This window comes from Cetorhinus maximus, chromosome 4 (assembly GCF_964194155.1).
Source record: "Cetorhinus maximus chromosome 4, sCetMax3.hap1.1, whole genome shotgun sequence".
Lineage (NCBI taxonomy): Eukaryota > Metazoa > Chordata > Chondrichthyes > Lamniformes > Cetorhinidae > Cetorhinus > Cetorhinus maximus.
The window spans coordinates 72,371,602-72,515,780 of record NC_135882.1 but is presented as its reverse complement, the minus strand read 5'-3'; the positions used below and the strand labels follow the sequence as shown (position 1 = coordinate 72,515,780).

Genomic DNA, 144,179 nt, shown 5'->3' with positions numbered 1-144,179 from the left:
TGGCCCAACCAGCAAAGCCCACATCCTGTGAATGAATTAAAGAAAAAAAAGAAAACCTGATCATCTTGCCCACCTTAGTCAGTGGTACAGAGGCCAATTGTAGTAACCCAACTTAAGACTAGCTAACTCAACATAGATAAATGGAGTCTATCTCTCCTGATTTGCACAAATCTGTACAATGCGTAATCAGACAGGATTAAAGTAAAGATTGTAGTAAAGATTCCTCTGAGAGTAAGAGTTGCCGTAGCATGAGATAATTTCACATTCAGTTTGTGAGTGAGAAACTAGTGTCTTAAACTCAAATAAAGGCAATTACAGAGGTATGAAGGCAGGATTGGCTACAGCAGACTGGGAAAATAGGTTAAAAGGCAAGATAGTCAAGAAGCAGTGTTGGATGTTTAAGGATATATTTCATAACTCTCAACAAAGATATATCCCATTGAGAAAGAAGGACTCTATGAGGATATACTATCTATGGCTAACTAAGGAAGTAAAGGATGGTATCAAATTGAAAGAAAAGGCATACAACAATGAGAAGATTAGTGGTAAGCCAGAAGATTGAGAAAATTCTAGAAACCAGAAATGGATGACTAAAAAAAATAGAGGAGAAATTAGAATATGAGTGAAAATGAGCAAGAAATATAAAGAAAGACAGTAAGAGTTTCTACAAGTACACAGAAAGGAAGTGAGTAGCTAAAGTATCTTTGCTCCCTTCAAAGATGAGACTGGGGAATTAATGAGGGGAATGAGGAATTGGCAGAGGTTTTGAACAAGTATTTTGTATCTGTCTTCACGGTAGAAGACACAAAAAACATCCCAATAATACGAGTAGAAATTCAAGAGACAAAAGGGAGGGAGGACTTAAAACAATTACCACTAGAGAAAAAGTACTAGGACAACTAATGGGACTAAGGATTGCCAAAGTCCCGTGGACCTGATTGCCTGCATCCTAGGGCCTCAAAAGAGGTGGATGTATTGGCTGTAACCTTCCAAAATTCCTGAGATTCTGGAAAGGTCCCAGCGATTGAAAACCACAAATCTAACATCTCTATTCAAGAGAGGAAGACAGAAAGCAGGAAACTATAGACCAGTTAGCCTGACATCTATCGTTGGGAAAATGTTAAAATCCATTAGTAAGGAAGTAGTGACTGGAGATTTATAAAATCACAATACAATCAAGCAGTTAATATGGTCTTATGAATGGGAAATCATGTTTGACAAATTTATTAGAGTTCTTTGAGGATGTAGCAAGCAGGGTGATAACAGGGAACTGGTAGATGTAGTGTACTTGGATTTCCAAAAGGCACTCAATAAGGTGCCACATAAAAGGTTATTGTACAAGGTAATATGTCATAGTATTTGGGGTAATATATCAGCATGGGTAGAAGATTGACTGACAAACAGGAAAGAGTGTGTCAGGTTAAATGGGCCATTTTCAGGTTGGCAAAATAACTAGTGGGGTGTGACAGGGATCAGTGGTGGGGCTTCAGTTATTTACAATCTGTATTAATGACTTGGATGAGGGGACCAAGTGTATTGTAGCTGAATTTGCTAACAATACGAAGATAAATAGGAAACAAAGTTGTGAAGAGGACAGAGTCTGCAAAGGGATCTAGATAGGTTGAATGAGTGGGCAAAAATTTGGCAGATCGAGTATAACATGGGAAAACGTGAGCAGAATATTATTTAAATGGAGAGAGACTGTAGAAGGTTGCAGTACAGGGGGATCTGGCTATCCTCATACTTTAATCACAAAACGTTAGCTTGCAGGTACAGCAAGTAATTAGGAAGGCAAATGGAATGTTAGCCTTTATTGCAAGGGGGATGGAGAATAAAAGTAAGGAAGTCTTGCTACAACTGTTCAGGGCATTGGTGATACAACATCTAGAGTACTCTGTACAGTTTTGGTCTCGCAACTTAAGGAGGGATATATTTGCATTGGAGGCAGTTCAGAGAAGGTTCGCTAGGTTGGTTTCTGGAATGCAGAGGTTATCTTATGAGCAGTTTGTGCCTATATTCCTTGGGGTTTAGAGAATAAGATGTGATTTTATTGAAACATGTAAGATTCTGAGAGGACTTGATAGGGTAGATGCTGAGAGGATGTTTCCCCTCATGGAGGAATTTTGAACCAGGGACACAGTTTCAAAATAAAGGGTCTCCCGTTTATGGGAGATGAGGAGGAATTTCTTCTCTCAGAAGGTAGTTAAACTTTGGAATTCTGTACACCAGGGAGCAGCGGAGGATTGGTGATTGAACATATTCAAGGCTGAGTTAGAGATTTTTGATCTACAAGGGAGTCAAGGATTATAGGGGGCAGGCAGGAAAGTTGAGTTCAGGCCACAATCAGATCATGATGGAACAAGCTCGTGGGACCAAATAGCCTACTCCTGTTCCTATTTCTTATATTATGTACCACACGTAACAATTTAATTAACCACTGAAACAATTAGGGGTGCCTCAGTTTTATTTTCTTTTTTCTTTAGTTTTTAGAATAGAACAGTTCTTCTTAGTTTGTCTATGCAGGACCTATTAGCACCATTTTTTTTTAACTTTCCATTACTGCTGCATCTTTCCAGACTTGCTCAGGGTTAAATGTTCTAATCATTAAGAAGAAATGAATAAAATACTTAAAAGGTCTCACTGCTTCTGATTGAACAAAAACCTTAAGCTCTGACAGTCCATTGAGCTACATAATTTTTGGAATTTATTTGTGAAAAAGTGGAAATATTAACATCCTTTGCCTTAATGATTCTTCAATAGTGTTGAACATACAATATTTTGAACGAGAGTCCACACTACCAGAAACCTCAATATCCTAGGTAGTCTGTGGGACCAGCACATGATGAGTTAAAACAGTTTTCTTATGAGCATAAGATTGTAAACTAGTACTGCGTTAGGAAGATTAAGTCAAGCCTATCTGCATAAATAAAGAAGGCAATATAACTAGCTCAATAAAATGATCAAAAGAATTTATGAGGGCAGTATAACTGTAGTGATAAGATGATTTTAAGAGATCAGAAGGACTAAGTGCATTTTTGCTGGATCCAAGTTTGCTATTCTATTTTCACTTTAATGTATATTTGTTTCACTATGATTTACGATGGTATGAATGGAATGTTGTGATCAGAAGTAAAAATAATACATTTGGTAGTACAGAACTTGAGGACATGCTGTGAAAGCTTTTCGTCTTGCACTCATCAGGATAGATACAGAAGAATACCAATAGTAAAAGGAAAAACAGTTTATACTGTGTGAGAAGATAGTGCTCACTGGTAGTGGTGTTGCCATGGAAAATGCACGAGGGAACAGTTAACTGCCAAGCTTTTGTTTAAATACAAACCAGGCAGGTTGACTCTGATTGGTCAAGGGCTTGCTATGGAGAATGAACCTGGGAACGGCTGTTCCCCAAGCTTTTGTTTAGTTGAAAAAGGCATAATGTGTGGATATGCTCCTTCTGTCTGCAAAGGCCAGGGCCCTGTGAGTGAATATATGTAGCTTCTAGCACGCATAAGTAAGCCACACAGCAAGCCTGACTGACAATCTTAAATTGGTTGTCAGAGGAGCATGTCCACACATTGCGCCTTTTTCAACTAAACAAAAGCTTGGAGAACAGCCATTCCCTGTGGCAATGCCTTGACCAATCACAGCCAACCTGCTTGGTTTGAATTTAAACAAAAGCTTGGGAGTTAACTGTTCCCTGGTGCATTCTTCATGTCAACATCTCTACCAATCATAGTCCACTTACCAATCAATCAGCACACTCTTCTCATGCAGTATAAATTGTTGTTCCCTTTACTATTGGTATTCTTGCATATCTGTCCTGCTGAGTGCAAGACGAAAAGCTTTGACAGCATGTCTCTTTTTTCAGCAATGGTATACCAGCGTGAGTGAATCACTTAATGGCAGTGCTCATACAGGAATTGAGAGTATGATCTCAATAAATACCTGATTCTGCATTGTTACAACTACATGTGTGAGTAAGTTGTGTATGGTAACAAGGTGAATTTATATGAGAAAGCAGTCCAACACTTGCCTCTAGGGTTCCCACCCTTTGCTAAGCAGAATTGCATATGCGGGGGATTGAAACAGGGGGCATTATCAGGGTGGAACTTCATCTTGAGCTCTGACTTTGCTCCTGGCAAAAACAAAGATCCCAGTAAATTTAATTATTAGTGCCTCTACATCATGAGCCATAAAATTGAGCTGATAACTTCTGAATCTGAGGGAGTTGACATGTTAACATACTGATTATGACAGGCTGTTGAAAGGAAGCTGCTTGCTTCTGATCAGAAATAAATCAATTGCTCGGATGTAAATGGAATATGTCAAATATTCCACTGACAAATTTGTCAAACCCAGGTAATGTAACATTTTGTGGTGCTAATCAACACCTGCTAGTTATCATTTTCATGCAATAGCATTTGTTGGTTGTAAAGATTGCTGGTTTTATTCAGCTAATTATATTTATATGATTGACTAACCTCCAAACTGAACATCTAGTTTTGAAAATAATTTGAGTATAAAAAATGATTATGTTTTATGTAGTGATAGTTCAATTTATATTACTGTGGCACAGAGGTAAATTACATTCCAAGTTCTTTTATTTACATAAATTTATCTTGCTTTTGCTAAGGAATAAAATTATTTATTTCTCCCCGTAAAAGTGCTTCATCTCAAGTTCTGTAAGAATTCAAAACAGATCTTGTCTGTCTTGTTAGATTAAGTCCTTGCAGTTTCCAAACTTAACCTCTTTAACTAATTCTATTTTTGAATAAACAGGTAACAAATGGTGGCTGGCACTGTTTGTCTTATCCATCTTCTGAAATGACATGAGATGTACTAGAACCTTATATATTATCCAAGAACAAGTTTTCAGTAAAGGGAAGAATACTTATTGCCACTTAATAATGCAAAGGGAAAAAATTGAGCTGATTCATATGCCTATCCTATACAGTTTTGGTGCACCAATATGCCAGTTCAGGCTTCACTTTCACTTACCAGCCTTGCAATCTGTGGGACAGACAAAAAGAAAAAACACCCAAAACCAATTTAACAAAACAAGTTCTAGGAGACCATGGTGACTGGGAGACACATTTTCCAATTACACCGTATAAGAGGAAAGTACATGGTATCAACCAACTCGGGAACTTGCTCAGCTGCCTTTCAGACACCTGCAGCACATACACATTCACTGCAAGAGTTGGTAACTTGTTCCAGAGGTTGATGCCATTCTGTAAAATGTCCTCCTGACATCTGACCTAGTTCTAAGCTTGTGTCACTTGCACTCAAATTGGTTTCAGATCACAGCAACCTTAGGTTTGCCTACAGAAGCTGCCTTTGCATTTAGAATTAAAATACAATCCCGTCTCCAAAGTGAGGGGGGTTTGTTGAAGGAGCTGGGAAATGAAAAAATTCAAACTTTTTTGAATGATAATGGTTCAGTAAAGCATTTCAGTTAACTTCACTATTTTAAAGTTGCATCAGCAGAAGTGGAGTAGCTGGGTTTTTTTTCTTTAAATAGTAACTTTTATTGCCTGATAGATGGAGGAATGGCAGGGCAGCTCCAACCTTTCGAGTGCACATCCTGTGTCATTTGGGAACTCCAGGATGTTACTTGTGTCCTCGATAGCCATATGTGCAGTAAGTGTTGTCAGCTGCAGCAGCTCGAGCTCTGTGTTTCAGAGCTTGAACAGGACTGTGGTGGAGGTTGAGAGTTTTGTGGAAAGCACATTTTATAGGTGTGGTCACCCTGCAGCTTAAGAATATGGAGAGAGCGGGGGAATGGGTGACCACCAGGCAGTCAAGAAGACATAGGCAGGCAGGGCTGGTGTTCCCAGTTTTCAGTTCTCAATACTGATGAAAGTGGTAGTTCATCTGGAGAGTGCAGCCAGAGCCAAGTCCTTGGCATGACAGACAGCTCAGCTATACAGGGAGTCATGAAGAAAATTGCAAGAGCAACAGTGATAGGAGATTTAATAGTTAGGGGAACAGATAGGCATTTCTGTGGCTTCAGAATCCAGGATGATGTGTTGATTCCCTGGTGCCAGGGTCAAAGGGTGTCACTGAACGGCTACAGAGCATCGTGAGGCAGGGAGGGTGAACAACCAGCAGTCATGGTCCAGATGGATACCAACGACAAAGGTGAAAAGAGGGGTGTGGTCCTGCAGTGAGAATTTAGGGAGCTTGGTAGGAAATTAGCAAGCAGAACCTCAAAAATAGTAATTTCTAAACTAAACTATCCCAGTACTACGTGCAAGTAACTATAGAAATAGGAGGATAAAGCAGCTTCATGCATGCTGGAAACATGGTGCAGGACAGAGGGCTTTAGATTCCAGTGACATTGGGACAAGGTTTGGGGGAGTTGGAATCTGTAGAGACCAGATGGATTGCACCTAAACAGAGACAACACAAATTCTTTGAGGGGTATTTTGCTAGTGCTATTGGGGAGAGTTTAAACTGGGGTGTGTGAACCAGGAGTTAATACTAGAGATGAATACTAAGTTGCACAGAATACTGGGAGAGACAGATTATTTGTTACTCTAGTGCTATAAGATATGAGGTAGGATCAGGGGAAAGTGATCAAGTCTAAATTAAGGTTACTGTCCATGTGTGCGAATGTGCGGAGTATGATAAATAAGATTGGTGAATCACAGATGTAGATAGTCATGTGCAAATATGATGTTGTGGTGATAACAGAGACATGGCTCAAATTTGGGCAGAATTGGGTATTAAACATTCCTGGATACAAGGTGGTCAGGGAAGATAGGAAAGGAATGAAAGGAGGAGGGATGGCTGTGTTAATTAAGGAGAACATTGCCAAGAGGAAGGATGTCCCAGAGAGGTCAAGGATAATCTTATTTGGCTGGAGCTAACGAACAAAATAAGTGCAATTACATTGCTCGGTGTAGTCTATGGGCCAGCAACTAGTGGGAAAGGTGTACAGGAACAAGTTTGCAAGGAAATCACATGGAGGTGCAAAAATTATAGAGTAGTTATAATGGGGGATTTTAATTATGTTATGGCATGGCAGATGATGTGTGCCAGGCAGACCAAATCCACAAGGGAAACTTGGTCCCGCTATCATAATGGTTTTGCAATTTGTATTTATTATGAGATGTGTGCACTGAATTCAGAAGTAATGAGTCCATCAAGACCTTCAGAGATTTAAAAAAAATAAATTAAAATATTTATTAACAAAATAAAAGATTTCAAGCATATACATAAGACTACAATTACTTACTACTATAACAAATCCTAAAATTCCTAATTGACCTGGCTCCCAGTTACACACCCCATTTAAGGCAACAGTCCAAAATAGATTTTAGATTTAAAACAAATCCAGCAAGCTAACACAATACCCACTTGACAGTGGAATTCCACATGGCTTCCCCACCTTCAGTTACTTTACATAGCAGACTTATGCATAAATGGCTGGAGGCTTCCTGAAGGCTGTTTTGCATACTCCTGTTAGATCTTACATGGCCATCTCCTCACATGTCCTTTTATTCTCCTTTATATATGTTTCTCTCTCTCTAACATGTAAATTCTATTGTTTCACATGTCTTTGAAACTGTATCTTTCTCATAATATAAAAACTTTCATGTTGCCAGTATTGTCAGTAACCTTTGGGAAAAATAAACACACTCCTTAGCCTTGCTTATCTAACTAGTTGTGAACAGACTAACATGACTTTGAAATCCAAACGATCCTTTAATTTATCTAAAAATGCAAATTCCCTTCACACCTTACATGCTAAACCAGCATCCATGTTTACTCATTAGCATTTCATGCACATTTCTATACCTGGCCTCTTTTAATGATTTCAAGCTTGCAGTCTACTTGACTCCAAATGTAATTAAATCACACAGACAGACCCAACTATAATCACACCCATAAACCTACTTCACAATAAACCTGGAAAATATTATGAGAATTATTATACTTCAGTCACAATTATCAGAATATAGTGTGGGATTGTAGAATTGTAAAGGGCAGAGAGGGGCAAGAGTTCCTGGAGTGTGTCAGGAGAATTTTCTACAGCAGTATGTTTCCAGTCCAAGGAGAAAAGATGCACTTCTAGACCTGGTTCTTGGGAATGAGGTGGGTCAAGTAGATCAAGTGTCAGTAGGGAACATTTAGGGGACAAGGATCAATGTATCATAGGGGAGAATTTTCTCCCTGTTGGACGGGCCAGTGGGGAGCACTGCTATTTTACGTGCACGGACCAATTAAGGCCCACCCAGCATGACGCATGACCAGTAGCACTCAGCGCTACCTGTGCAGGCAGGGTGAAGAGGGAGAGTCAGAGCCTGCATCTCTTTCGCACATGCATGTGAAAGAGCGCAGAAATCTCTCTGAGGCACGGAGCTGCCTCAGGGAGATTAAGTACATATTAAAATTTTAAATAAAGAAACATAAAAATTATTTACACATATCCCCTCATGTGACTGTCACATGAGCTGGGACATGTTTATGAAATGTGAAAAAAATATTTATTTTATTTAATAAAACCTTCAGGAAACTTCATCCCGCCTGTGGATGAGGTTTCCTGAAAAACGTGAAGGCCACTTGGGCTCTTTGCCTGCCCGCCAACCTTAAGGTTGGACAGGCAGTCCTGTTAATTATCTGAATTGGCTTTCGAATGGCCTTAACAGGCCTATGACAGTTCAGTGGGTGCTCAGCCACCTCTGGCGCACGCCTGCCAAACGAAAGATCTGAATGACACGCATCACCACATGTCATTTTACTTGTCAGCATGCGGGGGCGGGCTCTGCACAGCGATGTGAAAATTCTCCCCGTTAAGTTTAGATTGGCTGTGAAAAATGACAAGGAGCAACTCAGAGTGAAAACAATTAACTAAGGGAAACAACTTCAGTGGAATAAGCATGGATCTGACCCAGAGTAATTGGAATCAAAGGTTGGCAGACAAGACCGTAACTAAACAATGGGCTGCCTTTAAAGAAGAGATAGTTCAAGTACAGTCAAGATATATTCCCAGAAGGGGGAAGGTTAGGCAAACACATCCAGAGCTCCCTGGATTACTGGGGAGGTGGTGGCATAGTGGTATTGTCACTGGGCTAGTATTCCAGAGACCCAGGGTAATGCGTTGGGGACTTGGGTTTGAATCCCACCACGGCAAATGGAAAAATTTGAATTCAATAAAAATCTGGGATTAAAAGTCTAATATTGACCATGAAACCATTGCTTATTGTTGTAAAAACCCATCTGGTTCACTAATGTCCTTTAGGGAAGGAAATCTGCTGCTGTCCTTACCTGGTCTGGCCTACATGTGACTCCAGACCCACAGCAATGTGGTTGTCTCTTAAAAAATGCCCTCTGAACAGGGGCAATAAATGCTGGTCTATCCAGTAATGTCCATGTCCCATGAATGAATATAAAAAGAGATAGACATCAAGATGAGGAAGATGTATGCTTATGACAGATGTCAGGTGGATAATACAACCAAGAACCAGGCTGAAAATAGAAGGTTCAGAGGGTAATTGAAAAAGCAAATAGAGAGTATGAGAGGAGATCAGCATTAAAAGGAATCCAAAAGTCTTCCATAGGCATATAAATAGTAAACAGGTGGGACCAAAAAGGGAATTTATGCATGGAGGCAGGGGGCATAGCTGAGGTATTAACTTTGCATCTGTCCTAACAAATGAGAAGATGCTACCCAAGTCATGGTGAGAGGGGAGGTAGCTCAGACACTTGAAGAGTTTAAAATTAATTGAGATATTGGATAGGCTGTCTGTACCTAAAAAAAATTTTCAATTAATTTACAGGATGTGGGCTTCACTGGCTAGGCCAGCATTTATTGCCCATCCATAATTGCCCTCGAGAAGGTGGTGGTGAGCTGCCTTCTTGAAGCGCTGCAGTCCCTGTGGTGTAGGTACACCCACAGTGCTGTTAGGGAGGGAGTTCCAGGATTTTGATCCAGTTACAGGAACGATGATATATTTCCAAGTCAGGATAGTAAGTGGCTTGGAGGGGAACTTCCAGGTGGTGGTGTTCCCATGTATCTGCTGCCCTTGTCCTTCTAGATGGTTGCTGTCATGGGGCTGGAAGGTGCTGCCTAAGACATTGTGGTGAGTTTCTGCAGTGCATCTTATAGATGGTACACACTGATGCCACTGTGTGTCGATAATGGAGGGGGTGAATGTTTGTGGATGGGATGCCAATCAAGTGGGCTGCTTTGTCCTGGATGGTGTTAAGCTTCTTGAATGTTGTTGGAGCTGCGCTCCTCCAGGCAGGTGGAGAGTATTTCATCACACTCCTGACTTCTGACTTGTAGATGATGGACAGGCTTTGGGGAGTCAGGAGGCGAGTTACTCGCCGCAGGATTCCTCGCCTCTGACCTGCTCTTGTAGCCACAGTATTCATATGGCTAGTCCAGTTCAGTTTCTGGTCAATGGTAACACCCAGGATGTTGATAGTGGGGGATTCAATGATGGTAATGCCATTGAATGTCAAGGGGCGATGGTTAAATTCTCTGTTGTTGGAGATAGTCATTGCCTGGCACTTGTGTGGCATTAATTTTACTCGCCACTTGTCAGCCCAAGCCTGGATATTGTCCAGGTCTGGCTGCATTTGGACGTGAACTGCTTCAGTACCTGAGGAGTTGCGAACGATGGTGAACGTTGTGCAATCATCAGCGAACATCCCCACTTCTGACCTTATGATGGAAGGAAGGTCATTGATGAAGCAGCCGAAGATGGTTGGGCTTTTGTGCTAGGTATGACTCCAACCAGTGGACAGTTTTCCTCAATTCCCATTGACTCCAGTTTTGCTAGGGCTTCTTGATGCCACACTCAGTCAAATGTTACCTTGATGTCAAGGGCAGTCACTCTCACCTCACCTCAGGAGTTCAGATCTTTTATCCATGTTTGAACCAAGGCTATAATGAAGTCAGAAGCTGAGTGACCCTGGCGGAACCCAAACTGAGCATTAGTGAGCAGGTTATTGCTAAACGAGTGCCACTTGATAGTACAGTTGATGACCCCTTACATCACTTCACTGATGATCGAGAGGAGACTGATGGGGCGGTAATTGGCCGGGTTGGATTTGTCCTGCTTTTGGTGTACAGAACATATCTGGGCAATTTTCCATATAGCCAGGTAGATGCCAGTGTTGCAGCTGTACTGGAACAGCTTGGCTCAGCGCGCGGCAAGTACTGGAGCACAAATCTTCAGTACTATTGCTGGAATGTTGTCAGGGCCCATAGCCTTTGCAATATCCAGTGCCTTCAGCCATTTCCTGATATCACATTTAGTGAATCAAATTGGCTGGATTGGCATCTGTGATGCTGCGGACATCTGGAGGAGGCCAAGATGGATCACCAGGACCAGATGAGATGCATCCAAGGATACTGAAGGAAGCGATAGTGGAAATTACAGAGGCACTGGCCATAATTTTCCAATCTCTCTTAGACTCAGAGGTGATACCAGATAACTGGAGAGTTGCAAATGTCACAACCTTGTTCACAAAAGGGTGTAAAGATAAGCCAGGCAACTACAGGCCAGTCAGTTTAACCTTGGTGGTAGGGAAGTTTCTAGAAATGATAATTTGGGACAAAAGTCACTTGGATAACTACGTGTTAATTAAGGAAAGCCAGCACGGATTTCTTAAGGACAAGTCGTGTTCAACTAACTTACTTGAGTTTTTTTGATGAGGTAACAGAGAGGGTTAATGAGGATAATGCTGTTGATATGATGCACATGGACTTCCAAAAGGCATTTGTTAAAGTGCTGCACAACAGACTTGTGAGCAAAGTTACAGCTCATGGAATTAAAGGGACAATAGCAACATGGATAAGAAATTAGCTGAGTGGCAGGAAACAGACTGGAGGAAGGTTTATAGTGGAGTTCCCTAGGGATCGGTGTTAGGACCTTTGCTGTTCCTGATATATATTAAGGACCTAGACCTTGGTGTACAGGGCACAATTTCAAAACTGGCAAACAATACAAAACTTGGAAGTATCATGAACCAGGAGGAGAGTGTAGAGCTTCAAAAGGACATAGACAGGTTGGTGGAACAAGTGGACTAGTGTCATATGAAATTTGATGCAGCTAAGTATGAAATGTTTCAATTTTGGTAGGAAGAATGCAGAGAGAGAATATAGAATAAAGGGTACAATTCTAAAGGGAGTGCAGGAGCAGAGGGACCTGGGTGTATATGTGCATAAATCATTGAAGGTGGAGAGGACAGTTAATGAAGTATATGGCATTCTGGTCTTTATCAATAGGGACACAGGATACAAAAGGAAGGAGGTTATATTAAACCTGTATAAAACACTGATTTGGTCTTAACTGGAGTATTGCGTCCAGTTCTATGCACCACACTTTAAGGAGGATGTGAAGGCACTAGAAAGGGTGCAGAAAAGATTCATGAAACTGTTTCCAGGGATGAGGAACTTCAGTTACATAGATAAATTGAAGTTGGGATTGTTCTCCTAGGAGAAGAGAGGTTGAGAAGAGATTGAACACCTCTATAAAAAATCCCAAATCATAAAGGGTCTCAACAGAGCAGATAGGGAGAAAATGTTCCTGCTGACGGAAGGATCGAGAACCAGATGACACTGATTCAAGATCATTGGCAAAAGAACCAACAGCAACTTGAGGAAAATCATTTCCATGTGAGTGGTTAGCATCTAGAATGCACTGCCTAAGAATTTGGTGGAGGCAGGTTCAATCAAGACATTCAAGAGGGAATTTTATTATTGTGTTAAAAGAAAGAATATGCACTACTATGGGGAAAGGTGGAGGAATGGTGCTTGTGAATTGCTCCTTCAGAGAACCAGCACAAACACGGAAGCCAAATAGCCTCCTTCGGTGCTGTAATTATTCTGTAAAATTGGTTTCTCGGAGTATAAGATATGGGAATCTTAGATCATGTGCTTAAGTTTTAGCTTATGCTGAATGACCCTTAACCTCTTGTAGAGGATCTCACTGTACAATGTCCCAGACACGACCATCACCATCCCTGGGTATGTCCTATCCCACCAGTAGGACAGGTCAGCAGAGGTGGCGGCACAATGGTATACAGTCGGGAGGGAGTTGCCCTGGGAGTCCTCAACATCGATTCTGGACTCCATGAAGTCTCATGGCATCAGGTCAAGCATAGAAAAGGAAACCTCCTGCTGATTACCACGTACCACGCTCCCTCAACTGATGAATCAGTGTACTCCATGTTGAGCACCGCTTGGAGGGAGCACTGAGGGTAACAAGGGTGCAGAATGTACTCTGGTTGTGGGACCTCAATGTCGATCACCAAGAGTGGCTCGGTAGCACCACTACTATCCAAGCTGGCCGAGTCCAAAAGGACATAGCTGCTAGACTGGGTCTATGGTGGTGAGGGAACCAACAAGGGGGAAAAACATACTTGACTTCATCCTCACCAACCTACCTGCCGCAGGTGCATCTGTCCATGACAGTATCGGTAGGAGTGACCACCACACAGTCGTTGTGGAGATGAAGTCCCGCCTTCATATTGAGGATACCCTCCATCATGTTGTGTGGCACTACCACTGTGCTAAATGGGATAGATTTCGAACAGATCTAGCAACTCAAGACTGGGCATCCATGAAGTGCTGTGGGCCATCAGCACCAGCAGAATTGTACTCAAACACAATCTGTAACTCATGGCCTGGCATATCCCCCACTCTACCATTACCATCAAGCCAGGGGATCAACCCGTGTTGAATGAAGAGTGCAGGAGGTGTCAACCTGGTGAAGCCATAACACAGGACTATTCGTGTGCCAAAAAGTATAAGCTGCAAGTGATAGACAGAGCTAAGCGATCCCACAACCAACGGATCAGATCTAAGCTCTTCAGTCCTGCCACACCCAGTCGTGAATGGTGGTGGACAATTAAACAATTCACTGGAGGAGGAGGCTCCACAAATATCCCCATCCTCAATGATGGGGGAGCCCAGCACATCAGCGCAAAAGATAAGGCTAAAGCATTTGCTACAATCTTCAGCCAGAAGTGCCGAATGGATGATCCATCTCAGCCTCCTCTGCATCAGGTCCCCAGCATCACAGATGCCAATCTTCAGCCAACTTGCTCACTGATGCCCAGTTTGGGTTCCGCCAGGGCCACTCAGCTCCTGACCTCATTACAGCCTTGGGTCAAACATGGACAAAAGAGCTGAACTCCCGAGGTGAGGTGAGAGTGACTGCCCTTGACATCAAGGCTGCATTTGACCAAGTGTGGCATCAAGGAACCCTAGCAAAACTGGGGTCAATGAGAATCGGGGGAAAACTCTCCACTGGCTGGAGTCATACCTAGCACAAAGGAAGATGGTTGTGGTTGTTGGAGGTCAGTCAGCTCAGCTCCAGGACATTACCACAAGAGTTCCTCAGGGTAGTGTCCTCGGCCAAACCATCTTCAGTTGTTTCATCAATGACCTTCCTTCCATCATAAGATCAGAAGTGGGGATGTTCACTGATGACTGCTCAATGTTCAGCACCATTCACAACTCCTCAGATACTGAAGCAGTCCATGTCCAAATGCAGCAAGACCTGGACAATATCCAGGCTTGGGCTAACAAGCGGCAAGTAACATTCATGCCACACAAGTACCAGGCAATGACCATCTCCAACAAAAGAGAATCTAACCATCGCCCCTTGACCTTCAATGGCATTACCATCACTGAATCGCCCTCTATCAATATCCTGGGGTTTACCAATGACCAGAAACTGAACTGGACTAGCCATATCGGACAGAGTCAGCATGGATTTATGAAAGGGAAATCATGCTTGCCAAATCTACTGCAATTTTTCGAGGATGTAACTAGTAGAGTTGATGAGGGGGGGCCAGTGGATGTGGTTTATTTGGACTTTCAGAAGGCTTTCGACAAAGTCCCACATAAAAGATTGGCATGTAAAATTAAAGCGCATGGGATTGGGGGTAATGTATTGAGATGGATAGAAAACTGGTTGGCAGACAGGAAACAAAGAGTAGGAATAAACGGGTCTTTTTCCGAATGGCAGGCAGTGACTAGTGGGGTACGGCAGGGATCAGCGCTGGGATCCCAGTTATTCACAATATATATTAATGATTTAGATGAGGGAACTAAATGTAATATCTCCAAATTTGTAGATGACACAAAGCTGGGTGGGAGAGTGAGCTGTAAGAAGGATGCAGAGATGCCTCAGAGTGATTTGGACAAGCTGAGTGAGTGGGCAAATGCATGGCAGATGCAGTATAATGTGGATAAATGTGAGCTTATCCATTTTGGTAGCAAAAACAGGAAGGCAGATTATTATCTGAATGGCTATAAATTGAGAGAGGTGAATGTGCAATGAGACCTGGGTGTCCTCGTATACCAGTTGCTGAAGGTAAGCATGCAGGTGCAGCAGGCGGTAAAGAAGGCAAATGGTATGTTCGCCTTCATAGCCAGAGAATTCGAGTACAGGAACAGGGATGTCTTGCTGCAATTGTACAGGGCCTTGGTGAGGCCACACCTGGAACATTGTGTGCAGTTTTGGACTCCTTATCTGAGGAAGGATGTACTTGCTATAAAGGGAATGTAGTGAAGGTTTACCCGACTGATTCCTGGGATGGCGGGACTGATATATGAGGAGAGAATGAGTCGATTAGGATTATATTCGCTGGAGTTCAGAAGAATGAGGGGGGATCTCATAGAAACCTATAAAATTCTAACAGGACTATACAGGGTAGATGCAGGAAGGATGTTCCCGATGGTGGGGGAGTCCAGAGCCAGGGGTCACAGTCTGAGGATATGGGTTGACCATTTAGGACTGAGATGAGGAGATATTTCTTCACCCAGAGAGTGGTGAGCCTGTGGAATTCATTACCACAGAAAGTAGTTGAGACCAAAACATTGTATGTTTTCAAGAAGGAGTTAGATATAGCTCTTGGGGCGAAAGGGATCAAAGGGTATGGGGAGAAAGCGGGAGCAGGCTATTGAGTTGGATGATCAGCCATGATCATAATGAATGGCGGAGCAGGCTCGAAGGGCCAAATGGCCTACTCCTGCTCCTAGTTTCTACGTTTCTATATAAATACTGTGGCTACATTCACTCCCTCCACCACCGATGCAAAGTAGCAGCAGTGTGTACCATCTACAGGATGCACTGCAAGAGTTCACCAAGGCTCCGTAGGCAGCACCTTCCAAACCCACGACCACTACCATCTAGAAGGACAAGTGCAGCAGATAGATGGAAACACCGCCACCTGGAATTTCCCCTCCAAGTCACTCACCATCCTGACTTGGAAATATATTGTCATTCCTTCACTGTCGCTGGGTCAAAATCCTGGTAACTTCCTTCCTAACAGCGCTGTGGGTGTAACTCTTTTCGAGTCAAAACAATTAACTAAATTAACAATAACAAGGGAGAAATCAAGCACAGCCCCTAATTCAGGTCAGCTGTAAAACCAAGGACTAAGTTTAAAGGAAACTTACAAACATTAAACCAAAATGTGATTAAAGGGGTCAACAAAACACCCCAGTCCCCGCGGCGCCCATCGGGCACGGAAGGCCTCGATGGTGCCAGCAGACACCGCGTGCTCCCTCTCCAGGGACACCCAGCTGCGAACGTAGCCGCGGAAGAGGGACAAACAATCGGGCGGGACTCCCCCCTCGATCACCCGCTGCCTGGACCTGTTAATGGCCAACCTGGCCAGGCCCAGGAGCAGGTACACGAGGAGGTCCTCCTCCTTCCAGACCCCCTTCCGCACCGGGTGTCCGTAGATCAGGAGCGTGGGACTGAAGTGCAAACAAAACAGCAACAGAAGGTTTTTTAAATAACTAAAAAGGGAGTGCAGCCTATAACACCCTATATAAACGTGGTCCACGGACTCCACAAGACCGCAAAAAGAGCAGGTGTCCTGGGAGTCCGTGAACCTACACATTCTACGGTTGTAGGGGACTGCCGCATGCAACACCCTCCAACCCAGGTCCCCGATTGAAAGAGGGAGAACACCTCCGTAGAGGGCCTCCCATCGGGGGCCTCCCCCGCCGGACGGCAACAAGGCACGCCAGGGCATGTCCGGGCGGCGGACCAGGGCGAGAAAATGGAAGGTGTCGCTGTGGGTGTACCTGCACCACATAAACTGCAGCGGTTCAAGAAGGCTGCTCAGCACCACCTTCTCAAGGGCAACTAGGGATGGGCAATAAATACTGGCCCAGCCAGCGAAGCCTACATCCCGTGAATTAATTTTTAAAAACTGGTTCAAACAAAATCCACTAATCCAATGTAATGATCTACTATTTTTTGCTGTTTTAATGGACAATTCTCTGTAGAGTAAAATTTGTCATGCTGGAATTAATGTAACTTGTCTCGTATAATTGAATAACTGTATATGAAATACTCTTCAGATCTTTGCTCACAGTACTGGTTGCCTGGAATCAGATTTTAAAACATCAAAAAAACTAAAAAGCAGACAGTTCAAATGTTTGATAAAAATCAGTAAGACGGGAGAAAGTTTAAAAAAGGTCCCTTGCTCCTCAAATTATTTTGTTTAAGCAATGATGTATTATGGATCAATTATATTTATTTATTTGAATATCTAGAAACAGTTGCTGGAAAATGCTTAAATGTGGAGATCTGATGGAAAAACCTGGTTATTATTTTGTCCCCAGTTGAATTTCCTGCCTATGTTAACTATTTAGGCTTGCAAAGCAGAAGTAGCTTCTCTGGTGATAGACAACTGTGCAACTGAACCTAATCGTGGGCCAGCAAATTCAAATGAGGAAAAATTGAGGCAGGGGGTGAAGAGAAGAATGGGGAAGGAAAGACTTTGGTATTATCGTCTTTGCACACATGAGTCATGGGCTCACTGTCGGTGGAAAACTTGCCCAATTCCCTCACATCTCATAAGGGAACTGCAGAGCACAATGCTGGAGATTCCCAAGGAGAAATTTATACAGCGACAGCAATTCCAAGGATTAACAGCAAGATTACTGGGGCCATCTGGAAGTTTGCTGAAAGGAAATGCAACTCGTTTTTTTTTAAACGATAAGCAATACTTATTCCTCCTTTTGTTAATGCTCTTTTAAAATTAGATGTATAAAATGGATTCATTGATCAGCATACTACTTGAGAGATTCATGACTAGCTCAGCTACCCTTAACCCTCATGCAGCCAACTCATTCTTAACAACTAAGGTTAAAATAAAACAGTAACATTGTCTAGCTTTATAACCTTATTTAAATCCCACCAAGTGGCTATTCTGGTTGGGGATCAGTCAGGGGCAACAATTCTTACACACATAGGGCAGAATTTTCCGTTCATCGGGCAGGTGGGGTTGACCCAATCACGGGCGGGCGCGGAGCCAATCGCCACCGACGATCCGGGCCGCCATTTTGCGCGGGCGGGCCAAATAAGGCCCACCCAGCGCATTTCACATTCCCGTGGAGAGCGGGATTATTAAAATTGCAGCGGGCGTGTACAGACCATCGGTTCCAATGGGGAACCGGCAGTCTGTATAAACAAATGCCATGCAGCCTCCTTTAGGCTGATCATCATGGCCAGCTACAGGTGCAGGGGGTCTGCACAGCAGGCTCTGGTGGAGGGAAGGCCAGAGGAGGAGGGCAGGCCAGAGGAGGAGGGGAGGCTGCAGGGTAGGCCAGCAGGGGGCCAATGTGCCCCTTGCTTCTCTGATGCCAGCCTTGCTGCCCTTCTCGATGGGGTGGCAGCACGCGAGAGGTCCTGTTTCCCAAGGATGGGAGGATGAGGGCCCCCCACGTAACAAAGCAGGCCTGGCAGGAGGTGGCAGAGGCAGTAAGCTCCCTAGATGCTGTCTGTCGAACAGGAACCCAGTGCTGCAAGCGCTTCAATGATTTGTTGCGCTCTGGAAAGGTGAGTACCATGTTGGCCTTGGCCATTTAATCCAGCAGGTAGCCTTAGCCTTCGAGGCCCCCCGTACCCCCCACATCTTTGTGTTGTTACTGCATTGGGCATTTGGCGCATGCTGGATGGGCAAACAGATAGTGACCATGCTTACATCAGCCTTAGTGGTTGAGGAGAAGATGGGTTCTCCCTGCAGCATATGTTGGTGTTTGTCGCATTTGAGTAGTCTGGGGGCAATCTGCAGGAGAGACAGCTAGACACATACTCAGAACTCCAACACATGTCCTATTGATGGGGATGAGATGGTGGAAGGGGAGCCTCAAGGTGTCGTGGCCAAGAGCCATCTGCTGGCCTCGGCGCCACACCTAGTTGCGCCTCCTTGCCATGGGTGCTAACACCTGTGTGTTTTTGAAAGTGATGGACACCGAATGTATCCAAGGTGGCCGTTGGGGGAGGGGTTTGGGACCAGCCGTACTATACTCTGGTGACTGATCACCAGCAGTATGGACAGGAGCCGCTGGAGGCCTCAGATGGGCCGCTGTGGTTGGGGTGCAGCGTGCGCGTGCAGGGTACATGAGCGATCAGCCCCAATAAACCCTCTTCTCTGTTCCGCAGGCAAAAACTGAACACAACGCCCAAGAGCGTTTGTGCAACTGGTGGTGGCCAGGCCGTGCTGCACACACTGACCCACTTCGAAAAACAGGCCACGGAGCTAGAAAGAAGCCAAGCGGCCAGGCCGGCAGGTGTTGGTGAAGCTGGGGTCCAGCGGCCAGGTATTTGAGGCCCACAGTCCCACCCACTCTGTCTCCCCACTATCCAAAGCACTGATGGTTGCTGCAATCGTTAATGCAGCAACACTGCTCATTCACAGACTGATACAGTCAGACGTGTGGGTCATACACAAAGGTCCTTCAGCCCCCTGAAGATGCGCGTTTCGAGCACATTCCAAAGTCGCCTTATCCCATTTCTGACCACTATCCCCATGGCCTAACATGCCATGGCATCGCTTCTGCACATCCAAAGACTTATTGCATCTTAGGAGGGTTTATACCTCCACCACCTTTTCAGCCAGTGCGTCCCACATTACTCTGTCCAAAAGGCCCTCAGCACCTCACCTGTCAACATCATGGCACTCTACTTAAATAAATGCCACCAGGTTAGTCATCCCAGTGCCAAGGGGAAATGTTGTTTTCTGTCCAACCCTTCTATGCCCCTCATAACGGTATGAAGGTCAATAATGTGACCTGTCAATCTCCTGTGCTCCATGGCAAATATCACAAGTGTATGCAATGTTTCCTCATAACTCCAACTCTCCAGGCCAGCATGCATCCAGGTCAGGAACCTCTGCACTCTCCCCACTCCAATGCCATCCCTCCCATGAAGCGCAGATCACAACTGAATGCAGAAGTGTAGCTGTGGCCTTGACAGCGTTTTCTGCACTTGCAACATGACCTCCCTTTTCCTACATTCTATTCCTCGGCTAATAAAGGCAAGTCTGGCTTTTACCTTGTTAAATGCCTTATGTTCCTGTTCTGCTACCTTAACGGGTCTGCCCAGCAAGGTCCCTGTAATCGTCCTTACTTTCCATGGTCCTAGCATTTCACCTTGTTTGTCTTGCCCAAGTGCTTAACCACACACTTATCCACATAACGTTCCATGTGCCATTCCTTGGGTCTTCTGACCAGCCTGTCTGTATGCGCGTGTAACGTTTGGACCTCCTCTTGACTATTTACCACCCCACCAATGTTCATCTCCATAGGTTCTTGAAGGTTGAGCGCATTATGAGCCTGGGGGGGGGGAAAGGGATGAATTGTGTTACTGACTGAACGCTAACTGGTGCACTGTCCTTGTTGTTAATTTCAGCATCACCACCGCATGGCCGCCCCCAACACGTCCAGAGTCCCCCTTCCAACCTGAGGGGTGTCAATTGGCACGAGCGTCACACCATTTCAGCGGGCCAGGCACCAGCACAGCGACTACCACATCGGTGGGGAACATAACGTCGGCTTGTGTCCCGGGGCACAGTGGAGAGGGCACTTCACAATTGCTGGAGGAGATGGCATGGACAGAGTGCGCCGATGACGCCAGCATCCGGAGGACTGCAGGGGACCAGGCACATGCTGAGTCAGGCCGTGATGATGTGCCTCTGGAGATGTCAGCCATGCAGCAGCTGCAGGACAAGCGGCAGGGTGCACGGGAGCATCTGGCAGGGTTGCATGAGAGTGTGCTTCACTTGGTCTCTGTGGTGGAGGAATCCAGGCAGAGTGTCAGTGATGGCATGAAACTCATGTCAGAGCATCAGGCTTCCTCCATTGAGAGATTGGCGACTTTCATGGAGAGGGGCTTCCAATGGATTGATCAGCTTCTGATGGGGTTACACTCTGACCTGCAAGCCCTCACAGCGCTAATGGCCACAGGTGGTCATTCGCAATGTGGGAGATATTCAGGGCACCAAGTGTACCAGCTCAGTGCCCATCCATCTGTGATAAGCAGGGAGGTCCAAAGTGACCTCACGTCGGCGCAGCAGCAGCCTGTTGTCGCTGCGAGCTCCTCTAGGGCGCTCTGGATGAGGGCAGCAGCTCCTCTGCCCCTCTGCCAGTGACCATGCATCTGTTGAGGCTGTGACAACTGGGGAGGTGCCAGTTCTGGAACTGGCCACTCCCTACCAGGCGGGGCCAGCACAGGCTCCACAGGCCAGGGGACGTCCGCCAAGGTCATCGAGGCCAACAGGACAGAGTCACAGGCTGTCTCACAAGCCACTCCAAGCAATGGGGCGGCACCAAGATGAGGCACCCGCAAATGTAAGCATAAGGCACGTTAGGCACTCCACGGGTTTGTCACTGGCGCTTTTCTGTTGGCCCTAGATTAGGGAATTTATTTTTATCAATGTAGGAGCATCGTTTTGTTTTGTTTTTTGTGGCACCGCCTGATGGATGAGAATAAAGTCCACATTTGTGACCATGGCTGAGGGTGTCTCCTTTGTGCTGCATTTGTCTGTTTCACAGGCATCTCATGAGTGTTTGAGTGGACATTGATGTTTCTGTACTAAGCCCTTAGTTGCAGCTGATGAGATGGAAGATGTAGCACCTAAGTGCAACGCGTGGAAGTGCCTGGCAATGCTGGTCCTGCTGATCCATGTGTGTGGAGCTAACTGAAGGTTCGTTGGATTAAAGTGTCCCGGGTGTCCCTGCCTCCTTGGTGTAATAGCGGGTCGGCGTGCTGCCCCTCATCATTGCCCTGTGCTTCCTCATCCTCTGAGGCACTTGCTAGATTCATCGTGTGCAGCCACATCCACTGTGTCAAGGTCTTCAGTGTCAACTGCATCCCCCCTTTCAAGCACAAGATTGTGGAGAGCGCAGCATGCTACCAATATCACAGAGACGCGATCTGGGGGATACTGGAGTGCACCCACTGTGTGGTCCAGGCATTGGAAGCGTATCTTGAGAAGACCAATGGCTCTCTCCACCACAGCCCTTGTGGAGCCGTGGCTCCTACTGTAGCGCTCCTCAGCTTCTGTTCTTGGATGGCGGAGAGGCGTCATGAGCCACCTTCGCAGGGGATAGCCCTTGTCACCCAGCAGCCATCCATCCAGCCGAGCTGGAGCACTGAAGAGTCCTGGCACCTGGGAGTGTCTGAGGATGTAGGTGTCGTGGGAGCTGCCTGGGTACCTTGCACAGACTTGTAGAATCTGCATCCTGTGATCACACACTATCTGCACATTCATGGAGTGGAAGCCCTTCCTGTTGATGAAGGCACCGGGCTCACCTGCTGGCGTCTTGATGGCCACATGTGTACAGTCTATTGCACCCTGGACATGGGGGAAGCCAGCAATGGCCGCGAAGCCTCTGGCTCGCTGTGCCTGACTTACCTGGTCGCAGCGGAAGTGGATGAAGGTCAATACCCGTCTGAACAGAGTTCTGTAACCTGCTTGACACAAGTGTGGACAGCTGATTGGGAGACACCGCAAGGATCACCCACCGAGCCCTGGAAGGAGCCAGAGGCATAGAAGTGGAGGGCAACTGTGACCTTCAGAGCTGCTGGAATGAGGTGTCCACCCACACAGTAAGGAGAGATCTCAGGGCCAATCATCTGACAGATGTAGTTGACTGTTTCCCTTGACAGTCGGAGCCTCCTTCGGCACTGTACCTCAGTCATATGGAGGTAGCTGCTTCGCTGCCTGTATACCCTGGCAGCAGGATAGGGGCGTCTTCTGCGGCCCCTTCAACCTTGGACAACCTCTTGGCCCTGCGCCCCTTTTGCCTGCGCCTGGCCTCCCAAAGGTGGTCCCCTGGAGGCTGATTGTCCACTCCTGGCCTCCTCGTTATTCTAGCCCTCCCTTCATCCTCAGAGGAGCTGCCTCCAGTGGAGATGTCAGAACCCATACCCGGGCTAAATGGGGGCCGTGGGAAAGCTGCACGCCCGATAAAGATTACTGTCTGCAGAGTGCTGAGCTGAAGCTTCAAAGTACAGAGAAACCTGCTGAAAATCGATCTGAACTGCTACAGATCACACAGGTAAGTTTAAAAAACTTGCTACAATAAATATTTCACATAAAACATCGACAACCCCACTGAGCCCACACATCCCGCCCGTGGATGAGTTTTGTTAAAAAGTCACTTACCCGCCTGCCCGTTGCGCCCGTGCTCAGAGCCTAAGATCACACGGGTGCCTCAAAATCAGCGTCGATTGCTGAGTTAAGGGCCTTAACAAGCCCTTTAATTAATGGTGGGTGCGCGTCGCACTTCATAGCGCGCCCGCCCAGCTAAAAATCGACATCGGGACGCTTGCCTGACATCAGCGCGCGCCATTTTAAGCGCTGACGTGCGGGGCCCACCACCCGCACATCACCCAGAAAATTCTGCCCATACAGTCCAACAGGAAATACCTGATCATAAAAGAACAGGTACTTTAGCTGATTTTCCCTATCTAGTTCAGGAGTACCGAAGACAATTGTTGTGGCTAGTGTTGATTCTGGTTGTGCTCAGCCATCCTAGCATAGAAAAGGCATCAGAGTACAAACCTTATTAATCTACATAGCTCAGTTCCACTCTAGGTAGTGAACTCAGCAACTGAAGCATCAGAGGCATTGCACACCTCATTTGTAGGTTTATCAAAGTATTCATTAAGTGTCAAATATTGAAATATTTTAAAATATTGATGAAATGCTTTATATTGAAACCACTTGCATCTATACAGCATCTTTAGTATAGAAAAAGGTCCCAAGATGCTTCACAGAGATGGTAATAAAAAATGATCAAACAATGACAAATATAGGGTGGAATTTTACCAGTCGGGGGATGGAATCTGTGGCAGGCGGACTGGAAAAATTGTCGGCAAAAAAGTCTAGCTGGTAATCCCTCTGGATTTCTCAGTATGGGGTGAAATGTGAAGCCAATTGAGCCATTTAAGGCGGCAATAAAGACTCATTTTATATGTGAAATGGCCCTTGCCCAACAGCACTCAGGTTGCAAGGTAGTGCAGCAAGGTAAGGAAGGCAACATACAATGTAAAGTCATTGAAGTCGCAAACCACTTCCATTGCAGCAGTACAAAGGGAGGAAACCTGCAACCAATGGGCCAGCCATTGTGTAAGGATGGTGCTGATGGGATCATCTCATCAAACAAAAAACTTTGAAGAGTTTGTAGCATTAGAAATTTGGTGTCATTCCACTGAGGGCAGTTGGAGAACTGACAGATTGTACTGACATTTAAGTCTATGCCCTTACACACAATCAGGGGTCCCACAATCTCTGCGGTAGGGCGGGTCACTGAGGACAACCCACAAAGCTCTGCATCTCAGCATCCAGTGGCAGGGGTAGCAAGCGTGACAGGAGCACCAGCACAGAGAACAATATGTGAATGCAGCAGAAAATATGGCCAAAGGGCTGCACCAAGTAGTAGACACTACTACACACAGTATCTATAGATCAAATGTAGCGCTTCCATGACTTGACAGAGCAGTGGTACCCGGGATGGCTGTGACTGTTACTTCTTGTCATTGTAGATCTGTGCGTCCTGATGGAGGAAGACTTAACACCATTAGGAGCAGAAGGCAGCCACTCATTGCCCATGGCGGTTAAAGTGATCATAACTTTGAGCTTTAATGCGTTCAGCTCAGGGCTCAGTTTCAGACATGTGTGGGATTTAATAACCCACAGCTCAAAAATGTGTTATCCAGATGATGAATGCCTTGTATCAGAGGGCATCACAGCGCATCTAGTTCAAAACAGATATGGTTAGTCAAGCCCAGAGGTCTACAGGTTTCACCTTAATGGCAGGATTTCCTCACATCTGGGCATAATTCACAGCACCATGCTGTGAACAAGACGCCAGCAGACTATCCAGGTGCACGTTAATCATAAGGGCTTCCACTCATTAAACGAGCAGCTGTTTTGTGGCTCCCCCAAGAGGATCATCCAGTTGTGCACAAAGTTTCCAGGGATCTCCAGCAGTCTCAGGTGCCTCAGCTCTTCATACCTCCACACAACCTTAATGGATGGCTTCTCGGTGCTGAAGACCTGCTGTTGACAGCAGTGTACCACCACAGAAGCATAGGTGGTGTTGAACAGGTGCCTTCTATCTAGCAGAGTCACAATAGAGCAAGGCATGGACTTGATCAAAATATGCTTCAGATGCCTTGACTTCTCTGGGGAGCCCTGCAATATGGGCTGACAAGGATCTGTCTCACAGGAGTGGTGTGCACACCTTGCACAACCTGGCACTTCAAAGAGAAGTGGAGCTGACACCAGAGGATGCTAGGAACAGACTGACTTCCTCAGAAGAGGATGGCCTGGTGGAGTATGACCAGAGGTGCCGTGAAGTGGTATTGCATTGATGTGCATGCCTGAGAAGCCCACAGCGCCCTCATGCAGGCATGCTTCAACTAAGGACATTACAACCATCATTGCCTTGGTACCATCACTTATCCTGCCACTCACTGTATATGCACTCACCACCCCTACCTGCAAACAAAGGTCTCCGCTGGGAAAAATCAACACATTACGTTCTTTGCCCTGCACTGAGAACCTATAGTCTTATGCCATTCCTTTGCTATACCCTACCAATAGTCCATGTGGAATTGGAAATAAAGTACCCCCTTTCCAAGAAATAAAAGTTTATCATCCATCAATAACATTAGAAGTTGCATGCAAGTGAATCCCTCTGTGCCATGAAGACTATTCCAGCATGCTCTTTCTCTTACTTCTATGTGATGCTACCACTGAGGCTGCAGCAAAGCTGGAGGAAGAATGTTTGTTCCCAGGCACTGGCAATTTAGAGGCCATGGCAGACATTCTCTACGTTGTGGAGCTCATGAGGATCCTTCCAACGACTGTCCCACTTACATAGTCAGAGGGACAGTCTCGATCATGGGGTTATGAGTCAGCTGTTGTGCATCCTCACAGGGGCCACTGGGCAGGGTATGACTGGGGAACCTTCGAGGATAGCCCCCAATGACACCTACCTCTTCCCTCTCAGGGCCGACCTGCACCTCCCTGCTAACCAAGTATGGGGAGAACTTGAATATATTTGAATGTACTGTTCAGGCATCGAGATGACTGCTCAATTGTTCTTAAGGTAACCACCATCACGTGGAGACCATTGTGGCCTGAATCTTTTCATTGGTCTGCTGCACCTGACTTTTGCAATGGAGGTCATCATGTCAACACGTACCAGAGACATCATGGGACAGCTAAGATAGACTCTTGCATCTTCAGCACAAAGTACCATCTTGCCTTTGGGGATTCTGACAGGTGACTCTACGTTTCCCTTTGCTGCTCCACAAGTGCTCACAGTTATGACTCCTAAGGTTCAGCATTTGTGGCAGCTGAGTATAGCTGGATGCTTCCTCAGGTCTCCAATAGGGACTATCTATAGTTGTCTCATGGGATGTGAGCATCATTGGAGAGATCAGCATCTATTGCCCAAACGTAACTGCCCTTAAGAGGATGGTGATAAGCTGCCTTCTTGAAGTGCTGCAGTTCATCCTGTGTAAGTATATCAACAGTGCTACTGGGGAGTGAGTTCCAGGATTTTGTCTCAGTGCCAGTGAAGAAATGACTATATAGTTCCAAGTCAGGATGGCGGGGAACTTGCAGGTGGTGGCATTCCTGTGCATTTGCTACCCTTGCTGTTTTAGGTGCTAGACGTCATGGGTTTGGAAGGTACTGTTGAAGGAGGCTGGACGAGTTGCTGCAGTGTATCTTGTAGATGGTGCACACTGTTGCCTTGTGCGTCAGTGATGGAGTGCTGATCAAGTGGGCTGCTTTGTCCTGGCTTGTGTCAAGCTTCAAGTGTTGTTAGTGCTGCACTCATCGATGAACAGAGCTCCACATAAGTCATGCGTTGGAGCTAGTGGCAAGAGTCATATGTAATGCTTTTACCAGATTACTACGTGACCCCCATTTCTTTATCTTCTTCAGCCTGCACTGACGTCACCCTCACAATGTCCACGTATCCTCCTTTATTGGTGTCAGGGTGGCTGGGGACAGAACTTCAAACCCACTTCTGCATCTCGCTTGGAAGTTAGGTGCTTGGAAGTTAGGTTTTCTTCAATGAGAGAGAATCCAACCATCACCCCTTGATGTTCAATGGCATTACCATCACTGAATCCCCCACTATCAACATCCTAGGGGTTACCATTGACCAGAAACTGAACTGGACTAGCCATATAAATACTGTGGCTTCAAGAGCAGGTCAAAGGCTAGGAATCATGTGACCAGTAACTCACTTCCTGACTCCCCAAAGCCTGTCCACCATCTACAAGGCACAAGTCAGGAGTGTGATGGAATACTCCCCACTTGCCTGGATGAATGCAGCTCCCACAACACTCAAGAAGCTTGACACTGTCCAGGACAAAGCAGTCCTCTTGATTGGTACCACATCCACAAACATTCACTCCCTCCACCACTGACATACAATAGCAGCTGTGTGTACCATCTACAGGATGCATTCAGGGGTTCACCAAGGCTCCTTCCACAGCATCTTCTAAATCCACGACCACTACCACCCAGAAGGACAAGGGTAGCAGATAGATGGGAACACCACCACCTGGAAGTTCCCCTCCAAGTTAGTCATCATCCTGACTTGGAAATATATCGCTGTTCCTTCACTCGCTGGGTCAAAATCCTGGAACTCTCTAACAGCACTGTGGGTGTATCTACACCACATGGACTGCAGCAGTTCAAGAAGGCAGCTCACCACCACCTTCTCAAGGGCTACTAGGGATGGGCAATAAATGCTGGCATAGCCAGCGAAGCCCACTTCCCATGAATGAATTAAAAAAATTGTATGCCCTTTTCTCTTGCAATTAGAAAATGTGGACATTAAGGACTTGTGATTCCAGTCTTTGCTTAGGAGGGAGACACTAAACTTGAGGGGACTCTCTGTGGGATAGGGAGCACTGGGTCAGTAAACGGAGACACGCTGTCATTGCTATCTAAGGAGATGAAGAGCTAAGGTGAAGCCTGTAAAGATATTCTAATGTGTAGTTGCTATGAAAGTGCTTGAAAGGATTTGCACGCTGGAGAAGGCTATGGAGGTGAGAGGCAGATGGTTGCAAGGTGAAACTTGCATATCACTCACTTTGCTGGACCTCAAGATATCATGGAAGCATTTCTTGCACTAGGTAAGAGTGGATCCAAGTGAGGGTACAGTAGTAGTGTTGGAGGAGAATGGTGTGGGTGACCACAGTGAGGTTGAAAAGGGTGAAGAGAGAATATGCCATGGTTACAGTTACAAAAGATATAACTTGGTTAGGGTCAGTTTGGCGTTGTGGCAGGAACAGAGCCTGATTGGAAAAATTCTAATAGGGCATCGCAGGAAAGATTGGCATGTATTTGAGAGGAAAACACATTTGAGAATGTTGAAAAGGAAAGAAGATTGGAGATGGAGTTAGTTTGCAAAGGCTGTGGGGGGGTGTGGGGAGGAGAAAGAAAGGTGTTTTTTTGAGAAGGGGGAAAATGATGGCGATTTTGAAAGGGAAGAGATAGTACCTTAGGAAACAATGTGAATACAACGTGGGGAAGTGTGAGGTCATGCACTTTGGTAGGAAGAATAGAGACATAGACTATTTTGTAAATGGGGAGAGAATTCAGAAATCTGGAGTGCAAAGGGACTTGGGAGTGGATTCTCTTAAGGTTAACTTGCAGGTTGAGTCAGTAGTTAGGAAGGCAAATGCAATGTTGGCATTTATTTTGAGAGGACTAGAATATAAAAGCAGGGATGTGCTGCTGAGGCTTTATAAGGCTCTGGTCAGGCCACATTTAGAATATTGTGATCAATTTTGGGCCCCGTATCTCAGGAAGGATGTTCTGGCCCTAGAGAGGGTCCAGAGGAGGTTCACGAGAACGATCCCAGGAATGAAAGGCTTAACATATAAGGAACGTTTGAGGACTCTGGGTCTATACTCGATGGAGTTTAGAAGGATGAGGGGGGGATCTGATTGAAACTTACAGAATACTGAAAGGCCTGGATAGAGTGGACGTAGAGATGTTTCCATTAGTAAGAGAGACTAGGACCCGAGGGCACAGCCTTAGAGTAAAGGGAAGACCTTTTAGAACAGAGATGAGGAGAAACTTCTTTAGTCAGAGAGTGGTGAATCTGTGGAATTCATTGCCACAGAAGGCTGTGGAGGCCAGGTCATTGAGTGTATTTAAGACCGAGATAGATAGGTTCTTGATTGGTAAGGCGATCAAAGGTTACGGGGAGAAGGCGGGAGAATGGGGTTGAAAGACTTATCAGCCGTGATTGAATGGCGGAGCAGACTCGATGGGCCGAATGGCCTAATTTCTGCTCCTATGTCTTATGGTCTTAATGTCAGTCAGGATGGGGATCAGGAAGGGAATTTGGGTGGTCAGCAGTTTAGTGGGAATGAAGCCTAGAACAGGGATGTGCCCCATGAATGAACTGAGCCAAGTGGGAAACTAGAAATGCCAATTTAAGGAATTAGGGTGGGAGATATTTGGTAGGCAAATGGATGGAAGGAAACTACAGAGACAGCTGAATACATGGTCTTGATATTGGAAGCGAGGGTGAAGCAATGTCAAAGGGGTAGCTGTGAATATGAGTAGCAGAGTTGATGAGATAGAGGGAGGGATTTAGGGAGGACAGTAAAGAGGTAAATTCAGAGAGGGCAAAGAGCCTAAAATGGAGATTGTAATCACCAAGGATGAGGAGTTGCTCAGTGGAGAGGCTGAAGGAGAACATCTTCGTGAGAAACTTGGGATGGTGGTAGAAAGAATGAGAAATGAGAGAGATAGAACAAGGTGAGGTGTTGAATGGAGAAGGTGCCGGGGGTAATGAAGCTGCCAAAGCACGCAAAGCATTTTCTGATGGAATGAAAATATTTATATGATTTTTAATCCTGTTCAAGGTTAGATTATTTGTTTGATTTGTTGAAACACTGCAACCCATGCTTTCATCCTCCACATACAATAAAATGTCCAGAATGTACCCTGAAGTTAATTTCAACTTATCTTCTGTTAATTTCCAGTTAAATATTTTATGAAAATATTCCTCCAATTTTAATCCAAGTTTACTCCAAAACCTCAATTTCCTTTAACTTGGCCCTCCTGTTTATAGTACTTTTCAACCTTCACCATGCAAAGTTATTATTTTCCTCCTATGAATCTTCAATACTTTGATGTTGTTCCACCTTAATTTCCCAAGTGGAGTCAATAATACTGAATCCTTAGCATGTTCTACTTTCAGTATTTCTGCTCCGACTGGTTTTCTTTGCTTCACGAGTTTGCTTCAAGGACTCTCATTTCTCCACCTTGTCAAGATTCTCAGTTTCAGGTGTTCTATTGATGTGTTAATTTGGGTCAATCTTCCTTTGCTGACTTCTCTTGGAAAAATGTTTCAGATACAAACCATTGTTTCACAATCACAGTTACTTAGGAAACTTAAAGGTTTGTGACAATTTGCCTTTGAGTTAGGACAGTTATATCTACAACTACCAACAAAAAATTAAATTAATTAACTCAATACTGTCTACTTCAGTAAGGCAGAGCAGAGCAGAAGTGTTTTCCCTCACAAAAACAGAATTACCTGGAAAAACTCAGCAGGTCTGGCAGCATCGGCAGAGAAAAGAGTTGACGTTTCGAGTCCTCATGACCCTTCAGCAGAACTGAGTGAAGTTAGGAGAGGGGTGAAATAGCAGAGCAATACTTCTTCAAGGTAGACATTTCTTGAAGAGGAGTGGCAGTCAATACTTTTTTTGTTTTTATCTATAGTGATTTCCCTCAGTCTGAAATATCAATTAAAGCATTATTATATCAACATGTATATTCTTACAAGTAGGATGCTAGGTTATACTGCTAGCTTGATATTGCTCTCAAAAATGAAGCTCTGACCAGATATACTTGCACAAAGAACTCCAGTCATTAGCATTCAAATAACAATTTATCCTACCAAAGACTGACAATTTTCTGCTAATGCCAAAAAAGATATAAAGTTTTAAGAAGTCAAGCCTGCGATTCTTTTGCTATATATGACACAGAGTTTTAAATAGTGCAATGCATAAACAGTAGAGACAAGTTCCCTAAGCTGTCAAGCACCTCACCAGAATTAAATTCATCTTGGTGATTTTATTCCTAATTACACCATCATTTTTGCATCAGTGAGCTTCTTTACATCAGGTCCTCAACAAACAGCACAAGACAACTGGTACTGATAGGATTTTAATGTTAACTTTTATTATTTTCAAACAACTATGTTGAATGTCATTGTCCTTGCATTAGAAATAAACCAAAATTTCTTTAAGGAACACAACTTTGATAGGATTATGAAAACTGTTCCTATAGATTGGTGGTGAAAGTGACCAGTAACACAGTTATAAAATATACAGGTGATTAGACATTAGAGAACATATTCACAGAAGAGATTATGACTGTGTATCACATATCTTATTTCCACTGAGTAAAAACAGCAAATAACTTTTATAGAAATGACAGCATAAAAATAAACCCAAATCGGAGGAAAGATTGACAAATATGCAGGGACCAGAGAATGTAGTAATAAAATTGACAGTATTTCTTCCCCAACCCAAATTCTCTCCTGTCCTGTGGGGGCCAATTCTATAATTTCTGATTTTGGGGGGCATCTCAATCAAGCCTCATCCAAAATGCACACGTAGTTTCCAGCAGGAGCAACTGATCTGGGAGGGTGTGCAGAAGCATTATTTAAACTCCCCCTTCACACGAGCACTTATCTAATTGTTAAATCTCTCCCGCAATCCTAGGTGAGATTAGCTAGTTCAGCAGAGATTGGGGATGGAACCTGGTAACTTCCCAGTATGTATGGCTAAGTTTCACACCAGGCACTGCATTTACCAACAGTTACATCAGAACATTTAAGTGAAAAAACCCATTTGTAATGCATTTTCATCCTAGTGCTACAGTGACCTTTGCAGGAGATCTGCATGTACTTTGGGAACATGTATTGAGGTACATTTGGACAGCTAGTTTGCACATGAAATGTTTTAAAACTAACTGAATGCTCACATAGAACATTAAAAATACTGCACTTTTAGAATTTTGTGGAAATAACTGTTAATCGAAAAAGTTTCAGTAGTGTAGGTGGTAAAGGAGGATACCCCTATATTATCAAAATTATGTTTGAGGAAATGTCAGCATTCTTTCTCCTTTTTTGAAGCCAATGACTCATCCTAAAATAGTGCTCATGAACAACCTCTACAAGCAATTTTGGACATACCCGACAGGTTATTCACCTTTAAAACCTCAAAGCTGAGCCTAATCTGGCCTTGATAATGTAGCCTAATCTGGCCTTGATAATGTCACACACACCTCTCCATTAGGGGTCTCTGGACAGCAAAAAGGAACAAGAACCCTCTCGCTAACATGAAGACACTGACAATCCCTACATCTATCCCAGTTTAGTGAGCATGATGTTTGAACTTTGTTTTAGTGATCTTTAAGGTTCAGGACCATTGATTCACCTGGGGCGCTTAGCTGTTGAGGACTTATCTAACGAAATAACCAAAGAACCCAAAGCAGAGAAAACAAAATCAAGGCCAGAGATGACAGGGATTTACCTATAGATCCTTAATTTAAGACAGAGACATCATATTCAACTCAAAACTGCTTATATTGCAACAATCTCACACTTTCGACTCTTCCTTCCATCCAGACAAAACTAAGAAACATTAACATAAATTAACCCAATATTGTAGTTAAAAACTAAACCAAGTAGAATTTGCATAGCAAGAGTCAAGGTTCAGGCTTCTGTTCTAAATAAGCTATTATTCAGATTTTGAAAAGCTTGTTAGCATTGGGTAACTGTAGTCTGGCATTATTCAAAACATTAAATTTAAGTAGCTCAAATACAAGTCCAATTTTAAAGTTACATAATTTCTTAGTAGGTACCTTCCTCAGCAAAAAGCAGTCCATTAAACTCCAATACTAGGCAAGGAAGAACTGGGTGGGATGAATAAAAGATCTCTTAAGAATTACCAGGTTTATATGACATGACATATTCTACATGCGAAGGTCTGCTCAGAGCATACTAAGAAATTCCCAATCGATGAAGTTTTCACTAAAAGTTGTGGAAAACGTAATCAGAAGTGAAAACAATGCTTAGAAAATCCTTTGCAGAATACTGTAGTTATTCAGAAATAAATGTTATTATTTAAGTGCTCTACTGTATAAAACTAAGAGTTATTTTTTCTTTAGCCAATTCATTACCATCTATTTTTCCTCCACGGTACACTCAGAAAATACGGTGTAATTAAACAGTATACAAATTTGACCTATCACAATGCCAAATTAACATTGCAAACCATGAGATTACTTCCGCCTCCAATGATATTAACAAATGGTAAATGCAGCATTTTGTAAAACTTTTGCAAGTGCAAGATTTGTACAAATATAGACTACATTCAAACTACATCAAGTCAATTAGCTGGTGTACTTTTTAAAAAAAGATAAACTAAGTCTCATTAAAACAGAACATTGGTCCTGCAGGGGTTTCAAATTATACACTCAAGTGCTTTGGAAATGTTTTAATATTGCATCCTGGATATTTAAGATTTTAATTGACAGAATTTGCTGAGATAAATTTCTCCCAGAATGTTGTAGGCCCCAGAACCCACATCCAAAGGCAGTTGGGGAAACAGAATTTAATTAACAGATAAATTGTGGCTTCACACAAAATCACCAATGCTGCCTGAAAAATGGTTCTCACAGTGGTCATTTGCTGAGATGTTAGAACTACCTTAACTTTAATCCCAGTTTTGTAAATCTGTGATGATCAAGCAGTCCTAATTTAACAAAACTCTCAGCCAGTAGATGGATTTGCAAATAATTTAACTTTAAGTGTTAATCATGGGCCTTATTAATATAGCTTTGATTATAATATGGCTAACACCAGGCAATATATAGGCACTTCAGACTGAAGTACAGCAGTGGAAAAATAAATGGAGAGTAGATCAGTATTTACAAATATTGTCCAAAATCATCACTAAACTCAGAATCACTGCTGGCTATGCTCTGGCTAATCAAGTGAATGTTGTGCATAAAAGTTGCTAGTGAATAACTCAATTCAGCCATAGGGAAGTCTATGAAAACTGCCAATCAATCAATATGTTTTTCTTTAACATCTTTATATTTAAAAAACACAACTTTGCATATTTTAGAAGGGGATGCCACACACATTATATAACCCTGTATTTGAGATGCTGCATCACTGAAAATAATAATGATCTGACCATATTGCTCTGATTTACTCGGAGAATACTGTGAATGAAAATATGGTTTCTAACTTTTCTTAATTTTATATTAAAAATTTACAAGATGTTGTTGCCAGTGTTAACAAAAGTCAACTTGTGAATGCTGCTAAGGCAACACAGTACACAAAAGGTTACATTTCTTACACAGATCAGCACTCCTTTGGAAAAAGTTCACCATCAACTCTAGTCTACCTCAGGTATTGTCTTTGGAGGTTTCAACAGTTGCACCCTGAAATTGTTTTCCACCTAGTTTTCAGCCCTAATTTTGCTATTAGGAATATATGCCATAGTGGTATAGATTATTCAAGTCTCATATTTTTACAATTACTTTCAAATTCCAACCTATAGCATTTAATTTTATTCATAAATAATGGTATAACAAAGACTAGCTCTATCCTTTTCATAATAATGAGAAGCTAATAAACTATAACACAGCAACATATATGTTAAACATCTTTAAGTAATATGTCAAAACATTAATTGTATCCTTCAAGATGGATTGAAATTTTTATAGCGTAAAGAATTAAAGACAAGGTGTCATTTACAAGTGAAATAATTTACAGGACAATATTAGGACAAAACAGCTTTTCGTTCAAAATATATTTCATATTAGAAGCTTCAAGTATGATAACAAAAATGTGACATTGGAGAAACAAAGATGAATGCGAAGCAATACATTATGGTTGTGTTCCAGTTTAAAACTGTCTTATTGGGAAAAAGGAGCACAAGGGCCCACACTGAAGGCTAGTCAATGACCCTGACAAATACCCACGAAGAATATATTTTTCCGAAGGCAATTTGGCTCAACTTAAGTACAATAAATTAAATATATTTTTGTAAAGAGACAATTGGCATTCAGAATTTTTCTTAAGTTTTGGAATGCTTCATTAAATGCAATTTGTTGTTGCAGCAAAACATGCCACAAGTTTTTACATACCATGTGACCACAATGCATCAAATTTGGTACAATAATAAACTTGCAAATATCAATTAAAAATGGATCCCTTTGCTTTTATTGCACAGATTTCCTTTGTTTTAAATCTCCAAGCATGCGCCAATATCCATTTATTGCACAACATAGGAGGGCTTTAAACCTTCTCAAGAGGTATATCCTCACAGTAAACTAAACAACAAAGAGATGTTTTATTGTTGAAACTACAAGATTTCTTCCTAAATGCTGCATTAATACTGTTCAATAAATCAAATAGGGTCAGTTGCAGGAACATAACCAGCTATCAGCATGTGCCCTGATGTACACTAGTAGAAATGCAGTAAAGGAAGTAGTCTCTAGCGCCTGCAGGCAAGTTTGTGTTAAAGTTCAAAGTTTGACTGATCAAAGTGCTTTTGGACTCAGCAGTACTTTTTCCTCTACTAGGGCCAAGAATCTGAACATCAACATGTATCATCTGCAAAACAAAAATAGAGCGGAATAAGAATACTGGCAGGACTGTGGCATATGCAATGTTTTCAGTTATTACATCACAACTAGGACATGGAAGTAGAAAGGCAAGAAAAGCCTTATAAAGCTAGAAATTACTAATTTTTTTGGAGCTCAAGTAGCTGATACAACCATCAGAAACAGATCAAGTTACTACTCTAAATGACGTTAAGGATCTATAATAATGGACAGTGATCTATTTTTCAGATTGTAAACGCTATTCAAATCATTACAATTTTCACACTGTTGAGTTTTCATGCACAAATACCTCTTTCACTAAACTTTATTTTTACAATATTGCAATGAAAGCCATAAAAAATAATCACTTGACAAGAGTTGACAGTTTGACAAAAGATTGCATTATCAAAATGCTCATTATGTTGATATTATTGAATTTGTACTATTGAATTTACTGAATAGTTTTTAGAGTGTAAACTTTTGCACCTTACAACATTACTGTGAGCCAAGTGATGGACCATCGTAAGATTATCAAATGACTTATCAGTGCTTTGCTTTGGCTTGCCCAATGCATCTAGAAGCATCATCCCAACTAAGCCTACTTGATAAAAGGCAATAAGATGCCCATTAGATCACTCATCCACTTTAATGTGCTGTGTAAGGCACTGTAGCTTTGTAGGCTACCATTTAAAATTATTCAATTTTCTCTCCGAGTTCCTATAAGCTAAGATGATAAGATTGCTTTCAAAGACAACGCTGTTGAGTAAATGTTTACCAGTGCCATCAGAGGCATTAAAACTTTCCATGTGATGGGTTTGACTGTGCATTTCTAATGGAAAATGTTATAATTGACAAACGCTTAATAGTTCCCACTGGGAGTACTTGGCTTTGGTTTTACTATTTCACACTTGACTGTAGATGATTGACCCAAGCCCACAAATATAGTTAGCAACTTGCAACAAGAACTGACTAAATACCACTGGAAGTGGCTCTCCTGAGTAAAGCAGCATGTGTCTAGTGACTGACACGAAATAAAGATATGATGTGAAGTATAACATAGGGCACATGTAAAAATGATTTCAAACTTTTTTTTCTTACTTTTACCCAGTAGACAGTAGCTCCTAATTTCTGCCAGTACTTCTATAACCAGCTATACGTAAGCAACATTACTTCCAAACTATCATTTTCCTCTAACCTGTAGAAAAACATTCCCTGAACATCTCTCAACATGGTTGAGGTTAGGAAATTTGCAGGTATGAATGTAAAGTGCTAGTTTTATTTTAATAATGACTATGTAGGTTCAAAAATAAATTCCTTAATGCATAATCTTAGTATAGCCCCAAAAACCCATCCCTATACAACAGAAAAATGAGCAGCATTCATACTGAGTTAAACTATAAGCTTGCTTTTCAATTGATCTGGACTTGTTCAGTATTATCAGTTGCTTCCATTATCATAAAGTCAGTTAAAAGTATCTTTTTCTGTTCCAACCATGTTACATGTGAAAGCCACAAACCTAATAACTGCAAGAAGTTCTAACCTAGAGCTGACTGGGAATTTAGTGCCAATATAAATATTTTTCTTTCCTCCTCTTCTGAAGGTGCTTTAAGTTCTAGGTATGGATCCAGGAGACAGGCAGCTCACAATTAATCATCCCAGTGGCTATCTTTCATTAATGGTTGACTCTAAAAAGAGTCACAGCAAAACCCAATGCTCTCCCTCACCACACATCCACAAACATGCACTTGCGCAGCAGGAGTTATTTGATACCAGAGTCCATGCTTCTTAACTTTCTCCTTGGTAGCCAAGGCGTGCTAAGACCAAATGTATAATCTCAGCTAAGGTAAACAAATTGAGCAGCCTTTGTATAGAATCTGCAAAGCTCTGGTCCTCATGATTCAATGTTACACCAGAAGGCTCAAAAACTTTGAAGAGAAAAATTAACATCCACAGATCTGAAAAAAAATCAAGTCTAAAATTCTGTTAATCAAAATAAAAATACTGTAGATCACTTATTAACTTCTAAGAGATTTTATTTAAAACATTGAACTGATGTATTCATTGTGTCATGAAGAGATATTAATGTCTATAATGTTATTGGAAATTATTTTTTAAATTGGATTGTAGTGGGGTCTGTGTCCATGTGTTTGACTGTGTTTTAATTGGCTTAAAGCCAGCTAGTTTGGGTGCTTTGATGTATAGTAGTTTTGAGATGTTAACTGGGTAAACAGTAAGGAGGATAGAAGGTGTAAATTTGTATTTGTTGAATAAAGCATTCAAGAGTGGGAGTAATACCTTGCACCTAACTAGAAGACGCCAAGCAATGTGTTTATTTTTTTCAGCTTACTAATAAAATTGGTGGAATGAAAGGATATTATTGTTAGAAGAGGTAAAATTAAAAACCTTGTAATACAATGGAAAATTTACATTCAAAGGAAAAGCTAGGTATAAACAAAGAAGTTTGTGTATGTAAGTCAGAGGCATTTAAGATCCATCCAGCCTGTAAGCCAACAACTGTCTGCAAAGGAGCCTCATCTTGAATTTGTAAGGTCAAATATGCTTTGCCTGGCGTCTGTTTAAACTCTATGGGCAAAATTTTCCAGCTGACATGTGGGTGGCGGAGCCCGCATGTGAGCGCTTAAGATGTCAGCGCGCAGCATTGCGATATTTCGGTCGGCGGGCACGCTCAGTAGCGGGATGCTCGCCCGCCATTAATTGAAGGCCTCATTAAGGCCCTTAACTTGCCAATTGTCCAGGATTTTGAGGGGCCCGTACGAACTTCGGGTCGGCGCACGGGCCCAACGGGCAGGTGGGTAGGAGATTTTTTAATAAATCTCATCCATTGGCGGGATATGTGGACTCAGAGGGGTTGTTCATGTTTTACACAAAGTTTTAATTGCAGGAAGTGTTTTAAAGTTGCCTGTTTGGTTGTGAGCAGTTCACATTGATTTCCAAGTGCTTTTTGTGTACTTTGAAACCAGCCTGCAGGCAGTAATCTTTCTTGGGCCTGCAGCTTTCCGGAGGCCTTCGTTTAGCCTGGGGGTATGGGTTCTGACATCTATACTGGAGGCAGCTCCTCTGAGGAGAAAGGGAGGGATAGAATAAGGAGGAGGCCAGGACTGGACAATCAGCCTCCAGGGGAGTCACCTTTGGGAGGCCAGGCGCAGGCACAAGGGGTGCAGGGCCAATAGGCTGTCCAAGGTGGAAGGGGCCGCAGAAGATGCCCCTATCCTGCTGCCAGGGTATACAAGCGGCAAAGCAGCTACCTCAATATGACTGGGGTGCAGTGCCGAAGAAGGCTCCGACTCACAAGGGAGACAGTCAACTATATCTGTCAGATGATTGGCCCTGAGATATCAACTGTGTGGGTGGACACCCCATGCCAGCGGCTCTGAAGCTCGCAGTTGCCCTCCACTTCTATGCCTCTGGCTCCTTCCAGAGGTCGGTGGGTGATCTTTGAGGTGTCTCCCAATCAACTGTCCACACTTGTGTCAAGCAGGTTACAGACGCTCGGTTCAGACAGATATTGACCTTCATCCACTTCCGCTGCAACCAGGCAAGTCAGGCACAGCGAGCCAGTGGCTTCACGGCCATTGCTGGCTTCCCCCACGTCCAGGGTGCAATAGACTGTACACATGTGGCCATCAAGGCGCCAGCAGGTGAGCCCGGTGCCTTCGTCAACAGGAAGGGCTTCCACTCCATGAACGTGCAGATAGTGTGTGATCACAGGATGCTGATTCTACAAGTCTGTGCAAGGTACCCAGGCAGCTCCCGCGATGCCTACATCCTCAGACACTCCCAGGTGCCGGGGGTCTTCAGTGCTCCGGCTCGGCTGGATGGTTGGCTGCAGGGTGACAAGGGCTATCCCCTATGAAGGTGGCTCATGACACCTCTCCGCTATCTAAGAACAGAAGCTGAGCAGCGGTACAATAGGAGCTACACCACCACAGGGCTGTGGTGGAGAGCGCCATCGGTCTTCTCAAGATGCGCTTCCGTTGCTTGGACCGCTCAGGGGGCGCACTCCAGTACCCCCAGATCGCATCTCTCTGATAGTGGTAGTATACTGCGCTCTACACAATCTTGCGCTGGAAAGGGGGGATGCAGTTGACGAAGACCTTGACACCCTGGATGAGACTGCACATGATGAATCCAGCAGTGCCTCAGAGGAAGAACAGGGCGACGATGAGGGGCAGCACGCCGACCCGCTACTACACCAAGGAGGCAGGGACACCCCAATTTAATTCAAAGAACCTTCAGCTAGCTCCACACACATGGGTCAGCAGGACCAGCATTGCCTGGTGCTTCCACACGTGGCACTTAGGTGCTACATCTTCCACCTTATCAGCTGCAACTAAGGGCTTAGTACAGAAACATCAATGTCCACTGAAATACTCATGAGATGTCTGTGAAAAAGAAAAACGCACCACAAAGGAAACACCCTCAGCCATGGTCAGAAAAGTGGACTTTATTATGTCCAAAAAAATAACAGACTTCTCCAATGCAATAAGAAGAATTTTGTTCCGTATTCTAAGGCCAACATAAAATCACCAGTGACGAACCCACTGAGTGCCTAACGTGCCTTATGCTTACGTTTGCGGGTGCTACGTCTAGGTGCCGCCCCATCGGTCGGAGTGGATTGTGAGACAGCCTGCTGACTCTGCTGTCCTGTTGGCGTCGATGGCCCGTGGAGCCTGTGATGGCTCCACCTGGGAGGGAGTGGCCAGTTCCAGAACTGGCACCTCCCCAGTTGTCGCAGCCTCAACAGAAGCAACACTGACTGGCAGAGGGGTGGAGGAGCTGCTGCCCTCATTCAGAGCTCCCTGAGAGGAGCTCGCAGCGACAACAGGCTGCTGCTGTGCCGTGAGGTCCCTTTCAACCTCCCTGCTCACCGAGATGCAGGGGCACCACGTGCCGACGCTTGGTGCCCACAACATCTCCCCCATTGGGAATGACCCACCCGTGGCCAGTACCGCTGTGAGGGCTCGGTCAGAGCGTAACCCAATCAGAAGATTCTCCATCCGATTGAACCCCCTCTCCATGAGAGTCGCCAATCTCTCAGTGGAGGAAGCCTGAAGCTCTGCCCTGAGGTTCATGCCTTCACGTGCACTCTGCCTGGACTCCTCCATCGCACAGAGCAACTGAAGCATACCCTCATGCAACCCTGCCAGATGCAAACACGCTTCCTGCTGCTTGTCCTGCAGCTGCTGCATTGGTGACAACTCCAGAGGCACGTCATCACTGCCGGGCTCAACATGTGCCTAGTCCCCTGCAGCCCTCCGGCTGCTGGCGCCATCGGCACTCTCTGTCCCTACCATCTCCTCCAGCGATTGTGAAGTGCCCTCTCCACTGTGACCCGGGACACTAGCCGACAGTAAATTCCCCACCGAGGTGTTTGTGTCTGCGCTGTTGCCTGGCTGACTGAAATGATGTGCCACAAGTTGCACGTGTTGTGCCTCAGGTGCGGAGGTGGGGGGGGCGGCGGTGTCTTTGGGCGCGGCCACCTGGTGGTGATGCTGAAATTAACAACAAGGACAGTGCTTCAGTTAGCATACAGTCAGTTAAACCTTTCATCCCTTTCCCCCCCAACCTCATAAGTCGCTCACCCTTCAAGACCCCAAGGAGACGAACATTGGTGGGGTGGAAAAGAGTCAAGAGGAGCCCCAACCATTAGACGCGCATGCAGACAGGCTGGTCAGATGGCCTCAGGAATGCCACACGGCATGTTATGTACCATTGGAGTGGAGAGAGTGCAGAGATACCTGACCTGGATGCATTCTGGCCTGGATAGCTGCGGTGCTGAGGAAACATCGCAAATACTTGCGACTTTTGCCGTGGATCACAGGAGATTGAGAGGTCACATCATTGACCTTCATACCGTTAGGAGGGGCATAGACCGGTGGGCAGAAGGCAACATTGCCCCTTGGCGCAGGGATGAGTAACGTGGTGGCATTTATTTAAGTTGAGTGCCATGAGGTTCACAGCTGAGGTGCTGAGGACCTTTTGGACAGAATAATGTGGGACACACTGGCTGAAAGGGTGGTGGAGGTCCCAAACCCCCTAAGATGCAATAAGTCTTTGGCTGTGCAGCAGCGATGCCACGGCATGTTAGGCCATGATGACAGTGGTCACAAATGGGATAAGGTGACTTTGGAAGGTGGTGGAGACGCGAATCCTCAAGGGGATGAGGGACCTTTGTGTCTGACCCACACGTCAGAGTGTCTCAGTCTATGAATGAGCAGTGTTGCAGCATTAACGATTGCAGCAACCTTCAGTGGTTTGGATGGTGGGCAGACAGAGTGGATGGGACTGTGGACCTCAAATACCTGGCCGCTGGACCCCAGCCTCACCGCCGCCGGCTGCCCTGGCCACCTGCCTCCTCCCCAGCTCCATGGCCTGCTCCTCAAATGTTGTGAGGCGCTGGAGCAGGGCATACCCACCTCCAGTCCTCTGGCGCTCCCACAGATGGTGTTGACTTTTTGCCTGCAGAACAGAGAAGAGGGTTTATTGGGGCTGATCGCTCATGTACTCTGCATGCGCACGCCGCATCCCAACCACAGTGGCCCATCTGAGGCCTCCAGTGGCTCCTGTCCATACGACTAGTGATCAGTCCCCAGAAGACAGTACGGCTGTTCCCAACCCCCCTCCCCCAACGGCCACCTTGGACACGTTTGGCGTCCATCACTTCGAATAACACACGGGTCTTAGTGCCCATTGCAAGGGGGCGCAACCAGGTGCGGTGCCGATGCCAGCAGATGGCACTTGGCCACAACACCTCGAGGTTCCCCTTCCACCATCTCATCACCATCAATAAGACGTGTTGGAGTTCTGAGTATGTGTCTAGCGGCCTCCCCTGCAGGTTGCCCCCAGACTACTCAAATGCGACAAACACCAACATATGCTTTGGGGAGAACCCATCTTCTCCTCAACCACTAAGGCTGATGTAAGCATGGTTAGTATCCGTTTTCCCACCCAGCGTGCGCCAAATGCCCAATGCAGTAACTACAGCAAGACATGAGGAGGGGGGGAGGCTCAAAGGCTAAGGATACCTTCTGGGTCAAATCGCCAAGGCTGACATGGTATTCACTCTTCCAGAGCGCAGCAAATCATTGAATCTTTTGCGGCACTGGGTGCCAGTGCACCGCACATCATCAAGGGCGCTCACAGCATCACCAACCTCCTCCCACGCCTGGCTGGTGACATGGGGGGCCCTCCTCCTTCCATGCTCCGGATACAACACATGCCGACAGCTGGAAACCTCTTGGAGGAGGGCAGCAAGGCATGCATCAGAGAATCGAGGGGCACAGTAGCCCGCCGCTGGCCTCTCCTGCAGCCTGCCCCCCCCTCCTCCTGCGGAGCCACAGCTTCCTCCCTTGATCCCCGAGTGGCCATGGTGCACTGCCTCAAGAAGGCTGCCTGGCCACTCTTTATACAGGCTGCCAGTTCCCCATTGGAACTGGCAGTCTGAAGCCACCCGCCCCTGCGACTATTTTCCTGTTTTCCACAAGAGTCGCTAACCCGCTGGGCAGGCCTTAATTGGCCCACCCGCGGAAAATGGCAGCGCGGCCCGTTTCAGTGGCGGCAATCGGCTGCCCGCCTGCCGCCGAGTCGGTCGTGCCCACCCGTCAAATGGAAAATTCTAGCCTATGGGTTATTGTTGCCTTGGTGTGATTAATTTGGGGATTTGTTTAAAAGTTATTATGGCAGTCATTTGTAGATGTGTGTGTGTTTAATTTGTTAAATTAATAAATGTTTAATTTAGTTTTATAGACTCGGTGGTTTTATTCCTGAATTCAGAGCTGCATTTCAAACATACCAATTGAAAATATAGGTTATGACAGTTGTTCAAGTTTCCCTCTGGGGTTTAAACAACTTAGCCTTTATCAACTTCTGTGTCATAACAATTGGATGAGGTCAGGAAACCAGCACAATGGTGAAGCATATGCATTAGATTTTACAAAGAAAAGTTAATATTTATAGATTCTTATGAAAGTTAACTTACTATGGAGTTTAAAGCAGAGGTCGGGAATTTAAACTCCTGATGGACCTCGGAGCTTTTGCGCAAGTGCAGACAAGGAGTGGGCTGCACATGCGCAGTTCTACATTTTTATGATGTTCTTTTGGCCCAGTGCGCCTATGCATTAAGAAACCAGCGTGAAAAACTGGATCAGGTGACTGGAAGCTGAGTGCCATGGAAGACTAGGGAGAGGTCCCAAAGGGAGAAGGGGCAGGGAGAGGTTCCAAAAGAAGCATCCCAGGCAGGGGACAGAGGCAGGAAAAGGTCCCAGTTCAGTTAAAAAGAGAGGAGCAGAGAAAGAGGCTACCATTATGTAAAGGACTGTGATTAGCAGACTTTAAGTGAATGGGGCAAAGGAGAAGCCCTGGTAATTGAAGATGGCTCAGGAGAAGCCTTGGCAATTGGACGGGGTTCAGGAAAAGCCCCGGCAATCAAAGAGGGCAGCAGAAGGTTGGTGACTCCATGCTGTAGGCCATTGGGGCAAAGTTACCCCTTCGGAGCAGTCGTGTTCTGCCCAGTGCGGTCAAAGAGCTGAAGTTGTGCTTGTGAGTTGATGCTTAGGTGCAGACTCGGGAATCCAGAGGAACTGAATCTTGGGAGACGAGTTCGAGGTGGGCCGTCATTGAAGTCATCCAAGTTAGAGCGACTAATAGAGAGAATTCCAATATTAGGTCTTCAGAGGTGAAGACTGGAATCCCTCATGAGAGGGACAGAGTTTCAGTGAGCTTGGTTGATTCAGTTCACTGATGTTTGGATGGGTTGTTGAGAAATCCATGGACTCTGTTTTGGTCGCATTTTGGCATTCATTGTGCAGAGTGGTGTGTTTGACTGTATGACTGCATCCCATTCACATGTACCTCATATTAACCCCGAATATTAGAGTATAAGATAGATATTGTAAATTGCTTTATCTTTGACCTTGTATAGTAAAATTTATTTTTGTTTGTTCAAAACCTGTGGAATCTTGTGGCTTTATTCTATCAGGATCTTGAATCTCAAACTTTGTCTAATTTAAACAAAATGTTATTGGTCCCTAAGCAGATCTTACCAACAACTTGGAGGGTTTGGTCTTCATTCAAAACAAGATGCATAGTCAAGTTACCTGCATGTAATCTGAAGTGACAGGGAAATTGGTCCTGTGAAGATTTTATGAATGCCCAAAGTAACAATACACATTTTTTCCTTTTATAAACTTTCGAAATGAACCCCATCAGAACAGTCACCTTCACTGTCTGTTCAGGTGCAAAGATGCAACAGCATACTTGAAAACAATATAGAGAATATTTGAAGTGTGAAGTGGATTCAAGAAAGAATTCAAAATAAAGGGTCAGTATTGTGAACACCATGCGAGGAATTAAATATTTTCTCCATTATACATGGTACTGAATTGAGACAAGAAAATTTCTGCTAATATCCAAATGCCTTCAAAAGACTAAATGAAAATTTAAAATCGTAAATCACCTTCAGCCAAAAGATATGATTTGCACTCTTGTTATTCTATAAAAGGTAAGTCCTTCCTTATTTCAGTCTGTTGAACTTTACCTTGTTGGCACATTTGTGTAATTATTAAGGCTTAAATTTTCAAATTGCACTGTACATAAGCTTAGTGATGAAAAGCCTTAATTTGTATGTATTATGGAGCTGATTCATGAATTTTGGGGTATGTTGTTAAGAAAATCTTAAAGTTGTCATCTCTAAGTGCTAAATACTGTAATGTAGCTTTAAGAAAGAACACCATGGGTCCTTTGGGAGTGAACTAAAGTTATAACTAGGTCTATTTTCACATGTGGGCTCTAGCAAGTCTAGCTTAACAGTAAGCAGAAGCCAAAGCTACAATGCTGATTGGCCAGGAAGATAGCTTGAGGAATACAGTATTAGGCTTAATCAGTGACTAAAGTAACTGTCGGAAGGCTGAGGATCCTGTAAGAATCCAGTACTAGAGATCAGTGTATTCAGCATAGACAGGATTTCCAGGGCTCAAGCAATTGCCTTAAGAGAAAGTGATTAGAAAATATATAACTACTGAGCTGCCAAGAAATTGTTTAGTCAAAATCTAGCTCGGTGGAATCAGTAGTAAACTGCAGTCTTAGTCACTTTGGGAAAACCACAGTCTTTGTTAGAAACCGGTTTCCATTAGAAAGCGAGAGAGAGAGCGAACACTCAGTAGACAGCTGTGAAGTATGTTGCTTCAGCAGTTAAGATGGTCTGGAAGTTGTGGGTTGGAAAAGGATCCACTAGAGCTGAAGTCTTAAAACTGCAAAGGGATTGGAATGTATGTTGGCTAAGCTAAAATCTCAAAGGAAGTCATGAGTGAAGAGACCAGGTTCAAAGAACCAAGAAGAGAAGACCCCAGAAGTCCCAGGATCCATGGGAAAAACAGACCAACACACGTTGAAGTATTGTGCCAGCCCTCGATTGATGGAATGCAGTGTATCAATCTTTATTGTCCAATAAACATTGTTAGTTTGCATTCTAAATTAGCGATTGCCCTTTTTGCCAACATGGTTATTCCTTGGCAAGAATTTCCCTTCTCTAGGCTAAGTCCAAATCCCTGCATCCCATTCATTTTCCTGTGCTGTGGTGTGGTGGGTTGGCTATGCACCTTCCTGAATATGTGGATGGTTGTCTTAAGGAACCTGGCTGAGGATTGATGGCACCTTTCCCCTTTATGGGGCCTCCTTGCCTAGCTATATCTTCCATTGCTTGCCAAGTCAAGGCTTGCAGTAGCAATGTGGTACTTTTCACCAGATCATGTGTTGGCCTGACCCTCTATTCCTATGGCACTTTCTCCTCCTTTCATTGTCTCACCTTATTCCACCACTCACATTCAAAATCATCATTCGCTACCACCCACCCAAGTACAATAATTTTCTCAATGAGATATCTTTACTGCTTTCCTTCTCATCCTCAGCACTGAACAAGTTCTCATCCTCAGTCATTTCAACCTCCATCTCAACTCATCATGGTCTCTCTCTCCTGAGTGCACCATCCTTTCAGGTCACCCCGTTGACCTTTCCATCTCCGTGGTCTTGCTCGTTTCATCGTCTCTATCACAGGTAAGGCCATCTATGATGATTTTCTCATATCATTCTCCACCCACAGCCTACTTCCACACCCCAACCCCATCTACCGTATCCATTTTGGAAAAAAATCTATCCCCAATTCGCCTACAACTGCACTTTTAAAATACCAATTGTCAAGTCTTTGGCCCTCTGTTCATCAAAACATTTCCACAAATACCGATTTGCTCAGCCCCACACTTGCCTCCACTTTGATGCCCTAGTCTCTGATAAAACATTTACTCTCCCTCGCCCTGGCCATTTCCCCTTTAAGGCCCTCATATCCACTTTCATAAGTCCAAGGCATACAGACTTGAGAGGATATAGAAGACAACTGGTCTAGCCAACCACTGCCAGATCAGGCCTGCACCACAAAGCATTAATGGGTCCTGCTTTTGACTGTAAAAAACTATTCACTATTCCAGGATCATCTTGGAATGCAAAGATAACTCTACTGCAAATCTTCCTAAACCCCTCTCCCTGTCTCCTCCACCCTCACTTCCAACAGCAAGCGTGAGGAGCTCCTGGACTTTTTCTGTCACTAAGATAGAAGCCATCTGATCAGTTGCCTCTGCCATGTTCCTCCTTTCCACTAGCCCACCAGGCCATACTTCCTCTAAAGTACTTCTGCTTTAACCATGAACTATCCTTCTTGAGTTTCTCTTACATCAACCCCCAAGCTTTCTCCAAGCTCAGCTCATCCATGAGACCCACCTACTGCTCCCTCAACCCTATTCCCATTAACTATCCAACTTCCCCTCTTGGTCCCCACATTATCCAATATTGTTAACGATCTCTATCACATTTGTCTTCAAGATGAGCTTCCAGCCATATATTTGCATGATCACTAAGGCTGCCTATTTCCACCTGTGTAACTTTGCCCGTCTCAGCTCATTTGCTGCTGAAATCCTCATTCCATGCCTTTGTTATCCCTAGACTTATTCCAAAGCACTCATGGCTGGTCTCCCATATTCTACTCTCTGTAAATTTGAGGTCATCCAAAATTCAGCTGCCCCTGTCTTAACTTGCATCAAGTCCCATTCATCTAGCTCATGGACCCACATTGCTCCTGGTTGAACAACATCTTGATTTTAAAATTCTCATCCTTGTTTTATTGCTCCACCATTGGTGGTTGTGCCATTAGTTAAACCTCTCCAACTCCTTTGCCTCCTTTAACACACTTAAAACCAAGCTTTGGTCATTTGACCTACTTATGTGGCTTGGTATCATATTTGTTTCAAAATGTTCCTGTGACTCACCTTGGGATCTTTTTACAAATATAAGTAGTTGTTGTTGAAGGACTAGGTAGGAGACTCAGAGGGATGAAAGAGGGAACCCAGATTTCTTGCCCTGGTATTTCTTCAAAAATGCATAGCTAAGATTCAGAATTCTACAGCATGGAAGGATAGAATCTACATCACCAAAAAGGCATAAGTCAAGAGTGCGACGGAATATTTCCCACTTGCCTGTATGAGTGCAGCTCCAACATCACTCAAGGAGCTCAACACTATCCAGGGCAAAGCAGCCTGCTTGATTGGCACTCCTTCCACCACATTAAACATTCATTCCCTTCACCACCAGTGCACTGTGGCTGCAATGTGTACCATCTACAACTCACCAAGGTTTTTTCCACAGCACCTTCTAAGCCTGGGACTCCAACCACCTAGAAGAACAAGGGCAGTAAATGCATGGGAACACGTCTACCTGCATGTTCCCCTCCTGGCCACATACCATCCTGACTTGGATCTATAACATCATTCTTCACTTTTGCTGAATCAAAGTTTTGGAACTCCTTACCTAATAACACTGCGGTATACCTGCCATGCAGTGGTTCAAGAAGGTGGCTCACGACCTCTTTAAGGGCAATTAGGAATGAATAATAGATGCTGGCCTTGCCAGAGGTAGCCATATTGCATTAAAAAATTGTAAGCAACATATTCCAAGACTGCAGGTAAAGCAAATAATGAGAAATGATGCAACCATATTCAGATGTATTCAAATATATGTCAAAAGTTAGCTTATTCAATCCACTAGACAACTGGCTAGATTTTCTACCATCTATCCTGTCCAAATTGCCACAATGGCAGTGTGGCCCCTAGACTTCCCTCTAATTCTCTTCCTTTGATTTACTTCACCTTTAAATTGTTTACTACTATTCTCCCAACCCGCCAAGCAATCTTCCCTTAGTCTCTGTATTCAGCAATTCTTCATCTATAGTTATTTCAAGCATTAAAGCTCCTCTGACTTTGCTGTCTTTGCCCTCCTTGAACCTCTATCTCCATTAAAATCTCCCATCCATACTCATGGCCACATCCTCAATCTTCCCTCTCATGTGGCCTCTCTACTTTGAATATCTTGGTCACTGACAAGGTCATCTCCAGTCACTTCTTCAGGTCCCTCACCATCCCCTATTCCCTTCCAACCCAACTTCTTTCTGCATCCAACCCTGGAAAATTAACTATTGCCCATTGCAACTGCTCTCTGGAGGTCCTAACTACCTACCCTTTTACCTTCCATTTTCCATGCTACTTCAGCAGCTGCTTATCTGCTCAACCACTCCATCAGTTCAACTGTTGAAATCCTGAATACACACTGCCATCTCAGTCATTCCTTCTAGTATGGCTCCCAACTTCACTTTAAGTCTAAGGGGCATAGACTTGGGCATACCCATTTAGTCATTCATCACGATAACTGTAGATCAAGCTGGAGAACAAAACAAAAATAGCTTGGTTTCTTTCCTTGACTACAATTTCCTTGAGCCCCTCTCCCCTAAACCCTTCACCAATTTCAAGAAGCTTATGGATTTCCTCGTCAACAAGGTGGAGACCATCTGTTGATCTGCCTCTGCTTCTTCCCCTTGCCCACAAACCTCCCCTCAGGCTCCTCCCTGCCCAAGCCACAATGACAACATCTCCTTTAATGAAACCCCCACCCACCTATACTTTCCATCATTTGCTCCACAAAATCATAGAGGTAGCAGCGTGGTGCCTATCACAAAATCAAACCTCAAGCTGACACCTACACTGGTCTCCTCCATCCTCACTTCCAACAATAAGTGCAAGGAGCTTCTTTGTCACCGAGCTGGACTTCTTTGTCACCAAGATCGAGACCATCCAATCAATTACCTCTGCAGCTTCTCTCCCTTCCATTGCCTGCCAGATCAACTTTCTCTAAAGTTCTTGCATGTCATTGCCCTGAACTTGCATATTCCTCTATTTTCTCTCCTTTCTCCCCTCATGCCCCTTCTGAGTTCATCTTGCCCATGGACCCACCTCCTGCTTCCTCAACCTTATTTCCACTAAACTGTTGATCACCCAACTTCCATTCCTATTCACGTTTGCCGATTTTGTGAATGGTTCTCCCTCTTCAGGTGCCATCCTCTCTCCTTTAAATCTGCTGTCATCTCGACTCTCCTCAAAAATCCAAACCTTGGTCGATCATAAATAACATCCTATGAGACGGTGACAAAGGTAAACTATCCCTCCTCACCCTTTGTAAAAAGTCTGCAGCCTTTGAAATGGTGGACCATGTGTTCTTCCTCCAAAGTCTCTCTACTGTTGTCCAGCTGAGTGGGACTACACTCACCTGGTTCTGTTTTATCTATCTAATTGTAGCCTGAGTATCACTTGCAATGGCCTCTCTCCCTGCTCCTGCACCATCACCTCTGATGTCTCCAAAGACCTATCCTTTACCCCTTCCTATTTCTCATCTAAATGCTGCCCCTTGGCAACATTATTCAAAAGCACAGCATTAGTTTTCATATGTATGCAGATAATACCCAGCTCCACCTCATTATTACATCTCTTGATCCCTCCAATGTTGCTAAATTATCAAACTCTTATCCAACATCCAGCATTGGATGAGTGAAAATTTCCTTCAACTAAACATTGGGAAGTCTAAAGCCAATTTCTTTGGTCCTCGCTCCAAACTCCATTCACTATTGACTGACTCCATGCCTCTCCCTGGCTACTGTCCAAGGTTGAACGAGACTGATGGCAATTTTGGTGTCATATTTGACCCTGAGGTGAGCTTCTAACCACATATCCACACCACCACTAAGAATGCCTATTTCTATCTCTCGAACGTTGCATGACTTTTCCCTGGCCTCAGGTCATCTGCTGCTGAAACCCTCATTTGTGCCTTTATTACCTTTAATCTTGACTATTTTAATGCAATCTTAGCTGGTCTCCCACATTCTACCCTCTGTAAACTTGAGGTTATCAAAAATTCCACTGCCTGTGTCCCTATTTGGACTGAGTCCCGTTCACTTATCACCTCTGCGCTTGCTGACCTGGCTCCTGGTCAAATGCCACTCTGATTTTAAAATTTTCATCCTTGTTTTTAAATCCCTCCATGGCCTTACACTTCCATATCCTTGTAATCTCCTCTAAACCCACAACTCTGAGATATTGGCACTCATCTACTTTTGGCTTCTTCAATATCCCCAATTTTAATCATTCCACCACTGGTGGCCAGTCCAGCTGCCTAGGCCCTGAGCCTGGAATTCCCTCAGCATAGCTCTGACTCTATCTCTCTTTCTTCCTTTAAAATGCTCTTTAAAATCTACCTTTTGGCTACCTTCCTTCTTGTGGCCTCACGTAGTTTGATACCGAATTCTGCTTTATGGTGCTCTTGCGAAACACCTCGGGACATTTTATTACTATATAAAGGTAAGTTGTATTTATAATTTTAAAGATCTAAACTAGATCTTTGTGTTTTCTATTTTCACTTAACTCTTTATAAGCTCTGGTAGCATTGTGGTGCATTTGCAACAAGGTAGATGATTAAAAGGCACAAATAGAGGTAAATGGTTATGATCTAACTGCCAATAAAGAAACATGGTTGCAGGGTGACCAATACTGGGAACTGAATATTCACGGTATTCGACATTTAGGAAAGACAGATAAAAGGAGGCGGTGTTGTAAGGGAGGATCTGAGGTCGGAAGAACAAAATGTGGAATCTGTTTGGGTGGAGCTAAGAAATAGCAAGGGATGGCAAACATTGGTAGGAGTTGCTTATAGGCCACCAAACAATAATGGTAGTGTGGGGCTTAGTATTAATCAGGGTGAGAAGCATGTAGCGCGATAATACAGGAATCATAGGTGACTTCAATCTGCATATAGACTTTGTAAACTTAATGAGTACTAATGCTGTGGCAGACGAGTTTCTGGAGTGTGTTAGGGATGGTTTTCTAGAGCAGTATGCTGAGGAGCTATTATGTAACGAAAAAGGGCTAATTAATAATCTTGTTTGGAAAAGAGCCTTTAGGGATGAGTGCCTGTAGTATGATAGATTTTTACATTATGTTTGAAAGTGAGGTAGTCCAATTTGAAGCTAGGGTGTTAAATTTGAACAGAGGAAATTATGAAGGTACGAAGAGCAAACTGGCTGAGGTGGGTTGGGAAAATGCATTAAAAGGTATGATGGTACATAGGCAATTGATAGTCTTTAAAGAATTATTATATAGTTTACAGCAATTATACATTCCTTTAAGGCACAAAAGCCCAAAAGGAAGTCAGTCAACCGTGGCAAACAAAGGAAGTTAAAGATTGTATAAGATTAAAAGAGAAGGCTGATAAAGTTGCCAGAAATAGTAGTAAACTGGAGGATTGGGAGGATTTTAGAATATAGCAAAGGAGGACCAAGAAACTGATAAAGAAAGAGAGAATAGAATATGAATCTAAGCTAGCAAAAAACACAAAAAACAGACTGTAAAAGCTTCTACAGATACGGAAAAAGGAAATGTTTGGCTAAGACAAATGTGGGTCCATTACAGGCAGTGTCAGGAGAATTTATAATGGGGAATAGAGAAAATGGCAGAGAAGGTAAATGATTACTTTGTGTCTGTCTTCAGAGGACGATACAAGAAATCGCCCAGAATTAGAGATCCAAGGACATAGGTAGGATGAGGATTTGAAGGAAATTTGTATTAATAAGAAGGTTGTATTAAAGAAATTAATGGGACTGAAGGTTGATAAGTCCCCGGGACCTGATGATCTACATCCCAGAGTGTTGACAAAGGTAACTATGGAGATAATTGATGCACTGGTGATCATCTTCCAATAGATTCTGGAATGGTTTCTGCAGATTGGAAGTTAGTAAATGTTACTCCACTATTTAAGGAGGGAGGGAGAGAGAAAACAGGGAACTACAGACCTGTTAGCCTTACATCAGAAGTAGGGAAAATGCTAAAATCTATTATAAAGGATGTCATAAATTGGCACTTGGATAATAATGACTGGATTCGGCATAATCAACATGGATTTATGAATAGGAAATTATGTTTGATGAACCTGTTGGGAGTTTTTTGAGGATATTACTAATAGAATTGATAAAGGGGAGTCAGTGGAAGCAGTATACTTGGATTTTCAGAAGGCTTCTGATAAAGTCCCCCACAGGAGGTTGATTAGCAAAATTAAAGCACATGGGATAGGAGGTAATGTACTTGCACGCATTAAGGATTGGCTAACAGGTAGAAAACAGTAGGAATAAACGGGTCATTCTCGCGTTGGCAGGCTGTGACTGGTGGAGTACTGCAGGGGTCAGTACTCAGGACCCAACTATTCACAATATATATCAATGATTTGGATGTGGGGGCCAAATGCAATATTCCCGAGTTCACAGATTACACAAGGTGAGGTGGAAATGTGTGTTTTGAGGAAGATGCAAAGCTGCTTCAAGAGGATTTGGACAGACTTAGTGAGTGGGCAAGAACGTGGCAGATGGAATATATGCGGAAGAATGTGAGGTTATCCACTTTGATAGGAGGAAAAGATGCACAGAGTATTTCTTAAATGGTAAGAAATTAGGAAGTGTAGATGTACAAAAAGACCTGGGAGTCCTCATCATTAAGTCTCTGAAGGCTAACATGCAAGGCAACTGGGAAGGATAATTGCAAGAGGATGTGAGTACAGGAATAGCGAACTGTTGCTTCGATTGTATAGAACCTTGGTTAGACCACACCTGGAGTACTGTGCACAGTTTTGGTCCGCTTACCTTAGGAAGGATATTATTGCCATAGAGGAAGTGCAATGAAGGTTTACCAGACTTGTTCATTGGACGGCAGGACTGTCCCATGCAGGGAGATTGGGGAAACTGGGCCTATATTCTCTAGCGTTTCGAAGAATGAGAGGTGATCTCAGTGCAACCAACAAAATACTGAAAGGGATAGACAGGGTAGATGTAGGTAAGATGTTTCCCCTGGTTGGGGAGTCTAGAACCAGGGGCACAATTTCAAATTAAGTGGGAAGCCACTTAGAAATGAGATGAGAAATTTTTTGACTCAGCGGTTTGTGAATCTTTGGAATTCTCTACCCCAGGGGGCCGTGGAAACTCAGTCATTGAGTATGCTTAAAGTAGAGATTGACAGATTTCTAACTGCCAATAACGTAAAGGGATATGGGAATAGTGTGGGAAAAAGGCACTGAAGTGGATGTTCAGCCATGATCATATTGTATGGTGAAGCAGGCTCAATGGGCTGAATGACCTACTCCAAGTTTCTATGAATGTGCATTGTACCCCCTCCAAAGTAAACTTAAATTTCCTCAGGTTCAGTGTCCAAAACTGAATACAGCATTCTGCATAGGAAATGAAAGCCCTTATGGCTCAGTAAGTCTATTTCCTTTTGGACTCAATTGATCATTTTTAAAGGTTAGCTTTGTAATCCATTACATCATCCTATCTGAACATGTCTAAATACAAACTCGTGAAACTGGAAAAGTGTTAATTGAAAATTTAGCATTTCAGCTATTTCTACTTTTAAAGCAAGGCACTTCATCTAAACATTATTTAATTTGTATTTAATAAAGTTGAATAGTGAGAAAAACAAATGGTTTTTTTTATTCATACATGGGATATGGGCATTGCTGGCTAGGCCAGCATTCACTGCTCATCTCTAATTACCCTCGAGAAGTTGGTGATGAGCTGCCATCTTGAGCCACTGCGGTCCATATAGTGTAGGTACACCCACAGTGCTGTCAGGGAGGGAGTCCAGGATTTTGACCCAGCAACAGTGAAGGAACAGCGATATATTTCCAAGTCAGGATGGTGAGTGGCTTGGAGGGGAACTTCCAGGTGGCGGTGTTCCCATGTGTCTGCTGGCCTTATCCTTCTAGATGGTAGCGGTCGTGGGTTTGGAAGGTGCTGTCTAAGGAGGCTTGGAGAGTTACTACAGTGCATCTTGTAGATGGCACACACTGCTGCCACTGTGCTTCAGTGGTGGAGGGAGTGAATGTTTATGGATGGAGTACCAATCAAGCGGGCTGCTTTGCTCTGGATAGTGTTGGGCTTCTTGAATCTTGTTGGTGGTGCACTCATCTAGGCAAGTGGAGGGCATTCCATCACAATCCTGACTTGTGCTTTGGAGATGGTGTACAGGCTTTGGGGAGTCAGGAGATGAGTTACTTGCCGCTGGATTCCTAGTTATTGACACTTTTTTCACAGAAGGAAAACAAAGTTTAACATTAAATTGAACAGTGCGTAATACTTTATGTATCTGTACCTACCATGATACCACCATTTTGTTTTCTTTGGATTTTTATTACATGTCCTTACATAAAATGAATTATCAGGAGGCCGCCTCTGTAATAAAGCAGATAAATTGATATGGTTAACAGTAATGCTATTAGACACTTCATTTCACACACCAGAACAAACCACCCAAGGATCTGCCATCACTTTGTCCTCTACAAATTGTCAAGAGTCATGTGGCACAGAAGGAGACCATTCGGCCCATTGAGTCCATGCCGCTCTCAATTGAGCAATCCAGTCAGTCCCATCCCTCGTCTCTATCCTCAAAGCCCTGCAAATTTATTTCCTTCCAATTTCCTTTTGAAGTAATTCTTTAATGTCAATGTCCGATTAGAACTCACTCTACATGTTTTCCAGACTGGTTAGAGGTGGCACTGGGTGCTTTATGCTGAAGCACAGTCCGTAAGCCTGGTTTGGTCTATGGTATAGGTCCTAGCCAAGGATAACCATCTTCACATCACATCTGCCTCCACTATCCTCATGGGCAGGAAGTTCCAGGTCATTACCACCAACTCATTAAAAAAAAATTCTTCCTCACATTCCCCTTGCATATCTTGCCCAAAACCTTAAACCCATGTCCCCCTAATCCTTGTACCATCAGCTATTGGGAACTATTTTTCCTTGCCTACCTTATTCAAACCTGCCATAATCTTGTACCACCTTATCAAATCTCCTCTCAATCTCCTTTGCTCCAAGGTCAAACCAGCTTCTCCAGCCAAACTTGTAGTTAATTTACCCATCCCTGGAACCATTCTGGTAAATCTCCTTTGCACCCTCTTCAGGGCCCTCACATTCTTCCTAAACTGTGGTGGCTAGAAGTGCATGCAATACTCTTGATGTGGCCTAACCAGAGCTTTACAAAAGTTCAGCATATCTTTCCTGCTTTTGTACTCAATGCTTCTATTTATCAAGCCCAAGATCCCAATTGCTTTGCTAAACGCTCTCTCAACATGTCCTGTCACCTTCAAAGATCCACGCATAAGTACCTCCACCACCCCCCAGGTCCCTCAGTTCCTGCATACAATTTAGAACTGTGCCATTGAGTCTCTATCACCTCTCCCTATCCTTTCTGCCAAAATGAATCATCTCACACTGCCCTGTATTATTCTGCATCTGCCACTTGCCTGTCCATTCTGCTAGCATATCTATGTCCAACTGCAGTTGATTAGTATCAACCTTACTGTTTGCCACTCCAAGTTTTGTATCATTGGCAAATTTTGAAGTTTTACTCTATATTCCAATATCCAAGTCATTAATATATTTGCAATAAAAAAGCAGTAGTCCTAGCACTGACCCTTGGGACACACCATCCAGTATGAAAAATTTACCACAGCTCACTGTTTTCTGTCCTTAAGGCTTTTTTAAAATCTAAGTCATCACTGACCTTCCTATTCCATAAGCCTCAATTTTGTTAACCAACCCTTTATCTGGTACTTTGTCAAACACTTCTTAAAATCTGTATAGAAAACATCCACTGCATTCTCTTCATCAAAAAATCAATTAGTCAAGCACAATCTGCCTTTTTCAAATCTGTGCTAGTTATCCTTAAATAACTCAAACCTCTCCATGTGCCTGTTAGTTTTTCCCCGATTATATGACTGGGGAGTAATTTTCCACAATGCTACTGGAACAATTGCAAAGCCAATGTCATACAGATGAGGTTCAATTTTCTGCCTAAGTTAGCTGATCTTGGCCAGAGATAGTTTGGTGTACTATTATAGGTCTCAGTATATGTGGGCACGTGATGGAGATTGGGATATGAGTCAGCGCTCACGCTTGAGACTTCTATTGGAAGTATGCATCTCAGGATTAGCTGTGACAACCCATATGGTTAATAGCCTGCTGATTTAAATATCCATCAGTGATCAAATCCACAAGTGTCCCAAAGTAAACAGGATATATCAGTAGTGCTTAACACTAGAGGGGCCATTAATTCCAGCAGAAATGATGCAATTATATATTTCGGTCCAAAAGCAACTAAAATGTGATCAGAAGAAAATACTGGGCAAACTGAGGGTGATAGAAAAAACATGTTTTGTGATAAAAGATAATCAATGTTTGAATGCATTTCTACTGTTAAATTTTATGTGAAATTTTAACTTTTATGAATGATGTTTTTTGCAAGCAAAGTTCTTGGCTTCATACAGCTAAATGTAAGTGACAGGCTAACACTGTTTAATCAGAGCCCTGCATTGCTTTTCAGTCTTCAGCCCTTTTGAGGAGGTGTAACTATTTTTCTGAATACATTGAAAATTTGCTGCTAGTACACAGAGAATAAAGGGAATCACAATTATCAAAGAGCTGGATACTGTTACCTTTTTGGAAATGGTAAGTATTGTGGTCAATTGATGGATTTTATTTATATAGAGTTTGAGAAGGCATTCAATGAGGTTCCATGATTCTTAACAAAAATTAGAGCACCTGGAATTGGAGGCAACCTACGGACGTGGGTAAGGAATTAGCTAGGAGGTAGAAAACAAAATAGGGTCAATGGGCATGTACTCAAATAGATAGGAAATAACTAGTAAAGTCTATCAGGGATATGTACTGGGGCTTCAGCTTTTCACCATAGTTACAAATGACTTAGATGAAAGACTGTAGAGCCATCAATCCAAGTTTGCTGATGATACTAAGTTACGTGGTACAGTAAATAGTGTGAATGGGAGCATAAAGTTGCAATTGGGCATTGATAGATTAAGTGACACGGGCAAAACTGTGGCACACAGGAGTAGGAAACTGGTCTACCCAAGCTGCTCAAAACGGCTCATAGTGAATTGGCAGCCAATTTATCAAAATATTCCTCCCACTAGAAGTTCAAACTGCTAGGTCAAACAGTTTTTGGAATCTCATTCACTGTCACTTCTACCCGGTTTAAAATTATAAATCTTGGCAATATCCTTCCAGTCATAGAAAAATAAAAACTAACCTGGAGAAAAACTGGCTGCTGATTCACTACAAGCCTGTTTCGTTATGCTTGCATTGACCAATTCCTTATGGAGTGGGGAGGGGTCATCCCCTTTTGATTCCAAGAAAGCTCCCGGTATTTTCTAAATGGCGAGAAGCTGGGAACTGTAGAGATTTACAGGTCCAAGCACAGAAATCATTAATAGCTAGTAGGCTGGTTTATTAAAAAGGGATAATGGAATGCTGACCTTTGTCTTGAGCTGATTGAAATAGAAAGTGAAGGAAGTAGTGTTACAGGCATACAAAGGTCTGGTTAGACCATTCTACCAACCCCACCCACACCACCCTTCGGAAGGCTGTGTTCAGTTGTGGGCAATACACCTATGGAAGGATATACTGGCCTCAGAGGAAATTTCACCTGAACAATACTGGGCTAAAAGGGCAAAATTATGATGATAGCTTCATGGTCTTATATGAGTATCGAAGATTGAGCAGTGACTGAATTGAGGTGTTTAAGATGATTAAAAGAGTTGATTGGGTAGTTAGAGAGAAACTATTTTCTATGGTGGGGTAAATCTAGAACAAGAGGGCAAAAATTTAAAATTTAGAGTCAAGCCATTCACGATGTCAGGAAGCACTTAACCACACAAAGCACAGTGTAAATCTGGAACTCTTATTCAAAAAGCTGTTGGGGTTGGGTCTTTTGAAAGGTTCAAAACTGAAATTGATGGATTTTTGTTGGACAAGGGAAATGGAACCAAGATGGGTAGCTAGAGCTAAGATACAGCTCAGCCATGCTCAAATTGAATGGTAGAACAGGCTTTAGTGGGTGAATAGCCTAGCTTTCTTCCTGCGTTCACTACTGCTTTGGGTATGGGCCGGATTTTCACAAGTCAGGATGACTCTGGAGACCTTTAAAAATGGTGAGCAGGACCCAGACGCAAAAGTCTACCCCTATTTCTGGCTGATACAATTTCTGTCGGGAGGGGAAGGGGGTGGGCCATGAATCACATAGGTGCACAAATCTGTTGGGTCATTTGAAATTAGTTTTGAGTTTAAACATGTTCCATTTTCTCTGCTCTGAGGGCCTTAACCCGCAAGCGGGAGTTACAAATTTATGGATGAGGCGTAAACACTCTTAAAGGATGAATAAGGTCTGTTTAAGTGTCATGATTTGAAGTTAATTAAATCCCCATGCCTTTAAAAATGATTAAAAAATGGATAGCCGAGTGAAAAACACACGCAACTAGAATGCATTGATTGACAGACCATCTGGTGGGGCTTGGAAAAAAATCATTACCATCTATTCCTGCAGCTTCAGTAAACTTCATTGTTGACATTTCCCAAGGACTGTTATTATAGCTGAGCCCATTATGAATGATTGACTAAGTTTCAAAAGGTCAAAAACCACTTATCTCAGATGGGGGCTGAATTCACATTTTGATTTAGAGTTTTTAGAGAGACTATTAAAGGATTAGCTGTTTTTTATGTTGTTACTGAAAAGAAATTTGTTTGTTTTTATAACAGATTGACAACTTAAGGAGATTTAAAATCTTTGAATGGATTTCATTAATGAGAGGATTTTTTTCTGTATCAAATATGTATGAGTGAAAGTTCTATTAGATTGTTAGGTTTTGTTTTCTTCGTCACATGGCTCCTGAGGTCTGCCCATTGTGGATCCTGGGTGAGTGGCTATGCAAGGGCATGGGGTGGTATGATGTAGCTTGGAGGATGGGTGGGGGGAGGTTGAGGACCACAGAGCCTGATGGCCTTTTATAATACTGGGCTGAAATCTAGGAGAAAGGAGGCAGACCTTCTAACCAGCCCATCTCGGCACTTGCCCATTTCTAAACTGCCTCCGGAGGTAGTAGGCTGACTCAATCACACTGCCGCCTTCCTGGAGCGAAAATTGCATGTGACAGGGCCATCAAGGTAGATCTGCTGAGTCAGGAGCTGCGGCCTTTGTAGGTAAGGTAGCTGTGGTAAAAATCCAGCCCCTATGAGTTAGAGTCTTGTAGTGAGACTGAAAGCTACAATCACTGACTCTGAGGCAGGAATGCTACCAACTGAACCAATCTGACAATATTGTGTTATTCATGATTTCAGGAAATCCAAATAACTTCACATCCAATAACATATGTTTGAAGCTCAATCTCTGTTGTTATACAGGGAAATGTGGCAATCAATTTCTGTACTGCAAAGTCCCACAAACAGCAGGAACAAATAAACGACCAGATAATCCGTTTTTTCTCAAAGGTGATGCTGTCCAAAGGATATGGATGATACTGGATGAGCTCCCTATTCTTCTTCGAATGTCATGTAATCTTTTACATTTACAAAGGAGTGCTGGTCTCTTGTGAAGCACTTCTTCACACAAAGGATAGCAAAAACCTAGAACTCTTGTCCCCAGAAAAAGCTATTGAGGCTACTGAAAATGTCAACACTGAGATTGACAGGTGTTTTTTTTTAAGGCAAGGTTTCTTTTAATTTGTTCATGGAATACAGATATCACTGGCAATGTCAGCATTTATTGCCCTTCCTTAATTTGCCCTCGAGAAGGTGATTGCAAGTCAACTTCTTGAAAAGCTCCATTTCATTACTGTGGTTTTTGATATAACAGAGTGGCTTGAGAGACCATTTCAGAGCGTAGATGAGACTTAACCATATCACTGAGTCTGGAGTGACATGTATGCCAGGCTAGGTAAGGATGGCAGGTTTCTTTCCCTGAAGAATATCAGTGAACCAGCTGGGATTTTACATCAACCGAGTAGTTTCGTTATCACCATTATTGCTACTAGCTTTTTATTCCAGATTTATTTAATTAACATAATTTAAATTCCCCAGCTGCCATGATGTGGTCTGAACTCTCGTCACTGGATTATTAGTGCAGGCCTCTGGATTACTAGTCCACTAACATGACCACTATGTTACCGTACTCATGCAAAAGGTATTAAGGGTTGCAGGACTGAAGGAGGTAGATGGAATTATTAGATAGATCAGTCATTATTTACTTTGTTACCAAGTCTTACATTGTCTGTAATCTTTAAAACCATACTCGCTATACCCAAAACCTATTTATACATATAAAACAAAAAGACAATGGTCCTAATACCAATGCCTTGGAGGCTCCACCGCTTACTTCCCCCCAGTCAGAGATACATCTGTTCACCAATACTCTTGACCTCTTATCCCTAGCTAATTTCGTCCCCATATTACCACTGTTCCTGTAATACCATGTGCTTCTATTTTCTGAATACATCTGTTATAAGGTACTATATCAAATGTCTTTTGAAAGTCCTTTTATACAACATCTGTTGCACTACATTCATCAACCCAGTCTGTCACTTCATCAAAGGGTATGGTAGCATAGTGATTGTTACTGGACAATAGGGACCTCAACTAATAATCTAAGGCATAAGTTTAAATCCTACTTTGGCCCTTTGTAAATCTGTATTCAGTTCATTCGGTAAATCTGGAGTAAAAGGTTAGTTTCATAAGCACCATTAATGAGGCTATCAGATTGCCATAAAAAATCAACTGGTTTACTAATGTCCTTCAGGGAAGAAAATCTATCATTCTTACCTGGTCTAGCCTATGTGTGACTCCAGACCCACAGCAATGTGGCTGACTTTCAATTCCCTTCTGAAATATACTAACAAACTACTTAGTTGCATCAAACCACTATAAAAAGTTGCAATAATAAACTAGACAGACCACCCAGCATTGATCTAGACATCAGATTTGGATACAAATCAGCTCAGTAGACCCTGTCAAGTCCTCCTCACTAACATCTGGGGACTGGGGTCAAAATTGGGAGAGCTGTTGCACAGATAGCCTAACAGTCATACTCAATCATATGGATCAGCCAACTTCCAAAAGTCCTCCATCATCATCTCTGGATATGTCCTGTCCCACTGGCAGGACAGGCCCATCAGAGGTGACGGCACAGTGTTATACAGCTGGGAGGGTGTGGCCCTGGGAGTCCTCAACATTGACTAAGGGCCCCATGAAGGCTCATTGTATCAGATCAAACATGAGCTAACCACCCTCAACTGAAGAGTTGAACACCACTCAGAAGAAGCAAGGACGCAGGACATACTCTGGGTGGGGGATTCCAAAGTCCATTACCAGAAGTGGTGCAGTGGCACCACATCACTGACTGAACTGGTTGAGTCCTCAAAGACATAAATGCTAGATTGGGTGCATGTTGAGAGAACCAACATGAGGCAAAAGGACTACCTGACCTCATCCTCATCCAAAAGCATCTATCCTTGGCAGTATTAGGAGTGGCCACTGCATAGTGGAGATGAAGTTGTGTCTTAATATTGAGGACATCCCCCATTGTGTTACATGACACTATCACTGTGTGAAATGGGATAGAATTGGAATGCACCTAGCAGCTCAAAACTGAGCAGCTCCGAGTTGCTGCGTGCCATTAGCAACAGCAAAATTGTATTGCTTCACATTCTGCAACCCCATGGTACGGTATATCCTTCAATCCATCATTACCATCAAGCCAAAAATACCAGGCACACCTGAAAATAAGATACCAACATGCCCATAAAGGACACATGAATTCTAAACACCAGAAGCCACATGCTACAGATAGAGTCAAGCAATCCCACAACCAAAGAATCAGATCAAATGTCTGCAGCCCTGCACATCCAGACATGACGGTGGTGGATAAATAAACAATTAACATGAGGAGGCATCTTCATGAACATCCCCATCTTCAACTGTGGTGGAGCCTAACAGGAGAGCAAAAGATAAAGCTGGTGTTTATGATCATCTCCAGCCAAAAGTTCTGAGTGGATAGTCCATCTTGGTCCTCCCACCATCATAGATGCCAGCCTTCAGCCAATTCAATTCACTCCGCATGATACCCAGGCTGAGATTTTCCGTGCTCGATGGCATGAGCACACAATATGGCACAATTGGTTTCACGATGACGTGAAACCAGTTTACGATCGTCCGCTCAGTCTGCCGATGGCGGGCCGCATTTCCTGCCATCGGACGTCAGGAACCCCATTGCAATACATCTGCATGTTATTATTAGGCAAGCCTGCCAGAATCGTCCCCTGCTGCTGGATCGTCCGGGCACGTCAGCAGGAAAACATGCCGACGTGCACCTGGCTGCACTTCACTCGGAGCTTCAAGGTTTGTTTGCCCAGCTTGCTTTGGTCAGCACTTGCAGTTATCAGCACCAGGCTTCACAGACAGCACCCACAATACTTTTAGAGGGGTTCACAGCAGATCTCTACCTACTAGAAGAGCAATACTTCTTCAAGGTAGGCATTCCTTGAAGAGAAGTGGCAGTCAATTAAACACTAAGACAAAAGCAAAAAACTGCAGATGCTGCAAATCCAAAACAAAAACAAAAATACTAGGTCAGCCATATGCGGGTGGCTTTTCATGGCTGCAGGGCTAGGGCTTGCTTGGGGAGGGGGAGAAGTGGCCTCAGGCAAGGAAAGAGGTTACAGGACAAGGGCTGTACTGGGGAAAGAGGGTAACCCAGGTGTGTGGGGGAGCACATGCTGATCTGTGCAAGTGGCCTCAAGATGGTGAGAGCTGAGGAGGCAATCTCCAGAGGAGATGAGGCCAGATGGACATGTGAGGGTATGTGTGTGAGAATGGGTAATGATGTCCCTTGTGCTGGCAGTGAATGAGATGCCAGTGAATCTGTGATGGGCTTGAGTGTGAGAGTTTGGAGTGATGAGATGGTTGCCATACCCTGACTGAGATGACATCATTCATCCTCTGTCAGCCAGAGCAGAGTTAGAGGACATCGCAGCAGGCCTCCATGGCATCTAAAATGCATTCCAGTGAAATGCCACCAAACCTGGGGGCTGCAGTCTTCTTGCCTTTTATGGAGATCTTCCCTGCAGCAGTTGTGGTCTGGAAGCACTGAGATGTGTTGCACACAGCTGGACTTTAAATATGGTGCCTGGCGTGAAGCAGCGGCGAGGTGATGGTGGGTGGGTGAATGAGAGCCCGCCCGCCATCGAAACGGCATGTTTCCCAGCATTGCATAAATGATGTGGCGGGTTTGGGACGATATGGCATGAAAACCTGCCATCGTAGCCGGCGGGTAAAAGGCATGCTATCGCACTAAGTGCAAATCTAGGACGATTCCGCCCCAAGAAACAGCTCAGCATGGCACCCGACAACGTCCTAGCTATACTAAAGACGACATGTGCTCTAGAACTAGTTGTGCCTCTGGTCAGCTGCCCCAGTGGAACTACAACACTGGCATCTACCCAACTAAAATGCAAATTGCACAAATGTGTCCTGCCCACAAAAATGCAGGACAAATCTGACCCAGCTGATTACTGCTCCATCAATCTACCCTCAAACATCAGCAACAAGATGGAAAGTGGAAGAGTGTTATCAAGTGGCACTTATTCACCAATAACCTGCTCACTGAGGTTCAGTTTGCGCTCACTAAGATCATTCAGCTCCAGGCCTCATTACAGCCTCGTTCTAACATGAACAAACAAGCTAAACTCCAGAGGCGAGGCAAGAGTCACTGCCCATGCCATCAAGACACCATTTGATTGAGTGGCACCAAGGAGCCACTGTTAATTGGAGTTAATGAGAATCAGGGGAGAACATAAGAAATAGGAGGAGGAGGAAATTCAGCCCTTCAAGCATCCTCCATTTACGAGATCACGGCTCACCTTCTACTTCAACACTATTTTCCTGTATTATCCCCGTATCCCTTGACGTTTTTACTATATTGAGCTATTTGTCAATCTCGGTCATGAACATACTCAACAACTGAGCCTTCACAGCCCTCTGCTGCAGAGAATTCCAAGGGCTCACCACTCTCTGAGCGAAGAAATTCCTCCTCATCTGAGTACTAAACGGCCTGCCCCTTATTTTGAGACTATGTCCCCTGGTTCTAGACCCTCTAGCCAAGACAAATGTCCTTCCAGGACGACCCTGTCAAGCCCTGTAAGATTTTTCTATGTTTGAATGAGATCACCTCTTATTCTTCTAAACTCCAGAAAATAAAGGCCCAGTCTATTTAATCTTTCCTCATAGGACAAGCCCTCCATCCCAGGAATTAGTTTGGTGAACCTCCATTGCACTCCCTCTGTGATAAGTATATCTTTCCTATATATATTTATTCATGGGATATGGGCGTCACTGGCTAGGCCAGCAGTTATTGCCCTTCCCTGACTGCCCTCGAGAAGGTGGTGGTGAGCTGCCTTCTTGAACCGCTGCAGTCCACGTGGTGTAGTCCACAATGCTGTTAGGGAGTTCCAGGATTTTGACCCAGCAACAATGAACGAACAGCGATATATTTCCAAGTCAGGATAGTGTGAAGCTTGGAAGGGAACTTGCAGGTGGTGATGTTCCCATGCATCTGCTGCCTTTGCCCTTCAAGGTGGTGGAGATTGCAGGTTTGGAAGATGCTGTTGAAGAAGCCTTGGCAAGTTGCTGCAATGCACCTTGTATATGGTATATGCCACTGTGCGGCGGCGGTAGAGTGGATGTTTGTGCATGGGTTGCCAATCAAGTAGGCTGCTTTGTCCTGGATGGTGTCTTCTTCTGGATGGAAGCTTCTTGAGTGTGTTGTTGAGGCTGCACTCATCCAGGCAAGTGGAGAGTATTCCATCCCGCTCCTGACCTGTGTCTTGTAGATGATGGGCTGGATTTGGGGAGTCAGGAGTGAGTTACTCGCCACGGGATTCCTCGCCCCTGACCTGCGCTTGTAGCCACAGTATTTATATGGCTAGTCCAGTTCAGTTACTGGTCAATGGTAACCCCCCAAGATGTTGATAGCGGGGGATTCAGCAATCGTAATGCCATTGAAAGTCAAGGGGCAATGGTTAGATTCCCTCTTGCTGGAGATGGTCATTGCCTGGCACTTGTGTAGTGCGAATGTTACTTGCCACTTGTCAGCCCAAGCCTGGATATTGTCCGGATCTTGCTGCATTTGGGCATGGACTGCTTCAGTATCTGAGGAATCATGAATGGTGCTAAACACTGCAATCATCAGTGCACATTCCCACTTCTGACCTTATGGTGGAAGGAAGGTCGTTGATGAAGCAGCTGAAGATGGTTGAGCCGAGAGTGCTACACTGAGGGGCTCCTGCAGTGATGTCCTGGAACTGAGATGATTGACCTCCAATAACCACAACCATTTTTCCTTTGTGCTAGGTATGACTCCAACCAGCGGAGAGTTTTCCCCGATTCTCATTGACTCTAGTTTTGCCAGGGCTCCTTGATGGCACACTCGGTCAAATACTGCCTTGGTGTCAAGGGCAGTCTCTCTCACCTCACCTCTGGAGATCAGCTCTTTGTCCATGTTTGAACCTTAGTTAAGGAGGCCAAAACTGCACACAATACTTCAGGTGTGGTCTCACCAAGGCTCCATATATTTGTAGTAAGGCATCTTTGCTCCTGTACGCAAAGGCTTGTGTAATAAAGGTCAACATACCTTTTGCCTTCTTAATTGCTTGCTGTACCTGCACGTTAGCTTTTAGTGACTCATGAACAAGCATGCCTGAGTCTCTCTCAAGTTCAACACTTCCCAGCCTCTCACCATTTAAGAATTACTCTGCATTTCTGCTTTTCCTACCAAAGTGGATAAACTCACATTTCTCCACATTGTCTTTCATCTGCCAATTTTTTTTGCCCACTTGCTTTGCCCTGAAGTATTCTTTGCATCCTCCTCACAACTCACACTTCCAACTAGTTTTGTGTCATCTGCAAACTTGGAAACATCACGTTTAATCCCCACATTCAAATCACTGATATAGATTGCAAAAAGCTGGGGCCCAAGCTTGCGGAAACCCACTAGTCATGGCCTGCCAACCTGAAAATGACCCATTTATTCCTACTTTGTTTTCTGTCTGTTATCCAGTTCTCAATCCATGCCAGTATATTCTCCCAATCCCATGTGCTCCAATTTTGTGTATTAACCTATTGTGTGGGATCTTACCAAAAACTTTCAGAAAATCTAAATATGCCACATCCACTGGTTCCCCCTTATCTATCCTGCTCATTACACCCTCAAAAAACTCCAAAGGTTTGTTAAACGTGATCTCCCTTTCAAAAATCCATGTTGACTCTACCATTATTTTCTAAATGTCTTGTTATCACATCCTTTATTATAGATTCTAGCATTTTCCCAACAACTGATGTTTAGCTAATAGATCTGTAGTTCCCTGTTCCCTCCCTTCTTAAATAGCGGGGTTACATTTGCCGCCTTCTATATGCAGGAATCATTTCAGAGTCTATAGAATTTTCAAAGATGACCACCAATGCATCTACTATCTCTGTAGCCACCTCTTTCAACACTCTAGGATATAGATTCAGGTGCAGGGGATTTATCCACTTTAAGTCCCGTTAATTTTTCTAGTACTTATTTTTTAATCAAAATTAATAGCTTGCACATCCTCATTTACACTAGTCCTGTGATTTTCCATTATTCCTTGGAGGCTGCACTCACACTCGGATACAAGTGCTGTCAAATAAATCATTTGTGGACCTGTGCTCATTGTTGATACTGCAGCTACTTTAGGAAATTCCTCACTCAGCCAGTCTACTGAAATCATGTGATTTAACAAAGCAACAAGGGAAAGGTAAACTAACGGTCCACAGAAATGTATTGCTGGAAATTTCTGATGAGATTTAAGATGCACTTGCATGAAAAACACATTACTGCACCTTGATATTCCAGTTTTATGCAAATACTGAAAAAAATTGTGAACATTCTAACTCTGGAGTTAATTCTAAGTAGAATTCTTTTTTGACCTACAGCTATCCAGCGCATGACAAGGGTGCCTTTTTGTTCTAGTTTAGTATTCTGCAAGGTATGGAGGAAGTTTTATATATCAGTATACAAAACCATAGCAAGCTGTGTTGTTCCCACTAATTTTCCTCGCTTCTACTCTGAAGAAGTGTAGTCTCTGCTGAGTGTAGATTTACTTCTGTCTTGCTCAAGTGGTCATTACCATTGTGAGAACCTCAACATTGTGTGAGGGCAAGGAGTAGCATAGCCAAGCTTGATCCTATCCTATCTAATATCCACTTCCAGTATAGGAACAGGAATCCTGGCTTATTTTTCCTCCAAAACCCAAGAGCATCGATGCTATGTACAATACACCTATAAACTATCGTGGTACAGATTGGGATCAAATCAGTGGCCTGCTGCATACACCAGCTGAGCTACTTCAGGAGTTAATCTGATTTCTTTTTTTAAGAAGTTCAATAACACAAATTAGAAATGTTTCAAACCACTAAATGCTCCTGTCTAAATTTTTTAAATCAATGCAAAGCTCCAGTGGACTGCAATTACTTTGGAGGTGGGTACAGAAACTTCAACCTTGTTGTCAATTTCTACCGATTAAATTCACTGTCTACAAGACCATTCAAATTGTATTATAATTGGAGGGCTCTCAACAAATATCAACTACATACTCAAGGTAAACCAGGATTTCAATTTCATCTACTAAATCTGATAGATTGCCCTTCACTCTGGCCTCACCTTTGAAAGGGGATCACAACTTTGTCACTTTATAAAACATATTTTCATCTTGCTTATATCACCATTCATAGAACATGAAGAACATTGTAAATCCACAATGTTTAGAGGAATAAATACACAATGGACTACATGACAAAAACAAGAAAGGCTTCTAACTATGGAAAATAATAGACTGCACGCTAAAGCCTCTGCCAAAATTTTCCATTGAATATTTCGTAAAATTGCTTTGTACAATAACAATTTGATATTCAATAATGAAAATTAGTTTTAGGTTATCAATTTTATAATACTTTAAATGGGCTATGGGTTTTACTCACACAGAAATGGTACATGAGATTGACTCAACAGCAATCATACCAAATAAAAGAAACTATTCACGAAATACTTCTGGGCCCTGCTTGCAAAGGAGGTCAGTGGACATTAGAGCAAAGACTATCTGCTGACAGCAAGGCATGGGCTACAGATTCCTTGAGTGCTGAAATAATGTTTGGAATTGTTTCGGTTAAGTTTAGCTCCGAGGTACAAAATTTAAAAACTGAAATGTAGGCTACAATTACTAAGTTAATGCTCCAGAAGTGACTGAATAGGGAATAATGCTTAAAAGCATTAAAACTGAGTCACTGTTATAACCTTTAGGGTGAATGAATGACCAGCATACTCCTCAAAATGCTAACAATATTGATTTTATTGTTGCCAAGCAATGGAAGGATGAGACTAAGGGTGCTTTACCTAGTCTAGTCTCAATTTGGAAAGTTGTCTAATCAGAGCCTGTTAGTGCTATGGAACCACATCTTAAATTGTTTCCACATTTTACAGTTATCGCTTGCAAGTTGTTTTTAGCCCTCCCACCACCCCTTGTAGCAGATTCCAGTAAAACATTGATACATTTCTAGTCAATTTAATATTTCAGTAAAGCAATTCTTAGTATTCAAATAGAAGCTGGCTAAGTAATCTGAGACATTCTACAACCATCAAGGGGCAGTTCATATGGCTTGTATATTTGAAACATTCGAAATTTTTAGTAAACTGTCGAATTATCTATTACATTCCCTGGCCATAGCAACAAATAGGCAGACAATTCCGGGGTTTTAATCTGCCAATCTGATTCAACCACTGTCGACTACACAGAAATAGTGGTTAATGCATTCTCCTGACTTCTTTCATGAGGATCTAAAAAAATATGCACTACTAGTCATGAGAATCAAGTCAACAGGCGCAGCTAAATGAGCATCATATCTTCAAAAATGATTTTTTGGTACACTTCATGTATGCACGCAAACCAAAATCTCTCAATTATAGGGAATTTCTCACTTAATCCCTCTCCTAATTTAAAATAAAAATCAGGCTGGTAAGGGGGAAAAAAGTTTATTTGATAAATTGCAGCTTTGACTCTAACCTTGGATTACCTTTTCTTTGCAACTGGAAAGCATGCTGATGATGCTAAGACAGACTGACTGCACAGAGAGAGCTGGAGACCAGTCTTCTGTCAGAATGGAAAGACAAATATGTCCGTTGCTGTAAACGTGAGGATGAACTGGAATATTGTCACCAGTGAACATAACCTAAAAAATAAGGAAACAATTTCAGTATTTCACAATATTAATTTATATTTCTGTCTACAACGTTATTAATTGAATTTGTTCATCTTTGTTATTACACAATTGGCACATTTCCATGTTTTTAACTTGATTACTTTGTCTATATGTGAATTTTATAAATTTCTTGATATAAATTATACTGCAACACCTTTGGGTTGTGAACATATTTCTTGAATAAAATACCATTATTATTATTATAACTTTCATGAAATAAACTTTGATCAATAGATTACAATGTTAAAATTAAGAGAATGCACATCACAGTTGTTGGAGCTGTTGATAGATTGCCAGAACACAAATTATAACTTTTTTCTTGTATGTTACATAGCACAAAGGTGCAGCTAAGGGAAAACTATAATGCACACTGACTTTGATTTATTATTTGCTTTGTTATTTCACTTTACAGGTGATATGACTGGATCGTGGGAAAAGAGATAATGATCCACCATTTCATTAAACTTAGTTTGGCTCATCATAAATCAGTGCTTAAAGCAATACCACCCCTACAGTTGCTCAAATAGCAATTGTTTAAACTATTTAAAAGTCTGTTGGAGAAACCCAAAGTGAACCAATATGAAAATAATAATACTTGGATAATGACAATAGTTTAATAATTTAGTTGCATTTGCCAGAGTATGGACTCAGCAGGACTTAAAAAAATGATACTAGGACAACATTTCTCTGCACATTTAATGACAATTACATTTCATTCAATAGTATTAAAAGGAATCAAATGTGTGTTACAGGGTATGTTCAAAACTTTACCTTTATGCCGGCAATTAGCTACATCCCTAAGGTATATCCAAATGTCAAAATACTGCTTGCCTTTGATCTACGTCACAATCGGAAACTGCTTGTTTCATCATTTAGCTACTGCTATATCTACATTATATATTTTTCAGTACATTATTTCACTGGATGAGCCCCCATCAAGTCTAGTTATTTCTCAATGCCAGAGGATATGCAACAGACCAAAAACCACTGCATCACTAGTCATTTTCCAGAAGCCTGACCATCTAAATTATACTATCATGACATTTGTAAAGAAGATAGAGATGATCTCTAAATGATCTGTTTCAGCAACTGGCTGAAACAGAATCAAAGAAACCTTTTAGCAGTGAAATTCAAGTCAAAGCATTGATGTTTATACAGCTGTAACACCTTAGGACAGCCTTCTTGTGAGGGGAAAGATAAAAGTGCACTTATTATTAAATGAAGCAAACACAGTAACTAAAGGGAAGAACTTTTGTTCAAATGACTCCACCTTTCTATTTAAAATGATCTTACTAAATATTTACAGTTTTTAAAAAAAACATTAATTTTATGAAAAAATTACAATGCAAATTTTGCCACGGGGGAGGGGAGGCAGGGGTAGCGGGGAGGCAGGGGCGGGGGGGAGGCAGGGGCAGAGGGGAGGCGAGGGCAGGGGCAGGCGAGGACACTTTTAAACCTGTCAACAAAAAAAATACTCTGCTAACTAGCAGCCAGGAAAACTTGAAGTCACTGAGATAATGAACCCCTTGCAAATGATTGTGGAGTCTCTAGCTTAAGGCTGCATATATTCAGGAACTGCTGTATGGGGGCAAAAATGTAGTGGATGTTACTGTAATGAACAATGTGTTAATTGGATAATTAATACCGAATAGTTATATTTCATAAGAAAAATTTGCATTTATGTGTTATCACATCTTAAAGCATTTCACATACTGTGAATTACTTGAGGTGCAGTGACTATGTTTAATTTTTTATTTGTTCATGGGATGTGGGTGTCGCTGGCTGGGCCAGCATTTATTGTTCATCCCTAATTGCCATTGAGAACTGATTGGCTTGCTAGGCCATTTCAGGGGGCAGTTAAGAGTCAACCACATTGCTGTGGGTCTGGAGTCACATGTACACCAGACCGGGTAAGGATGGCAGAATTCCTTCCCTGAAGGACATTAATGGACCAGATGGGCTTTTATAACAAAGGACAACGGTTTCACGGTCAATCAGGATTAATTCCAGATTTTTTATCGAATTCAAATTTAACCATCTGCTGTGGTGGGATTCAAACCATTTTGCACATACTAAGGTCCCAATTAGTGAGAATGAGAAAGGAAAATGCCACAAAGTGTAAATTGTTGGGCATAATTACACTAATATTCTCGCCTTCTGAAGCATATGAACAAATGAAGAGTGAAGTGGTTGTTACTCCACCAAAGAGAAAACAAAATATGGCCTTGGCGTTGTTGCTTCCTACAAAAGATAAAATCAGAAATAACATTTTGAGATGGGTGCTGTCAGTTGGATAGTGATAAAAGTTTATCACTATAATATATGCAATACATTATTTACATTCCATTAATCCAAAAAATTCTCTTTCACCATTACAATTTCTTCCTCTACTCATCTTTAACTATTTGGTTACATTCCCTTTAAGATCACATGCATTCAATTTTATGATGGGTTTCTTGTGGCATTTTGTCAAACTATTTTTCTTAAAAAAATCAATACTTCTAACATTCACCATATATGTATAAAGTCTGGTTGCCTCAATGGTCTTGGATGACTCCTTTAGAAAGCAATTCCCTTAGCAGCAATGGTTACTTGCAGAAAAATAACATACAACAGCTCCATAGGTAACATTGCAATACACAGGGTGTTTATTCGACTTTACCAAAACACTATGGAAACAATTTCAGTTAAAACCACCTAGTTGTAATCTTTTCTAGTGCTGAGTTCAGCAAAGTGACCACCTCAGCTCAGATGCCACAAGGATCCCTGGTATGCTCTTCTAAGATTGCAATGAAAGCATGTTAACTGTGACAAGGAAAGGGGTACCTCAATAGACCATAAGACCATAAGACATATGAGCAGAAATTAGGCCATTCGGCTCATCGAATCTACTCCGCCATTCAATCATGGCTGATAAGTTTCTCAACCCCATTCTCCCACCTTCTCCCCGTAACCTTTGATCCCCTTACCAATCAAGAACCTATCTATCTCGGTCTTAAATACACCTGGCCTCCACAGCCTTCTGTGGCAATGAATTCCATAGATTCACCACTCTCTGGCTAAAGAAGTTTCTCCTCATCTCTGTTCTAAAAGGTCTTCCCTGTACTCTGAGGCTGTGCCCTCGGGTCCTAGTCTCTCCTACTAATGGAAACATCTTCCCCACGTCCACTCTATCCAGGCCTTTCAGTATTCTGTAAGTTTCATTCAGGTCCCCCCTCATCCTTCTAAACTCCATCGAGTATAGACCCAGAGTCCTCAAACGTTCCTCATATGTTATATCCTAGGATCGTTCTCGTGAACCTCCTCTGGACCCTCTCCAGGGCCAGCACATCATTCCTGAGATACGGGGCCCAAAATTGCTCACAATATTCTAGATGTGGTCTGACCAGAGCCTTATAAAGCCTCAGCAGTACATCCCTGCTTTTATATTCTAGTCCTCTCGAAATAAATGCCAACATTGCATTTGCCTTCCTAACTACCGACTCAACCTGCAAGTTAACCTTAAGAGAATCCTGGACTAGGACTCCCAAGTCCCTTTGCACTCCAGATTTCTGAATTCTCTCCCCATTTAGAAAATAGTCTATGCCTCTATTCTTCCTACCAAAGTGCATGACCTCACACTTCCCCACGTTGTATTCCATCTGTCACTTCTTTGCCCATTCTCCTAACCTGTCCAAATCCTTCTGCAGCCTCCCCGCCTCCTCAATACTACCTGTACCTCCACCAATATTGAGGTGCCTGAAGCTTATGCTGATTGGCAAGAATATTAGATAATGAGCTACACAACATTAAAACTTAGCGGTTTTAAGTGCCATTGTTCCCGTCGTATATCAGTAAACCAAATAAACCTACATTCTTCATTGAATGAACATAATCATTTATCATTCCTTGTCCAGCAAGAGATTGTATGCCTGAGTTTGATTGCTAAATACAGTCCACACCACTTGCAGCATCCTTGCTTATCAAAGACATTGTGTATACCAGGCACTGCTTGAAACATATCAAGCACACCAGCTATTTCAGTACTCCTGATTATTTAAAAGCTGATTATTTTATGGCTACAGCCAATCAACATCTCACTTTGCAATTTAAAAAGGCAGATATTAGAACCACAGGGGCATAAAACAGACCAGGCATTGTAGCATAGGGTGATTTAATCTTATGTCAAACACAGCTTTAATCAGCTGATACATTTAACATGAGATCAGGTCAACCTTGTTAAAATGTCTTGATTCATTTATACGATTCACCATTCAGCATGTCTAGTGGGCAAATTACATGAGCATGAACTGCTCTGCACATAGTGAAAAATGCCCATTTTTTAAAAAAATTGCTCTTGGGATCTGGGTGGGATCATTTATTTTTATCCCCAATTGACCTAAAGGTATAAAAAAGGCAACCTAAAAAATATATTTAAAGAAAAAAAATGAAATTTTACAACTGAATCTCTATATACAAGGCCATTCATTAGAATCTTTAGAGAAGTATTACTTTTCAGCACCTGATGCTCAGGTATGGGGACTTAATATTTTTACTGGCAAATATTTACTCCTAGAACACCTTCCTTAATGCATCATTTTTAAGCTGCAGCTTTAGCTTAATACCGATATATTATTTGCTATGATACACAGCAAAAGGTTTCCAGAATGCAATTTTACTTAAATAGACATAGCCTAAAGGAGCTATGTGCTATCTTACCAGTTTCCTTGGTAAAGTATGCAACCCCTTTTTGTGTGTCTATTCACAAATGGATTGCTATAAAATAAGAGAGAACCTAACTATCTCCCATTGACATTCAATGGGATTACCATTGTTGAACTCCCACACCATCAACATCTGGGGATTACCATTGACCAGAAACTGAATTAGGCCCAGCCATGTAAATGCTGTGGCTATTAGAGCAGGTCAGAGGCTGAGAAATCTGCTGTAAGTACCTCATCACCTGACTCCCCAAAGCATGTCCACTATTTACAAGGCACAAATCAGGATTATGATGGAATACTGTCTGCTTGCCTGGATGACTGCAATTCTAACACCACTCAAGAAGCTCGACACCATCTAGGACAAAGCAACTCACTTGATTGGCACCCCATCCACCATCAACGCACAGTGGCATCAGTGTGTACCATCTATAAGATGCATTGCAGCAACTCACCAAGGCTCCTTCGACAGCACCTTCCAAACCTGCAACGTCTACCACCTAGAAAGACAAGGGTCGCACTTGCATGGAAACACCACCACCTGCAAGTTCCCCTCCAAGCTACACACCATCCTGACTTGGAAATATATCACCGTTCCTTCACTGTCACTGGTTCAAAATCCTAGAACTCCTTTCCTAACAGCATTGGGGTGTACCTACACCACATGGACTGCAGCAGTTCAAGGCACTGGCTCACCACCACTTTCTCAAAGGCAATTAGGGATAGTCAATAAATGTTGGCCTAGTCAGTGTCGTCCACATCCTGTGAATGAATAAAAAAAATAGAAAAATGAAAGAATCACACAGCAATTAGCTAAAAGATAATGCCCTGGAATTTGCTGTAATCATGATGGCAAAACTGTCAGCATTTGCTGTCATCACGCCTCAAACGGGCAGCAACTTCTGCAACCTTCACATGATCAGTTAAACCCGGAAATCCAGAATAACTGTGAAGAGATTCTGTGCTTCTCCAGAGAGTGCACTTGCTGTTAAGGTCCCTCCAGATTGCAATCAAGTAGAAATCATTTAATGGATTTAACTGAAATTGTCCTTTTATTATTAGTCTCATTACAAAAGCCCTAGTGAACGTTACATTTTGTGGAATGACGTATAACAGGAATTTCAAGAGCATACTAAGTTTATAATTATTGTTAAAACTAATAACATCCTTACATACTGCAATGTGTCATATACTTCTAGGCTGAACTGTCAAATGCATTTTATTACACCACCTTTACCATACAAAGAAAACAGAAAAACTTTTTCTCACTCTCACCTTATCAACACAACCAGAAGGCAGGTTACCTCTCCCACTCCAAACAGGATCAAAATCGATATCTCTCTCACCCACAGCAAAAGTTTCTCTTGTTCCCATTAAGGTCTTTCCATTTGCTACCTTGCAAAAAAGTGCCTTTTACAATTCGAGGAATCATTAGGCCCATCATGGCTATGCCAGCTCTTTGAGAGCTGGCCCTTGAGTTCGCTCTTATGCCAGTTGGGAAGGTAAGTTGTGAGGACACAAAAAGGCTGCAAAGCTATTTAGAGCATTTAACTGAATGGGTAAGAAAGGCAGATGGAGTATAATGTGAATGAGAAAATATCCACTTTGGTAGGAAGGATGGAAAAGCAGAGTATTTTTTTAAAAAGGCAAGAGACTAGTAAATGTTGATATTTGGAGGATTTGGATATCCTAATTCACAAATTAAAGTTAACACGTGAGCACAGCAAGCAATTGGGAAGGCAAATGGTTGTTGGCCTTTATTGCAAGGGGGTTGGAGTGTAAGAGTCAGAAGCCTTGCTACAATCATATAGAGCTTTGGTGAGTCTACACGTCATGTACTATGCAGAGTTTGTTCTTTGTACCCAAGGAAGGATATACATCTCTTAAAGAAGGTACAGGAATGGTTAACTAGATTGATTCTTGGGATGAAAGGGTTGTCCTATGAAGAAAGATGTCCTATGATGAGTAGAATGGGCCTATATTCTCTGCAGTTTAGAAAAATGAGAGGTGATCGCATTGGTACATATAAAATTCTCAGAGGGCTTGACATGGTAGCTGCCAGGGGCTGTTTCCTCTAGCTAGAAAGCCTAGAACTAGCCGCCAGCCATTAGGATTGAGATAAAGAGAAGTTTCATCATTCTGAGGATTCTGAATCTTTGGAATTCTCTACCCCAGAGCGCAATAATGTTTAGTCAATGATTATAATCAAGATTGATATGATTTTTGAGTGCTAAGAGAACAAGGAATATGGGAACAGAACAGGAAAGTGCAATTGATAGAGGCGTTCAGCCATGATTTTATTGAAAGTCAAAGCAGACTAGAGAGGCCATAGGATGATACATGCTCTTATTATGTTCTTTGCCCATTGTTCTGCAGATTTTTCCTGTTATAGTATTTATCCAATTCCCCATTGAAAATGATTGAATCCGCCTCTACCAGCCTAACAGGCAGTGCAATCCAGACCATAATTAGTTCTATATTTATTTTTCCTCATGCCACATCTGGTGGTGTCCAATGATTAATGTCCATTGTCTCTAGAAACCATTTTTCAGTTACTCTATCAAAATCCTTTTTGAACACCTCTGTCAAATTTCCCCTTCATTTTCCTTGCTCTAATGACGACAAACCCAGTTTTTCTAGTCTCTCCACATAAATGAAGTCTTTTCTAAAGCTTTGACATCTTTCCTGAAGTGTGGAGCCTAGAATTGGTCACAACATTCTAACTGGGTCCTAATCAGTGTTTATAAAGATTTAGCATAACTTCCTTGCTTTAGTATACTATTCCACTATTTATAAAGATCCTGTCCTGCCACATTCAAAGATTTGTGTACATACATACTCAGGAATCTTTAAAATTGCACCCTTTAGATCAGGGTTGTCCAACATGTGTGTGTGTGTTGGGCCACATTTCAATTCTTTTCTCACTCAAGGGTAAATGAGCAAATTTCAGAAAGCCAGGGTTTGACACATTAAACATGATTTTTTAAAAAAAAATTGTATCAAAGAAAGAAAATTTAAAAAAGTAATCAATATGAATGACCATTAAAAATAAACAGAGCTAACCAATAAAACCTTTTTCTTTTTTGCTTAGGAAGCAAAGCTAGGAGAGGCAGACTATGCCCTAAGCCCTGAACAACAGGGAACAGAGTGGAGCCATGCTAAGGAGTTAAGTTTAACGAACTGTGATCTTGCGTTTGTCTCTAATGGTGCACGCTCCGATCTGGCTATGGTGGAATTCATATGGGAATGGAGTTTGAAAGTGGGCTGCCTTTCAGCCTGGGTTTTCCTCCTCTCTCAGCCTGCTTTGTGGATAGGTTTTTGGGGAGGGGAGGGGTGGGGGTGGGGTGGGGGGGGGAGGGTGTCTGTGTAGCCCAGTCGCAGAATTTACACACACACAGCGAGTCTGTCGGCCAGATAGGGAGGCATGGTGAGCCGGATTGTGGCCTGTGAGCCATATGTTGAACAGCCCTATTTTAGATTTTATTGCCTCTCATTCTTGCTACAAAAATGAATTGTTTCACACTTCTCTGCATCACATTTCACAAGTCCTTCTATGACCTTGTGAAGCCTGTTACTACCTGGATCACTATTTACTACATTTCAGACTTTCACGTTATCTGCAAACTTTAAAATTTTGCCCTATATACCAAAGTCCAGGTCTTTAATATATACCAAAAAAGCAACGGTTCCAAAACTGAGCCCTGGGGGACACTGCTGCACAATTCCCTCAGTCTGAAAAACAGCCTTTCACGACTACTTTCTGCCCCTTAGACAATTTTGCACCCCCAAAGTCATTGCCACTTTGATTCCACAGGTTGCTAATTTTGCTAAGAAGTTTTTGAAAGTCCATATACACATCAACCTTCATCAGCCCTTTCTGTAACTTCAAAGAACTCAAAGCTAGTCAAATATAATTTGCCTTTAACAAACCCAAATTTTTCCAAGCACCAATTAATTTTGTTCCAAATTTATGTCCCTAAAAGTTTCCCCTTCACCAGCCTTAGGCTCATTGACCTGTAATTGCTGGGTTTACCTTTTTTTTGAACATGGGTATAACATTTGCAATCCTTCAGTCCTCTGTCAGCATTCCCATATGCAAGGAGGATTTAAAGATTTTGCTGGAGCCTGTAATTTCTCCCCTTAGTTCTCTCACAAACCCAGGATGCATCCCATCTGGACCAGGTGGCTTTTCTATTTTTAGCCCTGCCAAATTTCTATTTTATCCAATCCAATTTTGCTACTTCTTTCTCGTTTCTTGCAACATTGACAGCATCCTCTTCTTTAGTGAAGAGAGATGCAATGTGCTCATTTAGCACCTCAGCCATGCCCGACTGCCTCAACAAGATCATTTCGTCCATAATGAACCACACCCTTCCCTTGACTACTTAAGTGTTTATAAAAGACAATTGTCTTCCCCACTAATCTATTCTCTTTACTCTTATTTCTTGTACTTTCTGTCATCAGCTTGGTTCTCGACTGAATTATGAATCCTTGTGTGTCTTTTTCTGTTTCATTTTAATCTCTATCTTTAGCCATCCAAAGAGCTCTGGTTTGCTTCCCCCTTCCTTTCTGTCTCATGGGGAAGTAACTGGTCTGTACCCGAACTATACCCCCAACAAAAGCCTCCCATTGTTCATTTACTGTTTTACCTGCCAATCTTTCAATTCCAATACAGCTGTGCCAGATGCTTTTCAACTCAGTGAACTTAGTCCTCCCGCAGAGGAAGGGATGTCCGGTAAATTAATGCCGGAGTACTGGAGCACAGGAAAGGAGCCTGGTACTTGGAATGGCAAAGTAGGGCTTGCAGCAAAGCAAAGGCTGTGATTAAATTATAACACCATACTGTAAGATAAGGATAACAACTAAGATATTCTGCATCTAAGATTTAACTGCTGACTGGTTCTGGAACCAGAGGACAATCAATGACAATGAAATTCCCAGTCACATAACGCAGATGCTTCAGATCACTAAAAACAGATGTTCGTTTGTCAACTCAAAGAACAAAAGCACTGAAAAAAATTGCAATTGTGCAAACATGAATAAATTTAGCTATCAGAATAATTGGTTAAAAAATTAAATGACGACATTTAATGCGTTCAAATTTGTCTCATTACCTGGAATAAAACTGTATTGGAATTTTCATGTGATCAAAGTAATTATGCAGATTTGCGCCTACATAGTCAAACTCACAAACTATGTTCCATAACTAGATTACTTTTTAAAAAATTAATTAATGGAACATGGGCATCACTGACAAAGCCAACATTTATTGCCCCTCCCCAACTGCCACTGTAACGATCACAGTGAGTCGTCTTCTTAAACCACTGCAGTCCTTTTGGTGAAGGTACTCCCAAACTGTTGGTTGGTAGGAAGTTTCAGGATTTTGACCCAGTGATGTTGAAGGCAATGTACTCCCTAGTCAGGATGGCGAGAGACTTAGAAGGGAACTTGTAGGTGGTGGTGTTCCCCAATGCCTGCTGTCCATATCCTTCTAGGTGGTAGAGGATGCAGGTTTGGAAGGTGCTGACAAAGAGGCCTTGGCAAGTAGCTGCAGTGCATCTTGTAACAGGTACACATGGCAGCTGGTGTGCCAGTGGTAAAGAGAGTTAATGTTTAAAGTGATGGAAGATGAGTAGCCAATCAAGCAGATTTCTTTGTTCTAGTTTGGTACTGAATTTCTTGAGTATTGTTGGAGCTGCACACATTCTGGCAATTGGAGTATTTTTCATCATACTCCTGACTTCTGCTTCGTAGATGGTAGAAAGGCTTTGGGAAGTCAGAAAGTGAGTAACTTGTCACAGAATATCCAGCTTCTAAATTGCTCTTGTAGCCAGTTTGTGTTAGGCTGGTCCAGTTAAGTTGCTGATCAATAGTGAACCTAGGACATTGATGGTGGTTGATTGGATAGTGGCAATGTCACTGGATGTCAAGAGATGGCTGTTAGACTATCTTTTTGGAAATGGTCATTACCTGACTCTTAAATGGCATGAACATCACTGCCACTTAACAGCCCAAGCCTGAATGTGACTAGCTCTTTGCCACATGTGAGAAGAGACTGCTTCATTATCAGAGTATTTGAAAACAGAGGTGAATACTGTGCAATCATAAGCAAACACCCCCATTTCTGACCTTATGATGGTTGGAAGATCATTGATGAAGCAGCTGAAAGGTGGTTGCACCGAGGACACTGCCCTGGAGAACTCCTGCGGTGATGTCTTCGGTCTGAGGTGAATTGCCTCCAACAATAAATATCTTTCATTGTGTTAGATATGGCAATCCAACTATTAGAGAGCTTTCCCTGATTACCACTGGCTTCAATTTTACAAGGATTCCTTGACGCCACACTTAGTCAAATACTGCCTTGATATTAAGGGTAGTCAAATCTCCCCTCAAGGCAGGATTTCAACTCTTTTGTCCAATAATGAGGTCTGAGGCTGTGGTCTTGATATAACCCAAAGTGAGCACTGGTGAATAAGTGCCACTTGATAGTGCTATTGATGACACCTTTGATCACTTTGCTCATGATTGAGAATAGGCTGATAACTGACTGGATAGAATTTCTCCTGCATTGGGAACAGGAGAATAATGTGAAAATGCAGAAGCTGCTGAAGGTGATGATTCTATGCTTTTCCAGAGGTTATGCTGTTGAGGTCCTCCCAGATCACAATCAATGGGAAATCTATGAATTGTCAAGACCTTCGACTCTTATGCTGTTAGTCTTATTGTAAAAACTCTTTTAAAAAAAAAGTTGCACCTTGTTGATTGAGGTGTAACTGAGCTTTTAATGGCTTATGAACTTCATAATTACTACTAATCATTCATTGGCCCTGAAAAACAAATTTGATATTTTTGGAATATCAAATTTGTACACTGCAATAAAAAATTACCAAAATTTAAATTATTTTTAAATTTTATCTTACTTTTTGTTTCTATCACAATCATTTATTTCACTGCTTGAAATTGAAATTAAAATTGAAGGATAAATTACTTTTAACTTCCTGGTTCGTACTCTGGGAATACTGCAACGTAATTGGCTATTTGCTGACAACACTCCTGCTGTATGCCAGGAGATTCCCCTGACTTGGCACCACATTTAAAGTGCCGTGGATGGCTATCTTCAAAACGGCAGCAAGCTCCTTTGCTTCACCACTGTCCGCTAAAAATACGGAGTATATATATATATTCTTTTGAATTCCTTGGTTTCTGCTCAACCACATCCTTAAGGGTCTTGGCATGGAGTGTGTACATTCACAAAATATATTACTTCACAGTATTCCATATTAAATCTGCCACCTGCCTGCCTTCTATTAACTGTCTTCTTGAGGTCGTTTACTGTTTTCTATGCTGCTTGCCAAACTCTCTACTTTTAGTGCTATTTGAAATTTTGCTCCCTATCCCCAAAATGCTGCTAATTTCACCAAACAAGATTTACTTTTAATAGACCCATGCTAGTTTCCATTGATTTATCCATGCATTTCTAAATCTGACTAACTTTAAGTCTGTGTGTGCATTCTAAGAGTCTACCCATAACTGGTGTTAAACTAACTTGTCTATAGTTATCCAATTTATCTTTCTTCCCAATCTTAAAAAATATTGCAGTGGCTACTCTTCAGTAAATGGCATAATTTGCCAACTTGAGGTATGAATCTCCATTGCAATTTATATTATGCAGACAGTTTCTGTTCTCTGTAAGTCTGTTGCAAGCTGCTGCAAAAAATGTAGAGAACAAAAAAAAATGCATTATAGTGTCATGACAGGTTGCTCCTAATCATTTCCTTAAGTTGGGGGCAATTCTGGGAAAATAAACTCTTCCATGAGTTGCAAAAGTGTAAGGTAAATGATTTATTTTTCCATTAGATTCTCAAACTTTTGGTAATGTATTTTGCCAGTGTTTTCAGTGCTAAGCTAGTTCTCTACATCATATGCACCAAAGTGCACAAACCTACCCAGGACATTTGGTGAGCCACAAGTAGAGGCATCAGAACAATGGAGATCAGGTTGTTTACATTACTAAGTACCATTGACAGGATAAACATGTCAAATTTTCTTTAATGGCACTCCATCATGGTATGAGTGACTTTGGAGTATTAAAATACAAAAGAAGCCTCATCACATACGAAAAGATACTCATTTGAGACACGTCATTGACTTTTCTCTGATGCTTCAAACCAGAACTATTGTGAACTGTTGAATGAACAACTCTATTTTACATTGTTAATTAAGTAAATCTGATGTTTAGAATTAATTCAAAGCTAATGTTTGAGAAAGCACTTGTACTGTCAATTTATTGTGCCCACAAAGGCAATTTTTCCAGCACTTTGTTCTTATTTCAGATCTCCAGCATCCACAGTATTTTGCTTTTAATTAAGATGGCTCCTCAGCTTGCTAGCCTAATTCAGTCTGAAATCAACAGCTCCTTGTCCAGAAATAAGGCTGTCCAGAAATCATAGTCTTCAGTCAGCCACCAAGCTGTTGAACATATGAGCTAGGAGCAGGAGTAGGCCACTCGGCCCTTTGAGCCTGCTCCGCCATTCAATAAGATCATGGCTGATCTGACCGTAACTTTCCACCTACCCATGTAACCCTCCACCCCCTTGTTTATCAAGAATAAAACCATAAGACATAGGAGCAGAAGTAGACCATGCAGCCCATCGAGTCTGTTCCACCATTCAATAAGATCATGGCTGATCTGATAATCCTGAACTCCACTTTCCTGCCTTTTCCCCATCACCCTTGATTTCTTTACTGATTAAAAATCTGTCTCTCATCTAATCTATCGACCTGTACCTTGAAAACATTCAAAGACTCTGCCTTCCAATGTCGAACAGGGACCACTACTATTTCTACTACTACATTCTATTAATGATGCTCAATATCCAAGTATTCAATACTGGTCAGCTAGTATCAGCATTCAGAATAGGGAATGTAGTGATGAATATTCTATTCAACAGACACAGCTAGCTAGAGAGAGAGATTCACCACATGCATTGATCAAGGAGGTATTTACTGTTTGGTAGGTTAAATGTCAATAGTTTATATGGAACTGTAAGTTTTACTGGGGAAACAATAAACGAGTCTGTAATTTGCATGAGATGGAATTAGTGTAAATTTAACAGAACTCTGCAAATAATTTTCATCAGCTACTGCTTTCAAGTGATCTTGGGATGATTGGGTAATATGTTAGTCACCAAACTGTAGGATACAAATGATAAAACATAAGGTTATGTGGGTTTACATATAGCTCTTAATTGGATTTATTACATTATTTTATATTAGTTTTACCAGTTTCCTATTTAGTTAAACATATGCTTGAAGGAATAAATATTGCAGCCATCAGGTTCTGTGTACAGGTATTACCTGAGGTGAATCAAAAGGGTAACGACCGCTGAACTTGAAGAGAAGCTGAAATTTCTCTCCTTCATATAATGTGCCTGGAGCTCCTTCCATGTCTACAATCCACCTGTAAACATAAAATAAATTATGTGGTCTGTACAAGAGTGCAACTATTTATCACATATCCACGTCAACATAGCAACATTACCACCTAGCTAACTTTCTGTTGAAGAAAACAATGAGATAATCTGCAACATAAAGTGATGGGACATGTAACCTTCAATCACCCACTTGATCAACACTTTCTATTACGCTCAGAAGGGCCAACAGATTTCCAACTTTATCAATATACCACAGCCTGGCGGGTTGGGAATGAGGTCCTAAAGATGAAGGAAAGCAACAACAACTTCCATTCACATAGCATCTCTAACATAGAAAAACTTCCCACAGCATTTGATTTGTAATGTAAAAATTTTTCAGATGGGGTAATGAAAAAGCTTTGACAAAGAGATCTATTTTAAGAGGATCTTAAAAGCAGAGAGGTGAAAAGGCTTAGGCAGCAAATTCCAGAACATGGGGTCTCTGGGCAGCTAAAGGCACAACCAGCAATTGAGTGGTGGATTGGAGGAAGGGACGGTAAAAGCTCAGAATCAGAGGGACACAGATTTTGGGGCAAGGGGGTAGGGCTTAGAAAAATAGAGACAGAAAAGGTTATGAAGCTGTTTAGCACAAAGATGAAAATTTGAAAGCACTGGACAATAGGGAGCCAATGTAGGTCACCAAGAGTTGGTACAGCATAGAATTGGGCAGCAGAGATTTGGATGAACTGAAGTTTATGGAGAGCAGAGGAGGGAAGGGTGGCCAGAAGAGCATTGGAATTATCAAGTCTGGAAGACAAATGGATAAATCTGGGTTTCAGATATGGGATGAGGTAGGGAAAGAGGTGTGGAACATTAGTGGAGGTAGAAGCAGGCAGCCTTTTTGATGGGAATGGTGTGTGGCTAGGAGTTCAGGTCGGAATCAAGTAGAATGCTGAAGCTGCAAAAGGTCTGGCTCAGCTTCAGATAATGTTCGAGGAGGGTTGAAATTGGTGGCAAGCCTTTGGAATTTCTGGCGGGATCCAAAGATAATGGCTTCAGTGTTACAAATGTTTAACTTGGACAAATTGCAGCTCATTCAAAACTACACAAAATCAAACAAGGAGGCAGCAAAGGGGTTGACATTGGCAACTTAGAGGTAGAGCTTCGTGTCATAAGCATTTGTGTAGAACATGTCACCAAGGGACAGCATGCAGTCGAGGAAGTGGAACTTCAGAGGTAACTATTAGGGGGTGGGAAGAGAAGCTGTTGATCAAGATCCTCGGACTTCTTTCACAGAGGCAAGTCAAAGGGAGCAGTGAGATCAAGGATGATGAGGAAGGGTAATCCGCCATGTTCAATCACAGATGACATCATGTGACTTTGATTGAGGACATTGCGGTGCTGTGGCATGAATGCAAGCTTCATTCAAGGGATCAAACATGGAGTTGCAGAAAAGATAGGCACAGATTTGGGGGACGTTGTTGGACTACATAGTAAAGACAGGTAATTACAAGGCAGAAGGGTCATGGGTGGGTTTCTTGAGGAAATGTTGATGATGGTGGTTCTCAAAGGGAGAGGGAAGTATTTCCAACATGGACTAGCATGGGGACCAAGAACGGGTTTTGGGTGGTCAGCAATTTGGTGGAATGGGCTCAAGGGAAAGGAAGGGGGATCCCTGACAAAATTAGCTTAGAAGTCATAAAGGTACTAGAAAAAGGTACAGGTTAATATGTAAGGCAAAGGAGAGCCAGGTAAACAGAGGAAACAACAGACATAACTGAACAGATGATCCATATGCTATTAAGAAACAACCGAGCACATTGGTTACAGCAAAGGCTATGGGCCCCAATAACATCCTAGCTGTAGTGAAGGTGACTTGTGGCCTAGATCTAGCTATGCCTGGAACCTAGCTGTCCCAGTACCACTACACACTGACATCGACCTGACAAAGTAGAAAATTGATCAACTGAGTCCTGCACACAAAAAGCAAGACAAAAACCAATCAAGGTAATAACTACACCATCTCTTCTCAATTAGCAGTGGTGGTACAGGTGTCGATAGTGCCATCAAATAACACTTACTTACCAATGCTCAGTTTGGATTCTGCCAGGACCTCTCAGCTCCAGACCTTGTGACAGCCTTCATCCAAACATGGACAAAACACCAGAGTTCCAGAGGTCAGGTGAGATTGACTGCTCTTTAAATCAAGGCAGCATTTGACACAGAGTGGCTTCAAGGAGCCCCAGCAAAATTGAAGTCACTGGGAATCGGGGGGAACTCTCTGCCAACATTACCTAGCACCAAGGAAGATTATTGTGGCTGTTGGAGGCCAATCATCTCAGCCCCAAGGCATTGCTACAGGAATTCCTCAGGGATTTTCTAGGTCTAACCATCTTCACCTGCTTCAACAAAGACCTTTCCTCCATTGTAAGGTCAGAAGCGGGGATGTTCACTGATAACCGCAGAGTGTTCAGTTTCATTAGCAAATACCGAAGCAGCCCATGTCACTGGCAGCAAGAGATGGGCAACATTTAGGCTTAGTCTGATAAGGTGACAAGTAACATTTGCACCACACAAGTGCTAGGTAATGGGCATCTTCAATAAGGAATTGTCTAACCACCACCTCGTGACTTTCAACAGCATAACCATCATCAAATCTCCCACCATCACCATCCTGGGAGTTATCATTGATCTGAAACTTAACTGGGCTAGCCATATAGTTTTTGTGGCTACAACAGCAGGTCGGAGGCTAGGTATTCTGTGGTAAGTGATTTGCCAGTTGATTCCTCTGAAGCCTGTGCACCACCTACTAGGCACAAAACAGGAGTGTGATAGAGTGCTCTCCACTTGCCTGGGTGAGTGCAGCTCCAACAACACTCAAGCAGCTTAGCAATATCAGGACAAAGCTGCCTACTTGACTGGCATCCTGTCACCCTAAACACTCACTCCCTTCACCACCAGCACACTGTGCCTGTAATGTGTATCACCCTACAGCATGCTCTGCAACAACTTACCAAAGCTTCTTCGGCAGATCTCTACCACCTAGAAGGCCAAGGGCAGTAAGTGCATGGGAACATCAGCAACTTATGTTCTCCACCTATTCACATATTTTCCTGACTTGGAAAGACATCACTATTCCTTCATCGTCACTGGGTCAAAATTTTGGAACTCCCTACCTAACAAAACTGCGAGAGCACCTTCACCACAAGGACCACAATGGTTTACGGTGGCTCAAGGATAGTTAGGAGTGGGTGATAAATGCCAGTTTTTAAAAAATCTTAGGTACAATGAAGTCCATGAGCTCCTTGCATTTGTTGAAAAAGGTGAATGGGGAAGCGGCATGGGAGTCTGGTTTAAGGGGCGGTCAACAATGCAATAAAGAAGCCATGGTCAACTTTACTCTCTAGGATGATACTGAGGTAGTGGACAGTTTTGAAAGTAATGAACTTGAGTTTAGAGTAGTAACCGGAAGGCATACGCGAATGGACACAAAAAATTTCAAGTTTCAAAATGCAGCCTCAGCTTTAGGAATATATCTAGGGAGTGCAATCTGTATTATTCCACAGAAAACTAATGTATATTTTAGTTCTGTATAGATTGCCAACCATTTTCAGCATTATTTTCTTAAATGTAATATGGTCTGAAATATCTGCTAATTCTTATTAAAATACTTCAGAAGTATTTTACCAGGAAAGTTGTATAAATAAAACATTAACCTTAGGGAATTGTGGAAACAAATCCTAAGAGGATAATTCAATATCCAACAGGATAATCAAAAGGAATGCTGAGGGACAAGATTCAACTTTAACGTTTTGCATCGTCACATATACTAAATTCAGTCAGTGGAACACAATTTTTATTGAAAACTCACTGCAAGTATCTACTGTCCTTGTTATTCCTGTAAATAGTTCTTTCAATCTTTAAGTGTCACACTTCCCTAACACAGCTTGTGACACAGAAACGGATTTCATCTCTGCTACAGACCAGGAGAGGTAGCGTCATTTCTCAGCTGACTGCAACAAGATGCATTTGTAAGAAGGAACATTCACTCCTTTTGAGTGCTGTGACGTTAAAGTACGGGCATGAACAGACTTTCTTGTAAATTTTAAAATGAAAAGAAAGGATTAACTTTATTTTTGCAACACCGGAAATGTATGCAACAAACAACCACTCCACAAACAAGTTGATACACACACACGATAATTTCTAAAGGTATGACATTAGACACGGAACAAGTCAGTTATTTTTAAAAAGTCTTCGAGATGGAGGTTCAAAAGCATTGCAGGCCTGAAGGAGTCTCTCTTTTGGTTCTTTGAAGACAGATGGAGGTTGGAAGTTTCTGCATTTTTTGGGCAAAATTGTAGCCAAGCTCTTGTAGTGAAGAAATATAATCTTGCAGGTGAACCAAATTAGCCCCCTTTTTTTGCTGCCTCAGAAGACTTGTCTTTTTGAGGCAGGGTTCTTTTCTCCTTTAATAATATAAAAGCAAAATACTGCGGATGCTGAAAATCTGAAACAAAAACAAAAATTGCTGGAAAAACTCAGTAGGTCTTACAGCATCTGTGGAGAGGAAGACCGAGTTAACATTTCGAGTCTGTATGACTCAATGATGAGCTCTGATGAAGAGTCATACAAACTCGAAACGTTAACTCTATCTTCCTCTCCACCGATGCTGTCAGACCTGCTGAGATTTTTCCAGCAATTTTTGTTTCTTTTCTTTGTTGGGTGCTCTGCGTTGCTGGTCCCAGGCTGCCTTGCTGGCTCCCTTTGTGGATTAATAAGGTGTTGACCGCCTCTCTCCAGCTAATTTCAGTCATGTGACAGTGGTATCGACATATCCCATTGTCCACACAATGGGTTGGAGCCAAGGTGGTTGATACACAATGTGATAGAATTGATATCCCATCAGCATTCCAGTTATGATCCACTGAAAGACTATTTGACATCCAATCTTCATGGAGCCGACAGGTTTAGCAGCCAATGTCTTTTAAATATTTTCCATTGAAATAGTGAGGGGCAGTGAATTTGCACCTGGAAAACTAATTAGCATTTTTAAGTAACTTACCAGACTTATTTTCTCTGTCTGTCCAGAAACCACAAACGAAAGTCACTTGACCTTCCAGAATCCGTTTTTGGAGGGTACGGTGTCCATTATTTCATGTTGCTTTATTTTTAAAAGTACAATGCCTGCTTCCCAATTATCTTTATGGCCATGAAGTGACTATCAGATCTCAGTGAGAGTAGATTACCGTGATTGGGCCATCAGAGTTCCTCGATTCCCAAATTTTGATCAAACTATGTGATTTGTTTTTTTCCAATCTTTTTTTACTCCCAGGAATTAAAATTTCTGATGTTCAAAGTAAGGGTTTAAACAGAGTGTAAAAGTTGTTTTAAATTAGATATTTCAGAATAACTTAATTTATTTCATTCCCCAAAGCATCATGATTATAAGCAGCCTGTGGAACAGCAGGGCATCTGACAGCAATTTCTGGATTTCTGCATGTAAATACACATATGAAAATGTTGGCAGTTGTTGTGCAATTTACTCCATAATAACAGCGAGCACTGTTAGCCTCATTATTATTTATGCAAAATCCAGGCAAATAGAATTAGAAATATTGTAGTCAACAGTTAAATAATGAAAATAATTGAACAAAGTATGGAATAATTTGTACACACATACAAGGTGGGCAATGCATTATTTATTTCATTCCTGGAAACACCCACTAAGCTGAAGAAAGTCATGATTGCATTTAAGGAATGTTTCTCATGTAAGCCAATGTTTCCTATTACTTTTATATTTGTACATAATAAATAGAATAAACAAGCTTTCATTATGCCCCATTTGCTTAGGAATCACCCCTCAACATTTTCCAGAAGTGCCCGTCTTCTGTTTGAATATTTTGTCCCATTGCACTCACTGGTGAGTTAGTATCATACATTTAACCTGAAATATCAAAACTATAATTGAAAGGGAACACATTTAAAGCTGGAGTTTCAATGATATCGCAGTCATCAAATCATATTTATTTCAGTTAACATGCTATTAGATGCAAGGAAAGCATGCAATGTATCTTTATTTTGAACAGCTAGCTTCTGATACGCATTAAAACCCATCAAACTTAATAGTCTTCAAATCAAGCAGACACAGGGCCATAGCATTCACCTAGGGATATTAGGTGCTGACCGCCAACAACTCATGCTTCAGAGCTCCCAGGGGTGCAACTATTACTGATTGATTTTATCTGATTGAACTTCGACAGTCCACTAACACATTTAAGTTTTCCACTGTTTGTCCAGTGCAAGGAACCCGTTTTTTTTGGAAAATCTTAAGGGCATTGAATTTTGGACAGCTCTTCCTCTTGAGTTAATTTTAAAAGTTTGCAGTATTAATTCAGGGCTGTGACTATGCCATTCTTCAAAAAACTACAGGTCAAGGTAGATACCCAGCAGGGAACACCTGGAAAGGGAAGAGATATTTTGTACATCTAAGTTAATAAAGAACTGTTGTTGACAGGCTAAAGACTCTTGCTAAAAGCAAAATACTGCAGATGCTGGAAATCTGAAAAAAAAACAGAAAATGTTGGAAAAACTCAGCAGGTCTAACAGCATCTGTGGAGAGAGAAACAGAGTTAACCTTTCAAGTCTGTATGACCCTTCTTCAGAGCTCTGTTCTACAAACCTGTTCTAGTTATATCCGATTAATCCCTGTTCATATTCATAAAGCATCAATAAATCACAATTGAAGAGGTAGGGAAAGTACAAGCCAAACACAAGGAAGATGAGCAGAAAAACTTCCAATGAAGAATTACTAACAACTTGTATTTTTTCAGTCTTTTAACATAATGAGACATCCCTAGGTCCCATGTTCCACAGGAGCATTCTAAAAACAAAATGTTACACCAAGCCACGTGAGAAGATATTAGGCCAAATGACCTAAAGCTTGGTCAAAGAGGTAGGTTTTAAGATGTGCCTTGAGGGAGGAAAATTATGTAGGGAAGTGGAGAGGTGCAGGGAGGGAATTCCAGAACGTAGGGCCTAGGCAACTAAACGTGAGGCCAACAATGATGAAGCGATCAAAATCGAGGATGCTCAAGGGACCAGAATTGGAGAAACAAGGGTATCTCAGAGGGCTGCGAGGCTGGTGAAAATTACAGAGATAGGGAGGGAGGAAGCCATGGAGGGATCTGAAAACAAGGATGAGAATTTTAAAACCATGACGGTGCTTGACTGGGAGCTAATGTAGTTTAGCAAGTGTAGGGATGATAGGTGAATGGGATTTGGGTTTAGTTAAGGCTCAGGCAGCAGAGCTTTGGATTATGGTGCAAGAATATGGGAGACTAGCTAGGAATAGTCCTGAATAGAAGTAACAAAAGCTTGAACGAGGGTTTCCACAGCAGGGGAGCCGAGACAGGGGGCAAAGTCAAGTAACGTTAGAGAGGTGGAAAAGGCGGTTGTAGTGATGGCATATGTGGTCGGAAGCTTATCTCAGGGTCAAATATGACTCAGGTTGCTAATAGGTTGCTTTAGTCTCAGACTGTTCCCAGGGACAGGAATGGAGTCAATAATTAGAAAATGGAGTCTGGAGCAGGGACTGAAAACAACGGCTTTCTAAACTAAGGACACATGGGACAACAAAATCAAGCATGAGTTGACAGCACAATCAAAATACAGGGAGTAGCCGAACAAAACAATGCTCCAATGAACCTGACAATCTTTCTGGCCATCAACTTTGTTTCACCACTCATGTGGGCATCTACCACGCAAAATAAGGTTAATATCATGATTAATTTTAGAATATTACAAGTAAACTAATATTTCTGTGTTCAAAATGTTTTCTCAGAGATCTGTACGTAAGTGAGTAACCTGTAACAATGGTTCAGGCAGTTTCCCAGATTCATCATGATCAGCTGGAGATTCAAGTTAACAGACTAAAGCTCTCATGCACCTATGCATACAATTGATAGAATATTTTTCACACAATAGTGGACAGCAAGACTGGGTAGTCACAGAGCACATCAAGACAAGCTAACGGAAAATTGATAAGAATGAAAATAGTAGCAAGTTTTTAAGGCAGTGAAATTAGCCAGAGTTTGGTCTTTCTGTCTGTAAAACATCAAAATATGAACAGAAGTAAAACAATGTAGGTACCATATTCAGGTATATGACAAATTAAACTTTAAACCATGCCAACTTCAAGAAGAATGTTCACATTTTGTAATATATCCCACATGGTTACAGCAGCTGGCTTTTATTTTGTTATACTGGGAACTCAAAAGCAACAGTTGATACAAACTTCTGCAATGACTATGCTAATACTAAAGGTTAGAGGAAAGGTATGAATAAATATCTTGAATTTTAAAAATATTTTAATAAAAGTTTCAACTAAAATACATCAAGCGTTGCTGCAGAGAAAGGAGGGTAGACCCAAATAAAGAAATTGGTAAACTTTCCTTGATATTCTTTATAAAAAACAGAAACTTACATCAGAAAGATAGTGAACCATGGATTATCAAACTGGGTTTCCAAGATTCGATTTCTGAATGTCTTCACTTGCCAATGCATGATTTAACTTGCTGAATATTAATAAAACATGCTTTCTGCAACATAAGCTTTTCCTTCGATTAGTTGATGCTACTTCTTGGAAATTTGCTTAGGTGCCCTCAGGAGTTTGCCAATATTTGCAGAAGGTCCTTCATAGAGAAAAGTTTGAAAACTGTATTGCGTATAAAGAACTTCAATCCCAGAATGCATGCAGCAATTTACGGTAGATGTCAGCTGAGAAGTCAACCTTCGAAGCCTCCAAAAATCATTCCAAAAATGGGGGTTGACATGTACACAGTATAAAATGGGAACCACTAGTGTTGGCTGTCACCACTTTATAATGTGAAAAACTATAACACCAGTAGTTCATATTAATGTTGCATGGTTTACTGAATAAATTAATTGTACAAGGATACCTTTAACCACAAGAAAAAGTGTTTTAAAACCTGTCTATTTCATTGCCTTCAGCATCCAATGTAAAGAGTTCATCGAATTCATTCTGAGTCACTTTGACTATGGCATCATTGTAAAGATCTCACTCTGGATCAGATGTGACGCTTTCGGTTTCAGAATCATCTCTTCACTACAAACCTTTCTCTCCATCCATTGAATTGGATATTCCACACTTTTTAAAGGATCCGATGACAGTTTGCGTACTAATAGCATCCCATGATTTGATGACGAAACCACACGAAACATCAAGCGGGAAAGTGTGCATATTTCTGCTCTTTGTGAAAGTTTTTTCTTAGTCAATGATCCACCTATTCCATTTGGCAAAAACATGATCTTTGAATGGCTTCTTGAGGCACACATCCAAAGGTTGTTGGATCCCCTGCTATAACTGCAATGTGGATGTTATTTCTTTTCAGGCACCTCTTGATCTCAATTATATGGGGTCTGAATAAGTCCCATATAAATAAGCTGCATGCTTCATGTAGGCCACTGGGACATCTATTCCACACATTAGTGATCCATAATGTTACTCCATCCACATCCATCCAACTGTTGTCATGGATATGCACAAAAACTCCTGCAGGAAACTTGATTTTCAGCATGGTTTTACATTTGAAAATTACCATAGGCTTTAATTTCATTCTGTCAATCATGCAGCCTAGTACCACTGTGAATCTTGTCTTCGCATGTCCTGTGGTTTTCACTAGAACTATTTTCAAACCTTTCCACTCCACAATTCAGTTGCTAGGCATATCGAAATTCAAGGGCATTAAGCCATGTTGCCAATGTGGCAGAACGGTTACTCGTGGTTTTGCTGTTGTCTGATGAAGAATTGCTGGAAACTAGTTATTTTGGCATTGAGGTCTCTGAGCAATCTTGCTCTTCTGCTGCAACACTGGACATTTCCATTCTATAAAGCTATAACACCAACTAGCTGCTGCTCTAAAATCTTTGTCAAACTCAAGGTCTGATTTGGCCCACTTAAGTGCTTATATACACATTGCATTTCTGGTGATGATGAAGCCATGCTGATGATTTCCAAGGACCCATTCCAATACATGCTTTTCAAGGTCAGGCCACAGGCTGGTCCCTGTTCTCATTGCCCATTTGGTCTTGGGCATCTTTTTCAGAGTGGATTCCTCCTTCTTCCATTTCGCACCGGTTTTTGCTAACACAGAATTCTTGCAGCACCATTATTCGACAAGCTAGCAAATGTTATGACTTTTAGCTTGAAACCAGGTGCATACTTTATTCATTTTATTGGAACACTTGCTTCTCTTTGTTTGCTGTTGTCTGAATGAGTCTGTTCAGTGTGGGTCTGTCTTAAACTCCCACACATCTTTGCAATAGAGCCCATATGGCCCGCTCAATCCCTTACACCCAGTTATAAAGCAAGTAAAATATGCATTTGTGGGGCAAAATAATGAGGCTGACTATTAATCATAGTATAGCATGTCTTGGCTGAAAATGGGGGGGGGGTCGACTTATATGCCAAGCATATGCAAAAACACTATTTTTGGGGCTAGAAAAATGTGGTCGTCATGTGTCGGGTCGACTTATATGCTGCAATTTCCAGTGTGCATGCATGTAAGGAGGCAAATTTGTTTTTCTATACTTGCAGTTGGCGGAAGTGGTATTTTTGATTTTTTTTTTCAGGTTTTTGCTTCAGTCTCTTTGGGAAGAGAAAATTCTATTCAACTACTTTAGCTATGAGGAGAGGTTGGAGAAACTTAGATTGTTCTCACTAGAGCGATGGAGATTGAGGGGCGACTTGATAGAAGTTTACAAAATTATGTGTGGCATGGACAGAGTAGATAGTCAGAAGTTTTTTCCCAGGGTGGAAGAGTCAATTACTAGGGGACATAGATTTAATGTGAGAGGAGAAAACTATAGAGGAGATGTGCAGGGCAAGTTTTTTACGCAGAGGGTAGAGTGTGTCTGGAATTCGCTGCCAGAGGAGGTGGTGGAAGCAGGTACGATAGTGGTGTTTAAGAGGCAGCTTGACAAATACATGAATAGGATGGGAATAGAGGGATACGGACCACGGAAGTGCAAAATGTTTTAGTTGACGGGCAATATGATCGGCGCAGGCTTGGAGGGTCGAAGGGCCTGTTCCTGTGCTGTACTTTTCTTTGTTCTTTGTACTCCCACTTTCACACCCTTGCAGCTCACTGCCTATTGCAACATTATAACCTTGACTTACATGATCAATGCCATGAAGTACCTACTAACAGAATTGTAAAAATAAAAGTTGCCTAAATTGTAGGTGATAATTTTAAAATGAGCTTCTCCCATGCAGACCTGCCCCCCTCATGTTGCTTCTTGCACTTAGTTACTTTACTATCAATCAGTTGGAAAAAAGGGCAGTTCCATGATGGTAGAGTTGGCTGAATGTCAAGTTAGAATTAAAGTAAGAGATTTGATGTAAGCAATACCTAGTCAGTACTAACCTTTCTGAACGTTGCTTGATTGGCATCACTGGTCCCAAACACTGATTACTAAGTCAGCCAACAAAATTACTCTCAGGAGCATGGACTTTATGGGAAGAAAGTTCATGAGTAAAATTGATGTCTCTTAGAACATAGATTCATCTTCATGTCTAAAGAACATGATGACAGTGAACAAATTTAATTTGTTTTGATAATTTTGATGCTGGCAATTAAGGAGTTAGTCTGTACAGGCACAGAGTCTCAGATCCAGCTGTCCAAAAACCAGCGTTGCCCAAAAACTGTGTCATGCATCAATTTTAGTTGACTAAAATAAAAAACTTAACAGGACAATTAGACTAGGTGCTGTTTTGGCATGGTGTGGCAGCAGACTAGTTATTGGCTTTGCTGCTACTCACACCAATCTATTCCTAAGCAATCCTTGACTCCACCTGACTAGGCTTGTCCAGAACCAGCCATGGCCAGAAGCACCCAACCCGAAATTCAGCAAAATCTGAATTTGGCACGGCCTCAGTCCCGAGCTTGCCAGTTTTGAGACACTATGTGTACAACCACCTCCTTGACCCAATCCCTTCTATACCTCCAACCATGGTGGTCTGAGGGCTCTCAATTTCTCCTTGAACAGGGGCCTAAACAGTCTTTATCCTCCACCACCCTCCACTGCATGGTTGAACTTGTTCTCACATTGAACTCTTCTGACTCCACTCAATTCTTCCAAATAAACTGTGCTGCTATGGGGACTCACATGGATCCTAGCTATATTTACCCTTTTGTAGGATATGTGGAACATTTTTTGTTTCAGTCATACTCAGGTCCTCATCTTTCTCTAGTGCAATGAATTTTCTGCTCTTGCTCCAAACTGGAAAATTTCACCAACTCTGCTTTCAATTTCCAACCTTCCTTCACCCTTCATATAGTCCATCTCTGACTCTTCCTTTTCCCTTCTCAACTTCTCTGCCTCCATTTCGAGGTAAAGGTTATCGACATCTGATCGGACTCCACTTCCTCCCACCTTGCATCCTGTAAGGACCCTATTCCACGTTCCCAGCTTCTCCATCTTATCTATTCTGACGATGTCACCTTCCATATAGGTGTTTCCAATATGTATTTCTTTTTCCTCAGCTGAGGACCTCCCTCCACTATGGTTGACAGGACTCTTAGAGCACATCAATTCGATTTCCTGCACTTATGCTTTCACGACTTCACCCCAACCCCAGAACATGATATGGTTCCCCTTGTTCTCGTCTTCCAGCCCACCAGCCTTCGCATTCAATGGGTCATGCTCCACCATTCCCAACACCTCCAGCGTTTGTCACCAAACACAACTTCCCCCGCTTCTCATTTTCTCCATTCTAAAGGAACCTTTCCCTCTATGACGACCTTGTCCACTTCTCAAGCACCCTCAACACAACGTCCCCTTCTCATGCAATTGCAGAAAATGTAACATCTGACCTCTTACCTCCTCCCTCCTGACTGTTCAGAGCCTCAAACACCCCTTCCAAGTAAACAATGATTTACTTGTACTTCTTTCAATTTAGTATGCTGTATTTGCTGCTCATGATGTGGTTTCCTCTAAATGGTAGAGGCCAAACTCATGCATTAGGTTATCACTTTGTGGAAAACTTCTGTTCAGCCCACCAGCACAACCTTGCGCCTTCAGTCACTTGCCATTTTAATTGGCTACCTCACTCCCACTCTGACCTTGTCCTCCTATACTTTTCCCAAGGAAGCTCAATGCTAGCTAGAGGAACAACGCCTCATCTTTCGATTAGGCACTTTACAGTCTTCCAGACTCAACACAGAATTCAGCAACTTCAGATCATAGCTTTTGCCCGATTTTTTCAGACAACAGCACTTGGTGATGATTCTGTTAATATCATTTACCTTGCCTGGGCCCAACCTTTGTTTACTTCACAGTCGGAGGTGCCGTCTTTCAGATGAGACATTAAACGTCTGCCCTTTCAAGATGGACGTAAAAGATCCCGCAGCCCTACTTCGTTGAACAACAAGGGAATTATGCCCGCTATTCTGGCCAATATTTATCCCCCAATCAACATCGCAAACACAGGTTATCTGGTCATTATCACATTACGGTTTGTGGGGGCTTGCTGAACACAAATAGGATGCTGCATTTCCAACATTACAACAGTATCAGCACTTCATAAGTACTCATTGGCTGTAAGGTGCTTTGGGAAATTAGGTTGTCATGAAAGATGTTATATAAATGCAAGTCTTTCTTTTCTATGAAGCCATGACATTGCTATTTGCAACTTGCTGTAAATCAGAGTAAGCTACCCTCCCCATTTTTAAACCTATTTTAAACCAGAGTTTATTATCTGTGCTCATACTAGGAACAGAAAGCACAATTGGAACCCTTTGAATATTATTCACTCAGACGAGAACTTACATTGTCTTTGGGATAAATAGATCTCAAAAATATATTTATCCTCCTTTGCATAGTTTTAAGGTAAAGATTTGTGCAGGCTAAGAGAGTTTAAAAAAAGGTGCCCATACTGGTTTGGTAAAGGAGCATTATAGTAGGTGAGAGTTTCACTTGATCAATCTGAACTGAGTTCAAACAAGATGCAGAGGCAACATGCTAATCCATCATATCTTGTCTCTTTTCATTTCCTCCTCTTTCCCCTGAACACCAACACCCCACCCTCACCAACCTCCAAAGCTATTCAAAAGAACTGTACATATAAAATCAAAATAGTGTGGATGCTGGCAATCTGGGGAAAACACAGAAAATGATGGTATTATCTGCAGGTCAGGCAGTATTTGCCAAGAGAAAAAATAATTAATGGGTCCAATTTTAACTCTGAGTGAATGGATTTTGAGTGAATTAACATCTTGGAATGTGGTAACAATTCAAAAGGAGGCAGGGGTTCAGGAACAGGTACTTCAGGAAATGCCCATGAACCATGTTTTGCTTGATTATGTGTATAACACTGGATACTCTTGCAGCAAATATAAATCTAGTTTGTCTTTCGAGGCAAAGAAGACCGTGCTCATCATCTGGCATGTTTGGTAGGATTCCGATGGTACGCAGATGACTGCTAAGGCCGATTTGTGCCTGCATGTTCTGCTGCAAATAGGACAGAATACCACAGGCAATTGAGTTTTGAGCGAGTTGCTGGATCAGGATTTTCTCTCCACCTCTGATATGCACTTGCTTTCAAAGGAAGCCATGCCGTTTTTTTATTTGGTTGCACCAAGTGCAGCTATCCTGGGCGAGCTTCGAAGTCAATATCAAAATTCCTAAGTGAAGCCTTCAGAATGTCCTTGTAGTGCTTTCTTTGGTAGTCATGAAAGCACATCCCAGACTCGAGATCTCCACAGAAGATTTGTTTTGGTAAACAAGTGTCAGGCATTCAGGCTACATGACCATTCCAACTCAGTTGTGATTGTCTTAATATGGTGCTTGACATACCAGCTCAGGTGAGTACCTCAGTGTCTGGTATTTTATTCCGCCATCTGATCTTCAGAAGCTTCTGAAGGCAGCTCAAGTGAATGTGATTGAGCTTCTTAAGATGACTCTGGTGGAGTCCAAGTTATGGATGCATGGAACAGGCTGGGTAGGATTTATTGCTCTATAGACTTTCAGTTAGGTAGGCAGACTTACTCCTCTTCGTTTCCCGACTGATGTTCAAAGTCTACCAAAGGTGACACTTGCTTCGGTAATTCTTGCATGTGTTTTGTCGTCAATATAGATAGCTCAAGAGAGTGTGCTGCAGAAATAAGTGAACTTATTCACTGCTGACAAGTTCTGATCATAGATTGAAACTTTGGGCTCACAATAGGGCTTCCCTAGTGAAGGCTGGTACATTATTTCAGTTCTCTTCGCACTGGTTTTAAGACCAACGTTATCGCATACAGTGGTGAACAAGTCCATGCTACATTGCATGTCTAGCTCTGAACTGACACCCAGTGCACAGTCATCAGCAGACAGGCAATCACGAAGTTTGTTCTTGGAGGCCTTGGTCTTTGCTTGGAGTCATCTCGGATTGAGCAGCTTCCTGTCTGTGTGTTAACTGATTTAGATACCAGGACCACCATCATAAAAGGCTTCGGAGAGTATGGCAGAGAAAAACTTGCTGAAGAGGTTTCACACTAGCACGCAGCCCTAGTTAACTCCATTAGTGACAGGATGTCAGAAAGCTTATCATCATCCATCACATGCCAGTATGGAACTGTTGAATCATTGTGATAATTTCTCAGGGCAACTGAATTTTTCCATCACCTTCCAAAGGCCCTCAAAGCTGACTGTCTCAAAGGCCCTGGTCAGGTCAACAAACGTGGTGTAGAGGTCCATGTTCTGTTCTTGGCCTCTTTGGCCAAGGATTCTGGGAGGATTCTGGTGAAAATTTTGCCAGCGATGGAAAGGAGTGAGATTTCTTTTTGATACATAAATATATTTATGCAGGCATAAATGGTGATGCAAGGGAAGGAAATTACGAGCAATACCATGGTATGATGGTATTGCAAACAAGGGGGTAAAGGCATAGGAAGAAGTGATAATATCAAGTGGTAGTTATAGAGGGTCCTATTATTAGGTCAATAGTCTTTTCTGCAGGCACAGTCAGATGCCTCTTCATACAGGTAACATGGTAAAGGGCACAGATATGGTAGGGAAGATTGTAGAAAGGGAAGGTGAGCAACCTGAAATTATCATTCACACTAGAACCAATAACATAAGGAAGGACAGGACACAGACTCGCAAAAGGAATTTGATGAATTAGCTATTAGATTAAAAAGCTGGGCCCAAGGGTAGTAAACACATCCAGACAAATTTTGAGAACCACTATAAATTAAATCAATTCATGGAAGGGAGCAATTCACATGATAACATTTCTGGGACAGGCAAGTTCAAATAAAGGATGATCATCGCTTAAATAGAAGTGCAAATGTCCTCACAAGTGAAGATAAAGTAGGAGAGAACTTAGGGCAAATCTTAGAGCAAAGTGGGGAAGAGTTAAAATTATCAAAGGACAAAGCAGTTTAAAATAAACTGGCAGCGCAGGTATGGAGATACACACCTTAGTACAAGTAGAATCTCACTTAGACATAGATAGAGGCTTATGCACTCCAACGATCCCTTGAGTGATGCCATAGGGAACTCTTTGCTCCTGGCAGGGCCAACCATGGTGGCAAGGTTGCAGAGAGATGCCAAAGTGCAGTCCAACAGTCCTCAACAACAGAACAGGTGAAGGAAGACTGTGCATCTCACCAGCTGTGAAGGATGAAGGCTGCAGTGGCAAGGTGGTCCCAGTCATTGTAGTTTGACACTTCACTGAAATATGATCAGCAACCCATCAAGATCGTGTGGACAATAATGGGGCCCCAAGGTCCCCATGTTGAATAAAACCATGTGCAGGCTTCTAGCAGGGTGCATTCGTCAAGTCCTGCAGTGATGGAGAATTTACGACAGGGACAGTTCTGTGAACCAGGGAGTCTCTACTCAAGAATCTGCACAAGGGCATCTGCACAAAGGCAGATGCATGAAGGTCTTTGGACTTCTGTATTGGAACAGAGGTGTTTTTGCACAGTAGTATCTGTGACTGTGCAATCCTCTTCAGGATACCCTCTGCTCACCCCAAATGGGGACAGAGCTAGAAAAGGTACCCTAAAAATAGGTTGTCCCACTTTCTCTTGGCTGGGAAAGCCTCCCCTGCAAGATCTCTATTTGTGGCCAAACAAAGAAAACTTTAAATTTTGCAATTTGGGGTTAGAACACTCATGGATAATCTCAAAAATGACTGTCCGGAAAGAGCTGCAATCGTAGCACTTGAGCTATCAAAACTCCAAACTGACATTGCCACCCTCCGAGACCAGCCTTCCTAAGGAAGGGCAGCTACAGAACAAGCAGGCGGATAGACCGTCTACTGGAAAGAGAAGGCTGGCAGAGACCCTCGTGTCCATGGATTTGGTTTTGCCATCCAGCACAGGATCTTGGGTGCACTGCCAGAGCTTCCCAATTGTATAAATAAAAGGCTTATAACACTTCACCTATAGCTCAGCCATAACCAACATGCCACCATCATCAGCACTTATGCTCCGGCCCTTAACTCTAATGATGTTAAGAAAAGATTCTATTCTGATCTTGATGAAGTCCTCACTGCCATCCAAAAAGAAGAAATTATCCTTCTGGGGATTTTTAACTGTCAGCGTTGGCCACGTCTCTGACGGCTGGAGCGGAACTATTTGGAAAAATGGGCAGGAAAAGCCAATGCAAACAGCGTCCTCCTGTTGACAAAAAGTGCTCAGTATGACCTTATTATAACAAACGTTCTCTTCTGCCAGAAGGATAAATACAAAACCACATGCGGGCATCCTAGATCAAAGCACTGGCATCTCCTAGATTACGTCATTGTTCAAGGCAAAGATCTAAGTGATATCTGTATCACTCAATCCATGTGCGGATCTGATGCCTGCTCAACAGATCATCGACTAGTTTGACAACATCCAACCAGCACCAAGACATTGCAAGGCGCAAAGCTTCAAGAGGAAGGTGGTCAACGTCTCAGCCCTAAGTACCGGCCAAAGAGAGGGATTCCAAGTGCAGCTCACAACTAATCTGGAAAATCTTCACACATCCAATTCAATTCCAGAACAGTGGGTTCAAAACAAGCCAGCTTTACTAGACACCTGTGCTCAGGCAAGCAGGTTCAAGCTGGCATCACGAGGGCTGGTTCAACGAAAATAACGATAAAATAGATGACCTCCTGGAACAAAGATGAGTACTTCATTGCCTGGCAGAACAACCCAAGGTCGCAAGTCAAGAAGGCAGCATTCCAACAGCTCAAGGGTGACACCAAAGATTAAACTAGAAGATAATGAAAATATGGTGGGAAGAGAAAGCCCAAGAGACCCAACAAAATACTGATCATTATGACATGTGAAGCCACCAGGGCTATAGACCAAGGTCAAATGGGCAACAACCCCTTCACTCACAGGATGGTGTCTCGCTCATTAAGCATAACAATGCCATCCATCAACACTGGAAAAAATAAACAATTCCTCAAGCATGGATCCACAGGTACAGCTCATACTTGCTAGGCTATCACCCAGCACCCTGTGGTCGAATCCATGGGTAAGCCACCATTGTTGGGAGAGCTGCAACAAGTAAACAGATAAAGAACAAAAAAACCTGTGAACCCAATGGCATTCCAGCTGAAGTCTTCAAAGCTGGCAGACCTTTGCTCACATCAAGGAAAATCAGGAATGTGACAATTGTAACTATGGAAGTATTATCCATGCAAAGGAAAATGACAAGCATTTTCCTGAATCACTGACTGCCTGTCGCTGAGGAAATCCTCCCAGAGGTACAATGTGGCTTTAGACCTTCCATTGGAACGTCTGGCATAGTCTTTGTTGCCAGACAAAACCTAGAAAAATGTCAAGAACGCCAGGAACACTTTATTGCATTCATCGATCTGACCAAAGCATTTGACTCATAAATTGAGAGGCTCTGCAGACTGTGCTCCAAAGATTTGGATGTCCAAGAAACTTCACCAGAATCCTGCAATGGCTCGATGATAATATGACTGTAACTGTCTTGGGTGGGAGATGAAACAGACATCTTCAAATTCAGGCCAGGGTCAAGCAAGGCTGTGTGATAGCCCCCATATTATTTACAATCTACCTGACAGTGGTTATTCACCTCAAAGATCAACTGCCCTCTACTGCGAGCATTAAATATTGCCTGGATGTAACACTCTTTAACCCCAGTTGCCTCCATGCCAAAACGAAACTGACCACCATAGGTATATATGATCTACAGTTTGCAGATGACTACAGTGTCATTGACCACTGCATGCCAGATTTGAAACCCACTCCTAACCTCTTCAATTCTACATACAAGAAACTCAGCCTGTCCTTGAATGTTGCCAAAACAAAATTCAAGTCAACTCACATCTACTCAGCTAAATATTCCATCTCCCATATATGTTGAAGGAGATATTCTGGAATGTGTTAAGTGTTTCCCATACCTTGGCAGTCATCTCTCTCAAAAGGCCACCATTGATGAGGAGGGCCAATACGAGATCACCCATGCCACCTCCTTTGGAATGCTCTACTCCAGAGGGTTGAGGATGCTCCATTGTTGAATACATTTAAGGCTGGGACAGACAGGTTCTTGGTGTCTCAGGGAATTAAGGGATATGGGGAGCAGGCAGGAAAATGGAGTTGAAGCTCAAGATCATACTGAATGGCAGAACAACCTTGATGGGCCATGTGGTCTACTCCTGCTCCTATTTCTTATGTTCTTATGACAGCAAGTGTTTGACAACAAAGACCTCCACAAGTCAAATAAAGTCTTGGTGGATTGTTATGATCCCAGCTGAGGTTATCCCTTGACACGCCTGATCCCAGAGTGGAACCCAGCTGGATCAATCTTAACATTTAATTTAAAAGCAAAATACTGTAGATGCTGGAAATCTAGAAAAAAAACAAAAATACCTGGTCTGACAGCATCTGCGGAGAGGGATACAGTTGACATTTTGAGTCTGTATGACCCTTCATCAGAACTAAGACATATAGAAATGAGATGAAATATAAGCTGGTAGAAGAGGGTGGGACAGGAGAGCTCGATAAGGGGCTAGTGATAGGTGGAGGCCAAGAAGAGGCTGCCAAAGATGTCATAGACAAAAGGACAAAGGGGTGTTGACGGTGGTGATATTATCTAAAGGATGTGCTAATGGGGACATTAAAGGAAGCAAGCTAGTGGCAAATGGCCCTAGTGGGGGTGGAGTGGGGGGGGAAGGGATTGAAATGGGCTAAAAGGTGGAGATGAAACAATAGATCGAAATAAATTTAAAAATGAGGGAAAAGAAAAAAATATAGTTGTAAAAAAATTATAAATTATTGGAAAAAGGGGGAACAGAAAGGGGGTGGGGATGGAGGAGAGAGTTCATGACCTGAAATTGTTGAATCCAATATTAAGTCTGGAAGACTGTAAAGTGCCTGGTCGGAAGATGAGGTGCTGTTCCTCCAGTTTGCGTTGAGCTTCACTGGAACATTGCAGCAGGCCAAAGACAGACATGTGGGCATGAGAGCAGGGTGGTGTGTTGAAATGGCAAGCAACAGGGAGATCTGGGTCATGTTTGTTTAGATACATGGAGAGTAGCTACTAAGCAGAGTCACAGAAGTCAGCAGATGAACTTTTAACAAAAGAATAAAACATTTATTTAACAAGATAAGCCGAACTATAATACAATACCCCTTCATTCACAAGTATACCTTTACAGATATATACAGATTTGTAAGGATAACACACAAATTACAAAAGCTTTCTTATAATCTAATGCTCACACTAAGTACATAGTCCATGTAAACCAATAGGCACCCTATGGTCAGACACGCCACACTCTGAAACCAAGTGATAGATGCCACCTCAATCAGATGCTGTGGATCTCTCATCAGTTCCCCCCCCCAAGACGCTTGTCCCACCATGAGCCAGCCAGTCTCACTGAACTCCGTCTTTCACACGAGGGTTTCCAATCTCCACTCTCCAAGAACTCACTTTAGAATCTTCCCCCAAACCGATGCTTTCTCTCAAGGCACCTTCCGCAAGGGTCCACCTCCAGGGTTTCAAACTCTCTTTCCGATGTTCCTCTCCCCTCAGTCACCACATGCATTCAAGCTTTCTTCCACGCACACACACTCACCAACTCAGCTGTCAACAGTACACCACGGTTTCATATGTCCATAACAGAGTTACAGACCTGCAGCTGTCTCTTTGGACCTTCTGGTGTCTTGCATGCTGTTCTTGCTTTAAATCTGCTTTCTGCGGCTTTTGCTTCTTTAAATCTGAAGCTTGGAGCCTTTCTCTCTGCCCCTCACTCTCAACTTCACTTAAAAGGACCTTTTCCAGGTTCCTGTCCTTCCTTTGACTAGAAAGTCTTCTTGGGACTTCATCCTGTTCCATTCCCCTGGATTTTGGGGGTTTTCTTCAGCTTGGGACTGGCTATCTGTCCCCTTTTCTCCAGTCTCTCCTGGCAGCTACTTTCAAAACAAACTGAACTCAAACAGCTTCCAAATCAAAACTGCTGTTCCTAGTTTATTGTGTGTGTGTGTCTGTGAGAGGGGCCTGCCTCTCTGGACCCCTGTTGCTAGCCAACAGCCCAGTCTCTCTGCTCTTGTTTGTTTAACTTAGCTGCAAGTCATAAAACCCTCATTAGAAATGCAGGCACCTTTTAAAAGCGAAACTAAAACTTAATTTGACCTTTTCTTAACGCACAGATACAGAAATACAAACCAAACTTAAGCATTAAAGCTAAAACTCAATCCTAACACCCACAAATACAAATGTAACTTACCTAAACTATCTCTATTTCCTGATAGTATAGAGCAGTTGTCATCACCACACTCTTGTCCTACAGTGAGACCTGGACTGTGTATCAGTGACACATGACAGCACAAGAGAAATTCCACCAGCAATACCTCCGCTGTATCCTCTGGATTCAATGAGAGGACCAAACAAACACTGGAGACCTTCTTGAAGCCAGCTCCACAAGCATTCAGACAAAACTCCTGCAAAATCAACTGCAATGGACAGCGTCTGAATAGCTGAAATCCATCTCGCCTGCCAGGTCCTGTTTTCTCAAATTTCAAATGCCCAGTGTTCTAGGGACGAACAAAGAAAACACTTCAAAGACACTCTGAAGTTTTCCCTCAAGTATGGTAGCATTGACCTTAATGGCTGGGAGCACCTTGCTACCAATCATTCAGAATGGTGACAACTTAGCCACCATGCTGTATCACGCTTTAAACCACAATATCTTAATAATGAGGCACAGCAGCAGCAAAGAAAGAAAAGGGAGCAAATCCTGCACTCTGGATCCCACTACCTCATGGGACATACTGCACCATGTGCCCAAAGATCTATGGGTCGAGAATTGGCCTGTTCAGTCGCATGAAGATCCATAGCAGAACCTCACAGCCCTGAGTAGACATCACCCTCAGATCGAGGGACAGCTGACGACAAGTAGGATAGAGATTAAGGGGAAGGGTATTCAAGAAAAAGGAAAGAATCCTTAGAAATTATAATTGGGTTAAAGTATTTATATGCAAAGATGCAAAATATTACCAGTCCAGCTAGCAAAAGAGAGGTATTAAACTAGGGCAAGGGAACAGAAAGCAAAGAGTGGGATAAATGAATGTTCTTCAGATTGGCATGATATAGACAATGGTTTAATGGAAAGAAAAAAACTACGTACTGTATAACTCAATTTGTAAAACTTATGGCCAAAGGGATAAACGAAGGCATCTGTTGATTCCAACGTGCTCCTACTTTTAAAAATCTGTAAATGTTTGAAAGAAGGCCCAAAATATAGTAAATAGGATTGTGTTATATGGACAGTCAGCAGAAAATGATGGTGACTTTGTACAAAGTTTGACTAGGTCAGCATTAGATTAATGAACACAGTTCTGGGCACCCTGCTTTTAAAGCCATGCAACAGCGATGATCCACTAAACCAGGAGTTTACAGTTATGAAGATAGGTGTGAACATTCAAGGCTTTTTTACTACTGGAACAGAGAAAGTCAAGAGGTTCTGAGGTTTCCAAAATTCTGAAAGGGTTTAAAATCTCTCAACAGCTAAAGATTGCTTTCACTAGCTGTGCTCTCATTAACAATTTGCCAAAGATTCATATCAGTAGAAAGTACTTTTTTTAAATTCACACGGGTCATGAGAACATTGAATGCTTTAACTACAAGTGGCTCTGAAGCAACAGCCTGCATCTATATGGCATCCAAAATATAGAAATGCTCAAAGGTACTATAGATGGGGGAGCAACAGAAAGTAGGACATTGATAACAATATGAATAAAGGAGTAGATATCAAGCCATGGTATTACCCTTAGGAGAAATGCCCAAAAGTGGAGTCCAAAAGATGGATACTAGATGAGGAGAATTTTTCTTCCAACTCAATATTGGGAAAACCAAACAACTGTCTTTGATTCCAACCACAAATTCCATTCTCTAGCCAGCAAATCCATCCCTATTCCTCGCAGCTGTCTGAGACTGAACCAAACTTTTGGAACCTCTGTAATGGCGTGGCAGGTGGTGTGTCAGGTGGACCAAAACCACAAGGGAAACTTGGTTGCACTATCACAACGGTTTTGTAATTTGTATTTATTACGAGAAGATACATGCACTGAATTCAAAAGTACTAAGTCCACCAAGACCTTTAGAGATTTTAAAAATGAAATTAAAATATTTATTGACAAAATAAAAAATTTCAAGCACATAAGACTACAATTACTTCCTACTATAATAACTCCCAAAATTCCTAATTAACCTGACCCCTAGTTACACCCCCTTTAAGGCAACGGTCCAAAATAGATTTTAGATTTAAAACAGAACCAGCAAATTAACATGGTACCCACTTGGTAGTGGAATTCCAAATGGCTTTTCCCCAATTTCCAGTTTGTTACATAGTAGACTCATGCACAAATGGCTGGAGGCTTCATTAAGGCTATTTCACACACTCCTGTTAGATGCCACATGGCCTTCCCCCACATAGCCTTTCATTCTCCTTTATATATGTTTCTCCTTTTCTAATATGTAAATTCTACTGTTCCATATGTCTTTGAAACTATCTTCTTCCTAATATAAAAACTTTCATGCTACCAATATGGTCAGTAACTTTTGGGAAAAATAAACACATTCCTTAGCCTTGCTTATTTGGCTAGTTGTAAACAGACTAAGATCCCTTTGAAGTCTAAAAATGCAAATTCCATTCACACCTTATATGCTAAGCCAGCATCCATATTTACTCATTAGCATATCAAGCACCTAGCTTCTTTTGATGATTTCAAGCTTGAAGTCTACTTGACTCCAAATGTAATTAAATCACAGACAGACCCAACTACACTTACCCCCATAAATCTACTTCACAATAAACCAGAAAAATATTATGAAAATTATACTTTCATCACACCTCAGTGTCATATCTGACTGAGATGAGTTTCCAACCATATAACAGCACCATCACCAAGGTGACCTACCTCTGCCTGCACAACATCACCCAACTCAGCTCAGCTTCAGCTCATTGTCTGCTGAATCTCTCATCTGAATTTTTGTTACCTCTAGACTTGACTATTCCAATATCTCCTTGCTGACCTCGGATCGTCAACCTCCATAAAATGAGCTTATTCAAAACACTGCTACCTGTATCCTAACTCACATCAAGTTCCGCTCACCCGTCACCGTGTGACCACTGACCAACATAGTTTCTGGTTAAGCAAAGCCACCATTGTACAGTTCTCGCCCGGGTTTTCAGATTCTTCCATGGTCTCACTTCCTAACTCTTTCTGCAACCTTCTCCAGCTCTATAACCCTCAGGTCTGTGTTCCTTCAATTCTGGTCTCTTGTGCATCCCCTATTTTAATCATTACATCATTGGCAGCTGTGCTTTCTGATGCCAAGGCCCTGAACAGTGGGATTCCCTCCTTCATTCTTTCCACATCTCTGTCCTCCTTAAAGATGCTCCTTAAAAACTACCTCTTTGCTCATCTGACAGATATCCCCTTACAATAGCAAAATACTGCAGAAACTAGAAATTTGAAATAATAACAAAAAATACTGGAAATACTCAGCAGAGCAGGTAGCATCTATGGGGAGAAAGAGTTAACTTTTCAGACTGATTACCTGTAATTCTGATTTCTCCTTATATGGCACTGTTGCACAGTGCATTGTTTCACAGTGCACTGTTACTGGTGGAATTGCTGCGAGTTTGTTGAGAAAGGAGTTCACTGAGGAGGGGAGGGAAGTGCTCTTTTCTTTCTCTATCTTTCTCAGCCTGCAGGAGACCAGGAGTTGAGAAGCTGCATGAGGGGGCTAAGTTTTGAAAACATCCAAGGGCGACATCACAGGAGGAACACAAGTTCGTCGGTTGGTGAGAAACTGCTGTTAGGGAGGGTCTTTAAGTAGCTGAAAATTAGAAAAACACATTCTTCTTAAAAGGAGGAGCCACTTGGATTTCAGTAAGAAACACAAGCAATAGGGGAGTAAATTTAAGTCAAGGACAGGTAAAATAACATAGTATATGTAAACCAGAGTAAAATAAAGTTAACATAAGGGAAGTAAACTGAAGCAATGGCAGACAGCTCGGTCATGCGGAACGTGTGTCCTGTAAAACGTGGGAAGTCGTGGACACTACTGGTGTCCTAGATGACCACATGTGCAGGAAATGTCACCGGCTGCAGAACCATGAGCTCCAGCTGGAGTCACTATGGCGCAACAGCAAGGCTGAGAGCTACATGGATAGCATGTTCAGAGAGGTGGTCACACTGCAATTTAGGAGCCTGGAGGCAGAAAGGGTGATTGCCAGGCAGTCCAAGAGAACTAGGCAGGTAGTGCAGTAGTCCCCTGGGATCCCACACGCCAATCAGTTTTCCGTTTTGGGTACTGGTGAGGGTGTTAGTTCCTCGGAGTACAGTCAGGGCCAGGCTTGTGGCACGGCAGGTGGCTCTGCTATACAAGAGGGGAGAAGAAGAGGGGAAGAGCAGTCGTGTTGGGGGGTACGTTAGTTAGGGGAACAGGCAGGCATTTCTGTGGTCATAGACATGACTCCAAGATGGTACGTTGCCTCCCTGGTGCCAGAGTCAAGGATGTCACGGAGTGGCTGCAGGACATTCTCCAGGGAGGGTGATCAGCCAGAGGTCATGATCCACATTGGTACCAATGGCTTAGGTAGGAAAGGGGATGAGGTCGTGAAAGCAGATTTCAGGGAGCTAGGAAGGAGATTGAAAAGCAGGACTTCTAAAGCTGTAATCTCAGGATTACACCCAGTCCCACGTGCAAGTGAGTATTGAAATAGGAGAACAGAGCAATTGAACACGTGGCTGGAAAGCTAGTATACGAGGAAGGGCATCAGATTTCTGAGGAATTGGGACCGATTCTGGGGAAGGTAGGACCTGTACAAGCCGGACAGTCTATACCTGAACAGGACTGGGATGAATATCCTCACAGGGAGATTTGCTAGTGCTGTTGGGTGGAGGTTTAAATTAGATTGGCAGGAGGCTGTAAATTTGAGGGCAAATTCAGAGCAGGGAATGGGAGATGGAGAAATAACGAGCGACTCTGAAAGACAGAAGAAGCACAAGTTAAAAAATGTACAGCATAGGTTTTTGGCAGTGTTAAAAGGGATATATGTAAATGCAAGGAGTATAGCAAATAAAACCGATGAGCTGAGATACCTCCCACTGGTTTGACACTGTTTTCCCTTCTAGTAGCTGATACATGGCAGCATGATATTATCACTATAACAGAAACTTGATTTAAAGGGCAAAAATGGCAGCTCAACATCCCTGGATATAGAGTTTTCAGGCAGGATAGAGAAGGCGATAAAAAAGGTGGGGCTGTAGCATTATTGGTTAAAGAAACAATTACAGCTGTGAGAAGGGGTGATATACTAAATGAAATACCAAATGAGGCCATATGGGTTGAGCTCAGAAATAAAAAAGGGGTAGCCACATTGCTCAGAGTATACTATAGACCCCCAAATAGCGGAAGGGAGTTAGAAGAGAAAATATGTAGGCAAATTTCCGAGTACACAAACATTAGGGCAATAATTGTTGGAGACTTCAACTACTCTACTATCAATTGGGATACGAACAGTGTGAAGGGCACAGAAGGCACAAAATTCTTGAACTGCATTCAAGGGAACTTTTTCAATCAGCATGTAACAAGAGGGGAGGGCACAATTCTAGATTTAGTCTTAGGAAATGAAGCTGGCAAATGGATGAAGTAGCAGTGGGGGGCTATTTTGGAGATAGTGACCATAACAATTGGATTTGACACCATTATGGAAAAGGACAAAGCTAGAACAGGATTAAAAGTTCTAAATTGGGGGAAGACAAATTTTACAAAGCTGAGAGGTGAACTGGCAAAAGTGAACTGGATACAACTACTAGAAGGGAAAACTGTGTCAAATCAGTGGGAGGTATTCAAAAATGAGATTCTATGGGCACAAGTATAGACATATCCCCACAAAGAAAAAGAGTGGTACTGCCAAATCGAGAGCCCCCTGGTTATCCAGAAACATACAGGGTAAGATAAAAGCAGAAAAAGAGAGCTTATGACAGTAACAAAAAGCTTAGTACTGTAGAAAGCCTAGAGGAGTATAGAAGGTACAGGGGTGAAGTAAAAAAGGAAATTAGAAAAGCAAAGAAAGGATACGAAAAAATATTGGCAGGTAAAATCAAAGATGTTTTATCTGTATATTTAAAGTAAAAGGATAACTAAGGAAAGGGAATGGCCTATCAGAGATGTACAGTGCAACTTGTGCTTTGATGCTGAAGATGTGGACAGGGTTCTCAATGAGTGCTTTGTCTCTGTCTTCAGTAAAGAGGGTTGATGCAGACATTCTAGTTAAAGAGAAAGAGTACGAAATATTAGATACAATAGGCATAGAGAGAGAGAGAAAGTACTGAAGGGGCTGGCATTCTTGAAGGTGGATAAATCACCAGGACTGGATGGATTGTATCTCAGGTTGTTAAATGAAGCCAGGGAGGAAACAGCAGATACACTGAGGATCATTTTCCAATTCTCACTAGATACAGGTGAAGTACCAGAGGATTGGAGGTCTGCAAACATTGTACCAATATCTAAAAAGGATGCAAGGGAAAGGCCAGAAAATTATAGGCAGGTCAGTCTGACTTTGGTAGTGAGCAAATTAATGGAATCAATTCTGAGATTTAGAAAAAACTGTTACTTAGAAAGGCACGGATTGATCAGGGATAGTCCGCATGGTTTTGTTAGGGGAAGATTGTGTCTTACTAACTTAATAGAATTTTTTGAGGAAGTAACAAGGAGGATTGATGAGGGTAGAGGGATGCTGTCTGCATGGATTTTAGTAAGGCATTTCACGAGATCCCACATGGCAGCCTGGTCAGAAAATTGAGATCCCACGGGATACAGAGGAAGGTGGCAAGTTGGATCCAAAATCGACTCAGTGACAAGGAACAAAGGGTAATGATCAATGGATATTTTTGCGAGTGGAAAGCAGTTTCCAGTGGCATTCCACAGGGCTCAGTGTTGGGGCCCTTGCTGTTTGTTGTATATATTAGTGATTTGGATTTAAATATTGGAGACATGATTGGGAAATTCCCAGGCGATAGGCTGTGTAGTTGATAGTGAAGAGGATAGCTGTTGTCTCCAGAATTATATCAAAGGTTTGGTTGAGGGGGTGGAAAAGTAGCAAATGGAATTCAATCCAGAGAAGTGTGAGGCAATGCATTTGGGGAGGGCAAACAAAGCAAGGGAATACTCAATAAATAGAAGGATACTAAGAGGGACTGAGGGAGTGAGAGACCTTGGAGTGCATGTTCACAGGTCCCTGAAGGTGACAGGGCAGGTGGATGAGGTGGTAAAGAAAGCATATGGAATTGTTTTCTTTATTCAACAGGAGATTGGATACAAAAGCAAGAATGTAATGCTGGAACTGTATAAAACGCTGGTTAGGCCACAGCTGGAATTGTGTACACAGTTCTGGTCACCACATTACAGGAAGAACATAATTGATCTGGAGAGAATACAGAGGAGATTTACAAGAATGCTTGAAAATTGCAGATAAGAAGAAAGATTGGATAGGCTAGGGTTGTTTTCCTTAGAACAGAGGAAGCTGAGGGGTGACCTAATTGAGGTGTACAAAATTATGAGGGGCCTAGATAGGGTAGACAGGAAAGATTTGTTTCCCCTACCTGAGGGGTCAATTACCAGGGGCATAGATTTAAGGTGATTGGTAGAAGAATTAGAGAGAACATCAGGAAAAAGAATTTTCACCCTGAGGGTGGTGGGCATCTTGAATTCACTGCCTATATTGGTGGTTGAGGATGAAACACTGAGCTCATTTAAAAGGTACCTGGGTATGCACCTGAAGCGCAGCAACCTGCAAGGCTACGGACAGGTGCTGGAAAGAGGGATTAAAAATGAGCGGCTAGCTTCTTAATACTCTTTTTATGGCCAGCACAGACATGATGGACTGAATGGCCTCTTTCAGCACCATAACGTTTCTATGGTTCTATATCACTACGGCACAGTATCAAATTTTGTTCAACAACACTTCTGAAATTCCTTGGGAAGTCTTACTACATTAGACGTGTTAATTAAATGCAAGTTGTTATTGTTGGAACTGTTTGAGGACAAACACATGAATTGTAAAGTTAACATGACTTGGGGGTGGTGATAAATGAAAAGGAATTACTGCAAGATAGGATAAAGTCTGTTGAGGTTTGAATGAGTTGGAATTGATGAAGCATGGAGGATTTTTAAAATTCTTTCATAGGATGTGGGCATCGCTGGCAAGGCCAGCATTTGTTGCCCATCACAAGTTGCCTTTGAAGTGAGTGGCTTGCTAGGTCATTTCAGAGGGCAGTTAAGAGTCAACCAAACTGCTCTGGAGTCATATCTGGCCAGACCAGGTAAGGATGGTAGATTTCCTTCCCTAAAGGAATTAATGAACTGGGTGAGTTTTGACAACATCGATGATAGTTTCATAGTCATCATTACTGATGTATTATCCATTCTTGGACACTTAATACAGGACTAGCTTTATAATTAATTAACAGATTTATAATTAATTGAATTTAAATTCCACCAGCTGCCATGGTGAGATTTGAACCTGTGTCGCTAGTGCATTAGCCTGGGCCTCTGGATTACTCAATCACTGACATTACCACGATGCCAACATTGCCCCCGAGGACGAGAGGACCAGGATATGAATAAGGATTTCCAGGACAGTTATGGGTAGGAATTGGACAATATTATTAAGTGGAAGTAAGTGGCCTTGGTGATGGATAGGGTGCGAGTTTGAAGTTCAGTTCTAAAAGGGACAAGGTATGAAGGTTGCACAAGATCTGGTTCAGACTGAACAATAGCTTCAGGGAAAGGAGAGGGAGTCAGTGGCAAGAGAAATGAGTTTATGCTGCAGGCCGAAAACAACGACTTCAGGCTTCCCAACATGCAGTTGGAGAAATGTGAATTGTCTGCAACTTGATATTAGACCTACAGCCTGGGAGCACAGAGATAGTTGAAGGACCAAGGGACCTGTTAGAAATGTACAGATGGATATCACCAGCATACATATGGGAAATGATCCTGTGTCTACAAATGACGTCACTGATGATAGCATGTAAATATGGAAGGGGAACAGGCCAATGGGTAGATTTCTATTTATTGGTTAATTTATTTTTGCACCAAAAGGAGAGAACATTTAATACATTACATTATGCATGTGTGCAAGAAAAATAGAAAAGCAGTTTTTTTTTTAAAATGGCGCAAAACTTTTATATGTTGATATTGAGACACACTTGGGGGTACTCACACAAGGAACACAGAAAAGTTAGCTTGCAGGTACAGCAAGCAATTAGGAAAATAAATGGTGTGCCTTTATTGCAAGGGGATTGGAGTACAAGAATAGAAAGGTCTTGCTACAATTGTACGGAGCTTTAATGGAATACTGTGTGCAATTTTGATCTTCATATTTAAGGAAGGCTTTACTTGCATTGGAGGCAGTACAGTGAAGGTTCATTAGATTGGGTCCTTGGGATGAAAGGGTTGTCCAATCAAGAAAGGCTGAGTAAATTGGGTCTATAATCTCTGGAGTTTAAGAGAAAGAGGGGTGAAACATTCAAGATTATGAAGGGGTTTGATAGGGTAGATGCTGAAACGTTGTTTCCCCTGGCTGGGTCTAGAAAAAGGAGGCATTTTCAGGATAAGGGGCCAATCATTTAGGATTAAGATGAGGAGAAATTTCTTCACTCAAATGGTTATGAATCTGGAATTCGCTACTCCAAAGGGTTGTGGATGTTCAATCATTGAATATATTTAAGGCTGAGATGGACAGATTTTTGGTGTCTCAGAGAATCAAGAGATATAGGAAGCAGGTAGAAAAGTGGAGTTAAAGCCCAAGATCAGCCATGATCATACTGAATGATAGAGCAGACTTGATGGGCTGTATGGTCTTCTCCTGCTCCTATTTCTTATGTTCTTATGTAAAAATAGCAACAAAAGACAGAAATCACTAATCTCTTAAAATTAAAAAATGTTTTAAAAAGATCCTACACACAAGCTACATATATTACACTTGTTATCCTTATGTTTGGAATTCTAGGCACAATTTATGCATCAACTAAACTCAATCAGCTGTTTACTCATATTACCTTCATATCACATGCGGTACTGTTACAGCATAAAATGAATAAATGCGCATCAGTACCATTAATAAAACAAACTGAAAGAGATGGGTCATATGGGTTCCATATCTACATGGGCTGGAGTACTAAAAGAAATGCTGAACATCTGCTGTACTTTTCCGTACGATTAAAAGGGGTATATATAATTTGTTTACAATTATTAAAAATCATGCCCGCAGCAGAGCTCTGTAAATATGGGTAAATCTGGCCTTCCAATTTCAATGAGTGGGTAGTAAAGTATGCCAAAGAATTGATATTTTCACACATCAAGAATGCAGTCTATAAATTACATGGGGATCCTCAAAACTCATTCATTAAATATAAAAATCAAAATTGCTCTGCTTTCTCCAAAACACAGCTGTAAGTATAACATCTAAATATAATCTTCAATATGTACTTATAGATTCACACATAGGTCATTTTATGAAATTACATGTTATGATGCACAGCGAGAAGGAAATAAAAACATACCTTGAAATGTACAGATGGATACATACGTTTACCAACTCCTAGTCTAAGTGTCCACAAAGAGCAACTGTCTAGTGTACAAAGTCACACTTCATTGTACCGAAACTATGCTTTCACATAAAAAAAAATCATTCGAACTGAACCTGAAGCGGCAGCTATAACAAATAAGTTGAATCAAGCGTACAAACGCCACAGCTGCCAACGGTTTAATGGTGTCGCTATTACTGTTAAATTATATAAAAAAGTAGTTTAAATCCCTAAATTTGAAAATCTAAAATTAGAAAGTGCAAATTGGAATTAAGGATGTTTTCCAAAAAAAAATCCAGCCAACCTTTCCCAGGGCAACTGAGACAACAGCAATAAAAAATGCGAGCATCATCCCTGTGAAAGTTGAACATGGAAAGTGAGCCCTGATATCATGTTCTACAACAATATGCTTTTATTAATAGAAAAGTTGTTTCAATGAATTCCAGTCTGCAGGTTTACTAAAATTGTGTATAACGATTTGGCAAAACTATGAATGGGTCTTAACAAATCACAGGCATCTGAATCAGTATTCTGGCAATGACTATTCAATACTGTCTTGCACTTAGATTACAAATTTGTAATAATCTCACAAATAAAGATGATAATTAAAAGAAATAATTCCCATGCTCATTCAAGAGCTCATAAAACTTCAGCAGATTAAGAGACTTTACCTATTAAATTATCTGAATTGCAGATGCGAATATTACAAAATTATAACTCAATGCTTACTTTTTATTAAACCCTTTTGAATATTGAAAAAGTCTAAAATAGATGTTTCTTAAATCTTTCAAGAGTGCAATACAATAAAAGTGTCAAATGCTGATATAGAACTATTTATCAATTGTAGATTAGTTACTGTAATCTATCATTAACAAGAACGAATGAGCACTCGGACAACTAAGAGGTGTTCAAAGAGAGTAAGCATAGATTTGTCTGACTTACATAGTTGATTCTTGAGCAAGTAACTAGATGATGACTAAGGGGTATGTCTATGCATCTTGTTAAATGGACTTCCAGAGGTATTTGATAAAATGTTTCACACGGAGATTAGCAAAAATGTAAAGAAATAAGTCATGACATTGGAGGTAATCTTGTGAAATGGATTGGTAATTGGTTGAGAGAGTAAGGACAAAAGGATCGTCCTCTGATTGGTGGGTTGTGACAATTGGTGTTTTCCAGGGATTTGAACTGGGTCCTCAGCTTTTCACCATGACTTGGATGAAGGGAGAGGGAGTTGTATATCTAAGTTTACATTTGACACCAAGTTAAGAGCCATAGTAAGTTGGGTCACAAAACTAATATTTTTCATAATATTATTGTAGGCTTATGGGTGAGGGTGGCTCTGTGTGACTGATTTAATTGAATTAGAGTCAGGTAGACTGCAAGATTAAAATTACTGAGAATTAGGTATAAAGCAGGCTTTTGAAATGGAGAAGGACAAGCAAGGATGAGGGTTCCACATGTAAGGTGTGAATGAAATTTGCATTTTTAGATAAGTGAAGGGGTTGTTTGATTTTCAAAGGGATGGTAGTATGGTTACAATTAACAAGATAAGCAAGGCCACGCTGTATGTTTATTTTTCCCCAAAGGTATTGACCATAAAGGCAACATTGAAGATTTTTATATTATGTGAAAAGTAAATCTCCAAAGACATGCAGAACAATGGGATTTTACACACTAAAGAGACAGAAACATATATAAAGAAGGATGGAAGGTTACATAGGGGATGGCCATGTAAAATCTTGAAAGACACACAGTGTAAAGCCACCTTGGAGAAAAGCCTCTAGCCACTTTGAAGTGCTGCTCCAGTACCTAAAATTGTATTAAAAGCTTTTGGAATTCCACTGTTGAGTGTGTACTGTGGTAACCTTGCTGGATTGCGTATTTAAATATAAAATTTATTTTAGACTGATGCCTTAAAGGGGGTATGTAGTTGGGAGTCAGGTTAATTTGGAATTTTGGGATTTGTTATAATATCAAGTAAATGCAATCTTATGTTTGTTTGAATTCTTTTCTTTTGCTAATAAATGTTTCAATTTAATTTTAAAAATCTCTAAAGTTGTTAGTGGACTCACTACTTCAATGCACAAATCTTCTCGTAATAAATATAAATTGCAAAACCGTTGCAATAGCGTGGCCAAGTTTCCCTTGTGGGTTTGGTCCGCCTGGTACATATCATCTGCCATATCATAACAGTTGTATGAATGGGAGTAGGGGGTCACAAAGACAGAGTAGGCCAAATGATGGCAAATAGAGTGAAGTGTGAAGTTAACTCCCATGGATCAAAGAAAGAAACCAGAATATTTTAACGGTGAAAGGCTAGGAGTTATCAAGAAGCAAAGGAATTTCGGTGTTCCTGTATACAAATCATGATAAGTTTGTTCACAGTATAAAAAATAATCAAAAAGACTAATGGAATTAAAGCCTTAATCTCAACAAGGTTGGAATTTAAAAGTGAATATGTGATGCTTCAATTCTTCAGAACCTTGGTAAGGCCCAATCTGGAGTTCAGCTTTCAGTTTTGGGCACCAAATTTCAGGAAAGATGTATTGGCTTTAAAAGTCATACTGTGCAGGTTCATCATGATGACACCAGGGTTAAATTCAGAACTGTTTGCATAAACCTGACTTGTATCGTCTTGGATTTAGAAGGTTGAGGGTGAGCCAACCAGGTTTACAAATGATAAAGGGGTTTGACAGGGCAGAAACAGAGAACCTATCTCCTCTGCTGGGAAAATTCAGAACAAGAGAGCACAATCTTAAATTTTGAGTTCAGCTATTTAGGAGTGAAATGAGGAGGCACTTTGTACACTCCCACAAAAGGCTGAGGACATTGGGTCATGAAATTTTCAAGGCCAAGATCAATGGATTATTTTTTTGTTGGGCAATGTTATCAAACGAAATGGAACAAAACACAATAAATGGAGTTGAGGCAGCTATTATTTAGCTGAATGGTGGACTAGGCCTGACAGGCTGAATGTACATTCTTGTTCCTACGTTCTCATGTGCCCATGATCATTGTAAAATACAATTCAGGGATAGAATCAGAATGATCTGTAGTCAGTTTAAATGCCATTGTTAAAAGTTATTTAAGTTCTCAAAATTATGCACAAATGTTTCATAAACAATATTAGTCAATGCTGAATCTCTGACTGCACAATCTCACTTTGAAGAATGGATTTACTTTGTGAGCCTTCACTGAAAGAAATGTACCAAACACGATTTAATTTTCTTATTTTGCTTATAACAGCAACCCAAATCATTCAGGTAACAGTGTTAGCAATTAAGACAACTAGCACAATGGAGTATATACAAATATAAAAATCTCGTTTCTATCAAGCATTATGAAAAATAAACTCTAGCTGCAAATTGAATAGCAAGGAAAATTAACTCATTTTACCATGAAAGAGAAATCCTGATACTCAACAGCCTTAATTGATGCTAAGAAACCAAAATCTTTTCTGCATTACAAGAAGTCTAGATGCTTTCTTAGTGGGTTCATAATTGATTAGATAACTAAGTTGCATACACAAAGTATGAGGAGAACTGAAAAAAGGAACTATGAGGGGAGTTTAGACGGTTACATAAAAGAGAAGCTAAAAAGTCTTTTGTGTATGGGTAAGGCTGATTAGGGACCAAAGGAAGATGATCTTGTGGAAGCAGAGGGTTTGGCTAAGGTACTAAATTTACCCAATCTTCACTAAAGAGGAGGATGCTGCCATTGTGACATTAAAGGAGAAAGTTATAGAGAAATTGGATAGGATAAAAACAGAAAAAGAGGTACTAAAAAAGTTGACAATGCTCAAAGTAGGGCAGTTGCATGTTAAAGGTCGGGATGCGCCCAGAAGTTGCTATGGGAACCAAGGTAGGAAATTGAGGAGTCTCTGGTCATGATCTTCCAATCCTCCTCTGGAGTGCTGCCAGATGATTTGGAGGAGGGAGGCAGCAAATACTAACCACTATTCAAAAAATGGGGGAGAGGGTTAAACTGGACAAATACAGGCCAGCTAGCCTATCGTCAGTGGCGGGGAAACCTTTGCAAACAATAATGAGATAAAATTAATTGCTACTTAGGAAAATATGGGTCAATAAATCAAAACCAACACAGATTTATTGAAAGCAAATCGTGTATGACTAACTTGAGTGTGTTCTTTGGTGAAGTAACAGAGTTTTGACGGTAGTAATGTGGATGCTTTTGTGCATATAGATTTTCAGACGGTCTTTGATAATGTTTCACATAATAGACTTCTTAGCAAAACTGAAACCCATATGATTAAAAGATATATATAACAAAAATACATTTAAGGCCTGCCATAACTTCAAAATTTTCAGATGAACAAAACTCAAATGTAGCAAACAGTGAGGAGGATAGTAGAAGACTTCAGAAAGACACAAACTGGTGGAATGGGCAGACACATAGCAGATGAAATGTAATGCAGAGATGTGTGAAATTATTCATTTTAGTGGGAAGAATAAAGAGAATATAAACTAAATGATACAATTTTTAAAGGCGTTGCAGGAACAGAGTGACCTGGGAGCATGAGCGCACAAAGTCTTTGAAGGTGACAGGGCAAGTTGAGAAGGCTTTTAAATGGCATACAGGATCTTTGGTTTTATAAACAGGGGCATAGGGTACAAAAGCAAGGAAGTTAGGCTAACCCTTTATAAGTCACTGGTTGAAGTATTGTGGCCAATTGTGGGCACTGCACTTTAGGAAGGGTGTCAAGATCTAGAGAGGTGCAGAGGTGATTTATAGAACAGTAACGGGTGAAAGATTTCAGTTATGCGGAGAGACTAGAGAAACTTGGGTTGTTTTCTTAGATCTGAGAAGGTGAAGCAGAGATTTGATAGGTGTGTTCAATACTGTTTTGGCAGATTAAGTGAGAAGAAATGGTTTCCAGGGACAAATGAGTCAGCAACCAGGGAACACACTGGTAAAAGTAACTGGAATTATATCCAGAGGTGATGCGAGGGAAAAAAAATTACACTGCCTGAAAGGAAGGTGGAAATAGATTCCATAACAACTTTCAAAAGAGAATTAGATAAATATTTGAAGTTGAAAAGTGTGCATGGATGTGTAGAAAGAGCAGGCAAGTGCGACTAAGTGGATAGTTCTTTGGAAGAGCTGTTACATTAACGATGGGTGAATTGCCTCCTTCTGCACTATACCATTCTATGATTTTAATAAATGCTTAAAGGCAAACTCCAAATATTTTTGGGCTCATCCACAAAAGCATTCGCATTTCACAGGCTTTTGTTTCCATTACACTAAAAATTAAGTTGGCTCCTACAGTTCAACCAGCTACATGTGACTTATTAACTAGTCCCAATGTAGATTTTTTGCTTCCATCAAACACTAACTTAGGTTGATATAATTTCACCGATAAAATTTATTCACTTTTAAGTAGCACAACTTGATATTTTATTGACTGATACTGTGGTTATCAGTTCCTGTCAACTTATTGAAATGCAGAAAAAAATATCAAAATATTAAAGTAATCATATCCTTTTCTGGTACACTGAGGATGCACTTCCATATGAGTGAGAATTAAATTCAAATTGCATTCAGCTTCTACCAAAAAAAAATTCATTATCTGCAAAGGACTTTTTGTTAGCTAATTGGTTATTTGACTGCTTTCAAAGTACAGAATGTACTGAGCTTCATGACAAGGCTGTATTTGGTCTAGGTTCCTGATTCTATTCTCAAATTCTCAGGTATTAAAAAACTTTGGTTAAGTCAATTCTATTTAAACTGAAATTCGGACTGGTTTTATAGTGTTTTTAAAATAATGACTTTAACAAACGGTCAATACCAAAGACAATAGCATACTTTAATGACTGTATCAGACATTTCAGTCAAATATTTAATCCAGTGCAACAATGCATCAATTCATAATATGGTTACTATTTCTCAATTAACTGCAATATGCTAACATTATAAAGTTTCAGAAACTCAGCGGCTTCCAATACTTAGGAAAGGGGAGACGAGGCCATTTGGCTGATCATGGCTGATCTTCTACCTCAATGCCATTTAGGAAAATACACTACCCCATTTCCCTTGACATCTTCAATATCTAGAAATCTATCGATCTGTCCTGAACACACTCAACGACTAAGCCTCCACCGCCCTCTGAGGTAGAGAATTCCAAAGATTCACCAACCTCCGAGTGAAGGAATTCCTCCTCATTTCAGACCTAAATGGCCTACCTCTTATTCTGAGACGGTGTCCCCTGGTTCTAGACACCCCAGCCAGGGGAAACATCTTTCCTGCATCTACCCTATCGAGCCTGTAAGAATTTTCTATGTTTCAATGAGATCACCTCGCATTCTTCTAAACTCTAGAGAATACAGACCCAGTCTCCTCACAGGGTAATCCCACCATCCCAGGGATCAGTCTGGTGAACCTCTGCTGTACTCCCTCAGTGGCAAGTATATTCTTCCTTAGGTAAGGGGACCAAATTGTATACAATACTCCAGGTGCGGTCTCACCAAGGCCCTATACAATTGCAGCAAGACTTCTTTATTCCTGTACTCAAATCCTCTTGCAATAAATGCAAAATACCATTTGCCTTCCTAATTGCTTGCTGCACCTTCATGTTAGCTTTCAGTGACTTTTGAACAGGGGTACCCAGATCCCTTTGGGCATCAACACTTCCCAATCTCTCACCATTTAAGATATACTCCAAATTTTATTTTCATACTCATATTCCTAGATAGTTTTGGGTAATCAACAAACTTGGAAATATTACATTTGGTCCCCACATCCAAATCATTGATAAAGGTTTTGAACAAAGCCAAAGCACTGATCCTTGCAGTACCCCACTAATCACAGCCTGCCAACCTGAGAATGATCCGTTTATTCCTACTCTCTTGTTTTCTGTCCGTTAACCAATTATAATCCAACAACTACCTAACAAATCAAATTAAAAACACAGTTTGGTGTTTTCTTTACTATTGAACCAATGCCAACTGTCTCCTATGGAACTAGATCTGAACACTCAGATGAAATGTTTGTGCCATACTCCTACAAATTTTCTCAATAAACAGGATTGTGGTTTCCATTTTCTTTGAATTATAGTTTTGTAACTGATTGCATTGGATTAAGTACAACAGCTTTAATAGTATGCTCATTCTATGAAATCTGTAGTCTGTTATATATTACAGTCAATGATCATTTGCAAGACATTATAAGTTTTCTGCAGCACAAGAGATTTTTATTACACAAATCACTATATACTCCATTGAATGATTCTGTAAGTTAGGTATCTCAGTAATGCCCTACTGAAAATTCCACTCATTACTTACATATGGCCCATATGGAACTGAAACTGATCAGAAATTCCAAGCACCAGGTAAAACAGGTGTAATCACAGGCACAAAGGCATTACAAGTTATTGTGCTGATTATATACAGTTCTAAACCACTTGGAAGATGGAGTTAAAGTGATTAAACTGCCACAAATGGTACATACAAATCATAAGAGCTGAAACATTCCAGAATTACTTCTACAAAGTCAGACATTGCTAAACTCCCAAGTCAAGATAAACAAAGGCACTCCCTAGACCGTTCCCTTTTTCTGAAATGAGACATTACAATCATATCGCAAAAACACTGACCATATATAACCACTTCACTATAGTCACATTGGAACCTATTGAAAGTCTGTCACATCATGCAATACCTAACAAATTCACAAAACAAAAATCACTTCACATTTTGTATGATTCTCAAATTTCCAGAAATCTAATCAAAATTAGCATTCTTAAAATGGTATTTGTTGTAGAAACTCAGCTTTTGTTAGCAGCTATACTTCTGTTATTCACTACATAAATGTAACCTATTTTTTTTTTTAAATCACTGCTTCACTTTGATTTTTATCCAGCAAATTATATACAAATATAAATATTCACATTAGTGATTGACCTTATTTAAAAACATAGTCTGGATCAGTGAGCATTTTGTAACCTTAAATATACCTTCTCAAAAATAACAATATGAATTATCCAACTGAGTTTACATACACTGCTCATGTCTTGATAACCACATAGTAATGGCACTGGAAAATGATCCTCAGTAAAATTCTAGTAAAATTGTCAAGGTTATTTAAATGTACCTGCCTTATACCTGTTTTCACATTTTAAATAGATGAAAATAGACAAACACTTATAAATACATACTGTGTAATTGAATTTTGTACACTCTTCTCATTTAAAGTCATTCCTGGGGGTGGGTCATTTTGCAAAGCCATTAGCTCCTTCTGTAATCTTTTCTAATAGAGAAATACATACAATAGTTAGAAAAAATGCATTACTGTAATATTGTGCAAATTGAGTCATAACTTTCCAAATTAATTCACCACCTCTAAGAAGGCTCAGTTGCAGTCGATGTTTCACTTTAAAGTTAACATAATTGAATATGTGCATAAAAGTTCTGTACAGCACAAAACTTTATTCAGTTTTGTACCTTCCTAAATTAATGCTGCAGTTACTCTTTTCATGAACGTATCTCATTACTGTATAAATACTAATTGTCATAATCTAAACAATTGCTGGACTCGTATAAGAGATCACACTTGGTAGTGTTAAACATATATGCGCTATAACGTGCACAAAAGTCTGCACCAACTTATTCAGTTACAGCTTTCAAAATATGGATATGAATAAAAAAACAAGGATGTGAAATATAACACTGGTTTTCATTTACTGGACTGATGGAAGTTTTACCACTGAGGTAGCAAAGACACACGAGGCTCCAGTCCACATCTAGTTTCCATTATTACTTGTCCGCTCACACGTTAAAACGTTCGGCAATTATAAGTTTACAAATGTGAGGTTGCCTCCGCTTAATCACACAATCTTACCCTCGACAGGTTAGTCTCACACTGGGAAGGGGAAGTGAGAGAAAAACAAAGCTACGATGCTGAAATTGAAGTCGGTATGAGTAAAACAACTTAATAAAACAAATGACGATGGCAGGGCTGACTCCTGACTGCTCAGCCACTGCTGTTCCTCGACAGGTGTCGCTGGCACCTGTAACCTTCACAGGATGCATTATCACCTGTACGCACAGAAACAGGGGACAGACACAGATGGAGCCCAACTCTCTCCGAGGGGTCACTCTGTCGATCTCCTGCTCCCTTAGCCTCATCGTCCCGAGTCTGACATCAGCACCCACCAAAAACTGCCAGTCTTGGGGTTTCACCCCCGCGGTTTCAGGAGTCGCGCAGAAAAACATTTGTAAATGTACACAAATAACAACGGGCCGCTCAGTCGGGTTCCTCGCTTCCCTCAAGGCCCCCGCCCCGCCCCGCGTTGAGGAGACGGGGTGCAGGTACCGAGAATCGCCGGACCCGCTCTCCCTCCACTGCGGGTAGTAAACGATGCTGTGCCCCGCAAGAAAGCAACAATCCTCCGTGAAGCGTCGCCGAGCAGCTCAGACACTCACCTGCATTGACGCCATGATGGAACCCCCTCCCCCCCCCCCCACACCCCCGCGCCAGAGCCTCCACCAGCGTCACTGCGTCATGGCGCACACGGAGGCGCACGTGAGCAGCCGCGCCTCCCACCCCTAGCTTGAGAGAACCAAACGAGCTGGGTTTTCATTTAGTTTGTCAGCCGAACAGCAATTTATTTTCTCTAATATAACCTGTTTTAATACATTGCCATCCTTGTGAAGTAAAAATTTGCCCGTTTGTTTAAATGGTTTTACAATTTATCTTACACTTTGAAGATTTCACTTACAGATTTTTATCAGATGGAGTTTAAAGATTTGCACAAAACATAAATGATTGTTTTCCAACACCACAACAACATACATTTATATAGAACCTTTAAAATTGAACAGCATTCTGAGCAATTTCACAGAAGAGTAATGAGGCAAAAAATTGACATTGGAATGAGGAGGAGATATTGGGAGCAATGTTCCTGCTAACTTTTTTATTTAATATGCACAAGCCCCTTTAAATTCTTTTGCATGGCCATGCACACATGGTAACTGTAGTATAAGGGTGTTCTGGTTACTAAAGGTTAATGTGGGACTGGGGAAACAGTACCACCCACATTATGTTGCAGAGAGTCACATGATAATGGTAGAATGTGAGTCGAGTCTGGGAGATGTCAGCATGAATGGAGCACCTAGACAGTATCACACCTTGTATATGTATATAGTTGTGTGTTAACAATCAACTGTTTCTGTTCAACCACACAAGCCTCCAGACCTCTTAGTGATATACCAAATAACCTCACAACATGGTGGCAGCAAGTGAAGGACCCCAAAATCCCAGAGACTGAAAAAGTTAAGAACCTACAGTCTGTCCTGAGCGAAGTGCGCCTAATTCCAAGATGCAGCCAGAGATCGCCTAAAAAAGCTTCACTCTAAGCGTGGAGGCTGAAGGGCAGAAGAAAGATCCACTGTACAGCTGAAAAGGACTCCACCAGAGCATGCGGCAGTCTATTGCCAGACCTGATTGACCACAGAGTCAAAGAACTTAGTCCAGATCACAAAAGAGTGAGCATAAGCCAGACTTTATCAAAGACAGAGGCCAGAATTTCCTGGTCCCGGGGGGGGATGGAAAATTTGATGCACCAGCCAAAGGTCCATTGACTACAGGCGTGGATTTCTGGTTCCATGGCGAGTGGGACTGGAAAATCCTGGCCAGACTCAAAAGACTTTGCCAGATCTGGACTAGGAAGTTTTCAAAATTCAACATTTTCATAATTCTAACTTCTGAAAAGATTGTTTTGAGTGCCATTTTCTCATCCTTTATAGGGCACAAGGGAAAAAAATATTACTCTGAACTGAATCTTAGGGAAAGACTTTAATAGCTAATAACTAATAATGCATAGCAAAAACCTACATTAGTAAAAGCAATGTGAAGAATCTCCATTGTGCAACTGGATGCAGGCAATGACTGTGAAGGTGTCATTCACAGAGCCATGCAGCACAGAGGGAGGCCACATTCAGTCCAATGTGCCTGTGCTGGCTCTTTGAAAGAACTATCCAATTATTCTCACTATAGTGTTCTTTCCCTATAACCCTGCATTTATTTTCTTTTCAAGTATATATCCAATTCCCTTTTGAAAGATGCTATTGAACCTGCCTTTCACACAGGGCATTCCAGATCATAACAACTCACAGAATAAATAATTTTTCCTCTTCTCCATCTTGTTCTTTTGCCAATTATCTTAAATCTGTACCTTCTGATTATTAAGCATTCTGCCAGTGAAAAAGGTTTCTCCTTATTTACGCTGTCAAAGCCCTTCATAATTTTTAACAGAAAGAGAACGACTTGCATTTATATAGCACTTTTCACAACCACCAGACAAGTCAAAGCACTTTATAGTCAATTAAGTACTTTTTGAAGTGTTGTCATTGTTTTAATGTAAGAAATGCGACAGCCAATTTGTGCATAGCAAGCTCTCACAAACAGCAATGTGATAATGACCAGATAATCTGTTTTGGGGATATTGATTGAGGGATAAATATTGGTCAGGACACCTGGTCTTCTTCAAAATAGTGTCATGGTGTCTTTTAAATCCATCTGTGAGGGCAGACCTGAGAGGGAACACCTCTATTAAATCTCCCCTTAATCTCTCTGCTCTAAAGATAATAATTTTGGCTTCTCTAATCTCTTCACATAACCAAAGTTACTTATCCCTGGTATTCTAGTAAATCTCCTTTGCAAATTCTCCCAAGTTCTTCACATCCTTCCTAAAGCATGGTACTGAGAATTAGCCACAATACACCAGCTGACACCTAACCAGAGAATTTAAAAGGTTAGCAGAATCTCCATGTCCATCCCTCTACTTGTAAAATTAAGGATTCCATATGCATTTTGAATGGTCTTAGCATCTTGTTCTGCCACCTTCAAAGATTTGTACCTGTAAACTCTCAGATCACTGTTCCTATACCAGCTTTTGTTTATATTGCCATAACTGTTGAGAAAATCATTAACAATGAAAATACTTTCAACACTGTTTTAAGGGAGGATGACTTTTCCATCATAAATTGCAACCACTCTATTATTGGTCATTACAGAACAGTCTAATACCTTCTTTTACTTATAAAGTTAAATAAAAAGCTACAAACCTACTGTTAGAAATCCCAGATCTGCATTCTCAAGTTCAGCTTTACTAGTCTCCATCATAAGTGGATCCTGCATATTATGATCAGTTTAGCTTTATTCCCCACAATCTTGTCATACAATAGCATATCCTGGGACTGTGAAAATAAGACACCCTTTATATATGAATTAGATACCATAAACTCATATGTAGCCACACATGTGCATCTTCAGTCTTCTGAAGGTGAACTGATTCACATTTAAAGGAGATGAGAAATTGAAATTACACAAAGTAGTTTATTTCACAATTGATAAAAAAACAGTTTATATTAAAAAATATATTATAGCTTAATCCAAGAATCCCTCAGCTCAAATAATCAACAATTCATAATCTTGACATCAAGCATTAAAAATAATTACGTGCTGCTCTTCAGCAACATCATCCCAAAAACAGCATCAGTTTCCACAAGTAAATGGATGACACACAGCTCAGCCTCACCACCACCTTGCAACCTGGCTATCATATTTGACCTAACATGAGTTTCCAACCACATATTCGCACCAGCGCTGACTGCCAATTTCCATCTTTATAACATCGTCTGCCTCCTCTCTGCCTTAGATTTCCACAATAGTATGATTTCTGGGGGCTTTTTTCAAACAATAAATTAAATGGAAATTAATCCTGAAAGCTTGTAAGGTAAGTATTTTAAAGGATCAAAGGCAAATTATGAGCATTGTGCTCCATTTATGCCTTCAAAATTGAAAACATTTTAATTAAAGCATCTCAGCTAGCTATTCATTTATCAAGCTGCAGTAGGTAGAGAAAACAACAGAAGAAAATTTTAGAAGTACTTTGAGCCAAAATGTTTCCGAGGAAAAATATAAACCTCCACTGCAATGCTGCCAGATCCCAGGAGCCCCTCTCACTGTTAACAAAACCTAATGCTCTCTGCAGATGCTGTCAGACCTGCTGAGTTTTTCCAGGTATTTTTGTTTTTGCTCCCCACATAGTGTTGCTAAACCCAAAGATTCCCTCTTTATTAGTAAATATACCTACAATTTATTTGTGTATCCTGGGCTTTAAAGAAGGTCAGAGATAAGATTGAGTACATGTGTAAAGGAACAGATGATAATAATCAAGGTCACTGGTTTTGATGAAAAAAATGGATAAAGGCACTGAATTCTATCTTGAAAATTCCAGCAAAAATACCAAAATTCCATGTGATAAAATTGCTTTATTCAATTACTGCCAATCAGAGGTGCCTACAATCTGTTGCATATTACATTATATATTTATATGACTAAATATGGTGATTCAATATTAAATACAAAAATCTTTCAAACTATCATATATTTTATCTTAATTAATATTTAAGAAGAATTATCTTCATCCCTAAAGCTCTAGAATTATTCAAACCTCTTTTATACACAATGGAATAGGAATTCCACCTCAATACTTCCTAACCCATGACTCCCTGCTCATGCACTTTAAAGGGGACAAATCACAGGCTGGCAAATGAGGAATTTCTACTGCCAAATATTGAATCTAACTTCTCAAATCAGTTACAATTCCATCTCTATATACAAGCTTTATCTTTTTCTTCTTAGCCACATTTGATTTATTCCAAACAGTATCATAAACATACTAGCACATTCTCCATTTCATTCTTATAGAACAGCATATCCTCTGACTTATAAATTAATAGAATGGAATATATATTTGAGTTTGTAATACCTCAAACATCATTGTTGAAAGTGCAACACATTGCAGAAAAAATAATTAAAATGTATAAAAGTAGGAACAAAGCCCGCCATTTACAATTAGTTTTTCTGAAGTTCAGAATGAACCAAACATTCATAAGCACCTGCTAATGTACAAATAAATAATTATCTCCTAATTGACCTCATGGTGTACTTTGTAAGCCTAGTGCAGTGAAATGATAGACCAGGCTTCAGTATAGTAGTAGGATAATATATTACATAGCTGTAGTGTAGGCTATTTACAATCTATATTAATGACTTAGATGAAGAGACAGAGAGTAATGTATCAAAGTTTGCTGATGATATCAAGCTAGATGGAAAGATAAGCTATGGGGAGGAAACAGAGAGGCTGCAAAGAGATATAGATTTGTTAAATGAATGGCAACAAGACAGCAGATGAAGTATAATGTAGGAAAATGTGAAGTTATTCACTTTAGTCTGAAGAATAGAAAAACAATGGTTGGAATTTTCCTTGCCAATTGATGGTGGGCGCGTTTGGCGGTCTGAGCAAACAAAATCGGTTTCACAACATCATGAAATCAGTTTACAATCATCCACTCTGCTCGTCAATGGACGTCTGGAACTTCATCGTAATACATCTGCATAACATTATAAGCCCAGCTTACTGGAATCAAGCGACATGCACCTGGTGAACTGCACTTCACTTGGGACTTTGAGTTTGTTTACCTACCTTGCTTCAGGCAGCACTCGCAGTCATCAGGCTTCACAGACAGCATTAAATCACTTTTAGGGGTGGCCTCATGGCCAGATCTCTATCTACCAGACCAGCCATAAAGAAGGGGTAGTTTTTCAACTACTGCAGGGCTAGGGTTTGCTTGGGGAAGGGGGAGGTGGCTTCAGGCTAGGGAAGAGGCTGCAGGGCTAGAGCAGTACTGGGGAAGGGGGGTATCCCAGGGTGTGTGTGGGGGGAAAAGTTGATTTGTGCAAGTGACGTCAAGACAGTGAGGGCTGAGGAGGCAGCCTCCAGAAGAGATGAGGCCAGATGGAGATGTGAGGGTGTATGTCTGGGAGAGCAAGTGGTCATGTCCCTTGAGCTGACAGTAAGCGAGATGCCAGTGAATTTGTGATGGGCTTGAGTGTGTGAATTTAGAGTGATGAGATGGTTGCCTTACCCTGGTGGCATGGATGAGATCATTCATTCTCTTTCTGCATTGGATGGCCAACCTCTTCTGTGCAGCATTGGCACTGATCACCACCGCCATCGCCTACCAAGCCAGAATGGTGAGATTGCTGGACCTCCTGCAGCCAGAGTGGGGGTAGAGAACACCACAGTGGGCCTCCACAATGTCCAAAAGGCATTCCAGGGAAGCAACACTGAATAGTGGGGCTGCAGTCTTCTTGCCTTTCAGGGCCATGTCTTATGTGCAGCAGTCCTGGGCTGGAAGCACTGAGAGGTGTGCATGTGGTTGCATTTTTATAGAATGCGGCGTGAGGAAGTGGCAAGGTGGTGGCCTGGCGGGAAAACGAGACCCTACACGCCCGCCATCGAAACGATGCTTTTCCCACGAATGCATGATTAATGAAGCAGAATTGGGATGATACAGCGTGAAAAATTGCTATTCCAGCCTGCTATCAACATAGTGCAAATCTGGGATGATTCCGCCCAATTTTTTTAAATTAAAAATATTTTTTTAAAAGGTGCGAAACTTGCAAGTATTGATATTCAAAGAGACTTAGGTGTGCTTGGAAAAGGAATGCAGAAATTTAGCATGCAGGTGCAGCAAGCAATTAGGATGGCAAATGGCATGTTGGCCTTTATTGCAAGGGGATTGGAGAACAAGAATAAAGAAGTCTTGCTACATTTGTACAGGGTTTTGGTGAGACCACATCTGGAGTAGTGTGTGCAGTTTTGGTTTTGCATTTAAGAAAGGATATACTTGCATTGAAGGTGGCAAAGCGAAGGTTCACTTGATTGGTCCCTGGGATGAGGGAATTGTCCTATCATGAGAGGCTAAGTAAATTGGGTTTATATTCTCTGGGGTTTAGAAGAATGAGAGGCAATCTCATTGAAACATTCAAAATTCTGAGGGGGCTTGATAGTATGTTGAGAGGTCATTTTTGCCACTTATGGGGTCCAAAATACAAGGGCACAGTCTCAGGATAAGGGGCCAATCATTTAGGACTGAGATGAGGAGAAATTACTTCACTCATAGGGTTGTGAATCTTTGGCATTCTCTACCTGAGCATTGGGATAGGCTGGGATAGATAGATATTGGTCTCTCAGGGAACCATGGCATATGGGCAGTGTGCAGGAAAATGGAGTTGAAGTCCAAGATCAGCCATAATAGTATTGAATGGTGGAACAGGCTGGACTGGCCATCTGGTCTATTTCTATTCCTATTTCTTGTGTTCTATTTTAGCACTATGCAGGCTTACACCGATTCCTGTGGAATCAGGGTAATCCTGCATAGTGTCACTAAAAGCTCAGGACTTCAGAATTATCCTCAGCCTGAATAAGAAGTTTCATACTGGCATTAAGAAAGGCCTCGGAACTGGTCACTTCATATCACAAATAGCACTGGAAAAGGAGAAAATAAAAAAAAAAGAATCTCTCTCAAGGAAAATACTCTTTTTTCAAGATAGAGTATTTTGAGTTCATACTGGATTCGAATTGATCTGACTAAAATACATGATTGGGAGGAATGTCAAGGCAGCTTACTCCTATTCTCATCCAACGTTTAAATATGCAGATTTTCTGGCTGATGTCGCTGAATAATGATCAAAAGCAGAATTGCTGACTGATTTTCCTCTCCTTTACCAAAGGGATTTCAGTCTAATTGCTGCTTTGTTACTATTATAACCAGCAGAGATCAGCCAGATTAGCACAAATCAGGGATCAAATCTGGAACCTCCTGGTCCATATGTAGAATCATAAAATGGTTACAGCCACACAAGATGAGGCCATTCGGTCCATTGTGTCCATACAAGCTCTCTGCGAGGGCTACTCAGCTAGTCCCACTCCTCTGCCTTTTCCCTGCCATTCTGCAATTTTTTTTAAACTTTAGATAATTGCACAATTCCCTTTTGAAAGCCACACTTCCATCTGCCTCCACCACACACTCGGCAAGTGCATTCCAGGTCCCAACCACTTGCTGCGTAAAATAAGTTTTTCCTCATGTCATCTGTGGTTCTTTTGTCAATCACCTTAAATCGGTGCCCTCTGGTTCTCAACTCTTTTGCCAACAGAAACAGTTTTTCCCTATCTACTTTGTCCAGACACCTCATGATTTTGAACACGGCTTAGTATCACATTCAGCATTGCCGTACCCATGAAACAACAATATTCTAACCCATTATCTAACTTATTCTTTACAAAAAAAAAAGCTTCTTCCTTTTCTATTGATCCACTAGCACAAACCAAAGTGATGAGGTATAGGTCACACTGTAGTTTCCTCATTATTGTTCCCACACGTATGGCATTGCAGAGGTGAGTAAAGATTATTCTGTAGTGCTGTAAATGAATGTAAGCTTTCATGATAGGAATCTGCAAATACCAAAGTTGCTTAGTGTTGAAACATTACAAAAAAAATTATGCAAAATGAAAATTTGCTCAGTGTACCCAGTAGGTGCTATGCAATCATTTAACTTTGGAATGATGTCTTTTTATTAAGCTATCACTTTTCCCATTTTCAGAGTAGAGGTATATTGTATACCAGGTTAGCATCAACAAACTATTTCTTATATTCTTAATTAATTGTACTGTGAGTTGTGCACTGCATGAACCAATAAGCCTTGAAATATGCTTTAAAAAATCAAGATTTATTTGTAATACGTGCATCATTCATTTTATGTCGGTGAAACGGATTCAATCTCTAATCTCTCTACAAAATAATCTCTGGGATTAAGGAAAAATGGATTTCTGCAGAGTATGTAATTTATTTGCAAATGCTACACATTATGTAATTTTCCACTATGAAATTAATCATATGGCACATTAATTTTGAAGTCTAAACTGCATCATTTAACAGGACAAAAGAGGTTTATGGTGAGACATGTCTATAGTGAGGAATGTTGCTGTGTCTGCTTCCAAAAGTTTACAAGGCTGCAGTTCTTATTCTCCATTTGACTAATAAGGTGCTTAAGGCACCCATTTTATAGACAAGAAGATAACTAAATCTGTTCTATTGTTGTTATGTCAAAAAAATAGACACTGGTCCAATTAATGGTATAACTCAGTTTTACATGAATATTTACGCTTTTTTTTATTTGAAATGACTTCATTTCACAAAATGTATATTGGATCCTTGTATGATCTCTGATAATGATTTCTTTGGTGTAGAAATTATTTGGTGCTAGTACAAATACTGTGATAAATAGATTAAAGACTTAATAGTAAACCCTTTCATATTTCTGGAAAGATAAATTCATCAGCAAGTGCCATTCAGTTATAACTTCAAATGTGGTTATCAATTTGCTATTTTAAATATTTTCATTGTTTATATTTGAAAAAAATGTAGTGCAACACAATATTAAAAGAGTGACAATTGGAAAACCACAAAAACCACTATTTAATGAAAGCTTAAGTCAAATAGTGCTGAAATTTTAAAATATTACATGCTGCAGGATTAGATTAAGAAAGATCACAATTTGTAATTTGTTTAGATCCAAACTAGGCAAATAAAGAGAAAAAGCTCATTCCTAAGTCTGGAAGAAGGAACTGGAGCTGCGACTGTAAACAAAGAAGTAAAGAGTTGCTATTACAAGATGCAGGAATTATGAACTTTCTATTATTGGATACTGCAGCCAAAAATCAGACAGAGGGGAGAATGTTTATGATATACAGTAGTTAAACGAGGTGGAATGGCCATTCCATTCTTGCAAGATGGAATTTTGTAGCACCTCTTCTTGTGAAGCCAGTCCTTCTACTCCATCCTGCTGTTCATCTAGTTCTGTTCCTAAGTGCTGTCCACAGCCGGGTTTGGTTTCAATGTCCTGCTGCATAATGTACTTCTGCTCCTGAGTACTGCCCACATATTCCTGATAGCACTTCAGGAACAGGTACCACTTTGGTAGCAGAACTTGATAGTCTAAGGTACAACAATTATATTAAATCTAAGGATATTTGCTACAATTGGTTTATAAGTCAAGCAAAAGGTATTTTAATAATATAATACTTTGTTTATTGGATGGTGATACTTAATATTTCACTTTGAATAGAATGTGACATATAAAATCATTTTAATAGCTTTAATGCAATATTTGAAGCTGTTCTCTGCAGACAGTGAGATACAGGTAGTGCCTGTAGATAGTGATAAACTTACTAACAGTGGTTCACTTGCAAATCTATTACTATATCTAAAAAATTAGTGCAGCTGAAAAACCTAAATCTATTTCTATGCATTCTTCAGTTTAGACAATTCATACAGTTCCTAGAAGTAATGATCAAATAGATCAGTTAAAACCTTTTGGGTTACTCAATATGTTTTTCCAATTCAATTTTGCTGAGTTGAAAGTTCTACAGCAACTTTGGAATGAGTTTTCCTGGTCTAAAACTGAATGCTTTTCTTGGGAGACTGGGAATCTGATCATGAATCTTAACAAATGAGAATGCTAGAAGAGCTTAATTATTTTAGAATGAAAGCAAGCTCTTGCCTCCAATTTATGAACAACTTCGTTTCTATTTTATAAATGAGTGCTAGTTTTTGGCCACAACTGATTTTACTGCAGAGGGCAATTAAAAGCCAACCACACAAGAGTCACATATAGGCAAGATTGGTAAGGACAGCAAGATTTCTTTCCCTAAAGAATATTAATTAATCAGTTGGAGTTTTACAACTATCCAACAGCTTCATGATCACTTTCATGGGTAGTCCTTGCCACTTAATGAATCCATGTGTAAAATGGACATTTGCTTATGTCAGCCCAAAGGTGATAGCCATTTGCATTAGTGTCAATTTAAAATTTGCTTGTTATAAAGTCTTAAGTGCTCCATTTATTTCAGGCAGAAATATCTACAAAATATTGGAGAAAATATATATAAACATATAATGTATGTATAGGGAACCACAGAGGGTAAAAACTAAACCCTCTTCATAGCACCTTTGCTGAAAAATTCAAATAATGCAAAAAACTGTACTGAACATGTGAATTTTAATGACTTCATGCCTGTCAATAAGGCAGTTCAGTTCCTCTACCTGAGGAAGGCCTGTCTGTCGCTATTCAGATTATGAAGGATAATTGTTTCCTATTTGCCACTGTTTAGTGTTGAGGTATGGTTCTGGCCTGATTAGATTTTGCTTTGGCTTTACATAGAAGGCTTCTTGATTGCTGGATGTGACAATTCTAGAGAAGGGAAAAGGAAAGGTCTGAAATATGTATATCTATATATATATATATATACATATATATATATAAGTTATATAGACTTCCGGAAGACATTCATAAAGTCCCTGCATAAGAGACTATAAACTAAAAGTTGAAGCTCGTGGAATTGAAGGCAAATTATTAACCTAGTTAGTAATTAACTGGGTAGCAGGAGACAGAGTAGGGATAATGGGCATGTATTATTGGGAATGTGATTAGTGGTCTCCTGCAGAGATCTGTATTAGGGCCTCAACTATTCACTGTATTAATTAGACAATAGGACAAAAAGCCACATATCCATGTTTGCTGATGGCACGAAGGTAGGTGGCATTGTAAGCAGTGTAGAAGGAAGCGTAAAGTTACAAGGTATTGATAGATTAAGTGAATGGGCAAAACTGTGGCAAATGGATTTCACTGTAGGCAATTGTGAGGTCACCCACTTTGGACCTAAAAAAGGTAGAAGAGTACTTTCTAAATGGTGAAAAGCTAGAAAAAGTGGAGTTCTAAAGCTGCTTGGGGGCGCAGGTATACAGATCAATAAAATGTCATGAGCTGCTCCAGAAAATAATGGAGGATTAGAATACAAGGGGATAGAAGTTATACTACAGCTATACAAAGTTCTGGTTAGACCACAATTCTGGGCACCACACCTTAGAAAGGGTATACTGGCCTTGCAGGAAGCGCAGTGTAAATTTAACAGAATGATACCCAGACTCCAAAGATTAAATTACAAAGACAGATTACACAAACTAGGGTTGCATTCCCTGGAAATCAGAAATTTAAGGAGTGATTTGATCAAAGTTTGAGATATTAAGGGGAACTGATAGGATGGAGAGAAATTATTTCCACCGGGAAATCTAGGATAGGGGGCAGAGTCTAAAAATTAGAGACATACATTTCAGGAGTGAAGTTTAGGAAATATTCTATATGCAAAAGCTGATAGAGGTTTGCAACTCTTTCTGCAAATGATGCAATGCCAAATTAATTGTTAATTACCTCTGCCACTCAGGGTGGGTGGCAGTAATGCTTTTGCCCCTGTTTGTTAGTCTGTCTGTAAACAATTTATCTCAAAAACTAATGGAAGGATTTCAAGGAAACAGATAAGGTATAGCCCAAAGGAGAACCGATTAGTTTTTGGTAAAGGTACAGATTTGGATCCTGAAATTGTTTAAAGTAACCATTAACATTGGGAGATAGGGCATATTGACTTTTTTTTTTAAAATGTTGTGAGTTGTTTTATTTAGAATGTTGTTGATCATTTTAGAATGTTGTGGATTGTCTCAGCTGTTGTGGTGGAATTTGTCACAGCTGTCAAAATGTGAGCAATGTTTTCAGAGCAGGTTGTTGGATGTGCATTGGTCTGAAGCCTCCTCGGTGAGATGGAAGCGCTTAATAAGAATTTTTTCAGCTTTGAAGTTAGAGCATCAACCAAGCAGGGAAAAGCCTCAAGGAAGAAGTGCTTAATTATAAAATGTTGTGTTAGCAATGCGTGGCAGAGGTATGCACTCAGTGCCCTCTTCACTTGTTTTAGATTTGAGCTTGATGGATTTTTGTTAACCAAAGGTATTAATGGATATGGGAGAAAGGCGGGTATATGGAGTTAGATCTCAGACCAGTCATGATCTCATTGAAAGGCAGAACAGGCTTGAGGGGCTGCATGGCCTACTCCTGTTCCTAAGTCAGGTTTGGGTTCCAGCAGTAGACATACTATTGTTCAGATAGCAGTCAGAATGAGCAATGATAACATAAAGGGCTACCATGTTATACCACCTTTTGCACAAATATGCCCGTCAAAGCGATAGGGATTGTGGCAGGTTTCTCAAACTGCTATGGTGGGATTAGAACTTGCATTTTCCAGATTTCTGATACAAGCCTCTGGGTTGTTAGTCCAATAACATAACCACTACACTACCACCTATTGAAGCAAGTTCCTTCTTAAAAATCAGTTATGTCCATTTGAGTATTGCTGTGCGCTTAGTCATGGCTCATATTTCCTGACTTCCACTTTCATGGGCAATGTCAATCAATTTCCAGTCAATCCAGATTGCATCTTTAATTTACATGATGAGCTTCTCCATGTCAGAAATGACATGCTTCTGGGATGGGATTATTAGAATTTTAAAAAGAAAATTAAAGTATTATCTACAACAAAGAAATATGAGTAGGCTGAAGAGATAAAGCTACAAGCAAGAGAATGGCCATTACAAAAGAGCCAAAATTCAGACAAGTGAAAAGCCAAGTCAGTTTGGAAAATAAATAATTGAAACCCAATGTAGCATAATAGTAAAAATGAGTAAACCAAAATGGTCCTGCAATTAAAAACTTACTATAGCATCCACATAACTAATTTGTTTCTCGTTCCACTGGACAAATTTGAGAAGTGACTTATATACATTGGATTTTTTCCACAACTTGAAGCCAAGAAGTCTGCAACAGCAAAAGAATGACACTTTCTCAATGTGGGAAGAATCCATTAGTTGTATAATAACAATGATAGCAGCTTGAGTGTCCTTAGTTTTGTATGCTGGTGAGGGGGTTGCAGGAGTCCCACTGGAAATATTAAAAGAAATAGCAGGAAACAGGCAATATTAGAAAAAAGCAAATACCACAATACACAAGGTAAATGGAATGAACTGAAAAGAAGCAACACTTTGTAAGCTCTGGGACCATCATGCTTTTAAATAAATTCCTTGTTCGAATCAGTGCTTTTATCTGTTTATAATGCAACCTATCACACTCTTTTCACTTTGTTGCTAACATGTAGGGCAGAATTTTCCAAGCCCGTTGGCAGTGGGCGTGATAAGTGGCGAGCGCAGAAAATATGGTGCAACCTGCTTCGCGACTGCGTGAAGGCAGGATACAATCGTTCACTCAGCCCACCTACGGCACGCCGCATTTCCCACCATCGGTCAGCGGGGAGCTAATTGTAATACATCAGCATATAATTAAAAGGCCTTCCCACCAGGCTCTTGGAACCCTGCTGCATTGTCCGTCCACGTTGGCGTGCTTTCACAACAGCACGCAGGTAACGTGCACTTGGTAGCCTTCAATTTGGGGAAACAGAGGTGGGTGAGCAGGAGCATTCTCCACAGTTCACCTGTTGTTTACAGGTCTCAGAGGCGCCGTGGGTGGGGGTGTGGGGGCAAGTGCTGGCCAGCGTCGGAGGCAACTGTTGTTGGCGGGTGGGGGGGTCAAGTGCTGCCCTGGCACTGCATCCCACGCACAGGCAATTGAGGTGGGGGTCAGGGTATGCGAGGGAAGTGGCCATGCATTAGGGACATCTGTGTAAACTGACCATACCTCTGCAACTGAGACACATCAGGCACAGCCACAGTGATTTGATTGGGTTGGGCTCCTAGCCCGCCCACCCATACAAGCAACGCGGTGGCACCAAAGGGCCACCAAGTGCTCCATACCTTAGCCCTCCTGCCCCCCCACCACAGACTTGGAGTCTGCTACCATTTTATTGGACCACGGAGCAGTTGGACTGCACATGTTGTACAATCTCCTCACAATTGTTGGCCATATAGCAGTCACTGCTGGAGGCGCTCAAAGCCCCTTGCAATCTCAGCATCCTGGTTTGGACCAGTGTCCCCCATGTCGCAGGTCGACAGGGCAGCTATGCAGCGCACTCATCTCTGGCCATCCAAGGGTTGGCCAGCACTCTCTGGGAAGCGTTAAGGGGCGGTCACACAGGGCCAGTCACACAGGGCCAGGAAAGGTGCTAAGTACAGCCATGATAACCACGTCTCTCTTTTTAATGCTGCAGGAGGACCATGTCAGGATCATGGATCTTGGTGACCTAGCTGTATGCCTGATGGCCTACAGAGACTGTAGAAGACGGGGGAGAGCGCGACTGAGGCACCTTGCTGTGCAAAGGCAGGAGCAGAAACCTCATGAAGGGGCAGCCCAGGGAGTGACAGTGAGCTGTGGCTGGTCTGCTCCTAGCAACACGCAGGGTCCATAGACGCCGCCTGCCATTCCTGCAGATGACTGAGAACCAGTGTTGCCGACGACTGTGCATGTCTAGGGACTTGGTGGCTCACATCTGCCACTTACTGCAGGACTTGGCGCCAAGGGGACATGGAGGGCATCCACTGCCAATGGCTCTGAAAGTGACCGTGGCGATCAATTTCTATGCCAGTGGCTCCTTTCAGGGTTCCAGAGGTGATCTCTGAGGGATTTCACAATCCGCCACCCACAAATGCATCTATCTTCTCCATGGCACACTTTGTGCATTTTGCCCGGGACCAGGATAGGCAGGATGCAAGGACCATTGGATTCGCCCCAATCTCGGGATTCCCACGGGTGCAAGGTGCAATTGACTGCACTCAGGTCTCCGTCGCTACACTTGGTGGACTTCATCAACTGCAAGGGCTTCCACTCACTAAACATGCAGCTTGTATGCGACCACCAGAAACGCATCATGCAGGTGTGCATATGGTTTCCAGGGAGTGTGCATGGCGCCTACATCCTGAGTCACTTGCAGATCCCTGCAGTCTTCCAGGGTCTACAGAGGCTGCAGGATTGGCTCCTCGGGGACAAGCGCTACCCACAGAGGCCATGGCTGATTACACCTATGCGGCGGCCTCAGACTGCAGCACAGCAACGTTATAATGAGGCTCATGCAGCAGCTCGCAACTTGGTGGAGCCGACCATCGGGATGCTGAAGATGAAGTTCCAGTGCCTGAACCGGTCTGGTGGAGCCCTGCAATACAGTCCACAGAGGGTGTCACGCATCGTTATCATCTGCTGCACCCTTTACAACCTTGTGCTGCAACGGGGAGATGAGCTGGCTGAGGAGATGGAGGTCTCCTCAGATGAGGATGACACCTTTGGGGGTGAGGGTGAGGGGTTCCTCGGTGGTGACGATGACTGGGATGATGCACTGGCTAGACGAGGCAGGCGTGCTCAGGAGATCCTCATAGCTGCCAGATTTGTGGGGGATGACGACGACATACAATGAGGTGTCTCCATAGATCCTCACATCGTTGATGTGAACGTTTGACTCCAGTCTGGCTTATGGCAGCGCCAATGCCCTCTGTGATAATGCTCCTGTCATGGAGATTCAGTGGAGCCCTAATAGTCGCTCGATTGTAGGAAGATGATGATAACATGCAGCCAGGACACTCCATTGATCTTCACATGGCCTCTCAGATTGTCTGGCCAAGGGCAGCTCACACACTCCATGATCTCAGAGACGCAGCCATTAAACTTTAGATGCATCTGATGCTGTGTCCACCTTCAGCACCTCAGCACTTCAGGAGCTGGTGCACAGCATCACTGGTCGCAGATGCTGGTGTGTTGGCCCACCTTAAAAGGTGCTGAGAGCACACAAAGAGAACAAGAGAACACTGTGGCGCTGGCCCACTATATTCTGGCAGCAATGACCAGCTCTGCCGAGGTGCAGGCATCAGTAATGTTTCCAGGGAGTGTGAGGCTGGGCCATCACTGTGGTCGGCTGTACAGACCACAGGGAAGAGGTCCTGGACTGAGACACCTGCCTTTTCGCTTGTGCAGAAAGGTTTCACATCTGAGTGACAAGAACGCTACTCATTAGAACAAGGAGCCATAGGTAGGGAGACATTCTTAGGAGTATATTGACAATAGTGAACAGTTTGTACAAATGATCAACACCCATGCCCAGACTGTGCAGCTACTTTTACCTAAATTTCCTAACCCTGTCGCTACGTCTTGGTGCTCCCCGGACATCCACAGCAGAGGTGGAGGCAGCCTGCTGACTGTGAAGCCCTGTCTGCGATGACTCTGGCGGACTGAGACTTGGTGGGCCCCGGCCTGCTTTCGGGGTCCTGCTGTGTGGCAGTGGCACCCACCACGGCTTGTGAAGCTGGAGCTGCAGTCATAGGAAGAGTGGATATGGATGGGCCGGTCACTCCCAGAATCACCTGGATGGATGGCCTCGGAGTATGCACCTGACCTTCCTCCCTATAGGTGCCTCTGTGAGCGAAAGGGGTAGCTGGAGTGAGATTGAGCTGCCCAGCACCCCTCTCCTGTACACACTGTTGGAGGTCAACTATTTCATCAGCGATGGAGTTAAGCCCACGCAGCAGTGCAGGAGTGACGTCCTGCACCAAGGTCTCCATGGCAGCCGCCACCCTGCCAGTGTTGACCTCGGTGCGTTGCAATGCCGGTAATATAATCTCAGCCTGAAGGTGGACGGACTCCTCCATCGTGCCTTGCAATCAGAGTGCAGTGGACATCTCTTCCTGACATTCCTTAGCTTGCCTTTGCAGCTCCAGCAACTGTGAGATTGACAGAGTCCAGGCACTTGTCATCTGACTCAGCAACATTCTGGCCTCCAGCAGTCCTCCGAGTGCCAGGGGCTTGGGAATTGCGTGCCTCCACCTGCTGTGGACCAGAAAGTGCGACGTGCTCACTGGATTGTGATCCTGAGGCTACTCTAAAGCTAGGTCCCACCAAGGTGTGTGTCTCTGCACTGCTGGAGGGTGTGGGTGAGCACTGTGACAGGTCTTCAGGGAGAATGCCTTCAGATTCCTCTTCAGGTTTCTTCGGGGCTTGATTGCAGGCTCTGGGTCATGGACTCCATTGACTGTTTGACAGATATGCCTGCAAAAGCAAGGGGAGATAATTAGTGCATGGCAGTGGTCTGTGAAAGAGGACACTTGAAGCACAACATGGTTGCCTGAAGGATGTTGCACTGCTGGATCCTCAGTTGTTAGAGCAGCGCCGACCTCACCATCAGCAGAGCCAGCCAGCTGGCTGTGTTTTCGCATTTTGTCAGAATTTTGATCTCCGGCATCCCTCCACCTGTCTGCGACTTTTCCCTCCTGTTGTGTGCCAGCTTGTCCCACATGGATAGAGATGGGGAGTGTGTATCAGGACATCTGCCAGGCCAGATGATGTATGCCTGGCCTGTGGGGGTGGTGAATGGTCCCACGAGGACAATGACAGTGTGTAAGTGTTAATGTTCCTTGAACTGGCAGTGAGAGGGCCCCGTGGATGTGCGATGGGTTTGTGAGTGATGAGAGTTGGGAGTGACAAAAAGAGTGACTTACCCTGGTAGAACAGAGATCATTCATCCTTTTGCAGCACTCGGTGGCTGTCCTCCTCTGCAGGGCGTTTGCACTGTCCACCGCCTCCCAAGCCAGGTTGGTGACTTTGCTGCCCATCCTGTGGCCAGAGCCAGGGGTAGAGCACATCCCAGCAGACCTCCACAGCATCCAGCAGCCACTCAAGGAACCCA

General features: G+C 42.0%; 1 protein-coding gene across 1 annotated transcript; it reads right to left on the bottom strand.

Moving 5' to 3' along the window:
- Positions 1–31,490: 31,490 nt before the first annotated feature.
- Positions 31,491–126,305, bottom strand: ube2wb (ubiquitin conjugating enzyme E2 Wb). The gene is made up of 6 exons (XM_078540311.1): positions 126,253–126,305; positions 124,986–125,077; positions 84,613–84,715; positions 70,370–70,525; positions 55,537–55,612; positions 31,491–35,968 (listed from the first exon to the last, which is right to left on the bottom strand). The coding sequence occupies exons 1-6, from the start codon at positions 126,265–126,267 to the stop codon at positions 35,955–35,957; spliced, it is 456 nt and encodes a 151-aa protein (XP_078396437.1). The 5' UTR covers positions 126,268–126,305; the 3' UTR covers positions 31,491–35,954.
- Positions 126,306–144,179: the final 17,874 nt, after the last annotated feature.

Bases quoted from the DNA above. Each gene is read 5' to 3' on its own strand.
- ube2wb (XM_078540311.1), bottom strand. The intron at 84,716-124,985 runs GTATGTATTTAT...TTATGTTTACAG, and splicing joins GTACAAAATTCAATTACACA to GTGGATTGTAGACATGGAAG. The intron at 70,526-84,612 runs GTAATACCTGTA...CTTATTTTTTAG, and splicing joins ACCCTTTTGATTCACCTCAG to GTTATGTTCACTGGTGACAA.